Source organism: Nuphar pumila, chromosome 6 (assembly GCF_984573655.1).
Source record: "Nuphar pumila chromosome 6, dmNupPumi1.hap1.1, whole genome shotgun sequence".
NCBI lineage: Eukaryota > Viridiplantae > Streptophyta > Magnoliopsida > Nymphaeales > Nymphaeaceae > Nuphar > Nuphar pumila.
In genome coordinates, this window is record NC_143254.1 from 100,439,240 (window position 1) to 100,583,418 (window position 144,179).

The 144,179-nt window shown below is 37.0% G+C and overlaps 2 protein-coding genes and 1 pseudogene across 6 annotated transcripts; all 3 read left to right on the forward strand.

The window, feature by feature from the left end:
* The first annotated feature begins 288 nt into the window (after nt 1–288).
* LOC149835408 (putative sphingolipid transporter spinster homolog 2) lies at nt 289–61,607 on the forward strand. Of its 2 annotated transcripts, XM_090008482.1 has the most exons (18): nt 301–611; nt 8,373–8,501; nt 9,311–9,412; nt 17,420–17,524; nt 17,642–17,717; nt 18,100–18,174; nt 31,266–31,368; nt 31,492–31,557; nt 31,665–31,737; nt 31,935–32,009; nt 32,780–32,877; nt 45,213–45,289; nt 50,901–51,014; nt 57,534–57,653; nt 59,254–59,382; nt 60,046–60,124; nt 60,778–60,918; nt 61,151–61,607. In XM_090008482.1, exons 1-17 carry the CDS (start codon nt 379–381, stop codon nt 60,888–60,890), a joined length of 1,767 nt encoding a protein of 588 aa, XP_089864608.1. In that variant the 5' UTR covers nt 301–378; the 3' UTR covers nt 60,891–60,918; nt 61,151–61,607. The 2 variants fall into 2 exon arrangements, with proteins under 2 accessions (XP_089864609.1, XP_089864608.1); XM_090008483.1 differs by lacking the exon at nt 31,935–32,009 and having other exon boundaries at nt 289–611.
* Nucleotides 61,608–89,876: 28,269 nt separating this feature from the next.
* On the forward strand, nt 89,877–90,906 carry LOC149835409 (putative rRNA-processing protein EBP2 homolog pseudogene; annotated as a pseudogene). Its single transcript, XR_016432319.1, has one exon. The product of XR_016432319.1 is annotated as a putative rRNA-processing protein EBP2 homolog pseudogene (transcript).
* Nucleotides 90,907–96,714: 5,808 nt separating this feature from the next.
* Nucleotides 96,715–114,213, forward strand: LOC149835410 (uncharacterized). 3 transcript variants are annotated; one of them, XR_016432320.1, is made up of 8 exons: nt 96,715–96,948; nt 101,770–101,872; nt 102,816–102,883; nt 103,675–103,815; nt 112,507–112,646; nt 113,295–113,399; nt 113,486–113,667; nt 113,913–114,213. XR_016432320.1 is itself a non-coding variant. In XM_090008484.1 (8 exons), exons 2-8 carry the CDS (start codon nt 101,796–101,798, stop codon nt 113,612–113,614), a joined length of 702 nt encoding a protein of 233 aa, XP_089864610.1. In that variant the 5' UTR covers nt 96,725–96,948; nt 101,770–101,795; the 3' UTR covers nt 113,615–114,213. The 3 variants fall into 3 exon arrangements, 2 of the variants coding, with proteins under 2 accessions (XP_089864611.1, XP_089864610.1); XM_090008484.1 differs by adding an exon at nt 112,014–112,055 and having other exon boundaries at nt 96,725–96,948; nt 113,486–114,213; XM_090008485.1 differs by having other exon boundaries at nt 113,486–114,213.
* Nucleotides 114,214–144,179: the final 29,966 nt, after the last annotated feature.

Genomic DNA, 144,179 nt, shown 5'->3' on the forward strand with positions numbered 1-144,179 from the left:
CTCCCCTCTTCAGTCTGTGGGGGTGGGGCCTACACCTTTCGAGGGAGTCTTCGGTCTTCAGAGTGAAATAAAGGCCCTTACCCACTGCTGCATGGGGAATAAAAAGTAGGAGAACAAAGTTAGCCGTCGAAGATAAACAACAGACTGAGTCGGTTGGTTCGCCCAATGATTTGGTTTCCACGACGATCAACCCAGCCCGCTCCAAGCGCCAGAGTCATGACCTAACCTCATCTCTGCTGGAAAAAAGAGGGAGTAATAATAAAAGACATAATAAAACACGAGGGCTTCATTCACAAGCTTTGTCACCCCAACAACTTTTCTTAACGCCAAAGAAGACAGGTGGGTGTTCGGTTCGGTCATCGTGGGCACAATATATAAATGGTGGTTCCCACGGAGACCGATGAGGCAGGAGCACCACCACCTCCTCCTCCTCCTCCTTCTCCACCACCTCCAACAACAATAACACAACCACCTCTTACTCCTCCACCACCACCACCACAACTATCAACAACAACAGCAACAGAGGCAGCAGCGACAACAACGAGCACAGGAGACACAGCGGTGACAACGATGGCGAATTCGTCGAATCCCTCATGGTTCACCCCTAAAAGGTATCTTTATTGTTTTTCTTTTTTGGTTTCGGGGATTAATACAATCTTGGATTGCTTGGGTCTTATCGTTTCCTAATAAGAGGGAAATTGTTGATTGACACGATTTGCTCTCCTTTCTGGTTTTGGGGGTAAACGACTGGTGAGTTCTTGGGTTTGCATGCGTTTTTTTTTTTTTAAATTTCCTGGAGTTTTCATTGCGTGGGAATCGGGCACTGAAAGTGAAGATGGCTCGATTTTACGCAGGGAAATTTTGATTTGTTGGTCGGCCTTTGTTTTGGGGTTACGCTCTTTTTCCATCGTTTGGGGTTCTATGCCAAGTCCTTTATTCTCTGTAAATAGCGATTTGCTTTTATTGGTATGACTCGACGATCGTTTTAATTTCATCAGTGGGAGAATGCATGATATCCTATTCGAATTAGTTGTCATTGATGGACATATGATTTTTGTTCTTCTGGTGATGCAACCAGCTAATTAAAACTGAACAATTCATGGGTGATGCAGAGGAGGTAAACCCTTTGTATTTGTTGTTGTGGAGGAATCAAGCAGAGTTCGTTATTAAGTACAAAGGAATAAGGATTGTAAACACAATCGCGATACATCGCAATTTGCTAGTGTTAGTACACAAAAAAATGGGACCATATTTACTATCGTTGAGCAAGGTTTGCGGTTTAATGGCGTGCGATATTGGATGACAGTTGCCTCCTGAAAAAACAGTGATAGTCGCCTTTATTTTAGAATCATGGAGTATGATGGTGGGGCACTTGACCTCTGCAATGTGCACGCATGTTCTAGTCCCTCCAAGTTGGCCTGTGGTTAGTCACATAATATTGTATAAGGGATAAGGTTTTATAAGAAATTTGATCCTTGTTTCAGTTTCTTTTAGGTGAAAAGGGGAAATTATGAGTCTTGAAAGCAGTGATTAGGCTTTTCAGGTGATGAATAATGAGTTAAAGTAGCTCAACAGTTGCATGTCTGCAGAAGATGATACAAAAGGGTTGTTAAAGAAACGCTGTCTGTACTTCTGTTTGTATAGTAATGATAGGTCGGTCACATGCCAAAGGACATGATGTTTATTGGGTACAGAGATTTAGGCATCTTTGCTGTTATTCATATCTTACTCATTTAATAGGCAACACTTTATATCTTTTGGTTTGTTTTCACTTGGATAATAGCTATCATTTTACAGTCTAACTTCCAAAATTAATCATATATAAGGTGTCTATGTGCAGTGGTTGGTGAGCTACAGATTCCACCTGTATCAGTTGGGATGAGAGCTCGAGCTTGTCACAGTCCCTCTCTTCACCCAATTTATAACGATGTTTCAAAACCTTCTTAAAAGAGGCATGTCAGAGGTTCTCTCTACTGCAGTTTTTCTCCATATGCCTCCTTTGTGATTTTTTTCAACTTAACCAATATAATTTCTATTTTTTTCAACTTAACCAATATAATTCCCAAGTTATTCTCAACAGTTATGTTAATATGATCTTTATTGTCAAATACCATTACCAAGTAATAGGATATGATGACCATAATATCGATAACAAACAAAATGAGACCTTAATAATCAGATCATTCCAACAGAAAAAGGAGTATTATGAAATCCTTCTTACCCAGCTCCAAAATATAACACCTAGGCAACTGAATGTGCTATCTTTGCTATGAGGGCATAAGATAAACATGATTATGGGTCCTCATTGTGGCTTGTGTTCTTTATGTTTTGCCAAAAATCTTTGTACCATTGATTACCCTTTTCTCTAAAATAAGCTTTTCATTCAGTACTGTGACACCATCATCCTGGGGTTAAGCTATTACATAGGTTCAGCCATTGTCTGAGAATTACTTAAAACCTCACTAAGTCGGATCCTTGATTGATAAAACACTTGCTTATTTGTTCACCCTTTCCTAGGCTTATTATCTGCTATGACTTGTTTAGTGCCCACAACTTAGAAGATTTTCGTTTGTTGTTGTTGACTCTAGTTTTTCGACGATCAGTCAACTTGGTCCTTTTGCCCTGGTTAATAGTGTCAAAACTGCCAATGACGATTGGTCCTCAAAAAGAAAGGGATGAACCTAAAAGTTCAAGCATGTAAAGAAACAAGTAAAACGACATGGATGCTATCATAAGAAGATAGAAATAAAGCATTTAAAGATTTCTGATTGAAATATCGTCAAGGTGAGAGCTTATAGGGAAGCATTATCTCTTTTGTAGGCAAACTTCTGAACTGCTGGGGAAGTTACTGTTGACAATGATACAAATGTATGACAAGAACGTGAGCACTGTCAAGGAAAAACATAATAGCACTATTGGTAGAATTCTAGTTGTCAACTGTGAATTTGAAAGATGACAAGACAACCCGGGAGTGTGGGACCTGCGGGTCTATGATGGAACCTTGCTCTTCCATACTAGAAACTTACAAACACACAAAATGGAAATGAATTTTGTCTAGAAAGTTACTCTTGTGCTTGTCACCATCTTCTCCTACTTCATAGCTTGCCACTGCTAATGTAACATATATTTGCTCATATGGATGAACAATGACCGTTTCTTCACCTTCTTCAATGCATTTCAAAATGATTTTGTTGTTTTCAAGTTTCGCATTACTGCATGAAATTGGCTTAGGTGAATTACCTGCAATGTATTGTCTTTGTTAGAAGTCACGTTTGCATCCAACCTGATCTTCAACAAAGAAAAAATAAGAGAAGAAGAAAGGTAGAAGAAGAGGGAAAACTTGATGCTGATGGGGCTGCATAGGTTCACGATACCGCAATACATTATCGTGGCCCTGGTGTATTGTATTTAACATTAGGTATAAGTTTACAAGTTACAAAATTATTATAACAACTTACAATATTTACATTCGTGCCACAATAAGCACGTCAATGCATTGGGCAATCCTAGTTTGGGTCTGGGTCAGATCCAAACTGGGTCCAACACTACACGATACTTAATACCCTCCCTCAAGTTGTGCATGGTCTTGAACCATGGACAACTTGTTCTTCAAGAACCAAAATCTGTTTTTTGTCAAACCCTTTGTAAATAGATCTGCCACCTGGTCTTCTGTAGGAATGAAATGAGGCTCAATCTCTTTGTCTTCAACCTTCTGTCGAATGAAATGCTAATCTATCTCAATGTGTTTTGTCTTACTGTAGAAAATATGATTAAAGGATATATTAATGGCACTTTGATTGTCACACAATAAGATAGATTTTGAGATCTGTTCCTCCAATTCATTCAACACTTGTCCAAGTAGCTTCAGCAGTTGCAACAACCATTGATCGATATTCAGCCTCAGTGCTTGATCTAGCCACTGCTTTTTGTTTTCTACTGCTCCAGGATACTATGTTTTCCCCAAGAAAGATGCAATATCCGGAAACCGACCTCCTTTCATCAGGATCTCCTGCCGAGTCTGCATCACTGTAGATTGTGACATCATGCATGCTTCCTCTTTTCTAACTTTTCTGATACACCAACCCATCTCCAATGGTACCTTTTAAGTATCTCAATATTCTTTTGACTGCATCTATATGCCCTGTTCGTGGTTCATGCATGAACTGCGACACTTGATTAACAAAATAAACAATGTCAGGGCGAGTAAAGGTAAGATATTGAAGCATACCAACTACACTTCGATATCTTGTAGGGTCGGGGTACAACTCTCCATCCTGTGAACTGAGCTTTTGATGTAAGACACTCGGTGTAGACAAAGGCTTGCAATCTTGCATGCCAAATTTCTTCAATAAATCTAGTGTGTATTTATGTTGTGTCAAGGTCAGGTTCTGTCTACCTCGACACCAAGGAAATAATGCAAATCTCTCAAATCTTTCATCTTAAAAAACAATGAATGGTCTAAGAGAGATCTATAGAACCCATGCCTCTGTATTTCTAAAGAGAAACTCTCAAACCATGAACGTGAGGCCTGCTTCAAACCATATATGGCTCTTTTTAGTCTGCATACATGTGTGCTTGGGTCTCCCTCAGCATATCCTGGAGGTTGTTCCATGTAAACTTCTTCCTTCAAGTCTCCATGGAGAAACACATTTTTGACATCTAATTGACTTAATGTCCATCCATGTTTGACGGCTAAAGACAATATAATTCTTATTGTCCCCATTTTGACCATGGGACTGAAAGTCTCATCATAGTCCTGACCATATTCCTGTGTAAACCCCTTTGCAACAAGTGTTGGTTTGTATCGTTCTATAGTACCATCGGGTTTATACTTGATTTTATAAACCCACTTGGAATCAACAACATTTTTGTTAGGAGGTCCAACAACAATTTCCCATGTCTGGCATTCATGAAGCACTTCCACTTCTTCATTCATGGCCTCAATCCATTTGCTTGATTTCACAGCATGATGAAACCCTATGGGTTCATCATGCTTATCAATCTGAGACAGAAGAAGTTGAAGATCCATAGAAAAATTATTGTAACTGACCCACCTGTCAATAGGATGTCTGACTCTATTTGAACTCCTCAGATTTTCAACAGGCACATAAGAATCTGATCCAATGTGAGGAGCAGGGGGAGCACATTTTTCTCTTCGCGCACACACATACCCTTTAAATTTGTCAATAGGGTGCGATTGTGGGCCTGTCCCTTCTTCAGTGTGTGAAGCTCCACCGTCCTGATCACCAAATTGAGGTAAGCATGCTTGACCTGAGTCAATAACATTTTGGTCAACCGAATTAGTTTCTTGAGTACACTGAGGTGAGCAATCACCATAAGCATCTGCGAATAACTCTGCATTCATCCATGGATGGTAAACTTCTTCTCTGGGAATTCTTTGACAGGTATTAAAAGATACATCTCCAAGATTATTCTCGTCAAACACAACATTCCTGAAAATCTTAACATGCTTAGTCATAGGGTCATAACACTGATAACCTTTATAATCATTAGCATATCCTACAAATCTACACTTGGAAGCCTTTGGTTGGAATTTGTTCCTGAGAGAATCATCAATATGAACATAACAAATGCATCCAAACACACACAGAGCATTATAATCGGGTTGAATGCCGAAAAGAGAAGAGAATGGTGAACTATTTTGCAAAACTGTCATAGGTAGACGATTTATAACATAGACAACTGAATGAAATGCTTCTGTCCACAGACTAATGGGAAGATTAGTGTCGTGCATCATGCTCATGGCCGTTTCAACAATATGTCTATGCTTTCTCTCAGCAACAACATTTTGCTGTGGCGTATGTGGACAAGACACTCTACGTTTTATGCCATTACTTTGGAGAAAATCAGTAAAATCCTTTGATGTATACTCACCACCTCCATCACAATGAAAATGCAGAATATTGGTAGAGAAATGGTTTCGAACAAATGCATGAAAGTTGCGAAATATGGAAAAGGTTTCAGACTTATGCTTCATAAAGAATATCCAAGTATAACGAGAGTAGCTGTCAATAAAAATGAGATAATATTTGCTGCCAGAAGAAGAGCATACGGGCGCAGGACCTCAAACATCTGAGTAGACAATTTCAAAGGATAAGCTCTTTTATTTATAGAATCAAAAGGAAATACATGACTCTTACGCATCTGACAACTGGGACACTTTTTATTACTGTTCTCGGGAGTTAAACTTGATTTAGGAATTAGTTTGCTTGATACAAGATTCTCAAGAAAAGAATAACTACAATGACCAAGACGATCATGCCAAAGACTTGGCTTATTACATTTGGAAAGACTAAAAATAGACGCAGGACCTGACTTAGATGACTTAAAATGAAAAAACTTAGAGTTCAATAAGGGCTTTAAGATGGAACTGGTACGCGCAAGTGGATCTTCCTTGAAGATGTACATATTTCCTTTTCGCTCCCCTTCAGCGAATGTCTCTCTCGTTTGAAGATCCTTGACATACACAGAAGAGGGAGTGAATTCAACATAAGAATGTGTATCATCAACAAGTTTAGACACAGAGACATTGTTCTTTTTTATGTTAGGAGCATGAACAACATTTGACAAATTGAGAGACGAAGACGATTTTGACAGAGGAATGATCACATTACCAATGTGAGAAATGTGATGGTGAGATCCATCTCCAGTAACAATACTATTTTTACCAAAGTAAGGAACCAAGTTCGAAAGCTTACCACCATCGCCTGTAACATGGGTCGCTGCTCCTGAATCAACATACCGTAATCCTCCACAATTCCATCGTTGTGCAGTCGTCGGGAATAACAACTAGTACCTCTTGAGACAAAGTAGATGTGATGTAGGCAATTAATGCCTGATCCTTTCTCATCCAAGAGACATAATCTGAGTTGAGAACAAGCTTGGTAGATGCAGCCCCTTGTGTGTCTGTTTCTTCTTTTGCAATGAACTCTGGTGGGGCAGGTATTGATCCATCCAGGTGACCAAAGATATCTTGGTTCCTGATAAAGGGAACTATCTGTCTTTTCCAAGTCAGGAAATTAGAATTATTTAATTTTTTAGAAACAAGTTGGCTAAGGAAGTTTGATGACAAACCAGACTGGGTTCAAGAAGAGTCCATGATTATGGGACACGTGAATATAAGATAGAAAACACTCTAAGAGAAGGTTAACAAAAAGATTAATCAAACTGCAGGATAACGTGACTGTCTAAGTTCAGCCCAGAAGAGAACTGATTATAATTGAATTCGGATTGGTTTTTTTTTTTGACAGATGTCAGATCACGTAAATGTGCAGAATATTAATCCGATGTTAATGAATCAAGCCACTTGACCGTGCTGTGTTTGACTAACATGAACCAAGATCACGATGAATCGTGATTTGAGATGAATTAGCGTCAATTTTTAAAATAAGGTGACACAGTAACAAATTCTAAGGGGAAATCACAAGTATTGATTCTAAAAGGAGAATCACGAGTAAGAGATGAGTTATGATTAGGGTTTCAAAGTAGAAAACATAATTTTTGAGTTTGTTACGGATAGGGTTTCGAACGAGCTTTAAATGGGAAACACGTGTTTCGGATGAAAACACGAGAAAAAATTTAAGAGAGGATAGATGCGAGAAAAGAAATCGTGTTTTTGGAAGAGAACACGATGGTGTAGGTTGCGGAAGAGGGAAAATATCGAAAACAGAATGAGAGAAGAATATTTTCCTGACCAAAGCAGATTTTCTCTATGGTCGTACCTTTGGGAGTAATACCGAGCCCTAGATTCAAAGTTTCATACCTTTGGGAGCAATACCGAGCCCTAGATCGAACACTGCTCTGATATCATGTTAGAAGTCACGTTTGCATCGAACCTGATCTTCAACAGAGAAAAAATAAGAGAAGAAGAAAGGTAGAAGAAGAGGGAAAACTCGATGCTGATGGGGCTGCACAGGTTCATGATACCGCAATACATTATCGTGGCCCTGGTGTATTGTATTTAACATTAGGTATAAGTTTACAAGTTACAAAATTATTATAACAACTTACAATATTTACATTCGTGCCACAATAAGCATGTCAATGCATTGGGCAATTTCAGTTTGGGTCTGGGTCAGATCCAAACTGGGTCCAGCACTACACGATACTTAATAGTCTTTATATGCTACATTTTGTCACATGTGAGGTAGTCTATTTGCAAGTATGGTCTTTTGGACTTCTAGGATGAATGGGTAAGGGTTAACTCTTTTGATGGCTTTAGCATTTCTAACCATATTGGTTCTGGACAAAGTAGAAAGACAAAAAAGAAACTAGTATTTGAATTGCTTTCAGCTTTTTGTCAACACTTTTTTTTTTTTCCGGAAATGAGTGTGATATTTTCTTCTCTTCAGGTTGCTTGCTATATTTTGTGTGATCAACATGCTAAATTATGTTGACCGAGGAGCAATAGCAAGCAATGGTGTGAATGGAACCCGTAGAACTTGTACAGATGGTGTGTGCACAAAGGGTACTGGAATTCAGTAAGATTCTTTTTCTTTCTTGAACTCTTTTTGTCATTCTTTTATGAGATAAATGTTGCATTGAATTTCCCCTTTTTCATTTAGGGCATGTTTGGAAGCGGGAAAGATGTAGGAAAAGTGATGCAAAATGGAAAATCCATACTGATTTTCTGACCCTTCCAAACGAGAGACTTTTTCACTGAGAGAGTTTTTCTAAAAAAGTACACTTTTTGATATGAAACATTCCTCCATGGGAGGGGCGGGGGGAGAGTGGAGGAATGTTTCCTACCATGAGAATTTTTTTTTACACTCCCCACCACCCATCTTACCACATCTCACCACCACCACCCACCCACCCACCATCTCACCATCACCACCCACCATCCATCTCCCCACCACCCACCATCCATCTCCCCACCACCCACCACCATCACCACCACCCTCCTCCCCTTCTATCTCATTTTTCACATTTTCCCAATCTGTTTTTCTCATGCTACACAAACAAGTGGAAAACTTTCTTTTGGAAAACTTCTCATATAAAAAACTCTCATAGGCAAAACTTTCTTTTCTTATGAGAGTTTTTCTCTCTTCTAAACGTGCCCATTAGTGAATGTTTTTCAAGGAAATCTTACTGTGTAAATTGCATGCAGAAGGCCTGATCTTGTTAAATATTTCCACTGCATGCTTTTTGGTTTCATAATTTTCCAAGATGGATTTTATTTTCTAACAGTTGTATGCTAGCTAGAAGTACATTTGGTGAACGATCTGAAGTTCTGAACTGCGCTCCTTTTCTTATAATGTATTGACTTGCCCTTAAACTATTGATGCAGGGGTGCTTTTAACTTGAATTATTTCGAAGATGGTATTCTGTCTTCCGCATTTATGGTTGGACTCCTCGTGGCTTCTCCAATTTTTGCGTCCTTAGCCAAGACGTAAGTGACTTTCTTTAACTCCTTGGATTTTTTCCTCCTTAGGTGAAGGTTATCACGTTTTGAATCATCATAGCTAGTCCTTGTGAATGGCTTGCAGCAATGTCATATATTACTTGGATGTTAGCAGCTTTATATGTTAAAATCTCTGGTCTGCTTTTGTATATGTCTGATATGCACTTCCATGTAGATTGCCAAATTATACATGCAAAAACGTATTTCTATGGAGATTATTTATGTCTTTCTGCCTCATTATGTGATTAAACGCAAGTCTTTTCTTGATATAAGGAAATATTGTTTACTATACTTCTATGCAACTTGGGTTTTGAGGTCTATGATAAAGGTTACTTGTTAGGTTGAGATAAACTTTGGTCACCAGGATTATATTGATATGTGCTAGCGGTGCTACTTTGAGGATCACTCATCAGATGAAGTTATACCACAACTGGTGCTATTAGACATAGCTTATAGCCATACACGATGGGTTCACACTGATAGAGCGGGCTAATCGATCTTAATGTGTCTATGGATCACAGATAAACAATGGAAACAATCCTTGAAAATGCTGTTATCCTTTCAATCCAATTATACAGCCATGCGGTAATTAACCATCCCATACCACACACCATCTCTTCTTGACCTCAGTAATGTCAGACCCAGTATGTGATCCTTGATGCATGACTCATCCTGAACTTACAACTTTACCATGCATGCTTGAAGAGTATCTGAGAAAAGCTACAGTACCAAATGAGGTGCTAAAGTCATTTCCCAAACCATGGTTCCCGCCAAAATGAAGGTTTGTTCCCCTGCCATAACTTGTCACGCACATGATGTTTGAACTTGTTAAAGGTGCTCATCTACTCTCTCCAAATTCCAGACATTCTTTTCCATATACTAGCAATACACCATCCCCAAGGCCAACCCACTACCCTATATTGCCTTTTTGATAATCTGGACCATTTATGCATAGTGACTGCCACACTCTACCAATAACAGCATGGTTAAGGGTGTCCAACTCCAACCTACGGATGCCCAGTGCCCCCACCATTGTCTCTGCATAAGGACTGCAAGCAGGGATGTGCTTAACCAAGATGGCCCTACCTTTCAATGAAAGATATTTTGCAGCCCTTGTGTGGAATCTGGCTGCACTATGATTCTCAACACCACCCATGCCGATTCTTTAGTGTAATATTTCATCATGGACATTCCAAGATATCTCAACGGCAAAATCCCCTTTCGTATAGTAAAAAATGCTTTTAGCTGCTAATTGCACTCCTTCATCTGCATTAACACTACTGGATGACATTTTGCCTTGTTAAGAGTAAGGCAAAGATCATAGTCAACACTTTGATAATCACCCATGTCCGTCACATCTGCACGGTTGAAGCAGTTTCAAAAAATGAGTGTCAATGGTGAATTGCAGGATAGTTAAGTCCTTGAGTATAGGTAGTATTGAAGTGGCTTCCCTAGAGGTCCCATAGAGCGCAACCTTGTCTAGGGTCTTTCCCTAACAACAAGTACTTTTCTACCATCCCGATGACGTTAATTGCCGTTGTGTTTACTTTAGACAACATTTTGCACCCATTACCAGGGTGGGAGTTTCTTTGGTGGATCAATTGTTGAAATAACTTAACTAGCATTAATATGGAGATCTTGAATCCAAAATTGAAGAAGATGATATTAAGGTTGTTTTTTGTCCTTCGCCAAGTACAAAATGTTGGAGCCCAATGGCTTCCACCCCAATATTTTCAAATGGTTCTGAGAGGCGAGGAAGGGCGATTTAGATTTTAGTTAGAGTTTCAGCAAAATGATAAATTACTAATGGAATTTAACAAAAAAATATTCTTTTATCTCAATTCTCAAGGAGCATGGAGTTGAGGACATAACCCTATTTAGGTCTATCTCCTTGCTTGGGACCTCCTATAAGATCCTTGTAAATGTGCTTGCTTCAAGGCTGACAATAGAAGATCTTATTTCTCCCATGCAATGCACTTGTTTGAGGGCGTCAGATCCAAAAGTCCTCAATGATAACAAATGACAATCTATGTCACACGGACTCGGCTAGGGAGGTGCCGCACCCGAGTCGACACGCCCCGACACGGGTGCGGCCTCGGACACGGCCTGGACTCGGTCAACGCCGAGTCGGACTCGGTCAACGAGTCCAGGCCGAGTCCGTCTTAATTTTGGACTCGGTCAACGTTGACCGAGTCCAAAAATGTCCATTTTTAGTACAAAAAAATAAAAAAAAAGATCTTTTTATATATTTTTTAAAATATATATATATATATATATATATATATATATATATATATATATATATATATATATAACATGAGTCTTAAACATTAGGCCCAGAAAAAAAATTATTCTTAAATATTATCATTTAATTCTCTCTCTCAATCTTAAAAGCTAATAAATTCTCATCCACGAGTACCAACACTTTTCATCCACCAAGTTCTCTCTCTTATAAAAGCTAATAAATTCTCATCCACGAGTAGCAACACTTTCTCATCCACCGAGATCTCTCTCTCTCTCTCTCTCTTTTTCAAATCTAGCTTTGAAAAATTAAAAGCTTTTAATGCTTTTAATTAATGTTATGAATTTTAGCAAAAGATATTTAATGCATTTACCAGAACATGCTTTTAGTTAATGCTTTTAATTAATACCTTGATGATGTTTTATTCCCATGGTAGCTAAGACTCGGCTGAGTCAATGATAAACTCAGCCTAGTTTGGTTCTAACACAGTTATACTACTATTTTAACTCAGTTAGTTCAGGATCTGAGACAACTTGGAAGAGTCACGAGCCGAGTCCAAAATTTATATAGACATATGCACACACTGGATATATATATATATATATATATATAGCCGAGTCCCCGTGTCCAAAATTTTTAAAATTGCGCCGCACCCGTGTCGCACCCGCACCCGCACCCGCACCCGCACCCATGTGACATAGATGACAATATACATTTTATCCTTGCTACTAAGATGATGACATTTTTATTCAAAGTAGACCTCTTCAAGGCTTTTGATTCAGTCAGTTGGAGTTATTTATTGTATAGCATGACCCAAATGGATTTCAATAAGAAATGGTATTGTTGGATTAGTGAGCATATAACGCTTACATCACCCAATTTCAACTGATTTATCTGGAATCGTTGTTGCCATTTTATTTCCTTACTGACTTGCAACAACTTAATTTTCCCAATCAAGCCTTTACTCTTAAGGTCAGCCTCATTCAAAACTTTGATTCTTGCTGTGGAGATTGCTTTTCTGGAGGTTTGATAACTCCTTTTCCTATCTATTGATAACAATGAACAGAGTACCCCTAATCTGGGCGATTCAATGATTGTTGCTCTCACCTTTCTAAGTCATTGGCCAATCTGTAACCAGCCCATGTGCCTTCTACAGGAACCAACCACCAATTTGCAACTTTTGCCTTGAGGCTTGAAACCATTAACTACTTGAATTTGTGCTTGATTGAGAACTCAACTCCCCAATGAAGAAAGAAAGTGTTCTTATCTGCTATTGTTCTCGGAACAAGCTTGGAAATTTATTTGCAAATTTCTGCGAAAAAAGTGATCGAGCTTTTGAGTAGGGGTGAACACCATTACTAAAGTTGGCCTCAGGTTGGTATTTGACAAACCAGCCCGAAAAAAACCGGGCCGGGATCAGGTACCAATGCCAGCCCAAGTTAGGCTCTTGCTGGGGTCACTTAAAAATAATAAAAAAATATATGTTATATTCCCATGTCACCAGAACCCAATCTTTCAAATTTTGAAGAAAAGGTGAGGTTGGAGGAGAGTGACAGGTAGCTGTTGTCTCTGACCACTGAGTTGACATGATGGGAGGTGGGGAGGCGTGCCCTTGCCTCATCTCTCTTCTTTCCTAACTTGCTCTCTCTCTCTCTCTCTATATATATATATATTATATCCATTGGAGAAACTTGGGAGCTCCATTGGCAAGTGGCTTGGGGTGCAACATGCACAGAGTTGAAGCGGTGGTGGTGACGTCTGGGAAATTCTCTCTCTCTCTCTCTCTCTCTCTCTCTCTCTCTCTCTTTCTTTTTGTGGGTCCCGGGTTCTGCCTCGACCAGCCCAATATGGGCCTACTCGGCAAGTATTGGTCTGAACTTAACTACCCGAGCTTGACAATGGTCGGGTCGAGCTCTTGGTGCCTTTGACTGTGCTTCGGGCTTGTCAGGCCCTTGCGGGCCTCAAATTGGGCCGGCCCAGCCTGACCTGATGGCTGCCCTTACTTTTGAGGCAAGGTATGGACTGTTGTTTGACCATGTATGTTTTCTTCTGACATGTCACATGGGCAAAATTTTCCACTACAATGCATCATTTGCAGTTTAAGCCTCCAAATCCTTGAGGGAGGCTTAGCAGCCTGCTCCCATCATAGGCCAAACAACATTACCACACAACAACTGAGGTAATGATAGACCAAGTGCGAGAGCACACAAGGCCTGCACACCCACAAGAAACACAACCCACAAACAAGCACATAACACACAAATATATGAAGGGCATACAGCCCATTTCTTGAAACTCTTCTCCAAATTAGAGGGCTACATTTGGCTAGTGTATCTTATATGGATAGCAAATTCAAGGAAGACTGTTGGCTCCATTATGAGTATGCAACTTCTTCACAGATCTGTTGAAACTTTCTTGGGGTGATTGGGTAGACTCTTTTAGACTTGAACTCCTTGCAACTGGAGCTAAGAAGAGAAGCAAAAAGTGGAAGCTTATTTGGAAATGGTGGATTCTTTTAGCATGGTGATATACATGGTGATATATATATATATATATATATATATATATATATATATATATATATATATATATATATATATATATATATATATATATATATATGAAAGCAAAGAACATGAGAATTTTCAAGGGTGTAACTGAAGATTTAATGGTCATTCGTAGCTGCATCAGTCACAACTCACAATTACATTTTCCTGCTCTATTTGGATGTGGGAGCAGGAACTTGGGTGGGAATGGAAGGTGGAGACTGGGTGATAGGGAGCTAGGGATAGAGATGAAGTGTGAAGGGAAAATTGGTTGAATTTGGAGGGAAATTAAAATCTCTTTAGGCTTCTAGAGGGGTTGGCTACTGAGATGAAGTGCTAGGATGCAAAGATGGGGGTTAGGTAGGTTCTATGGTACCCGGAGACTCCATTTTACCCTCCGTACCTGCGTCGACTCGCGTATCCCCGTGTCAACACCCTGTTGACACCCGGACATGCCATTTTACCCTCTAAACATACAAGTTTGTATTTAGTTTATAATTTATAATTATATTTTCAGTTTATAACTTTATATTTTCATTATATAATATATATTTTAGATATATCATATATATTTAGATTATATTCAGTTTATTTTGAATATATATATATATATATAGCCGTGTCCCTATACCCACATTTTTTTGGAATTGCTATGATGTACCCTCCGTACCCGTACCGGCCCCCATACTCAGGTGACATAGGGTAGGATAGATGAAGGGTGTTTATTCTCCTAAACTTTAGAATGATCCAAGGTCTAAGAGCCATTTCCTCATTTATAGGTGAGGAATCCTCCTGAATCCAATCTCAAAAGAGGAGCTCAAAAATTAGAATTTCCAAGATGTGAGCAATACAAGTGCCATCACCTATTTATAGCTTGGTGAAGCTAAGTACAAGAGAAATGGATCCTCCAACTCTTAGTTGATCTAATCCAAACAAGTAAGAATATCAAAATACCAGCAATTCAAACCCAAACCCAAGTACAAAGTTGTCCCATAGGAAGGGTACACATATCACTGAGCATATGTTTTGTTGTTTATCTCTATTTATTTTGCTCTCTTATGTGCTTACCTGATTGTATATGTTCTTGTGTGTGACAAGTACTCACTATTTATTCTAATTTCTTCTATTTTCCTTCAAGAGAATATTGTAGTCAATGTCTGAATATATGTATGATTGACGATTGTACATTCCTCTTATTCTATTTCATATTGTTATGGTTGTTCCAGTTTTTAATTGATGTTTTTTCATTTGCCACCACTGCACTACCTAGGCGATGGAAGGTGTGGGCTTCTAAACTCCAATTGTTTTCTTCTCTCCAAAGTTTTCATGTATTGCGTGTTAAAACTGTAATGAAACCTTATATGCACAAGCGAGATCCCACAAAGGGCTATGAAGAGTGCATAATCACACAAATGCAAAGCCACTAATGGTCAAGATACAAAGATCCAACTAAGGGCTTAAGCACAAGATCACAACACAAGAACATAAAAATAAACAATGTATTTATTAAGAGAATGTTAAAAAGCAGATGATGGAAGAGAGTCTAACACCCTCCCTTTATACACAAAGGGAGATCAAGGGGGGGCTCCCATAGAGCTGTTGGGAGCTCCCCAACGGTCATAAATATGACCGTTGGGAAGAGTCCCAATGACTCTATGAGATGCCTAAAAAGTCCTTGAAAAAAAAGAAATAAAAAGGAAAATTACAATATAGTCTCTAGTGGACTATTCTAATTACATAGTTCAAAAAGGCTAAAATACCCTTATGTTTATGGCTAATTACAAAAGTATGCATATATATAAATACATTTTAACACCCTCCCTCAAACTTACAGTGAGATCATTGAAAGTTTGTTGAGAAGAAAAAGAAACCGAGGTGCAAGAAGAGCTTTGGTAAAAAAAATTTCAAGCTGGTACTATGTGGTAACGTACAACAACTCAATAATTCTTCAGGAGCCATCCATTTTGGCTCAAGTAGTGTCAATTCGTCCCAAAGAGGAGACAAAACACTAAAATAGTCACTGACACACATGTCCCCTTGTTTAGTGGTTCTAAATCTTGTCTTGACAAAAATATTGTCTAGCAAGATCTTTTTGGGTATACATACCCTTAAGAAAGAATAAAGTTTTATTAGCTCTTCTAAACTTAGTAATGTTGGCACATATCCTTAAGTCAACATTGTTTATGAACTATTTCAAAATTTTAGCATGATTGCTTTTTCAATCTTTTACCTTTATTTGGTGTTCATGGGTAATTTTAACTCGATCATCTCCTACAAGGGCCTTCTCAACACCTTCTTCGATTTTGGTATCATTTAAAGAGGGTTCAAGAGTAGTACCCATCATGAATCCCCAAAGTTTCTTGCCTTTGAGGTGATTCTCCATGTTGGAAGCCCACAACATGTAATTGGTTCCATTGAGTTTGTAGGAGAGCTCTATTCTTGCTTCATTCTCCATGAAAAAAAGAGTTGGATAAAGAAGAAGAGGAAGCAACACACTTTAATCACGTGCACTCGATCTTCAATCACCACAAACAAGGCCTCCAAGATCAAAAGAACCCAATGGGCTGATACCATGTAATGAAACCTTAAATGCACAAGAGAGATGCCACAAGGAGATATGAAGAGTGCACAATCACACAAATGCAAAGCCACTAATGGACAAGATACAAAGAGCCAACTAAGGGCTTAAGTACAAGATCACAACACAAGAACATAAAAATAAACAATGTATTTATTAAGAGAGTGCTAAAAGCATAGGATAGAAGTGGGTCTAACACCCTCTATTTATATGCATAGGGAGACCAAGGGGGGGGGCTCCTATAGAGCTGTTGGGAGCTCCCCAACGGTCATATTTGTGACCGTTGGGAAGAGTCCCAATGGCTCTATGAGATGCCCAAAAAGTCCTTGGTCAAAAAGAATAAAGAAAAAAGAAAAAAAGAAAAAAAGAAATAAAAAAGGAAAATTACAATATAGTCCCTAGTGGACTATTCTAATTACATGTTTGAAAAAGACTAAAATACCCTTATGGGTTATGACTAATTACAAAAGTGTATATATATATATATACACACACACACACACATTTTAATCATATAGTTTAACAAAAACTTGAGCACAGCAGTCATTTTATGACGAATTATTTCTTCTGCTGTTGTCATCAGTTCTTTATTAACTTTGGGCATGACTCCTTGATCTTTGACTTTGCAGGCATAACCCATTTAGGCTCATTGGAGTCGGATTGTCAGTCTGGACATTTGCCACAGCTGGTTGTGGTTGCTCATTTAATTTTTGGTCCATCACATTTTTCCGCATGTATGTCTATTTTTTTTCACTTTCTTTTCTGTCTGAAATGTATGAAGTTGGTTCTTAAAGTATATTTTTTTCTGGCTGGAATATTTTCCTATATTTTTTAGCTGTTTTGCATCTTAGGTTGGTTGGTGTTGGTGAGGCTTCATTCATAAGTCTGGCTGCTCCATTTATAGATGACAATGCCCCTCCTGCTCAGGTTAATTGCTTTTTTATGCTTTACTTCATCACAAACATTAGGCGCCGGGATTTTTATGGATTTTTTTAGAGGAGTTTAAATGTTTGAAGTTTATGGTCTTCCATTAGTGTGTTGACAAAGTTTTCTCCTTGAAGTTTATGCTTGAACCATGCATATCCTTTTCCCTATGACTTGAATCTGAAGACCTTGTTAATCATATTGGAGGGCGGAAGTGCCATTTAGTGCTAAAGTGGCTAACCTATGTCACATGTCCTGACCTGGATAAAATGCAGTATGCCTTCGATTCATGTCATAATGAAAAAAATGATGTTTTATCCCCTGCATTAGATGTTCTAATTGATTCTTTTGCATGCTTTATGACTCATCTTAACTTTGTTGTCAGAAAACTGCATGGCTTGCGATATTCTACATGTGTATTCCTACTGGAATCGCTCTTGGCTATGTATATGGAGGCTTGGTAAGTTCTATTCATGATAAAATTTCACTTACGCAAGGTCTTTTTCTTTTCAAATTATGTTGTAGATTATAACTTTGTTAACATACTTAAATTTTGGCTTCTGAGGTACTGCTCCAATCAAGTTTGTAAAAAGTATATCGTAACCCATATCATCCGGGCCCAAAATAAGATACGTAACGTAGCGTAAAAATTCAGTTTTTTAATAGAAAACCTCTAAAAATTCCAAAAAATCAGAAAAATTCTAAAAAATTCATAACGCAATAAACGATGATAAATAAACCCATAATATCACATATCATGCAATTATTAGCTGCATAAGACATCGAAAATTCAATGATAAAGATAATATGCTATGAATCACATTCATATCTCATAAGAAAAATGTAAATTGTGAAATAATAAACAACAAAACAAAGCTAACAAATCATAAGATTCATAACAATGCATGTTTACATAAACAGGAACAGAATCCCAAAGTGTTTTATCAACACTTAAAAATTTTACATAACCATTTTTTTTTAAAGTTCAAACAAAAGTGAAGCCTTCTTAATCTTCTTGCAAGAAATCAACCCCAAATCACTCTCAAGTCCTTTAAGAGTGAACAGAAGTTCACCCTAAGAATTTTCCAAAAAAAAAAGAATTGAGTGTAACATAAATTTCACTAATTGTGTATCGTTACTATCGTAAGATACACCCTTTGTCGGGGTGTATCGTACATGGGTGTGTCATACGATACACCCAATATAGGTACGATATACACCCATATGCCCTATTGAGATATGTGTGTGTATTGTATCGATCTTCCCAAAAGCAATGATATGTATCGTACCATATCGTACGATACAGTATGATACAACACTGGCTCCTACTGTTACTTTTGCATCTTATAATTCTCATGTACTTCTGTATTTCCTTGGGAACAATGAAATATGGCATAATTTGATCATGTGATAATCCTAAAATGCCATCGATAAGCTAAAAAATTATAAATATGTTAAAGATGTAAGGTCATTCTGGCATGATGTTTCATGCAATTCTTCTTCATGTTTCTCCTACATACACCAAATCCTCACTCATGTTGCATGTTGGCTTAAAATATGCTAAAAAGAATCTAATCATTGTAGGAGAGTGTTTTATCTATCCAACTATGCATCTACAATATGAAAAAGTAAGCAAACAGTGCAAATAAAAGGTATCTGCATATTCCATATGAAATTATTGCTTATGAACTTCCTAATCACCTAAAGAATGATCATGTGAATCTACGTCTATATGAATTAAATTATTTGCTTCAATCTGGGCTAACACTGTCCAGAGGTCCTTTTTGACCTCTGTATCCTCAAGACAGTGGAAAAAATTAGTATTGCCAAGTAGATTATGGCAATGTATCTCTTTTCTGTTAAAATTGTTTTTGATATGTTCTTTTACTTTATCCATGTCTTTTTATAGGTCTAATAGCTGGTTTGGATTTATCTTCCATTCCTTAGCACTTCTTTAGCACCTTCACCAATGGCACTGCCACCTTCAGAAAGATGACACAATCAATTATAAAACCTTGGATGAAAGAACCAACTCTATTACTTCCATCTCACTCTTTCTGTTGCATAAGGAGAAGCATGCAGCTCATCTGATTCTTTTGCATTTTTACTAGGATAACTAGGACATTTTCAAAGAAAGTAACACCATTCAAACATACTTCTTAGAAACTGACATCTTTTCCTATATAAAGGGTTACCTACAAAAACACAGTTTGTTAACTTCAGGTCTCGTCTCTATTAGGTCTGCAATCAGGAATATAGCACACTCGAAGATTTGTTGTGGAACAGAAAACATGAGTGTCCTACAGATTAAAACTTTGAGAGGAGAATTATCTCGAAGAACTTTTGATGGCGTCCTATTAGTTAGACAGGTAGTTGCTAATAGTAGCATCGGATTAAAAAAAGATTAAAACATTGAAATGCAAGACTTCAATTTCTTGTGTATGATCTTTCTCCTCTTTGCAACTTCATTTTGCTGAGCGATAGACGACAGTTTATGCTCAGTTCAATGCACTTCATGATAATTATGCAATTGGTGTGAAGAATTCTTCATGGTCTTCAATCGGTGCTAAAAATACTTTCATCTATTATTTGAATTTAAGGTTAAACTGACTTGTGATAAGATCGGAAATAGGGAACTTGCCTCATTCTTAGACTTCAAACATAAAGTGGTCAATGTAGAATAATCATAAAGATATGTGACAAAATACTTGAACCAAGTATAGAATCCAAAAGTGTTGGGCACCAAATGTAATTAAAAAAGACTGTTACTATTGGTGGGTTAGGAGGAAATGTCTTTGTGGCCAAGTCACACAAACTCGGTTAAAAGGTCGACAAATTTGGGGTGTTTACACACACCCGCGTCGACATGCCCCGACACGGTGCAGCTTCGGACACGGTCCACTAAGTGTCGGACTCGGTCAACGCACCGGGACCGAGTCCGTCCACATTTTGGACTTGGTCAACTTTGACCGAGTCTATTTTTGTCCATTTATTAAAATTAATTTGGACTCGGTTCTAGACCCGACCCGGATCCAAGACGGTATCAGGGTCGGATCTTATATATATATATATAGCTGTGTCCCCATGTCCAAAATTTTTGAAATTGCTCCGCACCTGTGTCGCACCCGTACCCGCACCCGCATTCGCACCCATGTGACATAGCTTTGCTGTATTTGGCTCTTTGACACACATTACATTTTATTGTTTCCATCACATCATAATTTAAGCAATCAATGCATCCCATGCATAATATGGACAAAGGAAGATTTCTTAACCTAAAATATTATGGTTAAGTATGGTCAAGAATTTTCTCCTATGTCACTTAGCATTGGCATTTAGAAACTTCATGGACACTCCGGGACACTTCATGGATACAGTCAAACCAGTTTCACACATAGTCAACATTGTGTCATTAACTTTACCTATTTTCTTTTATGACCTTATTTACTTATTCGGTATTCACTTGGGCTCTTTTTCTTTTTAAAATTTGTCATCAATTACATTACATTTCAATTTCAACGTAGTTTTATAATTATTTGATATTCCTAATTATAGTGTTTTGAAATTGTTGTTTCATATATACATGCTCACACACATACATATATGTGTGTGTATGGCTGTGTGCTCATGTCCTAATTTTTGAGAATTGTCATATCGTACCAAGCATATCCACATTGTGTTCCGTTCCTGCATCCATATCCATGTCACAGATTTTTCTCCTATCTACTTGAATGTCTTCAAGGACATAGTGTCAAGTCTCAAACATTTTGATCTATGCTTTGAAGTTAATTGGAGTGGCAAAAAACAGAAAAAAGGCACATGGTAAAAGTAGTTAGGACTTTTCTTGTTGTGGTAAGTGTTCTAAAGAGATACTGAACTAAAGTAGTTACAAGAATGATCTACTTGAGTAGTAGGTTTTCCTAACACTCTTAGGTGTTGATCTCCACTACGTATGTTTTGCTCTCATGCTTTTATCTCTAGTGTAATTCCTAGGATCTTAGTAAGAGGGGGCCAAGAGAAGAGGCACCACTTTTCTTCTCAAGTCTTCCGATTTTCTATTAAATTGAACCTCATTCCTGTTCTCTAGAATCCAAAAGACCTAAGCAGATGATGACACATATCAAAGATGAATGAATTGTTGTCAATGCCTGAAATTTGCATGGCCATTTATTATGATATGCTAACTATTTGATGTATATTCTCTTATAGTAAATTACAAAAAGACTATCCAACATATCTGATATTTAGAAAGAACTGCCCCACATTTTGGTTGATACATTTAATCACTTGTCTTTCATCTTTGTCTCAAAGACACTCGTCTTAGTTGGCCATTCTTTGGTCAATTGAAATGGCTAAAATGCTCTCAATGTTTATTCTTTAACAAAAGAACACCAAGATGAGTTATTTTATCCAGCGTTTTAAAGGTGTTTAAAGAGGCGATAAAGGCATACACCTTTAACACCTCTTAGCCATATACACCTTAGAGGCTTTAGCCTCTTTAATGAGAATGAGGCCCACACCTCTTTTTTCAAAGAGGCCCAAGCCTCTATGTTAAACGAGTCCGGATCGGGTGCAATATGATTGCACAAAAATTATTGCATTAAGCACTTGATCGCCCTCCATCAGGTCTTGGGCCCCACACCTGAAGGGCCTGTCCCCAAGATGGAGGGTGATCAGGTGCTTAATGCACAGATATTTGTGCAATCATATTGCACCTGATCTTTTCACATGTTAAGCCTCACATGAGAGGCATGGGCCTCTTGTAAAATTAAATTTACTTAAAGAATTAAAAGGAAATTGTTTCTAATTTATATATTTTCTTTGAAGTAAAGGTAATATTAACTTGATCTTTTTTGTTTTTAACTTGATTTTTTTAAATTCTTAATAAGAAAGCTACAAGTCACCTTTTTTTTTCTTGTTTACTCAACATTAATAATGTTATGAAGCAAGGTTGTAAGTATCGTATCGTTACTTGTATTGGTCGGGCCCAAAGTAACACCGTATCGTATCGTAAACATATCGTAATTTTTTAATAAAAAATTTCAAAAATTCCAAAAAAATCTAGAAAAAGCAGACAAATTTTAACATAAATTATAATTTTTTTTATATTACATAAAACAATGATGAATTGCACAAAACACAACCAGGAATTCACATATAAAGGCAACTACATAAATTGATAACAAACCATGCACAATGTAAATAAAAGACAACTACATAATTTAAGTTTTAAACACAATTAAAGCCTTACATTTGACCAATAAGAGTTCATGATAACTAAAAACATTACATTTAACCAATGTATTACATGCCAATCTTCATATCTAAAGTTCTAAACTATAAAGATTCTAAAACTAAACTATCTTTTAGAGCCTATTTGTCAAACATCAGGATAGTATTTCCTCAATTTTGCATCCAACTGTCGCTCGATGATCTCTTTATGTTGGGCCATTTTTTTTGGCAAGTAGGTCATCATCATCATCATTATCTTTAGAATATGAAACAATGGTTGAAAGTCCTTCTGCTTTGCATTTTTGCAAAATTCCTTTTCTTCGAATTTCTTCTAGTTCAGCGATAACAGCAGCACAGAAAGTGACAGGAATAGATGAAAAATCACAGACATACATTTTGATCTTGACCTGCAATATGTTGCTTAAATCTATGCAACCCACCTCTAATAATAACACCACAAAACAAACATCTCAAATTCAATGGTAACCCTAGTCGTGGCACATCATCAATGCTTTTGCAATATTTTCATGTAGGATCATCTCTAATATGACATGAACGTGAAGACGACATCGAATGATCTAAAATAAAACAAAACCAATTAAAAAACTCAATAAGAAGCAAAAAATAAGAAGCACCAAACACACATTTCCCCGAAAACACTCAATAAAAAACAAAGAATAGGGATTTTTACCTTAACCCACTTTCTTGAGTGAAAAATGGTGAAAATGCGCTATTGATAAAATCGCAAAAGCCCTCTCTCTTGCACACAAATCGGCCCCCAAATCAATCTCATGGAACCTAGGATGCATGAGTTTTGTTCTAACGGACTCTAGACATATGGAGAACTCGGCCCTCAAGAGGCCTTTTAAACCCAAAATGAAAAAAAGACAACTTTCAGTCCTTTTTAAATGCACCGACATTGTATCGTATGATACACCCGATACAAATACGATACACACTCGTATCACGATACGAGTGTGTATGGTATCACAAAACATAAAAGTAACGATAGATATCGTACTGTCATGGGCTAAACTTCAAAGGCCCGTGCGGCGTTGGGCGAACCTTGACCCAACAAGCCTTAGCGAGTTTCAAAAGCGAACACAGTGGATCTTTTTGAAAGCAACAAGTGTGCAAACAGTATTGCATACAAACACACAATTATAAGGGGCAACAATCATATAGAGCAAAGAGAGAAGGAGAGAATAGAGGGGGAGAGAGAAACGTTCAATAATAATCAATTCATTGAACACAGAAAATATGCAATAGTGCCACACCATAATCTCATTAAGGGAAATACAAAATTACAGATATGTAAGTCTACAAACATGACAAGGCCAAAAGGCTGTTGTGAGCTACGCAGGGCTTTCTGTAGGCTATTATAAGGCAAAAATTGTGCAAAAAGTTTGGGCCTAACATTCCCCCCCACCTAAGTTGTCGGCATCCTCGGCGACAGGGCCAATGCTTCATACTCATCCACTGTTGAGGGAACTGGTGGACATTCTTCGCTTTCTCCCAACTGGCTTCTTCTGGCAATCCTTTCCACTTGACTAGATACTCTTTGATCTGTCCTTGACAATTGTACAAATGATCCATGAGGTATTCTACTTTTTTGGCATCAGTTGTGCAGAGAGGTGCTGACGCTTGTGTCAGCTGGCTGCGGTTGTTGTTTTTTTCATCGGCATGGAATGACGGATGTGGAAGACTGGATGTGCTTGAAAGTGCGGAGGAACTTCGAGCTTGTAGGTGAGGTTGCCTACTCGCTTGATGATAGGGAAGGGGCCTTTGTATTTGTGGACAAGGCCCTGATGGAGACCCTAGAAGATCTTGGTTCTCTTGGTGTACAACTTGACCAATACCAGGTCTCTGACTTTGAACTTTGTAGGGTGACGCGCTTCTGATCCGCCCATTTCATCCTCTTGGCAGCTTTGTGCCGGAACACCTTGGCAAGCTCTGTTTGATCCTGCCAGTCTTGAGCAAAACGGTGGGCAAGTGATGCCTTGCCCTTGTAGTCCACCGCGATGGTGTGTGGCGTCTGGGGCTGTTCTTGCCAACTCAAAGGGACTATGGTTAGTTGATTCACACTTCTGTAGGTTGTGGGAGAACTAAGCGACGTCAGGAAGGTTTACGAAGTCTTTTTGATTTGAGCCTACAAAGTGTCACATATATTCTTCAAGGAGAGTGTTGGTTCTCTCTGTTTGGCCATCCGTTTGGGGGTGAAAGCACGTTGAAAAGTGCAACTCCGTCCTCAACAATCGAAACACTTTCCCAGAACTTCCCTGTAAAGTGCGAGTCACGGTTGTTGATGATGTTATCTGGAATCCCCCAGTTAGTCATAACCTGCTTCACGAACAATTTTGTGACTCACTCAACTGTACTTGTGGGCGGCATCGACATGAAGATGGCATGTTTTGAAAACTGATCGACCACTACAAATATCGACCAGAGTTGTTAACCTTCGGTAGTCCCAAAATGAAGTCCATGGAGATGCTCTCCAACAAACGACTTGAAATAAGAAGAAGTTCTAGTGGTCCTGCAGGCTTTTGATTACTCAGCTTATCCTGATGATAGATTAGGCAGGTATGAACGTAATCTTCAATATCTTCCCGCATAAAAGGCCAGAAGTAGGCCTGTTCCACTAAGGCGAGCGTCTGATGTTGCCCAGGGTGCTCTGAGTACCAGGTATTGTGACACTCCTTGATCACCAATCTTCTCAATGACCCCTATTGCAATACAAGAGCACAACCGCCCTTAGTCGCCAGGAGGCCGTCTTGCATCCAAAATATCTTGGTTGTCCCTTGCTGAACTAGGGTCACCAGGTTTTTGCTAATGGATCAAACTGGATGCCTTCCTGAATGCGGTCGAGGTGGTCACTTTGAGGCTGAGCAGACGAAGCTTGATCCTCTTGTAAGGCCGCCAACTCGACCTTTTTGCTTAGTGCATCGTTTACGACATTGGTCTTTCCAGGCTTATACTCCAAGACCATGTCAAACTCTGCTAGAAACTGTTGTCATCTAGCCTGTTTAGGGCTAAGCTTCTTCTAAGTTTGAAAAGTAGCTAGTGGCTATATTGTTTGTCTTGACGATGAATTGAGATCCCAGGAGGTAATGACTGCAAACCCGCAAGCAATGCACAACTATAGTCATTTCTTTCTCGTGCACGCAATATCGTCGCTCCACATCTTTCAGTTTGCGACTCTCAAAAGCGATGGGGTGCCCTTTCTGCATGAGCACTCCACTGATTGCAAAATTTAAAGCGTCTGTGTGGACCTCAAACGTCTTTGTGTGGTTGGGCAACCTCAATATTGGATCACTGATAACAACCCTCTTCAGCTCATCGAAGGCTGCCTGACATGCATCCGATCAATCCCAATTTCGATCCTTCTGAAGCAGATCTGTGAGAGGGGCACATGCTAGAGAATACCTCTTAATGAACCAATAGTAATTCACGAGTCCCAGAAATGACTGCAACTCCGACATAAAGGAGGGCGACTTCCACTCAACAATGGCGTGGACCTTTTTCTGGTCCATTCGCAACATGCCACATCCAATACATGGCCTAAAAACTCGAGTTTCGTTTGCTCGAATAGGCACTTCTCCCGTTTCACATATAAATCGTTATCCTTCAACAACTGAAACACAATACACAAGTGATGCTCATGATCTTACATATTCTTACTGTAGACAACGTTGTCGTCCAAGTAGACGACTACAAGCTGGTCCAAATATGGGTAGAAAATTTTGTTCATGAGGGTCGAGAAGGTTGCATGGGTGTTCGTCAGACCAAGCGACATAACTAAGAACTCATATGCGTCATATCTCGTCAAGAATTTAGTCTTGGGTTCATGTCCTACGATCCTGGCATACCAATATCCCAATCGTAGGTCTAGCTTCAAAAACATTCGGGCGTTGGTCGGTTGATCGAACAGGTCAGCGATTAATGGTAGAGGGTGCTTGTTTTTTACCGTCACCTTGTTCAGCGCCCGATAGTCCACGCACAACCATTGGGACCTATAATGTTTCTTATGAAAAAAACACGAGTGCACCAAGTGGTGCCTTTGAGGGATGAATGATGCTAGAGGCCAGCATATCATCTAACTGCCTCCACAACTCTTTCAACTCTGATGGAGCCATGTGGTATGGGGCCATAACAAGGGCTTTGTGCTCGACAGAAATTCAATCTCATGATCTACCTCCCTTCGAGGAGGCAATCTCTTCGAGAGCTAGGGAGGCATTACCTCCTTAAACTCCTTCAACACGAGACCTGTTCAAGCGAAGTGTTTGCTACTCGGAGGGCCACCAGGAAGGTGTCATCTCCTTGCTTGATGCCCTTCTTCAACATAATCGAGGAGATCGTTTGCATCTGCGAAGTGCCAACAGGATGAGAAAGGACCATACAAGGGCATCACTCATCCATAATAGACACCACATTCAAGTAGGGCGTGACATAGGCTTTGTTCGCCTGCAAGAACTCCATGCTGAGGATTACCTTGAAATCGTCGAGTGAAGCTATCAAGAAAATGGTTGTGCCCAACCAATCACCCATCTTGAATCACATTTTTCGCCTCACCGATGATTGACTTCACTTTCGAGTTTACTGCTTTCATGCGGCTCACCTTCTTCGTGGACTTTAAGCCCAACCACTTTGCTTCTTCTTGGGAGATGAAGTTGTGGTGGCACCTGAATCGACCATGGCCTCAGTGGCCACCCCGTTCATGATGACATCCATGTACATGAGTGCCTTGTTGGACGCAGGCACGCCAACACTCGATTCCTTGAGTGCCGCACGCACATGAGTGCCTTGCTGGACGCAAGCACGCCAACACTCAATTTCTTGAGCACCGATACTCTTTGTAGAGCACCCATCCTTGGTTGATCCTCTAGTGGGTCTTCTGTCAGAGCTGCTTTTGCAACCCTATCATCATTCCTGTTATTCTTACTGTAGTTTTTGTTTTCGCCATACCGTCCTCGATAATTTTGGTTTCGATTGTGTTGACGATTATGCCCTTGGGCATTCTGTCTGTCGTTCCTATTGTCATTCTGTTTCTTATCTCTAGAAGTTATCTTCTTCAGCTGTCTTCCCTTGAACTCAGGTTTATGCTGAAATTTTGAAAGTACTGCATCTGGTAAGGCGCTAGCAAGATCCCGAGGTTTCTACTTTCGCAGCTCTTTCTCGGCCCAAGGTTGTAGTCCCATCATGAAATGGAGGAGGCGATTTGTTTCTCCCATATCTATAATCTCCAACATAAGGGTTGAATAGGTCTTGATGTAGTCATGGATCAACCCAGTCTCCTTCAGGCCCGTCATTTTCTTATGCGCTAGATAATTGGCGTCTATAAGAAATGACTTTTCAACTCTCTTTTGAAGTCATCTCATGTATCAATGACGCAGAGTCTTTTCTTTATGTTGTTGCGTCTTCTTCGCCAGCAAATAATGGCGTCATCAGCCAACCGCGTTGTGGTGGTTCAAATCTTGATCGCTTCATCCTCTATATAACTTGCTTCGAGGAGTTCCTCCATCTGTCATAAAAAGTATTTCTACTTGGCATTGTGAGCACCAGTGAACTTCTTGGGCTTGGGAACCTTTAGACAGGTAGTCAACGTCTCGATTGCACCTTTACCGCCAGTCACTGGCCGACGTTCCAGAGCTAGAATTCTCTGCTCCAAAGCCTGGTTCTTCTATTCCATCCTTAACCCTTGATCCCTTACGGTGTCCGATTCTGTAACGATCGAGTTCACTCTATCTTCGAACAAGAGAACCCTTCTTTGGAGGTCTTCATTTGCAGTCTTGAGCTCGTCATTGAGCTTTCGATAGCTGACAGAGTCTTCAAACACTATAGCGTTCATCTCCTGCATATCCAGCAAGAGTCTTTCCACCAATCTCTCTAACTTGGTGGATTTTGCTTAAGGAGTTTCCCAAGCTTCTTCGGTGGACATCTCAATCCCCTTTTATTTCTTGCTCTTTGGCTTCGGTGGTATCACCACACCAAAATCTTCAAAAGCCATGATCAATGATTGTCGCTTGGTTGAGCGAGATTCGATACACTTCACCTTGCCCAGGGTGAACTAAGCTCTAGTACCACTTGTCACGAGCTCAACTTCAAAGGCCCGTGCGGTGTTGGGCGAACCTTGACCCAACAAGCCTTAGTGAGTTCCAAAAGCGAACGCAAATGATCTTTTCAGAAGCTACAAGTGCGCAAGCAATATTGCATGCAAACAAACAATTAGAATGAGGCAACAATCACATAGAGCAGAGAGAGAGTAGACACAGGAGATAATAGAGGGAAAAAGAGGAGCGGTCAACAACAATCAATTCATTGAATGCGGGAAATATAACCACAATCTCATTAAAGGAAATGCAAAATTACAGGTATGGAAGTCTATACAAACATTACAAGGCTGAAAGGCCGTTGTGAGCCACGCAGCGCTTTCGGTAGGTTATTACAAGGCAAAAACTGCACAAAAAGTTTGGGCCTAACAGTACGATACGTACAACCATGTTATGAAGGCTGATCTTTGCATATCTTGGGTTCAAGTCAACATTATAAAAACAAAAGAGAAATAAACCTAAACCTCAAAAATTATACTGAACAAATTTAAACTCCTCTATAAGATTGAATTTGCGCCCTTCTTAAGTTGCTACGGTTATTATTGTTTATATTTTAGAGTTAGTGAAATACCTTTAAGGAGGAATTCACGTGGATGAAGCCCTAATTGGCCCTACACTATAGTGGTAAACCCCAGGAAATTGGACTGGCTCCACAATGCTGCTCCATACCTATCGCAGGATTGATCTCGTGGGAGTTCAAACTCACGACATCCTGAGCCTCTAGACATCCCAATGCTTGTCCTAACCAATTGGGTGATCGTATGGGGGCCTGAAATATTTTCTATTAATAATTATAGTTTTTTATATATTTTTTTAACCTTGTTCTTGGATATCTATTGAGGCTTATGCTTTCATTCAGATTTTCCAAAAGTGCTTCAATATGCCTCACACCTTTGAGAACCTTGATTTTATCAGCAACAGATAAAAGAAGAAAAATTATACCTTGGGTAGTTGAGATGCATTCATAAAGTGTATGCTGTTGATTGTAATAATTAAAAAGTTAGGATGTTCTTTCTAAATAGTTTAGTTGGGTGGGCTGCTTGTAATTTTCTGATTCTTTTATTTAGTTCTATGCTTTGGTAGGATGCCTGTAGACGATCCTCACCCCCAATACTTCTAGTTTCTTCTAGGAGTACATTGTCCACAATCTTGGCATTATTTTTTTGGGTTTCTACATTTTTTTTCATGATTTTAATAGTCCTCTCTTGAATTTAATTTTTTGTTTTATGGGTGTATATCTGTTTTGTTGGCATTATATTAATCAAGAAAACATGTGGTAGCTTGGAAGACATGGCAAATCACCTTCAAAACCACATTTAGCAGGCTATTATTATTTTGGAGCCAAAACTGGGTTGATGCAGCTGTTTGGATGGCACATTGACATCAACCTTGTTCCAGTGAACCTGTGTCTTTTTTTTTCCTAAAAAAGAGTAGAACTTTATTAAAAGGTTGCAAGATCCCACCATAAATTATATACATAGGCAATCAAAGCAATAAGGTAAAGAATCAATAATAAAAATTGAAGCTAACCATCACCTATCCACTGTAAATGTGTGTTCTTTGCAAAACAATGTTTTGAGAGACATAAAATTATAGGGACCTAGAATTTTTTCAAGGTCAAACCTGTTTATAGGGCCAACCCCTCTCTGAACACCCCGTTCTCTCTCAAACTAGATTCCATTGTCGAGCCATAGAAAAGGTCAAGATAATGCTCTTGATCCTTGATGGCACCGGTCTGACAAATTTCAATCTTTCACTGTTTGGAAAAATCTTCTGCCATCTTTCAGTTATAAAACTGCTAGAAAATCCAGCCTCTTTGGTTAGATCTTCCAGCCACCAGTTTGAACAAGAAAATGGCTGGATGGTGAAGAAGGGGTCCTGATCATGATTAGGTAAAATCATAGTCACCTATATGGTTGGTATTTTGAAAGTATCTCAATATTATCGGTTTTTCTGTAAGAGTGGATAAAAACTTCAAAATATCGCCATATTTTCAAAATATGGGTGAAAACATAGATGTTGCAATATTTTGTATATTTTGGAACTGGATTCTTGGAATTTCTTGATTTTGCTGCTGGTGTTTGATCATGTACCTTATGGCTTGATCAAGTTTGTACTTTAGTTAAACCATTCTTAGCCTGCAGAACTTGTGTTAGCAAGTTCCAGCTAACAATTTTAAAAATTTGAGTATGATCTGTTTATGCAATGCTAGGTCGGAGGCTACACTAATTGGCGAGTAGCATTCTGGTTAGAAGCGTGCTTGATGCTTCCATTTGCTATTCTTGGATTCCTGATTAGACCTCTGCAGTTGAAAGGTGGAGAATTTCTCATCTGCAAATTCTTGAAAGGCTCTTCCTCTGTCATTGTTATTACTTCCTCTCAGCTTTGAAATATGCATTTAGTTGTTCTTTTGATGAGTATTCTGCAATTTATTATAGGCTTCTTTTCATCTTCCAAATCATCAATTGTGCCAAACTTTCAGGAGACATCTACAGACGTACAAGGTTTGCTATCTGCATTCAATATTGAAGACCGTTGTATTATTTGAATGTTTTCATTTGACAATGGTTTTTGTTAGTCTTTCCTATATAATCTATTTTGCTTACTCTAGATGCACAAGTGCTAAAGACTGGTGAGAACACATCAAATGCAAGTGATGCTAGCAGCTTGAACAAATCTGCTTGGTATGTGGATCCTTGCACTCAGTGTTGGATATAATTGCATGCATCGGGGTTCATTCAATCCTGATTTGTTAGAGATAAGAGTATTGTGGTTGATTGTTACTTTGTTAAGAGAGAAGATAACATGTAAAGCTGTTACACACCTCATTTGAAATCTAAGGTCCAACTAACTAATATTCCCAACATGATATCTGGAACAGGAAGCCTTTACAACATGTGCATGTTAGGCATAATAGATATTTTTGCACCAACTTCAGTGCAGTGTTGATGGGAATGTAAGTATTCAATAAAGAATTAGCACATTCTTCCTTTCTTATGAGCTCCATAGTACCATACTCCTTTCAATAATTTCCAACATTTTTGTGTTTGACCCCAAACACTGCCGTGCAACATATTTGACAGAAAACTCCAGTTTTCACAATTGTGTTGATGCCAATTGAGGTTCTCTGCTTTTACAATTTCACCTTGTATACAGTTATACTCTGTCTTTTGATCTTAATAAATCTATGAAGTAAATCATGGAAGATATGAGGATTGTGTTCTATTTCTCTTAGAATGTGATTGCAGCAGATAAACCAGAGTTAACAAATATATAAATTCTGCAAAAGATTCTCCGGATGGATATAAGCTCATAAAGAGAACAAATAATGATTGATATGTAGATACCACGACCAAGTCACCAAACAGTAATAGGAAATTATAATGTCTCCTCATATATCTCTAACAAATTTCAACTATGCATGTTCTTCACTCAAGATCTTGAAGAATAAAGCCTTGAGAAATCTTTTATCATGCATACTTTGATTGAATCTAATGATTATATAATATATAAGGTGGCCTTAATTCTTACTTGAACTTTCAGGCAAACAACCTACTGTGAGTGGGATGTTGCTTATGATCATTCTGGCAGCAAAATCACAGCAAATATGGATTGTCTTTTTGTTGTTCAGATAACTCACATCCTTTTATCAAATATCTGTTCTTGGTACTTGAGACATTCAGAAGGCTAACAATGTTATTTTTTCTTAAATTATGTTCCTTTTAGGTCCAGGAATGCATCAAAGGTTATGAAGCAAATTTCAAGGTTCTGCAATGATCTAAAAGTACTTCTAGCCGACAAGGTTTATGTTGTAAATGTTTTAGGTACTTGTTTCCATCCATTATTTTTATTCTTTTTCTCACTTTGTCGTGCATAAAAGTTCATGATGCTACAACTAGCATTAACTGAATCATTCTACCATTATAGATTTACCTTCATTTGGAGTATACGTATTTCTGCAGCTCATTACATGGATCCTGATGAGCATCCTAATAACTGCATTCTTTTTGTAGCTCTTTCAAATAATGTAATTCTTCGTAGAGTTTTTCTGAATACATCTCAATAATTAGTATCAAATCAATTGATGCGCATGCACAAAGCTACAAATTCTCCCGTATAGGTTCCTAATGTTTTATATATATATATATATATACACACACACCCGATAGGGGTATTTTAGTCAATATACTCGATAGGGGTATTTTAGTCTTTTTACATAGTTGTTTCTAGAAACAACTATCTTAATCTTTTTTGTATTTTTTCTCTTTTATTTTTTTTTATTTTTCTTTGTTAATATGCATTGGGGGTCCCAACATAGAGTCAATATAACTAACATAGTTTATGAACAACGTGGAGTTGAAGATATGTGTCAATATAGCTAAATTATGCAAGGCAAACAAAGCATGGTTTTTCATAAAAGGTATATACACCCAAAAAGACCTTGCGAGACAATTTTTCTTTAAGAAAAAATTTGTACCATTAAGCAAAGGGACATGAGCGTCCGTGATTATTTTAGCACTCTTAGCCCTTTGTAGGATGAATTGTCTCTTCTTGAACCCAAATGAGTTGCAAGTGAAGATGTTGAACTTAGAAGAGAACAAATGGAAAAAGAACACTTTTTCAAATTTCTATGTGGACTTAAGACCCAAATATGAACAAGTTAGATCCTCTCTCCTCCATCGATCTAAGCCTCTTCCCTTAGAGGATGTCGTTGCCGAAATATGCCAAGAGAAAACTCGTCTTGGCATGATAAAATGAGATGAAGTCTTAGCCGTGTCCAAGGCCGACAATCATGTTAAAACTTATAAGCCTTCACACTTTGGGAGGCAAAATGGCTATAATGGAAACTATAGGGAAGCCATTGCCATCGTTGCCATGAACATGGACATATTAGGCCAAATTGTCCCTAGCTAAATGAAGCTCCCAAAAACAAAGTTGCTTCGGTCGAAGAAACTACACCAAGGAAGGAAGAACCAACTAAAGGAAATGATTCTTTTTCACTTGCTCAACTATCAGAGGCACTTCAAGTTCTACTCAATTCTCCATCTACATTGGGTGCCGTCATTGCCTCTTCCTTTCCTCCGGGTATGTCTTCTTGGATCCTTGATTCGAGGGCTTCTTTTCATGACACCTCTTGAGAATGGTCTATTCAAACTATTTTCTAATTCAAAAACCTCTTGTGTTTCAACTGCCGATGGAACATCTTTACAAATTAAAAGTGCTGGAACTTTAAGTTCTTATAATTTTTTTTGTGCCAAATGTTAGAGTTCCACAACTAAAATCTAAATCTTCTTTTCGTTTCTTAAATATCTGATCATGGATGTGGAATCTCCTTTTCATCTAAGGATTGCTCCGTGAAAGATCTTCAATCCAGAAAGCTGATTGGGCAAGGCCATAGGAGAGAGATTTCTACTACATGAACTATTTAAACCTTCCTACCAACTCTTTTTATAATTATGTCCAAGATAAAAATATTGAAACTTGTCTTAAAAGACTTGGACATTCAAGTTTCTCTAAGATGTACTTTTTTTCCTTTGCGAAAAAATTTGTAACGTGAAAAATTTTGCTTGTAAGGATTGTATTTTTAAAAAAATGAAATCCAGACTTTTTTCGAATAGAACTTTTGTTTCTAAGAGACCTTTTGAATTAGTTCATTCGGATGTTTGGGGACCTTCTCCTGCCATATCAAAATGAGGATACTTATTATGTGATGTTTATTGATGATTTTACCGGATATGTATGGATATACTTTCTTAGTTTAAAATCCGATGCCTTCTCATTCTTTAAAAAAATTTACATGATTGTCAAAAATCAAATTTCAAGCAGCATCTCTATTCTTAGATCCGATTCGAGTGGTGAGTATTTATCAAATGTGTAACGCCCCAAAATTTTAAACTTGCGAACCTTTCAGAAAACAGGCAAGAGACTAGAAAAAATCTCTTTCCTCTAGAGTTTGTTCATAAAATCAGCAGAAGACTATTCTTTTGTTAATTCAGAAGGCAAGCTGACAACTTTGGGCACGTTAGCTAAAAGAACCAAAACTCATAAAATTCGGATATCCCAAGGAAAATCCGTTACAAACCCAAAATATCCAAGACGTGAGGTAAGAGCAGAAAGAAGAAGTCTTGAAGCCATCTTGTCATTGCGCCATCGCTCGTGGTGTACCTAATCATCACCTGTATCCATAGAATGAGTTAGTTTCGCGAAAAACTAGTAGGTGCACAAGAGAGACTATAGGAAACTGAATTAAGTTCATTTAATTCAGTATGCTAAGCAGTTTGAAGCAGATATGCAGTTAAACATGTAAACAATGCAAACGGGTAAGTAGTGCAAGCGGGTAAGCGGTGCAAGCAGGTAAGCAGCGCAACTGTCAAAACGTAGCAAGACGATTCATTTGATCGTAAGCTGTAAACTATCACACAGCAAGCTTGTTCTCGTTCTTAGAACGGGGTCTCTGCATCTAATCATTATCAGGTCATCGTTCGTCGCTCTCACTACTTCTAACCAACGCTTTGTCCTGAACCATCTTAAACTATTCCCATCTCTCAAGGCTTTACGCAGCCATCTGTCACCGGTTATGACTCACCTAAGGCGTCATACTTTCTCAGAAAAACCCACCCTTCCATAGAAGGTCCAAAACATGATCATGATCTAAAATCGCTAAAGATCTGATTCTCACATCAGGGTTCAACATGTAATCATGCTAAAACAGAAAGCCAAAACTATAGATTCATAAGTGGCTATCGCAAACAATCTCGGAAGATCATCACAGCTCACCATAACTTTTTATGGTAATCAAAATCACAAGATCCACGTCGGATCGCTAGGTCTAAGAAAAAGTACAACCTCACAAGGAATTACCACCTTAGAGGGTATACCTAGTCTTGGACGACACACTTCCTCACAGGAGTTCACCGTCTTTGCGACTACCCACTCTTGGACAATGTACCTCCTCACATAGATTCTACCGCTCTAGCCGGGTTATCAGATCTAGGAAATGTACAACCTCACAAAGAATTACCGCCCTAGAGGGTATACTTGCTCTTGGACGACACACTTCCTCACAGGAGTTCACCGTCTTTGCGACTACCCGCTCTTGGACAATGTACCTCCTCACAGAGATTCTACCACTCTAGCCGGGTCACCTGGTCTTGATCATACATAGCCTCACAGAGAAACCTTTGGGAATTCGGTCCCCAACAAATGCCATATCCAATGAAAATCATTGTCATACACGCATCAACACAAATGACTGCTCTCAGGGTCGATAGCCATTATTACAATCAACAAGATCAACGCCGGATCACCTGGTCTGGGAAATGTATAACTTCACAAGGAATTCCGCCCTAGATGGTATACCTGGTCTTGGACCATACACTTCCTCACAAGTGTTCACCATCTTTACGGCTACCCGTTCATGGACAATGTACATCCTCACAGAGAATCTACCACTCTAGCTGGTTACCTGGTCTTGATCATACACGCCCTCGTAGATAATCCTTTGGAGATCAGGTCTTCAACAGATACCATACTCAGTGATACATGCATCAATACAATCGATTGCTCCGAACAATTGATCGCTCTTGGGGTCAGTAGCCACAATATGAGCACAAGCATGTATATCAACAATATGCATCGTATCACTTCACATGGTAAAACAAAACACAAGATCACCCATTCCTCCAATAAGGTTCCATGAACCATGAATATATTATCGCATACTTCCAACAATTTTTATCACATGGCATATCAATCACATTACACAGAAACATATAATACTACGCATCGTGTTATTGTCACAAGGAACATTGCAATCCTCAAATAGGACATCAAAGCATGCGTAAACGACATATGAGAACACGCAGATATGGCAATCCAGCTGATTCTATAGGCGAAGAGTAACTAACTCTATCCGACAACCAAACAAAACAACTCAATAAGACAAGCACTCATAACAATGCTTGCGATACATACAATTACCATCAAATGACTCAGTCCATCAGCAAGTAATTAAATTAATCGTAAGGCATAAACCATTGCATCGTAAACCATTCATAAGCTATACATGATAAGCAATCATACAACAACGGTTATATCACAATATGTAAGCAACTTATAAGACAAATGACCACATCAATCCTAGTTGCCACCAGTTCGTAGATTACGAGCTGTATGCAATCACATCAATCATAAGAGATGCAAGCCAACAAGTGTTACGTTACAACAAGCACCAAGCAGTTCGACCAAGGGGTAAAACAAGCAATTAACCAGTGTGAACATACTTTATGTTTCGATATTACTGACCTGCGGGTACGCGCAGGCAAAACGTAGAAACAATTGAGACTAGTTCAGGCGTCTGTTATTCTATGTATTTTCAATAACTCGAATAGCTAGTTGAGTCCGCTCCTAAAAGGATGACTTTAGCCAAGAGAGGATTCCCCAAAGGTAGGTAAGCAGTGCCACAGATGCATCCAACTTCTGCAGAAGTGTTAGCTAACTATTATAACCCATTTCCTCTAACTCCAATGACTAAGGAGGCCGGATCATTGCTCGTGGGGTGGTTGTTAACAACCTGTCCATTGGAGTTTTGTACCGCTCTGTCATCTCCCTTGACAGACAACAAGAAGCGAATGGGTGCGTTAAGGGTTTCTTGATTAACGACCCATTTTATGTTGTGGTCTTTAAACCACTTAAGCATCTTTCCTGTGAAGGCGAATAGTACAATTTTATGTGATTACAACATTGCGCATTTAGCACTGTTCGAGGTCGTGCAACCGTCTCATCCGATCATCGCAGTACTAGCGTGTAGTGCACGACTACAAGTACTCTAGGATGAAAGGGGTATAGCTCCTCAATAGAAGCCTCAGCAGAAGTGTTTCACAAAGATTAATGCTTCTCAAACTATACTTTGACATTCTTTATCTTTTGAAACAGCCAACAGCTTATGCCAACATTTGGCATACGATTTTCTAGAATCTCATCCGCTATCGGGGTAGCTACATGCCTCGCATGACCACGATGATGCTTCAAAAGCGTATGCAATGGGCGAGAACCTGAGCGTCATCTGCAATAGCAAGGCAGTAACAACATATATGCAAAAGCAAGAGCTTGGGCGCAAAGCGCGATGACAAAGTAAAGACTGTAAGCAGGAGCGCAACGCAAAACCTTTGCGTAATGCGCGACGTTGAAGTAAAGACTGTAACTAGGAGTGCAACACAAAACCTTTGTGCAATGCACGACGACAAAGTAAAGATTGTAAGCAGGAGTGCAACACAAAACCTTTGTGCAATGTGCGATGGCAAAGTAAAGACTGATAGAAAGTAAAGGACAAGGATCGCGAATCCGCGTCCTTGAGTTAAGTGCATACTCGTATAAATATATATATTTGTATATATATATATTTATTTAATGGTCATTTTTAGTTTAATTGAACTTAATTCAATTATCCAAGTCCTCCGTGCAATCTTCTCCTACCTTGGAGAGTTGCAAGCTTCCTGGTGTCTGTGGGTGTAAACAATTGACGGCTTGGGTCGTGGAGCGCGCGCAGAATCCGTCGTACGAACTGCAGAAACGACAGTCTTAGCACGCTAACACCAAAAATAGAAGGTCAGGGACACTGCCATCGTCCTGACATGAAGGAAGCAGAGGCAGAGACATTGTGCCCCTACGCGCCTACTATCAGTGCAAGAAGCAGGGGCTGCGAGCCCTTGTTGTCAGCGAGAAACAGGGATGCAACAAGGCAGCAGGATGCGAGCGACAAACGGTGGTAGAGGCAGGGAACCTTGCTCCCCTCATGCTGAACAACAAAGAGGGCTAGGGGGTTCGGTCCTCTGCCATCTCTGTAAAAGGGCAGCGGCGACGACTCTGTTCTGTCCTTCAAAAAGGAAACAAAGACAGGGGACGAGCCTCTGTTTACCAAGCAGAAACAGAACACAGGGAGGGCTCGACCCTCCCCTACCCAGCAAGCATAGGGCGACGGGAAGGAACCCAGTCCTCCCACCGTTCCCACCAGTCGAAGAAAAGACACAGGCAGGGGGCTCTGCCCCGCCCTGCCTGACGCGAAAGAACAACGACAGGGGGCTCTGCTCCCCTGTCGGTCGAACCAATGAGGGAGACAGGGGGCTCCACCCCCTGTCGGTCGACCCAAAGAGAGAGGCAGGGGGGGAGTCCCCCTGCCGACAAGAGGCGACGACAGGGGGCTCCGTCCCTTGTTGGTCGACTGAACACGGAGAAGAAGAAGACGAGTGTGCAGGGAGGAGCTCGACCCCCTCCTCTGCCAATACAGGGAACAGGGAGGGGCTCAGCCCCTCCCCTGCTAAAAGTGGGCACAGGGAGGGGGTTCGACCTCTCCCGTGACCACACGGGGAGCAAGGAGCAGGGAGGGGGATTCGACCCCTCCTTTCCCAATAGTGGCACAGGGAGGGGGGCTCGACCCCTCCCTTAGCCACTGGGAGAGAGAGAGAGAGAGAGAGAGAGAGAGAGAGAGAGAGAGAGAGACGAACGAAGAAGGAGAAGAGGGACGAGGGGAGCATACCTGGAGGTCGTCGGAGCGAAAGGCGGTGGCGGTGGGTCGCCGGCGCCTTCGCAGCAGAGAGAAGGAAGGTGGCCGACAACTTTGATCGCCGACGACTGTGGTCAACGCGTGGGGGAAAGAGGGTGAGTATCAGGGAGAGAGAACGAGAGAGGAAGAAGGGGGCGGGGTTCTCTTTGAAACCCCTGCCTCGCTGTCTTCAAAAGACACGGGAAGCGGTGAGGCTGTGCCCGATCGCCTCTCCTTTTGGATTCGGGTCAGGTCCAAATCTGGATCCGACCCGGATCCAACAATTTTTTTTTGAGGTTTTACAAAATGAGTTTCAAAATTATTTAGAAACATATGGAATTTGTCATCAAAGATCATGTCCTCGAATTCCCCAACAAAATGGATTTTCCAAAAGGAAACATAGACACATCTTGAAAACCACTAGGACACTACTTATCTCTAAAGAAATTTCGAAAAGTTTTTCAGTCAAATCCTCTTTAACATCAACCTATTTAATAAATAGAATGACTTCATCATCTTTGCAAAATATATCTCCCTATGAAAAATTATTTGAAAGAACACCCGACTTCAATAGATTAATAACTTTTGGTTGTAAGTGCTTTGTACTTTTTCCTAAAAGAGATAAATTGTCTTCCGAAGCTATTGAATGCATGTTCTTAGGTTATGGAGAAAACAAAAAAGGATATAGATGTTTTGATCAAAAAATAACAAACTATATGTTTCTAAAGATGTAACCTTTTTAAAAAATGAAAATGGTTTTGAGAAGACCAAAGACAACAATGAAGTTGAATATACCTTTTTATTTGATCTTTTACCACAAGAAGAGTTAGTCTCTTATGATAATTCTTTGAATGACGAAGGGGATATTCCTTTAAGTATTAATAAAAATGATAATGAAAATATTGTGGAAACAATACATATAAGTGATGATATTGTTAATAGAGTTATAGAAACTTATATTCGGCGGGATCAAAGAAATCCTATAAATGCTTTAGAAAAATATTCCCAAGGTTCAAACCTAGAGCAAACTTCTCTTAGGAGATCCAATCGTATTTCCAATCTACCAAATAGGTTCGTATCCTATGACATATTAGCACCAAAATATAGGTCATGTCTAATTGCATTACATTCATTTCATGAACTATCGCATTATAATGAAGCAAAAAATTTTTCCCAATGGGTTGAAACTATGAACTTAGAACTTAGTGCTCTTGAAAAGGCTAAAACTTTGGAAATAACTTCATTACCCATAGAAAAGAAATCTATAGAATGTAGAAGTTTTCAAAGTTTAGACCAAAAGTGATGGGTCTTTAGAACGTTACAAAGCTAGACTAGTGGCTAAGGGATATTCTCAAGAATATGGTATTAACTACAAGGAAACTTTTGCTCCCGTTGCCAGAATGATTAGTGTTAGAACCCTCATAGCTGTTGCAACTATTAAACAATGGCCCATTTATCAAATAGATGTAAAAAATAATTTTTTTAATGGTGAATTAAGTGAAGTTTACATGGATCCTCCGTTGGGGGTTTGCATTGGAAACGAAAAAATTCTTAAACTTAAAAAAGCCTTACATGGTCTAAAATAAGCCCCAAAAGCTTGATACGATAAATTTAGTAATGTGATGACTCATTTGGGTTTTCATTCATGTTATAATGATACTACACTTTTTGTGAAAAAATACAGGTTATATGGCGGTTATTCTTCTACTTCATGTAGGTGATATGATTATCACTGGGAGTGATAAGCAAGGAATCAATGACATTAAGAAAATCTTAAAAGAAAGTTTTGATATGTTTGATTTAGGATTCTTAAGATACTTCTTAGGTATTGAAGTTGCATACTCTCCCAGAGGGTACATTCATTCTCAAATAAAACTTGTAGCTGACATTTTTAAAAAGTCTGATATTTCAGATGATAAGAAGATAGAAACCTCTGAAGTCATTAATGTCAAATTGAGGCTGAAAGATGAAATTTTACTCAAAGATCCTACCCCTTACCGTCAACTTATTGGATCTCTTATAAACTTGTCCATCACTCAGCCAAACATAGCTCACACAGTTCATTCATTCAGTTAGTTTCAACATGCTCCTACCACTGTGCACATGAGTGTTGTCTTAAGAATCATCAGATACATCAAGAATACCATAACCAAGGGAGTTTTTCTTTTCTCATTCTCTTCACTTGATTTGTTTGCTTATACTGATGCTAATTGGGCAGGAAATCCCAATGATAGAGTATCAACTATAGGTTTTTGTGTGTTTTTAGGTGACTCAACGATCTCATGGAGATGCAAGAAGCAACACAAAGTATCGCTATCCTCAACTGAAGCCGAATATATGGCCGTTACGACCAGGGTGCTCGTGTGGCTTCAAAGTCTTCTCAATCATATGGGCATGGTCATCTCCACACCTTCGAAGACATGCTGTGATAAAAAAAGTGCAATTTACATCGCAAGCAACCATACCTTCCACAAGCGTACATATTGAGATGGACTGTCACTATGTACGTGCCAAATATCTGAGATGCACATCAGAGTACTAGTTGGCGGACTTCTTCAGCAAAGCTCTTCTTGCTCCTCGTTTTATTTTTATTCTTAATAAACTTTCGGTTATCTCCCCGTAAAGTTTGAGGGAGGGTGTTAAAATATATGTATATATATACAATATACCTGATAGGGGTATTTTAGTTTTTTTACATAGTTGTTTCTAAAAACAACTATTTTAATTAGGTAGATTCTTTTTTGTTTTTTTTTAATTTCTTTTTTTTTTCCTTTTTTAATATGCACTGGGGGTCCCAACATAGAGTCGTTGGGGCCCCCAACGGTATGACCGTTAGGAGCCCCCAATGGCCTCTCACTCTTGATTTGTGTATAAATAGAAGACTTCACCCCTTGTATTAGCAAGCATTCCAAGGCTCTCTCTAATAAAGATTTTATTTCTTTTCATGCTTGTGTAGCTTTTTTAGGTTTTTGTATTGTCGCTTGTGGACTTCTTGCTTGTATTTCTCTTGTGCCTTAGTGCTTGTCCATTATTGAACTTTGTGAATGCTTGTGCATTCTTGGGTTATATTTTAGCATACTTCATTACACCTAATGCCATATTACTTGAGTGAGAGGGTATCATCATTTTTAGGATATCCTTTTCCATTTAGCCGTGGGTTTTCTCCATTATTTGGAATTGTGCTTGGAGATTGATGGAAAAAGATGCATTTGAGATTGTCCTATAATGATTTAAGGTGACTAAGGGGGAGCAGGTTAATATTTCATACTAACAATTGGATGAAATGCCTTTCTTTTCGTTTTTTCTTTTTCTAGAAAAGAGAAAGAGTTGCAAGGTCATGAAATTTATTTAAGCCAATGGGCTTAGACCTAGTAATGTGTCAAGAAATTTGGTACAAGTTGTATTGCACTCCTTGATAATGAGATCTGTGAACAACCAGTGAGGGATGATCATGACTAAGTTTAAAAGTTGTTTTTGCCTTCACTTTTTTTTTCCCTGTTTTCCTTCTTTTCTTCTTCCACCTCTCGCCCCTTCACCCTCTTCTTCTTCGTTTTCTTTTTCCTTGTTCCTTCTTTTTCTTCTGTTTTCTTCTTTATTCCGTATATATATCTATGTTTTTCACAGGTATATATAGTTATATACTATATATATTATATAATTATCGATAATCTGTGTTTTTCGGAGATATATAGTATATATAACATATAATCTGTGTTTTTCAGTTATACATATATGTATGTATATATATTGTCACGAAATGGCACAGAATCTGAGATATAAGAAAAACAAAAGAATAACAACAATTTAACAAACATAAATGAAGTCCAAATGCATTCTCATAATGCATTTGTCTAGATACAATAAATCATACATAACCATGAGAAAAAACAAGACATAAAAAATTAAATATTTTATTAATGAGAAATATTCACACAAATAAACAAGTCAACCTCAACTGCAATACTTATGCGCACACACACACACACATATTTATATATATATATACACATCCCCATCCTCTCTCACGTATACAACAAAATGGATGAGCAATATAGAATAAGACATAAGTGTTAGAGCTAGCCTTAACGGTCAAACTAGCTGTTAGCGCAAATCCCAACAACTAGTTTGACTATGCAAACTAGCCATTAAAGCAAATCCTAATGGTCAAACTAGCTGTTACAAACCCCAACGGCTTGTTGGACAATCTCATTTGACCAAAAATAAAAGTAAATAAATAAATAAAATTACAAAATTTAGTTATCTTAAATAATGACTAATATTAATAAAAATAAAAACCCTATTATAATCTAAAAGTATACAATAGGTATACTTATCCTAAACTATCCTTTTTCTAAAATCTAAATCACAATAAGTATATTTTAGTATACTTGGAATTACAATGAGAAAAAAATACAAAGAAAAATACCTACAAGTATACCTTGGTATACTTAGGTATATGATACAATGCATATTTCTTAACACCCTCCCCTCAAACTTACGGTGGACAACCGAAAGTTCGCAAACAAAATACAAGGGACAATAATAGATTTTCAGTGGCTTCAAACAATAATCTTTATGGTGAGTCCCTCAAGAACAATAGATTTTCTAAACGAAACTGCATGATCATTATTAAGAATCCGATCTTTCAAATCTCTAAGGAGATTTATCCCATTCCATGACTTTGATTAGATCTTGCATTGAGATAACGACGCAATACAACAAACTACAACAAAAAGGATTATAACAGTATATATATATATATATATAACTATATTTTAACACTCACCACCTCCCCTAAGAGCACCAACACCTTACCCGTGAGGATGACACCATTTGTTTTGCCTTTTGAGCTACTAAAATATTTACATATATCAAAACTAATGCCTTATATAATTATAAGAGCCGAGCTTCTCATTTATGTGAACCGAGCTTGAACCCTTGTACAAGCTCAACCGAGTTTGAGCCGCTTAAACAGGCCATATCCAAGCCCAGCCTGAGCTAGCTCGGTTAATTGTGTAGCCCTATTCAGTAGTTTGTTAAGTTCTCGTGGGTCATAATGATTCTACTTAACAAGCTTGTTCAAGGGGAAGGGATTAAATCTCTCTGTTTGTGAACTCTGTTTCTAAAATAAATTTATATGCTTATTTTTCAATAAAGAGAAAGCACAAGAAAATCTCTACCTAAATCAATACTTTAAAATGGAAGGCTATTCAGACTCTTTTAACCCCCTTTGAGCTTGGTGCATCATGTGAATCATTCATATCCTTTTTTCTATATTCCCATATTCATCGAACTTCTCAAAGATTGTAAGCTTCATATATGATTTTAGTTCTTGATTGGCTGATGCTAACAATTTGACAGTGGATGTTTTTTTTCGCTTGCATGTGGTTGTAAATTTCTTAATCAGATTTTTTTTCTATATTGGATATATGCACTGCAAAATCTGTTGCAAAGCTTGTTATATGTGTTTTCTGAACATATAATCTGTAGTGCAAGAAAAATAAGAACTTTGCATTCTTTGTTTTACTATTGCTATTCTCACAGACTACTCGGTACTACCACTGCAAATTTTTTCTCATACAATTTGCTAGTTCAATTTGTCTTTCTTTGGCTTTTCAGGGTACATATCATACAACTTTGTTATTGGTGCTTATTCATATTGGGGGCCAAAGGCTGGTCGAGATATCTACCATATGGTAAAACTCTGCAATCAACTTTTAGCATTGCCTTTTATATTACTAGGAGTTTTTTGACGTTCCATTTTAGTGTTGAATGTTATGGTATATTAAGCAAAATCTGATACTTCCATTTTTTTCTGGTTACCGGATAACTGAATGTCTGCTTTCATAATTAGTTGGGACACCATTATTATTTATTTTCTGTTGTTGTTGTGCTTTTGTTTATGCTCATATGCTATGTAGTCAAAAGTGCTAGGTGGTGCCTAGTCGGTAGTCCCTTAAAAAGATTTCGTCGAGGAGTATGTAACGACCCCAACTCATCCCCGTTGAGAATTGAATTTTTTTAACAATTGTTGTAACGCCTAAAAAATTTTAACCTTAATTATAGTTCAAATATTGAAATTTCGAGACCAATTTTTTTTTTGATAAGCATAAGTAAATCCGATTTTATAATGCAGAAACGATTTTTAAAAACGGTTAAGATTTTGGGCGCGGTTACACTAAGGATAACAATCAAATCAAAATGTATGGGATATACACATTTCAAACCACGTACAATATAAGACCGAAATATGAAGAGTTTTAATTTTATTTCAAATTAGAATATGAAAAAATGCTTCAGTCTCTACATGATCAAGTACTTAAAACAAAAGATCATGAATACCAAGATCTCAAGGTAAGAGTGGACCCTCGAGGATGCAGCTCGACCAACCCTTCGCTCCAACTACTCATCATACTTTACCTGCATTACCTGCCCCCCATAAAACGAGGTCGGACTCGCTAAAGTCTGGTAAAGCAACCCAAACTCAAACTTAAAGAAAATATATCAAGCATTTAAAGGTAAAGATATATTATTCATCCATCGTCAAGTGATAGACAAGGGAATAACGTCCTATGAGTCATTCATTTCAAGCATTCTAACATAAAGTATTTAAAAGCATTTCATCACTTAATATTCTATTCAACCTTAACTCACGTAATAAATCAATATCTATATGCATTCAAGTCATACAAGTCATCACATATATATATATATATATATAAAGACATTCAGATCATTGCATCATTTTCATATGCATAAACAATAAGTCAAATCACATTTGACCATTCCAACATGAAACACACGCACATACCTTATAAGTAATTTAGTTAGATATTCATGATACACATTAATCATGATACATAGGTATGATATATTTACTGAGACAATCATAATACAATCGTTTGCAATGAAACTATGTGGGTGTGATGTATCATTCACCTAATAAGTCAAAACTAGTCATTTGTAGGCATGATGTGTCTTTTACTTATATGCTAATATAAGCATCACAATCATAACCTCATATCAAGATCTAAAATCAATAATGATCTTATTATCATATCTGAGTTCAATATATAATCATGCTATAATAGAAAAGCCAAATTTGTAAATTCATAACTGCTATATCAATCATCTCAGATGATCATCACAATTCATCATAACATTTCATTTATTTATAATAAAAATTTACAAAATCCATGCCGGATCACCTGGTCTGGGAAATGTACAACCTCACAAGGAGTTACCACCCTAGATGGATGGTCTGCCTGGTCTTGGACAATGCACTTCCTCACAGGAATATACCGTCTTCACGGGCTACCCGTTCTTGGATAATGCACTCCCTCACAGAGACTTACCGCTCTAGCCAGATTACCTGATCTGGTCATACACACCCTCACATAGAATCCTTTGAGAATAGTTTCTCAACGGATACCATATTGAGTGAAAACTATTGTGATACATGCATCAATACAATTGACCACTTTTAGGGTCGATAGCCATCAACACGGGCATAAGCATGTATGCAATCAAAGCATCACATCATACATCACTTCATATGACATTAAAATTATAAAATCACACATTTAACCAACAACGCTTCATGAACCAAAGTTCACTATTAAACTTAAACATTTATTGCATGCATTCATAATTTCATTTCACGTGGCATTTAAATCATATCATACATAAGCATATTATCTTACGCATCATATCATCACTACAATGAACATTGCACTTCGTAAATTGAACTTCGAAGCATGCGTAAACAAAACATGAGTTCTATGCATGCATACGTGAACATGTACATTTCATAATACGAAACAACTATACCTCAACATACATAACTCCTACGTAGTTCGAGATTTGCACACACGATAAAAGTCATGCATTTTTCACCACATAAATCGATATATCACCTTAGATATAATTGTGTAAGGGTTGGTCAAAATCTCATTGACCATCCTACCGTACATCATACGCATATATTTCTCAAGTAAACAAGACATACAAGTTCAAAACAATTTATAACATTCGCATGCATTCTTCTATACAAGAATAAATGAGTCCATCATATAACAAGATAATATATATAACATCCACAGTATGCATCAAACACGACTTATACATATCCATAGTAGTTATATGTGCATCATGTATCAAATTTATACAAACATACAAAGCAACATAGTATGCGTAAACCAGTGTTGTAAAAAGCATTGAGGCGTAGCGAGGCGCTCCACCAAAAACCGAGGCGAGGCGTAAAGCGTAAGCCTCAAATTTTTTTTTGAAAACTTTAAAAAATTATAAAAAATATATAAAAATACAAATAAATAAAGAAATGTTTTATTGATAAAATAACAACCAATAAGAAATCAAAAATCTCAAATAAGTACTAAAAAATATGAGATTAACATATAAAAGTAACTAAAAAACTGATTACATAACTGAAAAATATATGAAATTAACCAAAAAAAGTTAAAATATACTAAGAAACTGATTACATAACTGAAATAACTGGAAAATATATGAGATTAACCTACAAAAGTTAAAATATATGAGATTATTCTAAAAAATATGAGATTAACATATAAAAGTAACTAAAAAAATGATTACATAACTGGAAAATATACAAGATTAACCAACGAAAGATAGAATATACTAAGAAACCGATTACATAACTGGAAAATATATGAGATTATTCTAAAAAACATGAGATTAACATATAAAAGTAACTAAAAAACTGATTATATAACTGAAAAATATATGAGATTAACCCCAAAAAGTTAAAATATACTAAGAAACTGATTACATAACTGAAATAACTGGAAAATATATGAGATTAACCTACAAAAGTTAAAATATATAGATTATTCTAAAAAATGTGAGATTAACATATAAAAGTAACTAAAAACTGATTACATAACTGGAAAATATATGAAATTAACCAACAAAAGTTAAAATATACTAAGAAACTGATTACATAACTGAAAAAACTGAAAAATATATGAGATTAACCTACAAAAGTTAAAATATATGAGATTATTCTAAAAAACATGAGATTAACATATAAAAGTAACTAAAAGCTGATTACATAACACGAAAGGCGACGACAGGAGGCTCTGCCCCCCTGTCGGTCGACCCCTCAAAAGAAAGGCAGGGGGTAACCCCCTGCCTGACGACAAGGTGAGCGACAGGGGGCAGAGCCCCCTACTGAAAAAAAAGAGACATGGGGCTTCGCCCCCCTGTCAGTTGACCAAGAGAGAAAAGCAGAGGGGGGAACCCTGTGCCCACGAAAGGCGACGACAGGGGGCTCCGCACCCCTGTTGGTCGACCCCTCACGGAGAAGAAGAAGCAAAGAAGAGGGTTTTCCTGTCACCGAAAAACACAAAGGAAAGGCAGCGTCGGGGATGTCGGTCGAGGTTGCCGGAATGGACGATGGTGGCGGTGAGTCGCTGGCGCCCTCGCAACAGAGAAAAGAAGACGGTGGTGGCCGGCGGGTCGCCGACGCCTTCTCAGCAGAGGAAAGAAGAAGGTGGAAGAGGCGATGACCGGCGACAGCGGTTGCGGGGGACGAGAGGGGACAGAGTGGAGAGAGAAGGGGCGAGGGCTTTTGCCCCTCGCCCGAGGCGCCTGTGTCTTTTTTAAAGACACAGGTTCTCGATCCTTCGAGAATACGGGTCCGGGTCGGACTCGGGTCCGATCCATCCGATTTTTTAATGCGCGCCTCACGTTGAGGCACGCCTCGCCTCAAGGCGTACGCCTCAAGGTGCATGAGGTGTACACTTTTATGGTTTTGCACTTTTTGAGTGCGTCTCAAGGCAAAAAGGCCCTCGCCTTGAGGCGAGGCATGCTTTTTGCGCCTTGGAGCGCGTGGCGAGGCGCGCTTTTTGTGCCTTGAGGCGCGTTTTTAACAACACTGGTTGCTAGTCAAGTCCTGTCCAGACTTGACTAGCAATAGAGCTGTTGGACACAGTCCAACAGCTCTATTTAGAGCCGTTGGACTGAGTCCAACAACTCTATTGAGTCCTCCTCTTTCAGCTATGTATATAAAGGGGTGCAGCCCCTCTTGTATTCCATTCCAATGCTTCTTAAGCAATTGGTTTTTCATATCAATAAAGAATACCTTTTTATTTTTATTTTGTTTTCAGTTATACCCTTTTTAAGGGTTATGCTTTAGTGTCATTCATGACACTTTCCCTTGTGAATCTAAGCTCGTGTTTCGAGAATCCCTATTTCATTTCACATACACATAGAGAAGGGACTAGCCTTAACGGCTAGTTGGGTGGACCTCTTCAAACTGGCCATTAGGCATAGACTAACTGTTAGTTTGGTCAACAATGTTGACCAAAAAATAAAATAATAAGGAAATACAAATACAAAAAATAATGACAAAAATAGTTATTTTAATAATTACTAAAAGGAAAAATAGCTATTCTAACTTAAAAGTATACATTATTTATACTTAGCCTAAATCCACATAAATCTAAAGACTAAATACACAAGAAGTATACCAAAAAGTATACTTTGAATACAATGAGAAATGAAATGAAATACAAGAGAAATACCTAAGTACAACTTGGTATACATAGTAAAACAATACATATATCTTAACAGGCTATGTCCCTAAGACATGTTATCACAGTGTTTAAGGGGACCTGCAATACCAAAACACTCTTATTCATATGTTGAATGGTTATATTGGGTCTTGGGTTGCCTATCTCTCATCCTCGTGCCCTGATAGCTTCTAACTTGTTGAGAAATCGGTAATAATGGAGTGGACCTTGACAAGGGGAAAATGAGGAATAGTCCCTCTATATTCTAGGACAATAGTGAAAAGCTATGTACATCAGATTGAAATGCAGAGGTTGAAAGAGTCAAGAAAGCATTATCATTATAAAACAGAATCAAATTGTTATATGCACATAAAATGTTGGACTGTGATGTCCTTTCTGAACTCTCAAGGGAAACAAACTTTGGACAAGTTCCTGGTTAATTGGTTAGGTAAATTAACTATGGAGATCTGTAACTGTTTGTGCTTTGTAGTCCTTTTGTTCATTTAGATTATTGACAATATTGTTTACTTTTATGCCTCACTATATCTGGCATTTTTTTCCAAAGAAGTTGCTTTTGTTTATTTGGGGATAGCTAAAGTTTCCTGCTGGTTTGCTAGTTAACAGAATCTGATACCTTTCATTTATAGGATAATGTTATGTTATGAACTAATTTGACCTTCTAATTGTTTCCTTTTTCTAAATCTGTTTCCTTATGAATGTGCTTTCCCCCCCCCCCCCCCCCCCCCTTCATTAGAGCAATGCAGATCTGTTGTTTGGAGGTATCACAATTGTATGTGGGATCTTTGGAACATTAGCTGGAGGCTACATTCTAGATCACATACAGTCTACCATCCGCAATGCATTTAAGGTAGTTTCAGTTTGGATTAGAATGCTCTCAATTGGTTGTCAGCCTTTGATAGCTACAGCTTGCTTCTAGGATCTTTTATGTTTTTGATTTAGCAAAAGCATCAATAAAAAGCACCAACTGAGTGATGAGATCAACTTTCATATAAGTTATTGATTGACATTAGGGCATCTAAAACAGGCATTTCTATGTGTTTATTGTTACTTCTTTAATGGTATAGGCTTTGCTTAATGGTCATGTTAACATCATTTTTGCTTTTAAATTTAAGGTGCTTCTGAACAAGTTCCCCTGCTAACAATGTGGCATACATGTCCTATATTTTGTTGGGTGGCCTTTGCTGGCATATTGATTGCTACTAGTTTGTCTTATTCTGGTTCTTGGTTCATGCTCCAACATAATTGGAATCAGAGTTTTTTGTGAGGTTGGCAGACTGGGGAGTGGAAGCGGGAAACAAGAAAGGAAATTAAAGCGGGAAGCAAGACACTTTTAAAGTTTTAGGAAGCAAGAAGCGGAAACCAATTTCTATAAAATGGAGATCAAATTGCAAGTGAAACAGGAATCAAGCTGGAACGAAATGGGATCAAACCAAAACTGAAATGGGATTGACCTGGAATCGAATACCAAACAAGATAAAAATTGAACCAAAAGTTAAACATTTAATAATCTGGAAGTAAAAAAGAAATCAAATGGAAAGTAAACAAAATTATGATCTTAAAAGTTACAACTAGGTAATATATATGACTGAAACAGTATAAAACTTATATGTGAGACCTTTGATGTTATGTTTCATCTTTCTCTTGATGAGTGCATTGCCAATCCTAAAATATCTACTCATTAAATTAAGTAAAAGATTGGCACTTGTAAAGTTGGTACAGTTTTATATGGAAAAATGATCAGATGCCTATATAAGAAAACATAAAAGGTGAAAGAATGTAAAACCATAATAGTTTGAACTCCTCTTTTAAAGCATATTGTAATATTTTCTTTTAAAAAACTATAAAAATGTTTATCTTGAAAAGCATGATTTTTTAGTGTAAGAATTTAGAGCTTAGAATTTGAAAACCATGGATTCCGATTTAGGTGAAGTGCATGAGAAGCGTGAGAGGAAGCTTAGAAGAAGTGCAAGAAGCAGCATGGAAAGCACAAAGGGAAGTGTGATTCTCATTGTATCTCGAAAGAGATGTATCCTGTGCTTCTAAAGAAACATTCAAAGCATGCTTCCCACCTTTTATTAGTGCTTCCGGTACCTTTGCTTTTCTGTTTGGTATTTTATTGGATGACAATTGCAACAAAACTCAATCATATATAGATATATATGGTTTATATTTGGTACTAATGAAGGTGTATTGAGCTGGAAATCATAGGTGCATGTTGTGTCGACTCAATTTGACTACATAGATGTGTTCAGCATTGTTTGTTTGATAAAGCTAAACTTTGGATTGTGCTTTTTCAACGAGTCATTAAATTTTTGCACATTACATTGTGGGATGTTGATTTTTGACACTCTTGAAAAACATGCTTACATGTCAAAATGACATGATTCACACCCATTTTCTACTAAATGAACCATGTAGATAACATGCATAGGGTCCATTCCACAATTTTTTTTAAAAACATATTAAAAGGTGATCTACTCGATAGTTTCATACCTTCATTAGTACCATATATATATATATATATGAATGAGAAGGTGGTAGTTGCTAACCACTTTTCTAGCTAACCGTCATGCTAACCAGGCTTTCGAAGGGTTTTCCCATGGTTATCAGACTAGGAAGCAGGAAACAATACGAGAAGCAGAAGTGAGAAGCAAGAAGCGATGCATTTGAAAATGTATAGGAAGCGGGAAGCGAGGAATAAAAAATAATATAAGAATTGAATGAGAATCAAAATGGAACGCAAATAAAAACTAAAATAAATGTGACAATTCTTAAATTTCATGATTTTTTAGTGTAAGAATTAAATTTCTAATAAAATTTAAAAACAATGACTGCCAATTTAGAGAAAGCACATTAAAGTGAGAGAAGCCTTAGAGGAAACACATAGAAAACAAGAAAAGTAGAGTGAGAGAACATATAAGAAGAATAGATGAAGTGTGTGGAAAGTATAGGAGAAGCGTGGGAAAATCAAGATTCTCATCAAGTTTCAGAAGTGAGGAGTATCACTCTTCTGAAGCGAGTTTCTGGGAAACGAGCTTCCCACCTATCTAAGAAGCTTTTGGTAACTCTGGTTTTTCCCATGTATCATGTAAATCTAACCGTACAAATGTGTTCGACACAGACTGATTTACTAGGAAATGATTCTTGGATCATGTTTGTTTCGATGAAAAACATGATTTTTTAAGCCTTGAATATTTAGAAAAATCTTAGATCATCAATTTTTAAACCTTATAAAAACCTACATGCGTATCAGAATTGGATGATCCAAGAGACGATTCCTATAAATTCAAGCATGTAGAACACATCTGTACGGTCACATTTAAGGAAAACATGGAAAAACCCTTCTAAAGCCTAGTTAGCACGACAGTTTGCTAGAAAAGTGGTTAGCAACTACCACCTTCTCTCTCTCTGTCTCTCTTCCCATTGGAGCGCTCGTGGGCAATAGGAGAGGTATGGGGAGGAGGAATAGGAACGTGGTGCTCCGACCTAAAACCAACTCTCTTCTTTTTCTGTGAAAGAGTTCAATGAAGAAAAAAAGATGCGTAGTTGTAGTAGTCGGTCCATCATGCCTTTAATTTATACTAACTTACATCAGTCTCCCGAATGCCTCCCGAAGCCTCGAATGTATTGGAGCATTTCTTCCAATAGCCAAGAAATGGGTTTCGAGGAGAGTTGGCAGTCGAGAAAGCGGGAGGGGGAAGCGATTCGGGAAGTGAGTCACTTCTAAAATTTTAGGAAGCAAAAGGCACGAAACAACTTAGAAGCGATTCGGGAATCGTTTCAGAAGCGGCATAGGAAGCGAAAAGGAAATGAAGAGGGATGCGACCTAGGATTCGAGTGGGAAGCAAATAGGAATCGAGTTTTCCTGACATTGGGAAAAAAAAATTCTTAAAGGCTCCAAGCCACCCAAAAAAGGAAAATCCACTTCTTGATATTGGGAAGCAAGCGAAAAGCACACTTCCCATTTAAAAGGTTTGCTTTCCCCCGTATTTTTCCAAGTGCTATAGCGTTTTCTGTAACCCTGGTTTTCAGCCTCTCCTCTACTACCAGCGGCTTGAGTTCACCACACTCCGACCACCAGCAACGTCGTAGCATGTTATACCACCCCTTTAGTGTTCACCCCTATGTCACATGGGTGCGGGTGCGGGTGCGGGCGCGGGTGCGGGGGTGCGGCAGGGGCAAAAATGTAAAAACAATATATATATATATATATATATATATATATATATATATATATATATATATATATATAAAAAAAAGGGAAGTGTATCACTTTGATCATCTTATCACAAGAGAAGGTGGTGATGTGGTCTTCCCAGATAATAAAATCATGCCACTGATGGAGTTTCCCGCTTATACAAAGTTAGGCCATATTTTGACATTAAAAAGTTTCATAAGACATTTAGGGTAAAATGAGGGGTTTTATAATGCATCGTATCTCTCAAAGATAGTATTTCTCAAAGATGAATGTCATTCATGATATACCACTTCTAGCATGCTTGCACTGACAAATACTATTAGTTTAGAGCAAAATGGTCTCTATACGAGCTGGAAAAGCTTCCAGTACAGTTCTGGGGTTTCCCCGCAGGTTTTTCTGCTGTCAGCAGCTGCCTGTCAGCTGCTGACAGACAGTAGCTGTCTGTCAGCCCTGACAGCAGATTTTTTTTAAAGACAGACAGCAGCTGCCTGTCAGCTGCTGACAGACAGCAGCTGCCTGTCAGCCCTGACAGCAGATTTTTTTTTAAAAAAAATTCAAATTCGCAGCCCATTTCACAGGGATTTTTTTTTTTTAAAAAAAAAATCCAAAAAACAAATGGACCTAAATGATCCTGGGTGCGGTCAACGCACCCAGGATTGGGTTGACCGCACCCGGTGCGGCACCCGAACCCGCACCCGCGTCGAGTCGCGTCGACGCGGGTGCGGCACCCTGCTAGCCGAATCCCTGTGACATAGGTTCACCCCGAAGCCTATAGCCATTAGTAGCATGTCGCTTGAGTCGTCACTCCATGCCCTACGCTAGGCGAAGTGCTAGGCTTCAGTCCTTAAGATAGGGGCATGACTTCATTCTTCATTCGAAACGAATTTCGGGTCGGGGACAGAGCCGAACCACAGAGATCACCACTATTACGTGGGCATACGAGGTACTAATGCTTCCGAACGTTACTGGAACTTAGGCAAGAACAACGGGCTGCACACCAGGATTTCATCTTGCTATTAGAGTCTGTCTTTCCCTCTTGCCTTCCACTAGCTACCTTCCAAACACTCACTCTTTCCACCACCCTCCGTTCTCAATTCGACATATATAATCTACATGTGCTTCACAAGGTCAGCTAGGTGGGTCGACTTAAGGCGGTCAAGTAAAAGGACGTCAAGAGTCCAATATGCAAGGTGCACATCCCTTATGGCAAGGCTGAAATAATAGGCTTTTTGGTGGGTGAAGGGGACTGCTTAAGGGTTTTGATTTTTAACTGCTAAGGGGTGGGCCAGTATACTCTCGGCCGCCCTAACCACTTGGAAAAAGTATAGTTGCAAGTAATTTTGCTTAATTAAAATTATAGATGCGTTTATAACTTTATCATGGTTTATTTACTAAATATCATAGATTGAAACAAATTAGTGTAACTGGAAAATTTGATTTTTTTCGTCATCAAGGTTTAGTGCAATATGAGACGTTGATTTTTTATCATTCTAAAAGCACATCCAAAAATGAAAGGTACCTCATTTAATGCATGTTTTCTACTATGCTATATAAAATATATCAATATGTTCAGATTAAACCAACACCTACACATATACCTTGTTAAACCGCTTAGCATGGTTAGGAGATAAGATTGTTTAGGACCTACCTGTTACTCATAGGAAAAGTAGTAGCTCCTAAACAGTTTTATGTCCTAAACATAAACATGTTTTATGCTAATCAAGCTACAAAGAATACATCTGTAAGTTCAAATTAAGCAAATATCCAAAACTTTTCCCTTTGAAGTCATTTAGGATGGTTTAGGATATATATAGGGAATGGGGACAGTCCAACCAAAGGAAGGTACAAACCATCCAAACCACTTTTGAAAATCAATTTTAAAAGTGTTTTTTGGCAAATATGGTTGTACGGATGCGATCTCCGTGGTCAAAAACCTATGAACTGGCTCTTGTAGCAATTTTTTCGGTGTATGGAGGATTTATAATGTGCTAAAAATCAACGGTTTGAAAATTTTGAAGTTTTCTAGATTATAAAAATCCAATCTATGCATGAAAAAAAGTTTGCAATAAGAGTCAGTTCGTAGGTTATTGATCATGACGATCACATCCTTGTGGTTGCATTTGCCAAAAATTGCTTCTAAATATGTTTTTTAAAAGTAATTTGGATGGTTTGTAACTTTGTACCTTCCTTTGGTTGGATGGTCCCCCTTCTCTCTCTCTCTCTCTCTCTCTCTCTCTCTCTCTCTATATATATATATATATATATATAGATAGATAGAGAGAGAGAGAGAGAGAGAGGCAGGTCATGTTAACAAAAACTGATCTCATAGATGTGCACAGGATTGTCCATTTAGTGTGGATCGACCCCTTGGATCACATTTTTCTGACATAAAATACATTTTTTTAAGGGAAAATTTTTGGGACATTATAGGGTGTTGATTTTTCACCTGCCAGAAAACCTGTATACGTGATGGAAGGGCTGGTCTGTAATGAAATGGGCAAAGTAATACAAGGGAGTGCCTCTTATGGGCATACAAGAACACAATAGCAAATGGCACAAGGACCTCTTATGGGTCAACACAAGATTACAATCACATATGCCACACCCCTATTTATAAACAAAAGATAGTGACTATAGCCATTGGGAATGCTCCCAACGGCTAGAAATATAGTGGTTGGGAGCACTCCCAACAGCTATATTCCAAAGGCATTCTAAGGACTATAATGCCCTTGAGGAAAAGAACAAATTACAAATAAAATGAAAACCCTGAAGTGCCCCTAATGAACACCACTAATTGCATAATGTATAATGACTAAAATACCCTTAATGGGTTTCACTTATTACATAAAGGAATATATATATATATATATATACTTTAACTTGGTCTCCATTCAATCAAGCATGTTTTAGAAGTATATCTGAAAATGGGAAAACTTTTAAAAAGACAAATGTACCTCTATTTTTTAACATTTTTACATGTTGAGTGGGTAAATGCCATTGAAGTGTTCATAGGTATGCATTTTGACTTGATTCAGGCCCATGACACCAATGTGTATATATGGCATTTCTGAGTTATGATCATGCTTGAGATATTTCCATCATGTATTGCAATTTTGCTAACTGTTGCTGCTTATGTAGACTTGTAACAATCTGAAGTTTCTTTCGCAGCTTCTATCTGGTGCAACTTTACTTGGGGCGATCTTTTGCTTTAGTGCTTTCCTGTCACCCAAATTGTTTGGTTTTGTGATCCTTTTCTCAATTGGCGAGCTACTCGTTTTTGCAACACAGGTTCCTTCATTCTTTCATGGTTGATATGATTCTTTTGGGGGGTTCAAAATGTATTCAATGTTAAATACATGTTCTGTTGCAAGTCGAAAGGATATTGTATTGCATTATATACCTTGTGCATATCTCACATTACATTAATAAGTCTAGGTTTTCTATTTTAAATTTGGTGATGAGGCTTTCTTTTGCTGTAAGAAATTTGGATAATTAAGATAACTATGTTTGACCAGAATCCTCTTCTAGTCAATTGCTTCTTGTCCTATGCTTTGGGGACTGTCTGGGCATTAGATAGAAGACCTTGGATAAGACCATGATACATGCTGGCACTGTTATAGTCAGTTTCAGGATATCATCAATTGTCCACTTTGCCGAAGCGTCTGTTATAGTCTTATGGATATCTTCTATATTGCAATTATAACATAATATTTAAATATAGATTGTTCGAAATGAGAAAGTCCCAGATACTATAATATTAGTTGAGTACAGCAATACTTAAATATTGTTGATGTGTTCTTGTCCATGTTCTGTTACACGGGTCTTATTATGACTGATGGTTTATGATGATTGACCTATCTTCATGCATAATATGACTGATGGTTTATGATGATTGACCTATCTTCATGCATAATACTGTTAATACATGATAAGCTTGTCCCATAAGCTGCCATGAATGGTATGCTTGTTCGTTGTACCAACGCACAAACATTTGCAGATAAATAACATCATGTATCATATCCTGGAACATTGTTAAGAAAAATTTCCTCTAAAACTTGAGATACTTCATACCGAACTCCTTGCAGAGAGAGAGAGAGAGAGAGAGAGAGAGCATTGTGTATGATCTCTAGTGCTATTGTCTTCTTACTTTCACCATTTGAATGCTTTGTTGTCAAGTTATCTATCTATTTTCATAAGGGCATGCTTGAATTTCTCGGACATGCACATCGACATTACATTCACACCAGATCCGAGGTTCACTCAAACATGCAATTTCAGATCAGATCGGGGATCTGAAATCCTCAATGATCACAGTGGATCGCCATTTTCCAGCCTGATCTGGGGACGTCAGGCCAGAGATTCATGATCTAAGAACTTCCAATCTCAGTTTGGTGCTTAAAAAAAAAGTATCTTGGTTATGAAAACCAAGGTATTCAAATTCACCCTGATGGTATTTGTGAATTTCAAGCCCATCGTCTCTTGTTGTCTTTACTGTTTCTTTTACATTGGTGGGTAAGTAGCCTCTGATTTTTTTTTTCTTTTATCAAGGATGGTAGGAGTCTCTTAATTTAGATTACTTTCAGCGAGTACTATTTAATTATGTTACCTGCAAACTGATATGAGTACTGGTGCATGTATAATACATTTAGACTACACTTTTGTTATATTTTTATAAATTCCCTTTTGAAGTGTCTATTTTAGCCTAAGTATACAAAATTATCTCAGAACACCAAACTTAGCAATCTTGCAAATTGAATGCATGAGAGAAAATTTTAGTAAGGAAGTTCTACCTTGTGCATGATTTTACCTTTTATCACTAGCCATTTAAGTAGGAAGTATATTTTAGGCATTTTAGTTTGATGGATGTTAACTGGTTCTGCTGGTGCAGGCTCCTGTGAATTATGTATGCCTTCATTGTGTGAAACCCAGTTTGAGACCACTATCGATGGCTATGTCTACTGTTTCAATCCATATTTTTGGAGATGTACCCTCATCACCACTTGTTGGTGTTCTCCAGGTTCGTGTTCACAATTAATTCTTGCATTAGTTGCTCTGCATTTGTACTAACTGAATTTGTTGCCTTAGTGTTGTAATCAATTTTAATTTGTGGGCTTGGTCCTTGTTTCTGTGGGAGTTTCTATGTTCAGATAAGAAAAATTAGTATGCATTTTCTTGAAGTTTATATAAATGTGTATGAGTTGCATGTAGTTTTAAAGGTTTGTTACATGATCATAAATGTTCAATTCCTATACCTCTCATTTTGTGAATTCAATCACTTTTCAGTTATTATTCTTTCTTATCCTTTCCTGACATATGTAGAGCATATATGCTATTGTTCTTCACGCTAATTTTGTTTTTATTTTTCTAATAAAAAAATTTCCCTGGCAAATCTGATATGATGTACCTTTTCATTCATTGTCACTATGAAGCTCTTTTTCCTCCTAAGAACTTGTTTCTTATCAAAAGTATAATGTGGGGACTTTAGAGCTCTTTTTTCTCTGAACATTGTACTGCCTTTGGCTGCTTGATGGAGGGTACTTTTTTTCATTCGTCATTGCAAAGTGCATGAATTTTAGGAGTTCCTAATGACTGATTTAATGATCTCTTGATGATAGGAACCTGATATTAGATATATTGTTTGCTCTATCATGCTTTTTATCTGATATAGTGATATCTGCAGGACTCTGTGAAAAACTGGAGGGAAACTGCCCTTATACTGACATCTATTCTGTTCATAGCTGCAATTATATGGTTTGGAGGTATGTAATTAGTTACTGTGAAGGAGTCTTTGTGGGTGAAATATTTTCAGCTAGAAATTTCTGTTTCTTATGCTTCCTTGATTATTTAATTTCCACTCAATGTAATATGCTGCATATGATAGCTTTGGATTTTAGTTTTCATATAACACGCGGTCTATTCTGTGACACTATCTTCTCATAAATGACTTAAACATATAACCTAATATAACCTAGCAAAATGTAGAGCAGCTCTTCAAATGCTGCATGCGTGATGATGGCCATACTTTTTGTATACATCTTATGACCTCTAATCCACTGTGGCAGGATAACTGCAAGTTATAGACTATAATTCTTCACACGTTGAACTCCGTATATGGCAGAGATATAAATGCAATTATGTTTTATTTGTCTCTGTAATAATTCATTTTGTGCAAAGCATTAATGCCCAAGTTTGGTGTCGTGCTACCCATTGTCATCTGTGTATGGTAGCATGACAACAAGTGGAATGCTAAATACTTCTGTTGCATATCTACTTATTAGCCAATCTGGTTGTGGAAAGGTTAACACGTGCATGAACACCTCTGCACAAACACAGTTTATAACCAAATGAATGATCCTGATTGTCATAAAGGCCAAACAAAACTCAGAATGAATCTTTTAACCTGCATTTTCAGGTATTTTTCTTCATAGCGTGGACCGGTTTAATGAAGAAGATAGTCCTAAAGAAATCAACACGCTTGAAGGATCAAACCGGACTCCCTTGCTGGATGGAAGCATTGAAGCTTGACATGAGTCAAACCAGGTTTTCTCCTCAGGTATGATCTATGTATCTGCATCCCCTAAAAGTTCGGTCTTGCCAGATGTTACTCTTGCTCAATGTATTTTTGTTCCCTTGCTTAATATGGAAATGACATGACTTTTAGGTGTTTGTCACCTTGGGCTTTAATGAACTTGAATTTGTGATGCATGTAAAAATGTCAAAGGTAAAGAATGGTGACTCGGTTTTTTTCTGCAGTATTTGATCTGCCTTTTTGTTTGTTGTGCCAGCTGGATTAAGAACTTGTCTCGGCTGTCTGACATCTTGGACTCCATCACTTTCTGAGAACAGCTAACGTCTTGGAATGGAAGCATAGAGAACCTTTGTTATAGCTGCATGGAGCATGAGGCATTTGCAGTGGACAGTGTACTGTTTTACCTTATGTATATATGAAACAGGATGTGATCAGGAGAGGAAACTGCAAAAATGGTGCAGTTTTATTTCAGTCCAAGTGGGCAAGATAACAAGAACTTTCTATTTGGTACTTCAATGGCTGTACAAGCGCATGTAAATTCTTTTAATGTGATTCTTTCTTCCAAATGGTTGCTCGTGTCGTTTGCAATGTCGGGATTGAAATTTAACCCACATGAGAGAAACCTATTGCAGATGCCCTTATTTCATTTCGTTGGCAGCTGTACCATTGTAACTATTACCATTATCAACATATTCCAAATTGAAAGTCCATTTGTTAATCTCCTTCCATGTTTTGCCCCAGCCCTGTCCATTGGTTTGGAAAAACTAAAGAATGTCAAATCGATTACAGTATCAGTGTTATCTGCACCCAGTTTGGAATGGAGTTTACATTATCCAGGGAATAGAATTCATTCACCCAGTCATGAGTTTGACATGAAAATTATGGATGTTTTCTCCATAATCCCCTGAACTGGTTTTGTCAACTAAAAATGTCCCTGATTTTGAACCATTGGAAGCATCATTGATATTCAACTTTATTTTGGTTTTCAACTTGAGTGAAGCTTTCAATTCATGTTAGAAATAGCAAAATTTTATTAGTCGCTTTTTAGTTCTCGATATAGCTGTTAAGATGACGGAAATAGTTTTCAATGCTTGGGAGCCTTCTAATGAAATTAAAAGCTGTAACCCGACGGCTACTGGCTAAATGGTACAGGTATACTATTTTCATGGTCTTGGATCTATTGCCTGTTGATCATAATTTTTGACACCATACAAAAGTGAAACAGAGTTGTAAAACAGTGTTACTTTTCATTAAAGTTAGGAAAGTTTTGTCCATGAAATCTTCACCTTTACTGACAAATTTCGGACTCACCCCTGCATTTATACAACAGGTAGGATCATTAGAGAGATTTGATTTTTTTAATTATATCTCAAGTGACAATGTAGTTACCTATTTCCAGTACATATGGCTGTAGTTGTAATGCTTCAAAATTTTATCCCCAAAAATAAAATTTTTTTTTAAACACAGCAGAAACATTAAATTTAGGTTAAAACTTTGGGTGGCTTACAAGTGGTTGCATCTGGTACAAACATTCAATCTTTTAATTAAATATCAATCATCACATAAATTGTTTACATTGGGTCTTAATTAAATAAAAATAACTAATGCTTGAATAGTATCCCAATCACTCAGAAATTCAAAAATCATGGCACCATTCCCAACATCCCACAACCGCTCAGTCTTGCTCATTCATGACCTGTAAAATTGATAGTATATTCCGATCAATTTCACAAGTCTCAGTAAGAAACATAATAATCTCAAAGCATATAAGATGAGCATACATCATTCTGTACTTATGAAAGCAATGCCATTACATTCATTTGAGACGTGTAACATAAATTCATGATGTATCAAAGAGCCATTTAGTGAACATATACACAACATTTGGAAACCAAACAATATAATTCAAAGCATGTAACAGTAAGACATTTACAAACTCAGAACATAATTCAGAGCATGTACACTAAAGTAAAATTGTCCAATTTAAGATTTTTGTTTCTCTTATTTATCCCCCACGAGTATGTGCAGCTTGCTTATGTCGAGACATATGAGATCACTTGGGGGGTTTATTATGTTATGTATTTTAGTACCTCAAATGCCTATCGAATCATATTAAAAAATGACAGTATAATGACCATGAAATACCCCTAAAGGCCAACATAAATATAATGCATTCAACTTTTGCAAAAAATAAAGGACGTACCACCTAGGACAAGTTGATAGTCCGATCTCCCAATTTCGTGGGCGGAAGACCAATTAAGCCATTACTGCTCATAGCATGTAAAAATAACAACTCAAGGAAGTTTGTACTATCTACTTTGTCCAAGGTAACCCGAGACTAAATGGGTTATCAAGTATTTTTATGTTATCACATTACTTTACCCATATTACATTATAAGTACCTGCCTCATTTGGCACCTAGGGCTCCGAAAATCCCAAGTACCCCTCCAAGGTAACTTTGCATGACTCCTTTCTTGGTAGGAGCAGCAGACTATACAAATATGATAGTCAAATTATTTAATTTAATTTATTCATTTAACTCATTCAATGTGCTTTGGTGCTTGTGCATGTATGTTAGGTTTATAAATTTAGGTGTATTAACAACACCTTCCATTTTTTTTTATCATATGCCCAACCCCGAGCAATCACATGTATATGCATTGTACCAATGTGTTAAGGCATATTCATAACATGTCACACATAACATATCACAAGTGCTCATACGCCACTATAAAGGTTCTTCAAAACTGCAAGCTCAATTTTGAGCTCTCACTTGTACAAGCATAGACATAACACCATATTTTTCATTATCATTCATTTTATAAAAAATATGCACTTATCATCCGACGATCCATACCCTTGTCATGAGCATGACATTCACATGCATTTCTTGATGAAATATTCAATACCATACTAGGTACGCAATAGCATCATCATCATAACATCATTTTTTTTTTGTGTGTGAAAACAAATGGCAGTATAATATTGACATTGTATATAAAAGAAATTGAATTGCGTAACAAATGCATATGTACCACATATTCATGACATAAATGGGAAGTTGATAAAAACCAAGACCACAATGGTCTGCGGGTCTCCAAGTGGAGCAAGCCGTCCCTGTTTGTTATACAGCTATATCATTGGGGTTTTGAATTTGTAACATCCCCAACACAAGTAACGTACGTTAACTGCTCTTATCAGTATGACTCAGCTGATATATATATATATATATATATATATATATATATATATATATATATATATATATATATATATATATATATATATATATATATATATATATATATATATATATATATATATATATATTCTTTTGATAGTCTGGCTGGCTTAGGCAGACCTCTACCTGATATCATCCAACTTACCACTGGGTTTGTACCTGCAGCGAACCAGCAAGGTGACACGCCCAGCTGTTCACCTAAAAGGGGTGGTGCACGCTGCTGTGGGCTTAAATAAAATAAGCAGGCTGGACATGCAGCGTCTGACACATGGTGACACTGACTGTCACAACAACAAGAAAGGCTGGACCTGCAACGTCCAGCCCATGGGAACGCACACTTACCGCAACCCTGAAATCAAATAGTCTGGGTCGGATAGACCCCAACCCACAACATCCCAACCAGTGACGTACACAGGCTGCCACAATAACAAACAGGTACAGGTTGGGGTCCGGCAGACCCCTACCTGTCGCGTTCCCACCAGGGTGCACTAGCAGTCACAACACATGCAGGCTGGGGTCGGACAGACCCCTACCTGTAACGTCTAACCAGGTGGCAGCTGTAAACTAGAACTGAATAGGCTGGGGTCGGACAGACGCCAACCTGCAACGTCCCCCACAGGGTGACGTGCGCTGTCTGGTCATAAATAAAAATACAATAAATGGGCCCGTTACAATATGCTAATACATTTTTTCCATACTCGCAACACATGTATTTTGGTGTTCCAAACCATGACAGAAAATAAAAACGCAGATCACATAACAGATTTTTTTTTTTCAGAATCTAAATACAAAAATAATAATCTTTTCCATGCATGGTCATTCATATATATATATATATATATATATATATATATATATATATATATATATATATATATATATATTCTCCAATTGAATTCTATGTGTCCCATATCCGTTTCACATGGATTTATGTAAGGACAGGAATTGTCCCGGGCCGAAGTTGGAATGGGGCATGAGCAGTGCGGAGCTCTACTGAGTGGAAAATGCATCGAGCGTAAGAACGCGCGGTATACGTCAGCTTGATCGGTGACGTGCGGTGGTAGCATGGCATGTGATAGGCAACGATATCGTCGTTAGTGCATCATTGTATGGCGGCACAGACGTGGAGCGTTGTTTGGCTAAGCAGTGCCAGCGGACCAGAGGGTGTTGCCTTTGGAGAGTGCTAAAGAACCTCTCAACTTGCGGATGTCCCAGGCGAGGCGATTGGACGCACGGGGGTGCGTGTGGGTTAGGAGTAATTCCCCCAGGAGTCACACTAGGTGATTCCAACCGAGTAAAGATACTCGGGGCTAGGCAAGAGAGAGCCTATGCGCCAGCGAATGAGTTTGGGTGGTGCTCTTCGCTATGGCATGAAATCATCAACTGGTCTTCGGACTGGGGGTCGAAAGACTTGGATCCTTCAGTGACGAGGTTTCAACTAGCTTGTGCATGGAGCTACGATGTGCACCATGGCATTCCAAGCTAAGGCAGGTTGGTGCTCTTCTCGGAAGTGCTTAGTTGGTATGGGACGACTATGCACAAAGTGGCATTGATAACATGGAACGCATTTGAAGATGCGCTTGAAGAGCTTCCGCTAGGCAGCTGTGCGCGGGGTAGCTCACAGGGCCAATATTCTGATTCAGTACATTAAAAGTGTTGGTGGGTGGCTTGTGGCCGTTAGTCTGGCCATATGGCTAGTCTAGCGTGCTATTCCATGTCCGTGGCAAAAGTGGCTATGAGATAGCGATTAGAAGGCTTGTGACGACAAGGAGGACCGTTGCGCCGCATGGGCTTATTGAGCGAAAATTAGCCCGTGACAATTGGCATCAGAGCAGATCGATATCCTGAGCAAGATACACTCAAAAAGAAAATGTTCACGGAAACCTTGTTATTCATGTGCGACACTAAAAGGCACAAAGATGGTTTATTCTTGCGATGCAAAATTGCGTAACTGAAGATTGGTGAATCGAATCGTTGAAGCAAAGTAGTGGTTGGATGGTATGGGACATCTTTACCACGATATTCTGAAGCGTAAGGTTGTTGTTCAGTTGCTGGCTAAGGAAACACAAATAAATCAAAAAGATTCTCATCAGTTGTGCGTTAGGCTCACAGGTGGAGCGTAGCGTTTGCCTTGTGCATGCAGAGAATGCATGTTGGATTCGGCTGGAAGGATTTGCACCTTTGGGTCGGGGAGACTTGATAAAACTTGTGCTCTCTCCCAAGTTTGTGGGTTAGCGGAGTGCCCACGTTGAGCAAAGATGCTCTTCGGTTCGATCCCTTAAATCGAAAGTTCTCTGAGAAGTGTGTATATGGAAAGAGTTGTTGTTCTTGGATCGTTGATCCCTGCGGAAATTCTCTGCTGACTCTAGAAGAGAGTTGCAGCATGTGAGCTTCGGGAGGGGAGCAGCAGCATTGGGCCGAAGGTGCCTATGTGAGGAGGACGCAGCAGCATTGGGCCGAAGGTGCCTATGTGAGGAGGACGAGTGCCACGAAGACACTCTACAGGATCACATTGGGTTAATGCTCCAGCAAAGCATTTCCCACTTGAGAACTTAGATGGATCATTGAAAAACCGTAAATGTTGTCCTAAAGGGATAGAGATCTTTGCGGGAAACATTGGTGGTCATCTTTCTCTGAGAGGATCACAAAGGGCTCAAAGTGCCTTTGCTGAGGTTGGAAGGCAACCCAGCCATGAGCTTCATGACGACAAGCTTGTCGTGCAGGCAAAAATGCCCTGCTTGAGTTGGAACTACACTGGGGTTCCACGAGCATGGAATGCTCGTTGCGAGAAAGCGAAAGACTGTTGTCTAAGCGATCAGAGATGCGCTAAGGTATGGGACTTGGCATATTGAAGATTGTGGAGATGGTGGATGGACACCAAAACAAGTTGAGTTGGAAAAAAAAAAAAAGTTAGCCAAAAGTTAACACAAAAGGGAACTGGCAGATCAAGCTAACTGCGTTCTTACCTACACCAACATTATTGAGGACGTATAATGGCTTGGGTGGGGGAGCATGTCCCGGGCCGAGGTTGGAATGGGGCATGAGCAGTGCGGAGCTCTACTGAGTGGAAAATGCATCGAGCGTAAGAACGCGCAGTATGCGTCAGCTTGATCGGTGTCGTGCGGTGGTAGCATGGCATGCGATAGGCAACGATATCGTCGTTAGTGCATTGTTGTATGGCGGCACAGACGTGGAGCGTTGTTTGGCTAAGCAGTGCCAGCGGACCAGAGGGTGTTGCCTTTGGAGAGTGCTAAAGAACCTCTCAACTTGCGGATGTCCCAGGCGAGGCGATTGGACGCACGAGGGTGCGTGTGGGTTAGGAGTAATTCCCCCAGAAGTCACACTAGGTGATTCCAACCGAGTAAAGATACTCAGGGCTAGGCAAGAGAGAGCCTATGCGCCAGTGAATGAGTTTGGGTGGTGCTCTTCGCTATGGCATGAAATCATCAACTGGTCTTCGGACTGGGGGTCGAAAGACTTGGATCCTTCAGTGGCGAGGTTTCAACTGGCTTGCGCATGGAGCTGAGATGTGCACCATGGCATTCCAAGATAAGGCAGGTTGGTGCCCTTCTCGGAAGTGCTTAGTTGGTATGGGACGACTATGCACAAAGTGGCATTGATAACATGGAACGCATTTGAAGATGCACTTGAAGAGCTTCTGCTAGGCAGTTGTGCGCGGGGTAGCGTACAGGGCCAATATTCTGATTCAGTACATTAAAAGTGTTGGTGGGTGGCTTGTGGCCGTTAGTCTGGCCATATTGGCTAGTCTAGCGTGCTACAGGTTGCGAGTTATTCCATGTCCGTGGCAAAAGTGGCTATGAGATAGCGATTAGAAGGCTTGTGACGGCAAGGAGGACCGTTGCGCTGCATGGGCTTATTGAGCGAAAATCAACCCGTGACAGGAATATATATATATATATATATATATATATATATATATATATATATATATATATATATATATGTGTGTGTGTGTGTGTGTGTGTGTGTATATATATATGTGTGTGTGTGTGTGCACCCTATATGATTTGAAATACAAAACACCTTAAAATAAAACATTTTCTTCCTTTTTTTTTTATTAAATATAACCTACACGCATAATGGCCTGCTTCGACTCCATGTTCAGTATGCTATTTTCATTCATCAAACCGATAGTTATACTGACATGCGTCCCAGCATGATCATACATGCTGGCAACTTGTTCACAGGCGATAGTCATATGAAACTACCTTGACAAATCGGTTTGGTTCAAGGAAACCAAGAACGTGTGGATTGCTGTATCTTTCACGACGATAATGGATCCACTCTCTGTCCTTCAATGGAAACTCCTCCCACTCATGAGAGAGAGAGAGAGAGAGTCCCCAATTTGGGTTTCTATTTTCTTCTTTTTATTTACCTTCCTATAGTTTATCATTTCTTATATTCATGTGCTTATCGTTTTTTTTTTCATTTTCCTCTAAGGAGAGTGGGGGACGATCCACTATCTCCTTGTTGGTCTAAATAAGGTGGGTCCTTCAATGGAAACTCCTACCACTTGCCTTTTTTTTTAAGATTATAATTCCCTTTAAGGTTACTTTTATCTTTAGGAAGGTTTTTTTTAAATAACTTAATTTTTTATTTAGGCATTATCCTAGGTAGATATATGAAATCTCTATCCAAGTAGGAGGGCCCACAATGGGGGGGGGGGACCACCTTTGGGGTCGTACTTGCCACAAATAAAATTTTTAAATCTTCAAAATTTTAAATTAAATTCCTAACCTAAGTTTCATATTTGAATCCAATTCAATTTGGGTTAGACAAGTATCCATATCGGATTTTAAGTAAATTTTAAAACCTATCTGAGATCCAAATCCAAACGCCAGATCCAATTTTTAATTTAACTTAATTAGATCCAATTTTTAATTTAACTTAATTAGATCCAAATTTACATTCACATGAAATTAATTCCAAATTCTACTCAAATTCTAATTTCGTGTGGAATTTAAATTCAATATAGTTTTAAATTCATTTGAAATCCAATTTCAAATTATCATTCACTTTTATTTCTTATTTAATAATAATTCAAATACAAAATTAAAACAAAATTCCATCTTTATTATTTTAAATAACTACTAAAAAATTCAGAGGTATTACGGTAGTTGAGAGGAGTTATTTGGAGGAAGTTGGTGAAAATGGTTTCCAAAGCATGAAAGCCAAGATCTTTCGAAAATTTGATTCTTATTCAAAGAGTGCATAACCGCATGGATAATCTTACACCAATTTGGGATTTTCCTTAGGAGGTATCTAGAAAGAATTTGAATATAATAATATCGATTCATACAGAATAAAATTGATTCAAACGCTGTACCTATGGGATAGTGATAGATGGAAAGGAAAGAAACCAAAGATTTTAGATAGTACTTTTGATCAAAAAATCAATCTAATTGATTTCATACCCTTCGTTCAATGAGAGAAGGAGGGAATTGAGGTCTTTTCGTTTTGTTTGGGGCAGCCTGTCAATTCTCTTGAATTTTCTATCCTATGTGAAAGACAAATTCTCTACAATATATACTGCTAAAAGATTATAGGTCCAAATAAAATTCAAATTCACTTTAGATTTTCACATTAAAACTGTGTTTTTGGCTATTTTTACCACTTGAATCACTTGATATAACCATGTCAAAGTCGAACCTAGGTGTTTTTTTTTTCGGATAATCCTGTCTACCTTTGGACATTTATTTTGGTTTCAAACTCGGATGCGAAATCACCTGTATGTATGTGTGTGTGTTCTGCAGGCTTATCTTTGGAGGATAATATTCTCTCTAATTGAACAACATGTTTGCAAGCTTTATTTAATCAATCAAACTCTGCAGATGTGTTTGTCATGCCTTGTTTTGCGAGAAAATACATCAGATCTTTTATTTTTATTTTTGGTGCGTTGTGCATTGTGGATTTATAGTTTCATTAAATACTTGTTTTCACATTAAAGCCTGTTAATCTAATTCATGTTTTTTTACTTGAAAGCCAATGGCAATCGCATCTATGTAGTCACTCACCAACAAGGGCTCGGCTTGTTTGGTAGGAGCAGTTAGTGTTAGCCTTAGAGATAAGACTGGTGGTCAAGTAGGCCTCACCCAGAGTTCACTGAATTAGTGGGTATTTCTTCACCTTCCCTAATTATGTGAACTGAGGTAAATATTTTCTTACTATGGGTTTTTCACCAAACTGATTTTTACAGCACACTTGTTTTATCAAAGACATTTTAACAAAGTAAAATTTCAGTTTTGGTTAAACTGCACACAGCCCATCTCTCAATGGGTGGGCCATGTTTTGTGGTGGGCCGTTTCTGCAGGGTAAGGCTCTTAAGGGTGGAATATCTCGTATTAAAATGAGAAGAACAATCTCCGGATAAAAATGAAAAAAAAACAGAGTGAAATACACTAGAAGATCCTCTTAAGAGTGTGTTGACCCTGTCGATTCCCAGCTGAGAAGCACCTTGCTCACCCTGCTGATCAGTTTCGCTGTGCTCAATCCAACAGTTAGTGCATGTCACCTTTTGTTGGACCGGGAATGACTAAGAAAACTCAAATCCGGCTTAGAAGACTTCTGTTTCATTTCAGCGGACGTTGCAAGTTCAAAACCCAATGGTACAGTTGTACAACTGGTGCTTGTCTGCCTAACCACAACTTGCCTATAAAATAAATCACATCTATATAGTCATAATCATAAAAACATTTTAATACAAAGATTTTTTTTCCTCAAAGAAACCGCCCCAGGATCAAAGACCAAAGCCAAGCAACCTCTATACATCTATACATGTGCACGACTTATGCGTTCATCAGTCAAAAGTACTTATGCACTATTTTTTTTTATTTTTAAGATGGTGATGCCAAAAAATATCAGATCTACGTCATTTAGAAGAGCATCATTCTACCACTATCACCAATGTGGTTTCCAATTGTCTGGTGGGAGCACCTAGTTCACGTCACCGTGTGTTGGGACGTTGCAGGTTCAAGACCCAGAGCAGGTTATATCCCCCCCCCCTAAGACGACCGTTAGCTATAGTGCGTGTTCGGGGGTCCGAATGAGCACCACGTATAAAAACTCGTGGGGCTCGTATCCCTGTGTGTGTCGGCATCACTTAGCATTAGAATTCGGTGTGGTTGCAAAGACTTGAGTATCCTTTCCCGCCATTCTTGCCATGAAACGATGGTTTGAAAAAAGGACAAAAATGTCCTCCATCTAGAAAAGCGAAACGTCGGTTCGAGAATGATGTTAACTCTTCAAAGTCCAAACGTTCTGTTTTCGCCCTAAGCAGTAAACTTTTGCACCATCTGCTGTAACATGAGCTCTCATTGCCGTCGTCTGCTCCCAGCCGACCCTCCTTTGTCGTCGTCTGCTACTGTCGGAGCACCCTTTGTCATCGTCTGCAGCATCGTTGCCACCATCGACTGTGTCTACCTTCTAGGTGTTTCTCCTCCACTGTCGGATTACCAAAACTTATATCATTTCGGTGAGTTTTGTGTAAGGTTTCATTATGCAAACAAATCGATTTGTAAATTTGAATGCTAAATCTTACAACTGGTTTTACTATTCATGCTAAATAACACCTATTTTCTTACTGAAACAAATCGATTTGTACCTATCCACCTTCTGGGCATCGAAAAATAGTTAGCATGATTTATTCTTATGAAGCCCAAACATTTATACGTTTGAAGCAATAATGATTTAATGAAATTACCATGATTTGTACTTAAGTTTGATAAATCGTACGACAATGTTTATGTATGAAACTCAAACATTACAACGATATATACTTATGAAGGTTACGATTTCTACAATGATTTATAAGTTTGAAGCAGCAAAGATTTATAAATTTAAAGCAGTAGCGATGTGTATTTATGAAGTTACCTCATTTTGTACTTAAGTTTGCTAAATCTTGCAACGATATTTACTTATGAAGCCAAATATTGCGATGATTTATAATGTTGGTGATTGTTTAACGAATTGGATAATTTATAATATTATATACGTGGGAAGGCGGTTGTAACATATAATGATGCGGTTAAATTTATGTGTTGTGCAGGTTAGCAATGTCTAAAACTCGTCAGACAAAAAATCTTTCGTCGTTCTATGAGATGACTATTAGAGAAGTTATCCATCAGTCCCATCTATATGAGTGTTATGAAAGGTACCAAAATATAATAAAGATTGAGAATGATAAAGATAGGGATAAAGCATTAGAATTGTATTATGCGGAGGATTATCCATCAGATATTGAGGCTGAATAACAAAGGAAAAATGAGGAAGAACTAAAGATAAAGAAGAAGAAGAAATATTGCAAATAGAAGGAAAAGCAAAGGAAGAAGGAGGAGGAGAATGAAAAGCAAAAGCAAAGGAAGAAGGAGGAGGAGAGGGAAAGGCAAAAAAAGAATAAGGAGGAGGAGGAGGAGAGGGAAAGGTAATTGAAAAAGAAGGAGGGGTTGGAGAGGGAAAGGCAAATGATGAAGCGGAAATATTTTAAAAAGCAAAGGAAGATAAGACAAATGAAGGAGGCGGAGGAGAGGGAAAGGCAAAAAAAGAATAAGGAAGAGGAGGAGGAGAGAGAAAGAAAATTAAAGAAGAAGAAGGAGGAGGAAGAGAAGGAAAGACAAATGATAAAGATGGAAGAGGAAAGACAAATGAAAAAGCATCAAGATGAAGAAGAGAAGGAAAGACAAAGGAAGGAGAAGGAGGACGAGAAAAAGAAGGAAAGGCAAAGGAAGGAGAAGAAGGACGAGGAAGATAAGGAAAGAGAAAGGAAGAAGCGGGAGGAGGAAGAGAAGGAAAGGAAAAGGAAAAAGCAGGAGGAGAAAGAGAAGGAAAGGGAAAGGAAAAAGCAAGAGGAGGAAGAGAAGGAAATGTAAAGGAAAGAAGAAATTGAAAAGCAGAGGAGGGAGGTGAAGGAACAAAGAAAGGAAGAAGTAGAAAAGCAGAGAGAGGTGGCAGAGCAACAAGAAAGGCAAATGATGGAGGGAGGGGATGAAGAGGAGGAAAGTGTGACTAAGGTACGTAAATTGATCATGTCTGTCATGATTTACTATGATAAGTATTACTGTGATAGTGATTACTATGTATAGTGATTAATGTGATAGCGATTACTGTGAATGATTTACTGTGATATGTATTATTATGTGATAGCGATTACTGTAAACGATTTACTATGATAGGTATTATTATATATAACAATTATTGTGATAGCGATTACTATGTATAACAATTATTGTGATAGTGATTACTATGTATAGTGATTTACTGTTATAGGTATGATTCTGTATAACGATTATTGTGATAGAAGAGAAATGAGACTAATTTACAATTGATACGAATAATATGCTATTTTGTGTTATAGGAAGGTCAGAAGAGAAGTAGAGCACCAGGTGAAAAGCTCAGAAGGCGGTGTTAGTGACCTGTAGTTCTGTCATGGTATGGATAACTGAGTGAATATCAGAAGGATCGATTACAAAATATGCACTTCAATGACCTTTTTGACTAGCATTATTTTGAAACATGCTGGAACATTATGACCCACCTAGTAAATAAGTAGAATCATAAGACAAACACATTTCAGTTTGATTCTTTTGAGATCACCATGACCCTAGAAGATGTGGCACAGATTACGGGTCTTAACTGCCATAGAAGTGTTGTCCTATTATGGGATTCAAACTATAACGCAAGGGACAAGTGCATGGCTCTTCTAGGAATGTTGATGGAGGACTGAGGTCAATGTATTTCTGGTGGAAGCAATTTCACATCAATGAAAGTTTCTTCTTTCCGTAATGAATGGGAAGGTTGGTCCGCTACATGTGCATTTGAAGGAGCTGACTAAGAGTTGCGCGGCTTTCTTCTTTATTTTTTTGGTCTTACTTTATTTTCTGATTTGTCTGGTTTGAAGATAAGTTACCTGTGGCTGCAATTCTTGAAAGACTTAGATGAAATCGATAACTATGCATGGGGTGCTGCTATGCTCACACACTTGTATAGTCAATTTTATCGTATGAGTAATGGTACAAAAAACATTGCAGGGTTTTGGTCATTTGTCCAGACAATTGTTTATTACATATTTGGTAGTTGTAGACTAAGATCGTTGAAGGTTATAGTCTTACTAATATATTGATTTTGTAGGCTTGGGCATAGGAGCATATTGTCGCATTGCGTCCTCAATGTGGCCCTGCGATTTGTGATTTTTCAAAGATCGGTCAGTGGGCTAGAATAAATGTCAAGGAGGATAATGCTAAGTTCATTTTAGATTGTCTATAATTAAATGAAGTAAATGGTTTAATGATCATTGCAGGATTTTGTATTTCTTAGTATAAATCGTTATCGCTTTAGCATTTAACTTTCATTAGTGTAAATCATTATAATCGTTTGCATTCTTAAGTAACGATCGTTCCAGGATTTTGTATTCCTTAGTAAAAATTGTTATCCCTTGAGCATTTAACTTTTGTTAGTGTAAGTCGTTGTAATCGTTAGCATTCTTTGTAACAGTCATTATAATATATTTAGCACTCGTTATTATAAATTATTTTAATATTTAGCATTCATTAGCATGAATAATTGTCTATACCTAAACCATAATCTCCAATATACAGGTTGTGTGGAGACTGTATGGAGATGGGGAGGACGGGGACCAAGAGGTTGTTGTTGAGGCTGCAAGATTGTCTGACTGCGATATTTGGCTATTTGACAATTATGAAATCGAGTTGCAGCATGGTAGTCGAGTTCTCCTACAATCTAGCTTGGAACAGTCTACCCGAAAGAAGCCTGTGGAAGTGAGAAGGAAGATGAATAGTGATGGGGCCAGGAACGTGAATTGGCACAAATGCTATAGGGAACAATTGGATAACTGGAACAAAGAAGGTGTTCATGTCATAGTGTATGATTATAAAGAACGACAATATGATCCCAACTATTTCCAAAAATATTGGAAACCCATGTGTCAAAATATGGAGATTGAGAATATTGGGAAGCCATGCCTCCCTTTTGTCCTCCATCATGTCGTCTCCCAGCATGAAAACACGTTCAACGTCTCCCTCCGGCTACAACAACGATTACCTCAGTTGCAGTACACTATGAAGAGCGAACACAACTCACAAAAGAGAATGTAGTCTCCTCCACAAGGTTTGAGATGTTGGAGAAGGAAAATAAGGACTTACGGGAGCAGGTGAGAAATTTGGGTAGTCAAATGCGGTCATAATTTGATACACTAGTAGCGATGATGACCAGTGTTTATAATAAGATCGAGGGAACCAAGAAGCGACCGAGGATAGAGAGTCCACCAAGAAAAAGAAAGAGACGATTTATATGTCATAGTCCATCTGAGTCGTCAAGTGTCACTGAATAAATGATAACAATTCTTTTTATCTCGATAATTATTTATTGTAATTCTATAATTCTTTTTTGTAGCGTGACATTCTTTAATTGTTTAATAGTTTTTTAATAAGTGTATCACACAAGTGCCACTGAACAGATCGTTGTAATGTTCGACCTTCATAAATAAAAGTAATCACGATTTAATTTTTATAAGAGATCGCGATTTATTTTTTATAAAAGGTGTTCTATCACGATCTGTACAACCATCCCATCTAAACCCATCAAATAATCAAACCAAATATGTTTTAATATCCTATTGTGATTTTTCTTTACGAGCTTTATCCTAGCGAACGATACGTTCCATCGCGATTTACACAATGACATTAAAAAAATAACGAAAAAGAAAAATAAACAAATTGACACGATGTTTAGACTTAGTAAAGTACAAATCAAGTTAACATTAACGATACAGACGATTTGTATGTCATAGTTCATCTGAGTCGTCAAGTACCACTGAATAAACGATAGTGATTCTTTTTATCCCGATAATTATTTGTTGTAATTCTATATTTCTTTTTTGTAACATGATATTCTTTAATTGTCTAATTCTTTTTTTAATAAGTATATCACACAAGTGCCACTGAATAGATCGTTGTAATGTTTGGCCTTCATAAATAAAAGTGATCGAATTTATTTCTTATAAGAGATCGTGATTTGTTTTTTTATACAAGGTGTTCTATCATGATCTGTACAGCCATGCCACCAAAACCCATCAAATAATCAAACCAAATCCATTTGAATATCCTATTGTGATTTACCTTTACGAGCTTTGTCTAAGCAAACGATATGTTCCATCGTGATTTACACAATGACATTCATATATGGTGGAAAAGAAAACTAAACAAATCGACACGATGTTTAGACTTAGTAAAGAACAAATCGAGTTAACTTCAAAGATACATACGTCATTGTGTAAATCGCTCTGAGACAATATCTGGTATAACAATTCTGATACATTATATGTATAATGATTTTTCTTATCGCGATTTACATAATGACTGATTCATAAAAGGCGAAAAAGAAAACAATAAACAAATCGGCACGATGTTTAGACTATAAATTGAGTTAACTTTAACGGTACATTACAACCACATTCATTTACAAAATATATGAGTATTTAGTTACAATACATGACCATCATCATCAAAGAAAACTAATATCATCATCAACATCATCCCCACATCCAAATAGTTATGTGCTTCGAGTGCAATCCAGGTGCGCAAAACTTAAGTATATCGAATGCATGGATTGCAATAGGCAGAGAAGATGTAGCCCGCACGACTAGCACCTTTAGTTTACTGAGTGGCCTTCGCTAGTCACTGGGAATGATAGAAGGAAAATCTATCTACCAATGGAGGTCTTTATCTCTTTGCAAGTTTTTCCAACTGCGAAGTATGGTTTGTGAACAATAGAGGGACCGACAGTAGGAATAAATCAAATAGATTGACATCAGCATTACCCCCTATCTATCATGCAGAATATATGTGCTTGCTTCGGTATTGTGGCAACGATTGAAGATGATTTTGGTTGTTATATTCTGTTTAAGCTTCAATATACTTCACGACAAATACACCATAGTCGTATGTGTCATAAATATATCGATGTATACACAAAAGATAACAACTATAAATCATCATCAAAGATTATACAGATCTTTCCTCATGGCGTGAAACAACTATGTTATCAGCATCAAACCCCATCTATCAAGCACATATAGAAGGAACACAGAAGAAAAAAGAAGAAAGAAAAATACAAGGAAGAAGAAGAAGACGAAGAAGAAGAAAATGATGAAGGCGGAGGAGAAAAAAGAAGAAGAAGAAGAAGTTGCGCTGCTGAAGAAAAGAGGAAGAGAGGTTAAATAGATTAGGGTTTTAGACATGGACAACGGGTCTGGTCGGGTCGGGTTTTACATAGAATACAGTTTTACATAGATCTATATTAGGGTTTTACATAGAATAGGGTTTTTACCCACGTGTACATAGATCGACACGACGTTTAGACTTAGTAAAGTACAAATCGATTTACAACTTGATATAACTATTTAAGTAAAAGTTGCAAATCGCTATCAATGTTTTATAGAAGGTGTTCTATCATGATATGTACAACAACGGACATAAAGCAAAAACAATTTGGCTTATCGCGATTTACGTTTACGAGTTTTGTCTATGTGAACGATGTCTTACCACGATTTACACAATGCTATATTAGTAAGAACCCGTTATTATAAATTGTCATCTCATGTTTAGCACTCATAAATAAAAATCGTAATATAAATCGAATTACACAATGTTATAAGAAGTCTGATTCATAAAAGGTGGAAAAGAAAAACAATAAACATATCGATACAATGTTTAGACTTAGTAATGTACAAATCGAGGTAACCTCAAACATACAATGGAGGAAAGTTTATACGTAAAATATCAATTTTGTTCACAAAGACATAGCATTGTCGCAGTAAGTTCAAAATTATAAATCGACATGATTTACATCAACATTCATTTAAAAAAAAGAGAGTATTAGTTTAGAATACATCATGAGCAATATTAGGGTTGATAAATATAAATCAACTTACAACAACATCGATTTAACAATATTATAGTAACAAAGGCAAATCGTTGTGGCGGACATAGATGTCATTGTGTAAATCGTGATATTTGCTTTAACGATCTTCCTATAGCAATTTACATAAACATTGATAAAAGCCTGAAATGATTTATACGTATAAAAACTACGTACTAACGCAATTTGCTTGATGTTTAAGGTTTAGGATTAGGGTTTAGGGTTTTATGTTGTAGGGTTTTAGGGTTTAGGGTTTAGGGTTTTACATAGAATAGGGTTTTACACAAATCTATATTAGGGTTTTACATAGAATAGGGTTTTTACCCACGTGTACATAAATCGACACGACGTTTAGACTTAGTAAAGTACAAATCGATTTACAACTTGATATAACTATTTAAGTAAAAGTTGTAAATCGCTATCACTATTTTATAGAAGGTGTTCTATCATGATCTGTATAGCAACGGACATAAAGCAGAAACAATTTATCCTATCGCGATTTGCATTTACGAGCTTTGTCCATGTAAAAGATGTCCTACCGTGATTTACACAATGCTATATTAGTAAGAACTCGTTATTATAAATCGTCATCTCACGTTTAGCACTCATAAATAAAAAATCATAATATAAATTGATTTACACAATGTTATACGAAGTCTGATTCATAAAAGGCAGAAAATAAAAAAAAATGAACATATCAACACGATGGTTAGACTTAGTAACGTACAAATCGAGGTAACCTCAAACATACAATGGAGGAAACTTTATACATAAAATATCAATTTCATTCACAAAGACATAGTGTTGTCGCAGTAAGTTCAAAACTACAAGTCGACGTGATTTACAACAACATTCATTTAAAAAAAAATTGAGTATTAGTTTAGAATACATCATGAGCAATATTAGGGTTGATAAATATAAATAAACTTACAACAACATCGATTTAACAATATTATAGTAACAAAGGCAAATCGTTGTGGCGGACATAGACGTCATTGCGTAAATCATGATATTTGCTTTAACACTCTTCCTATCGTGATTTACATAAATATTGATAAAAGCCTGAAATGATTTATACATATAAATACTACGTACTAACATGATTACTTGATATTTATGATTTAGGGTTTAGGGTTTAGGGTTTTATGTTGTAGGGCTTTAGGGTTTAGGATTAGGGTTTAGGGTTTAGGGTTTTATGTTGTAGGGTTTTAGGGTTTTAGGGTTTAGGATTAGGGTTTAGGGTTTTATGTTGTAGGGTTTTAGGGTTTAGGGTTTAGGGATGTAGGTTTTGGAGTTTAGGGTTTAGAGTTGTAGGGTTTTATGTTTATGGTTTTGGAGTTTAGGGTTTTAAGTTGTAGGGTTTAGGGTTTTAGGGTTTAGGGTTGTAGGTTTTGGAGTTTAGTGTTGTAGGGTTTTATGTTGTAAGGTTTTAGGGTTTAGGGTTTCGGGTTTAGGATTTAGGGTTTAGTGTATTATGTTGTAGGGTTTACGTTTTAGGGTTTTAGGGTTTAGGGTTTTAAGTTGTAGGGTTTAGGGTTGTAGGGTTTGGATTTTAGGATTTAGGGTTGTAGGGTTTTAAGGTTTAGGGTTTAGGGTTTTATGTTGTAGGGTCTAGGGTTTAGGGTTTAGGGTTTAGTGTTTTAGGGTTTAGGGTTGTAGGTTTCTATGTTTAGGGTTTAGGGTTTAGGATTTACGGTTTAGGGTTTTAGGGTTTAGGGTTTAGGATTTATGTTTTAGGGTTTAGGGTTTAGGGTTTATGGTTTAGGATGTAGGTTTTGGAGTTTAGGGTTTAGGGTTTTAGAGTTTAGGATGTAGATTGAGTTTGGATTTCATGACAGCTAAATGGGTCTCACAAACAACCCAATCCAATCACTCCCCCACCTAAACCCATCACACAAATTGAGATGTTATTCAGACTAGATAAAGTAAAAATCGAGGTAACTTCATAAATACAAATCGATTTACAAATCGCCATGATATTTTTTGTAAGCTACAAATCTAGGTAACTTAATAAATACAAATCGAGATGATGTTCAGACTAGATAAAGTAAAATCGAGGTAACGTCATAAATACAAATTGTTTTATAACTTAAGAATGATAAGTGCTATCGTGATTTGCTTGATACGTCCTATCGCATAGACTAGTTTTGTAAAAGGCAGATGAAATGATGTTTTTTCATTTAATAAATGTGCATTGTAATTAATTTGCGCATGGTTTTTTAAAATGGGTGGTAGGTGAAATGACGTTTCCTTTATATATGAATGACACATCGCACAAGTTCAGGAGGATGTCGCTTCACTTTGCTTCGTGATTAAGAAACAGACAAACCGATGTTTCCTTTATAAACGACATGCTCGTGAATCAAACATATAACCTGCTTTGTCATAAAGGGGGTATCGATGTCGAGAAAAGAGACAACAATAGCTACACAACTAACGATGGCAATGAAGGAGACGACGACAGCTACACGGCCAACGATGGCGATTAAGGAGACATTGATAGCTACAGGACCAGTGATGGTGATTCAAGCGTATATTGTCTAAACCTCATGACGAGTTTCTTCAACATTTACCACTTTTATGGCGTATATTCGATTTATGTTATGTACTCTAGAAAGGAATTTCAATGTCGTTTATTGAGTATTCTGCTAGTGTCAGTGGAACATCCACAAAAAAGGTGCCCAAAAACTTTGTAAAGAGCTCCAAGAGAACATCAAGTGACTGCAAGATGAATTTGCAGAAGGAAACACTATCAGTAATTTTGTACGTATGAAACCACTATCAGTTATATATTTACGTATGCCAAGGGTATGTATGTTAACAAGTTCATATTTGTTGCAAACAGACTAAATATGATTTCATCATGTATATTAAAAGCAACGCAACAAGCAATACTAAACGCATTGTCACCCCCTTATTTTGTGGTATATTGGTTCTCTTATTTGTTTATTTTCTTTTTTTATTTACTCTTGATGTTTCGTGTTTTAACCTTACTATTATCATTGTTTTGTTCAACAGACTTGCGTCTGCCGAATGCCATACTCCATTGGATTTCAAGATGCACTACCATGCTGAGGTAACGATGATCACTACGGAGACTTTTGGTCAAGTGAAAAGGTAAGTGAAGAAATGTCTTATCCAAGGTTTAGACCTAACAGTCCTAACATGATTTGTATTATCGATTTGTAAGAAATTGTATAGATTTCCAGATATTGATTCCTACACTCTGGCAAACGTCTGAGCATTGGGTCTAATACGTGATGGATTTACAAAAAAAACAACTATGGTGCTACAACTCATTGGACTTTCACAATGGTGTACAACGTGACATTGTGCATTTGGTAAGTTTCTATCTATAAGTATATCGTATCTTGTACGGTGGGCTAGAATTTACTTGATTCTGCATTAACCACATGAGGGATTCCTCAAAGACGTTTTGGGTGTCGACATTGGCGAGTGGAGCTTGCTTTGGGTACACCATGATCCTTTACAAAATAATGGTGTCGATTGTGGCATTTTTATAATGAAATATATTGAAGCAATATATAATAGACAAAAACCTAAGTTCGTCATTGTATGCTCTACACTTAAACATGTTTTATTATCCTCTATTATTGGGGACTCAATTTATATATTGGTGTGACATTAACTTTTTTTTGCAGGATGATATACCTGAATTTTGCATAAAACTATGCAAAAAATTGATGAAGTTTCTAATTGCGGAAGAGAAAAAAACTCAGTCGGCAAGAATACTTAGAAGGCATCAAACGACGCGACCCCCCAGGAGTAATATGATGTACAGAGGTTTCTAACAGATTTTGTAGACTGTGTATACACATTTTGTATGCAAATTTTGTAAGATTGTATACAAATTATGCGAGCAGTGCCTGACATAGTTGTTGGTAACAGGAGGCTATGTGGCACTTCTCATCAATAATAGATGAACTGACATTATCTCTATCCAGCAGTTCAATCTTTGTTTGTCTCGTTCATCTTCGCATTAAATATGACTCAGGTATTTCTTGTATCTTCTCTTGATTAAGTGCTTTTAATGCATGATGACATAAAATACCTTTGAATTCATACATTTTGCACGTGTATTCAACTATTCTGTTGTCAACATTGTATGTAACATGTGCTTTTTGCCTTTTTAGATGTTCTTCGCCCTCACATATAATATAATATTCATGCATATTCTTGGTTTGCATACATCCTTCTATGTTGTAGTTCATGACTTGTATAACCTCCTTCCTAATTCATTCAAATACACTTGGTGTATACAGATTTGCAAGTCACATCAATATTTTCATGCCCAAAGTTACAGGGCGTGTGTTGAAGCATTTCAGATCTTGTTCAAGCTCATTCTGTCTAAGATCGTCTACAAATAATTCATATTGTTCCATGAAGCGAAACATTGTTAAACATGAATACAAGGTTTTATTCAGTGTGGCATGCATAGATTCAGCTCTTTGTGTGCTTATCATACCTGCACAAAAGTATTGTCTTTCATATGCCAATGCCCACTTTTCTTTGTCTGCATATAAATGTTGTAATCACACACAGTCTTCAAGGTCGTACATCTGAATCATTTCCTCCCAATCAGACATAAAGGTGACCTCTTCTACGCTCTCAAGTACACACCTTGTAAACTTTTTATCAAACCCGATTTTCTGATTAAATATGTGTCCTATGTTCTTTGTTGCATTTTGAAAGATATGCCACAAACAGAAGTGTTGATGTGTATCTAGCCATACATGAGACATTGTAGCCGCAATTGCATGATCATAATCTGTAAGTACAGCTTCAGGGTGCTTCCCAAACATTGTCTGTGTAAATATTCTGAATAACCACTTAAAGTTTTCCTTGGTCTGGGCATACAAAAAAGTGTCGCCTAATATGCAACTCTGTGAGTGATGGTTCACTTTGACAAATTGCGCAAATGACCATTGTTCAATATTAATCTTCATTGTCGTATAAAAAACAAGCACATCATTGAAGCATTCATAAGCTACTCTTGACTTTGAATCTGCCCAAAACATATTCACAGCATATTCATCTTCTTTCAGTTGCATTGCACTAAAGAAACCAGGGTCATTGTTTGATTTCTTTTGTAAGTAATCAACCAAAGGACATTTTTTTTTCTTCATGTTATCTGTCATCTTCCTTCTCAAGTGGTTTCTTAGATCCATATGTGTGAATAAAACATTATCGCGACCACCATCTATGTGTGCGAATAAATTATATGTTTTTCTTGATGCAATGTTGGCGCTATTAGCTATTTCAGCAATTGTAGCAGGCGCATCAGTTACTTTACGATGTGACCTTAACATAGGGCTCATATGTGAAGCTGCTAATTCATGATTATGATCACTGATTAAAGTACAAACTACATATTTCCCATTCGAAAGTCTTCTTAACACCATTCTCGCTGGACAACCACATCTTGAATCTGGCTTTCTCCTTGTTGGATTTTCGCTTGACTTCTTCCAACCTTTCTTAGAACAAACCTATGTCTTTTTCACCATGACATCCTGTGCATTTTTTGACAAAGAATACCTTCTAACACTGCAGCCAAGTTTTAATGCATAATCATTGTAAAATTTATATGTGGCTTCCTCATTATTAAATTGCATTCCTTCTATGGGAACAGAGTCAAGTGTACTATCATGTACATTCCCAGTGCCTGCACCTCTATCAAGTGTATTGTCATGATCGTCTACATCATTATCGAATTGCATTCCTTCTGCTAGAAGATTCAAGTCAATAGTGAATCCAATGTCTGAACCCTTCTTATCATGTGCATTATTAGTGCACATGTTCACTTCTTCAGGTGCGTCATTAGTACATATGTTCACTTCTCCATAACTTTCCACTGATTGAGATACATCATCTTCACTGCAACCAGATGCTAGCTCACCACTGTCATAAGCAAGATATCAATTTCCGTTAGCCAGCGCATATGTTTACTACGATTTACTCAAGAGGCATACAACAACGGATATGGATTAGTTAAGCAAGTCAAAGAAATGATTGAATAAATCATAGTATTTGCTTATACTATGCATCGAGTTGTTATTTACCATGCCAATAAAAGAAACGATTTAACGTATATATGTTGACGATAGTGATTCATGTGAGAGCAATTTAATTATATTTATGAAGTTGTGAAGCGATTTCAATAGAAATTGTTAAAATTAGCAGCGATTTGAAATACAAATCGCCACCGCAGGCACGCAACAATGTATTTCCGCACGCATATGTTTTTAAATCATACTACAAGTATCATACAAATCGATACTAGAAAACACATAATATCTTACAAATCGATATACATATCACATAATATATTACAAATTGATACGACAATTTAGCATAATGACTTACAAATTGAAACTACAAAATACATAATATTTTATAAATCAATATACATATTGCACAATATATTACAAATCAATACAGAAATTCAGCATAATAGCTTATAAATCGATATTAACAAACAATACAATATCTCACAAATCGATATTATGTTACTATAATCGTGATTTGCATTATATTGCATGTACTGAGTGAATGGACGATACCAGATGGGGTAGAGGCCCTTCCTCGCTTCTGTAAGCAAGCATTCTTGTCAACAGGTCCTGCAACTCTACAAATATCTTTAATTTTCCAACCGTCAAAAATGCATCCACCTGCAATAACAAAACAATGCATTAATGGCACTCACGATGACATACGTTCTTCAACAATAGCATGATGACATGAAAAGGTACTCACGACGCCTTAATGTCACTTCTTGAAATGTTTGTGTGTCATTGCATTTTTTCATACTGTCTAACAAAAATGAAGAAGAAGAGAAGACTATAAAAAGAGATGGCCGACAAATGCCCCTATGATGACCACCAATGATCGAACCAGTTGATCAATTTATAGTTATCTCCACGAGATAGGAACAAACCCAGGAATGTTTTGTAACACAAGGCATGAACGAGAAGGCGTCAATGTGTTCTAACACAAGCTAAAAACTAAGGTGGGAACCTGGACTCAGAACGACAATAAAGGGTGTTCTGATGGCAGCAAACGACGGCAAAGTGTGCTTCGACGACAGCAAACGACAGTAAAGGGTGTATCGTCAAAGGGAGCTCTTGTTACAGCAGATGGTGCATCATCAAAGGGTGACCCACTAGCAGCATAGGAGTTAACTGCTTAAGGCAAAAATGGAACGTTTGGACTATTTGAAGAGTTAAGATCAGAACTCCCTTTTCTGGATGGAGGACATTTTTATCCTTTTCTCGAACCATCGTTTCATGGCGAGAATAGCGGGAAATGGGTAATTAAGTCTTTACAATTGCACCAGACTCTGGTGCTAAGTGATGCTGACACACACAGGGATACGAGCCCCACGTGCTTATATACATAGCACTCATTCAGACCCCCAAAGATACATTATAAAAAACTGTGTGTCTTTGGGGGAGAACACACAACACCCTCCCTTCAAGACCCAACGGTATACTTGTATAACTACTAGGGGTCTGCCTAACCTCAGCTTGCTTTAAAAACAAAAACAAATCATTCTATCGATACCCAACATTTTTTTTTAAAGGCAAACTAGGGTGAGGCAAACCCCTACCAGTCATAATCTGCAACGTCCAAACACAAGGTGACATGCACTAGCTGCTCCTACTAGACAAACAAAGCCCTCGTTCATTCTCGATATCTAGCTTTGATGTGAAGAGTAGGGACAACCTTGTGAACAAGTGCCCTAGCTATCAGTAAATAAGTCAAAGATTCAAATTGATGAAGCAAAGGCTATCCTATTGGGCAACACCATTTAAGAGTTACATTGGCCATCCCACAAAAGCTCACGCACATCTGGCTAGGTAGATCGGTTAACATATTCAAGTTGAAAGATGTCACAAGTTCAATACTAGGAGTGTCGATCCCTTGTCTCATGACTATAGTAGCAAGCTTCCTGTCAAGGGGTTTTAACTACTTGGGAGTGAGCCGTATGGTAGAATATTAGGCACTGGAGACTAGGGTTTTAACCTTAGAGTTTTACACCGCTGAGACGATAGAGCGTAAGTATTGTAGGTTGAGCCAGTGCGACCAGGTCTTTGATCCACATATGTGGTTTTGTAGAGTAATAAATAATAAAAAAAGTGTTAGATGGCACCAAGAAATTCTAAATCATATCAAAGATGTGATGCACTTTATGACGATTCAATTGATACATATGACTTCGAGGTTGGACTCGACTGATCAACCCTTTACAACTACTTTAAAGCAACAAAGAGTGAATGTGATATTCACATTACAGGTGCACAACCAGCCGAGTAGCTCGAGCTTTGTTCAACTCGACTTGGTTAAATCACATCTCAAGCTTGTTCATTTACAAAATGAGCTGGAAAACTCAAGCCTAAGCTTGACTCAAGTAGAGCTTGAGCTAAGATCCCTATGGGCTTGCCCTTGGTGAAGTGAACCCTGCTTGGGGTCACCTACACCCAAGCCCTTACGGCGCCCACTAGTTAAAGACACCTGAGCACCTGGTGGGAGTTGAATTTTGGACAAAAAGAATCAGCACCACTGCCACTAAGGCGACCCGGGTGGGTATCTCCATGTCCTTATATAAAATGGAAGATGGGCATAGCAATATATGTACTAGATGGTACACCTTTTTTTTTAGGGTTTTAACTTTAATATATTACTAATATGATTTTTTCACTTTGGTCCCAAGGTTAGTCGGACTTCTAAAAACTTCAGACCAAACATATCATTTATTATTCTAAATTTTGTTTAGCATTTTCATCCTGTTATAATGAAAAAAAATGACAGAAATTAGATAACTTAAATCATGGTAATACATTCCAGTATACCACGCTTAAAAATGAAATTGTTCAGCTGAAATATTTATCAAGTTTTTTGGTAACAATTTTAAAATATCTGGATATCTGTTTCATATTATCAAGTTTTATAGCAACAAATTTAAGATATCATGATATCCTTTTGGTCCCAACTACGCTTGCAAGTTTTATTCTCCAATTTTCAAAAAAGGCATTATGGTTACCAGGATCAGGTCTACTTGTTGATTTTGGATCGGGTTGACACATCAAAAACTGGCCCAAGCAAAGTATGTGGTAGGGTTCTGGGTTTATGTAGTTCTCTCCTCTCTACTACGATAGCAGCCGAGAGAAGATGGTTGGCCCTTTGCTGAAGAAGGCGGCTTTTGAGAAGTGACGCACAAAGAAACCCAAGAATTCTAGTGCAGATCGAAGCATCTCTGCCAAGGTGATCTCTCTCTCTCACTTTTGAAACTAGGCTTAGGTCATATCCCCATATCCGCAAATAGGTTATGTTGTACTTTTTAATTATACATGACATCTAGGACTACATATGAATGTCTAGGCTTTGATATTCTTTTCTTTAGCCTTTGTGAATAAGAAATGAATCACTTGTGTTGGCTTATACGTTGTTTTCAACTCTGATGTTGCTTTGCATGTTCCTTTCTATAACTGAAATCATAAACAACTCTTTTACAAGATATGTGCTTGTTCCATGGCTTTGTTTACCAAATTACATATAATGGTTATTGTTGTTATTCCTATCAAGAAAGGATTGCTTGTTGTTGAAGAAGGAAGAATATCAAAAAGGGAATCTTAAATTTCAGCAAGGCCTGGATAAGAAATTTGCAAAGGAGGTGATTCTTTCTTTGGATTAATGCCATAACAGGGTCGTGATATTTTTACCCTCTTGAGAATAAGTTTTGAAAGATTAACTCCTTCGTTGTTAAAATTTTCTCAGAGGGCAACAAATGTTTGTATTGTTTATGGTGTCTGTAATATGAAAGCTCATTGTTGTTGTTATCGTTATTTTTGTACTTATAGTTTGAAATTTGTGGCTCATTTTGATTTGACCCCTTGCTCTAACTAATGATTCAAATATCTTGAAAAAGTAATTTGATTTACACTTTTCTGTTGACTTGGTTGGTTTTTAACAATTCTACTTATAACTCTAGTTAGGGGAGTTGTTTTATGGTCAAATTTCATAGGTCATTAAACCCTATCCTCCCTTCGAGGAGAGAGAGAGAGAGAGTCACCTTGGCAGAGATGCTTCGATCACCACGAGAATTTTTTCGTTTCTTTGCGCAATGTTTCTCGAAGTCTGCCTTCTTCAGCAAAAAGTTGGCCATCTTCTCAGTCTTTCGGTAGCTGCTGTAGCGGGGAGGAGAGAACTACATAAACCCAAAATCCTATCGTTTACTTTGTTTGGGCGGATTTTTGATGTATCAACCTGACCCGGAGTCAACAAGTAGACCTAATTCTGGTAACCGTAATGCCTTTTTTGAAAGTCAAAGAATAGAACTTACAAGCGTAGTTGGGTAAAAAAAGGATATCATGATATTTTAAATTTGTTGTTAGAAAACTTGATAATACAAAACGGATATCTAGATATTTTAAAATTGTCACCAGAAAACTTGATAAATATTTTAGCCGAACATTTTTGTTTTTAAACATGGTATACTGAAATGTATTACCATGATTGAAGTTATCTCATTTCTATCATTTTTTTTCATCATAACAGGATAAAAATGCTGAACAAAATTTAGAATAATGAATTGTATGTTTGATTTGAAGCTTTTAGAAGTCCGTTTAACCTTTGGACTAAAGTAAAAAACTCATATTAGTAATATAATAAAGTTAAAACCCTAAAAAAATGTGTACCATTTAGTATTATATTGTTGTGCCCATCTTCCATTTTATATATATGGTCGCCTAAGTGGCAGTGGTGCTCATCCATTTGTCCCAGATTGGACTCTCATTAGGTGCTCAGGTGTCTTTAACTGGTGGGCTCCATAAAGGCTTGGGTGTAGGTGACCCCACCCGGGGTTTACCTTGCCAAGGGCGAGCCCATAAGAATCTTAGCTCAAAGCTTGCAAAATCAGGCTCAAGCTTGGGCTTGAGTTTTCCAGCTGATTTTGTAAATGAACGTGCTTGAGCTGAGATTCAAATATTATTTAAAAGAAAAGGTCAACAAATAATAGAAATAGAGTGAAAAGGTGAAGTATAAACTAGGAAATATCCGCAAACTAAAACGTATACAGTTATTAGAACAAATTTTATTTTAAACTATGTAATGCAGTGACTGCATTATATATTTATATGCATATACATGACTATATAACGTGACCCATTGGAATTTTACTCTATTCCTGTGATTTCTGTATCTTAAGAGACTACTTCACTGAAACATACGATTAGATGAAAAAGTTACAATCATCTGATTTTTACCAATCTGCAGCTCAATTGCTACTATAAGAGCATACTGGTTGTCATTAATATTATCCATTTTTTAGATCCAGTGGCATCAGGAATTTGCTGTAAGGTCCCATGTCTGATGCTGAGTTGACAATGCAGATATTTACAGTTCTTTTTTCAATTTACATGTTTTTTTTTAAATTCGTTTAAAGTGTGAGTCGAATATTGCTGTCAAATAAAACTTGGCCTTTGTTGTGGTTTTGCAGATAGATAATGAATCAAATTGATATTTAAATCTTGAAGAACTTGGTCTGATTGTTAGATTTTCTGGCTTTGTGGTGGATTTGCAGATAGATAATGAATCAAATTAATATTTAAATCTTGAAGAACTTGGTCTGATTGTTAGATTTTCTGGTAGCGAGCAATGTAATGATGGGAAACATGCTCAGTGACCTTCGCTTTTAATTATTTCCTTGTAAAATTTTGTATTGCATGCTTATTAGTTTTCTCTCTTGGTGCCTGCCAAAATTCACCAGCTTGGGATGTGAGGCCTGAAGAAAGGCAACTCACATTTGTTGAAGAAGATACTGACGATGACATGAATGAGGTTGATTTGAAAGAGTTCGGAGAAGAGAAAAGAGGAGTGGAAGCAGAAGAGGACGAGGATGATGATGACGAAGAAGATAGACTGACTGAACCTAGCAAGGATGCTGTGTACGATGCTGAAGGCCTTCGTGCTAAGCTTGCTGATATTTGCTGGCCTGAAAACGTGGACTGGATACACAAACTGTGGATTGATTTTGATCATGGACACAAGATAGATGTAAATGATGATCTGACACGGGAGCTAGCTTTCTACACGCAGGCATTGGAGGGGACAAGGCAAGCATTTGAAAGACTGCAATCAATGGGAGTCCCCTTCCTGAGGCCTCCTGATTACTATGCTGAGATGGTGAAGAGTGACACTCACATGGTTAAGGTGAAGGGCAAGCTCCTTCTTGAAAATAAGAAGTTGGAAGAAGCCGAAGAGAGAAGGAAAGCGAGGGAGGCGGAGCGAATAGCCAAAGAGGTCCAGGCCCAGAAGTTGAAGGAGAGAGCCCAGCAAAAGAAAGAGGAGATCGAGTCGGTGAAAAAGTGGAGGAAGCAGAGGCAGCGTAGTGGGTTTGCTGGAGGTACAGATGACATGAGTTTCGATGCTGAAGGTGAAAGAAAGCCGTTCGAGAGGTCGAAAAAGTTGAGGCCTAGGGTGGCTGCTGGTGATAGGCATGGAGGAAAAGGAAAGCAAAAACCTGGGAAAAACAGAGAGCGGAGGAACGGTAAGTTTGGGTACGGGGGAAAGAAAGGTGGTATGAAGAGGCAGAACACAGCAGAAACAACTAACGATGTTAAGGGTTTTAACCAAGGTGATAACAAGAAAAGGAGAAGGGAAAGCTAGTTGGTTTTTGTTAGTTTATTGCCTTCATATCAAAGTTACCCTTTTGTTTAAATCTTCATATACTGGGAGAGCAAGGATCAAGAGCATATTATGTTTGATGTTTTATGTTCAAATGCAACTGTCTTTTCTTCTGTTCTGTTTATGCTGCATTTTCCTCAAGCTAATGGCATTCAGTGGATACGTGTTTAACACATATGCGGCCAATTGACAGCCCCACATATAAGTGGTGCACTTGATGAAAAAGATCTTAACTTGTTAAGGCAAGTTTTTCCATCCATTATTAAGATGGTCAGTATTGAGTATTAAGTGATATGCATGGTTGTTAAAGAGATCTTATGTCCTGTTAAATCATGATTCCATTAGAGAGCCTTGAATGTGAGGCTCATTGCCATTTCCCAGCTGTTTGGAGAAATGCACTGCGGTTTCCACAAAACTTGGTTATTTGGCAGCAATTGGTGGGGATGAAGTTGGCAACCTCAACACCAATATCTTAATATCATTCATTTATAAAACGGTCATATGTTTCATGCCCTTTCACTACAAGAAAAACTCTAATTAGCGACGGAAATTTGTGACGAACTTTTTTCGTCGCAAATTTGTGACGGATTAGCTAGAGAAAACTATTTGTCGCTAACATTCGAAAGATTTGCGGAATTAGCGACGGAAAAAATTATGTCGTGAATCCGTCGCTAATTAGGGACGGATTCACGACAAAAAAATTTTGTCTCAAACTTAGCGATGGATCAGCGACAGAAATTTTCTGTCGCTACTTGGCGATCGATTCGCGATGAAATTTTTTTCGTCGCTAATTTTCCCTATAAAACCCTAATGTGAGCTCATTTATTTCTCTTTCTATTTCATCCCTCGTCTGTCGTCCACCGTCCGTCGCCCGTCGACCTCCTCCTTCGACTCAGTCCCCCTCTCACCTTCGCTCCCCTCTCTTTCGCTCTCATCATTTTTTCAGCCGACGAACTCCGTCTAATAACCCTCTTCCGACCTCACCCCATCTCCCTCTCCCGACTCTGGTCTCTCTCGTCTGCCGACACTAACACCGACTCCTTTTAGGTAACCTCCGACTCTCCTCTCTCTTTCCTTTTTCGCCGGTCAGCGAGCCCTTTTCTTTCCCTCTATTTCCTTTTTTGCCAGGGAGGGGCCGAGTCCCCTCCCCGTCTCTCGGTCTTACGGGATGCGAGGGAGGGACTCGGCCCCCTCCCTATTCTTTTTTTGCCAGGGAGGGGTCGAGCCCCCTTCCTGTCTCTCTGTCTTATGGGATGCGAGGGATGGGCTCAGCTCCCTCTCTGTTCTATTTTCGCAAGGGAGGGATCGAGCTCTCTCCCTATCTCCTTGTCTTACAAGATGCGAGGGAGGAGCTCGGCCCCCTCCCTGTTCTTTTTTTGCCAGGGAGGGGCTGAGCCCCCTCCCTATCTCCCTGTCTTACGGGATGCGAGGGAGGGGCTCGACCCCCTCCTTGTTCTTTTTTTGCCAGGGAGGGGCCAAGCCCTTTCTCTGTCTTACGAGATGCGATGGAGGGCTCAGTCTCAACCTTCATCTTCACGCAATGCTTTGATAGGTATATCATTTAAATAATTGTATACTTGATTAGTTTAAATATGCATTGTGTGAATTTCTAACTCATTGTTCTATAGGTGATGTTTTGCGTACACATGACCCACCTACACCAGCTACTCATACACATCATGAGACAACGCTGGGTGTAGGGTCTTCTCAGTCTAACACACGATGACTCATTTAAATAGTATATATCAATAGTCGACCGTAAGTATTTCATTGTCACTTGTCCAATACTTATCTTATAAATAGTGTATATCGACAATCGATTGTTAATGTGTATGAATTCATGTACAATGCGAGGTTCGAGCCACAATAAGTAATACGAGAAATTAAGAAGTCACTACTTCAACATCTTCCTAGACCGATCACTCAATGAAAAGAGTACCCGAAGGAGGTGTTGGATAAATTATTGTTTTCATTCATGATATGCAATCGTTTATCATAACTAATGTGTTTCATATTTAAATTTTTTTTTATAGTCATGTATGTTAACTTTCTGAAAGTATTTGTAGGCTTCCCATCGTTTCGCGACTGCGAATGAGGAGAAGGATGCGAGGGTAGTGTAGCAGAAGGTGGTTGTCAATCGATTTGCCGACATGTTGCACAATATGAAAACTACAACAATAAAAGCAGTCGGTGGGATAGATGATCCACTGCAGTGGAAAGACCATGGCCCTTCTACTATCATGAGAGATTATTTGGAGAAAATGTGCAATAAGTGGGCGAGCAATGAATTTTAAAATCGCTCAGTAAAGGCTGCACAAAACTGAGCAAAGATGCCTGATGCTCATCTACACACAGGTGGATCTAGGACTTTTGGGAGCCACTAGAAGAAAATGGTGACTCATCAATATACATATACATATATATTCAAATTTATAAGTATTTCTGCATACTTTTTAATTAATTTTTTTATCATTTAACCTTGCAGAAAGCATAAAAAGGAGGCATTGTGCCTTACAAGGATGTGTTTGTGGAAACACATAAACGTAAGAGCACATGAGAGTTTGTATAAGAGAAGGTAAGAGCAAATCGGTATGTATTTATTATATTAATAAACATTGTAATATACAAGTTACTATGAATTACGTTATCATAACCATTATAATTCTTAATTATTAATTCATATTGTAATCATTACTTTGTAGGAGTCATATGAGCAGTAGATGGTAGAGCGATATAGCAATTACTCCACTCAACATCCGCCTTTTGATCCTGCAGCATGGGTGACTGCAACCGGTGAACCCAAAAAGGGTCGTGTGTTCGGGTTTGGGAGTAACATCAACACCACACTAGTCGTTGCCTCCTGCAACTAGGGCTCTCAGAGTTTTCCCGCCAAGCATCAACTCTCACCGTCTGATTGACCTTGTTATGTCTTGGGATGATGTCTGTCAGCGTCTTGAGGACAAAATGTGTGAATTTTTACATAAAGTCATTCGCAACCTTGTATATGATGAGTTGTGCAACTTTTTTTGGGACAGAGAAACTTTGTCTGCATTCAACATGAGCTCTGGTGCCTGTCAAGTATAAAGATTCATGTAATTTGTTTCATGTCGTTAGATTTGAAGTTACTACGTGCATGATTGAATACATATATGCATGATTGAATCACTATGATTTTTTTTGACACTTTTAGAACACATATACGCATTATTGAATCACTATGAAAGTTTTTTGATAACCTTAGAACACATATAAGCATGATTTAATCACTACGAAAGTTTTTTTACTACCTTATAACACATATATGCATGATTGAATCACTATGAAAGTTTTTTGACAACCTTAGAACACATATAAGCATGATTTCATCACTTTGAAATTGTTTTACTGCCTTAGAACACATATATACATGATTGAATCACTATAAAAAAAATTTACTGCCTTAGAACACATATATGCATGATTGAATCACTATAAAAGTTTTTTGACAACCTTAAAACACATATACATATGATTGAATAACTATGAAAGTTTTTTGACTGCCTTAGAACACATATGAGCATGATTGAATCACTATGAAAGTTTTTTGACTGCCTTATAACACATATATGCATGATTGAATCAATATGAAAGCTTTTTGACAACCTTAGAACACATATATGCATGATTGAATCACTATGAAAGTTTTTTGACAACCTTAAAACACATATAAGCATGATTTCATCACTATGAAATTGTTTTACTGTCTTAGAACACATATATATATATGATTGAATCACTATGATTTTTTTTACTGTCTTAGAACACATATATGCATGATTGAATCACTATGAAAGTTTTTTGACAACTTAAGAACACTTATAAGCATGATTTCATTACTATGAAAGTTTTTTTACTGTCGTATAAAACATATATGCATGATTGTGATGCATAACACATTTATTTGACAGCCTTATAAACATTATATGCATGCGTGAATCAATGTGACATTTTTTTGACAACCTTAGAACACATATCTGCGTGATTGAATCACTATGAATTTTTTTTGTCAGTCTTAGAATACATATCTGAATTTTGTTATTGTCTTTCACTTTATTGTTAGTCTATGTGTCATTCAGCCATTTACTTTGATTGGATTAGACTAGGTGCATTGTATATAATTTATTTCATTATATTTTGTTTATCAATACTAACATTTTGGTTCTCTTGTAGGATGCTGGAGATGATCAACGTAGAGAAGCTTATGGAGGCATGGATGGAGGGGCAGATCGAGACAATGAAGATGATGATGCCTCGAATCTTGGCGAGAATTAGATTCATTTGTTTAATTTGTTTCACGTACTTGTAACTGATTAGAACTTAGCAAGGACTGTATTGTAACTTATAACTTGTGTTAAATTTGTTTCACCTGCTTTGTATATGTATTTTTTATGTGTACTTTACTTTTTATACACTGGTTATATAAATTGTATAACGAGAATTTTTTCTCGATATTCGTATTTCAAAAAAAAAAAAAAATTTAAATTTGTGATGGTTATTATCCATCGCTAATATCTGTCGCAAATTTAAATTAGTCGATGTTTTGCAACAAAATTTAATCCGTCGCTAATCCCTCGCTCAATTGGTGATGGACATTAACGACGGATACATATTCGTCGCTAAATTTTAGCGACGGAATACATTTCTTCGCAAAACCAAATCAGTCCTTATTTAGCGACAAATATTATCCGTCATTAATCTGTCGCTAATTAGCAATAGATTGATGATAGATAAATTCTGTCGCATTTTAGCGACCAAGATTATGTGACGACCGATTTCCGTCGTTAATCCGTCACTAAGCACGTCAGTGATGGATTAACGACAGATAGCGTTCGTCGCTAATCTGCATTTTTCTTGTAGTTCGTCGTTAATCCATCACTAATTAGCGACAGATAAATTATGTTGCATTTTTAGCGACCAAGATTATGCGACAGACGCTTTTCGTCACTAAAAATGTTAGCGATGGATGAGCGACAAAAAGCGTATGTCGCTAATCCGCATTTTCCATATAGTGTTTCCTATAAAAGAGACCAGATAACCGTGTAAATGTGATGTTGCAAATATTGAGTTAATAATGTAGAAATTGCATCCCTATATTCAGCGAGTCAGCAGCGATGGCTTAAATAATATATCCAGAGTGCGTTTGTTTTATTCTCTTTACTATAAAAGATAGGGACTATTTTGCCTATAGAAAAAAAGATAGGACTATTTAGTGAGCGAGTGGCGACGACAGCTAAGGACTGAAGGTCGCAAATGGATTAGACTTGGTTAAACCTTCAGCATGCATCTTATCCATCTCTTGGAGAGAAGATGAGAGGGGAAAATGAAAGATGAAGTTGGAGTTGTTAACTACATCTTTGTGACAATGTAGCTGAAACACCATTCTGGTTCGCAAACACTTGTGAGAGTAGGTGATATTAATGAAACCCTCGTTAAATTCCTTCTCCCCTCCTATATCGGGCTCCCCGATCTGGATTATAAAGCAAGATCTAAGATTCTAAATGTTTATTAAGATTGGATTTAGACTTGTATGATCAGACTTTTTTTCTGGATTCAGATAGGTGATTCTGGGCAGATATGTGTTCAGATATGGATCTAATCTGATCCATTTAATTTGCATTGTTTAATGTAAAGCTCATGTTACCAAACTTTTTTACCGGAACCAGTATCACCCTTTAAAATTTGGGCATGGATTAGCTCTCTAAGTCGGAGTAAGCTCAGACCCGAACTCTGATTCATGTTTGTTTTTTGAAAAACTTAATAGGACTCAGGCCAACCATGACCCGTGTTCAATCCGTAGCTGAAACCTTGTTTTGCTCAGGCCCACGGACCCTTACAGCTCCAACCCGAACTCAGCCCTATAAAATGGAACTTACCGCTGAATTCCTGGCGTTGGAGAGAGAGAGAGAGAGAGAGAGAGTCGGGGGTGGAGGGAGAGGGAGGAAGAGATCGCCATCTTTATCTCCACAGGATTCCAATGCCTTCTTTGTCGATCCCGTTTTAGGGTTTCTCGTTCACCGTGCTGTGCTCGCCCCATAGCATCTGGGGGTTCGAGGAGTCGGAAGCGCAAGCATTGACGCTACCTGCTCAACGAACTGCAACGTGCCGCCGACGATCGTCACCAGGTAAATGATAATCTTCGTCGTTGTTTCTTGTTTTGCTGGTTTTTATCTTGTGGGTGGAGTTATAACCTGTACTCTGAACCAGATTCCGTAAAATAAGAAAAAGAGACAAAAATTGAGCTATTAAATAGTTGTTTGATGGCAGTGGATGCACCGCACTCCATCTCTCTTGCCTCCGTTACTTAAACTAGCTTAACGGCCCGTCCTAAAGGACGGTGAAAAATAATAGACCTTGAAAACAAACTATAAACACACACATCCATGCAAAAGCAATTATTGTCAACTTGTACAAGCAAACATCTGAATTGTCAAACATCATAAACAATTAAAAGCCTCAAAGTACAAAATATTTCATTACAAAGTTAAAGTGAGAGAAGCTGAGAAAAACATATTATCTGACCATGTATTACAAAGGAAATTTAATGTCATTAATATCTCAGCTACCAAGGAATGTTTGTAGAGCAGGTAGTTAAGGAAGCTGATTGGTGTCTCGAAGAGGATTCAGAATCAATGTGAAATAAGATAGCGGGTGGCATGAGAAATGTAGCTAAAGAGGTATTGGGTGAGTCTAAAGGCGTTGCACCGCTACGTAAGGATACATCATGGTGGAACGAGGATGTCAAATTAGCTATTAAGGTTAAAAGAGAGTGTTATAGAAATCTAAGTAAGAGTCATGATAATGAGAATTTGGAGAAGTATATGATAGCAAAGAAGGAAGCTAAAAAAGTAGTTCGAAACGCGAGAGATAAGGTATATAAGGAAGTTTATGATAAGTTGGATACCAAAGAGGGTGAGAAGGATATTTATAGGCTTGCAAAGATGAGAGATAGGAAATCGAGGGATCTGAGTATGGTTAGATGTATCAAAGATGAAACGCAAAGGGTTTTAGTCAAATATGAGGAGATTAAGGAGAGATGAAAAGATTATTTTGATAAGCTATTTAATGGAAGTCATGCTCAAGATCTTGGAGACTTCTTCATTCCTTTTCATGAGATGAATCGTGACTTCATGCGCAAGATTCAAAAGAAAGCAATTGCAAAGGCTTTGAAGAAAATGAAATCAAGAAGGGCAGTTGACCCAGATGGTATACTTATCGAGGCTTGGAAATGCTTGGGAGAGAAAGGTTTAGAATGGTTGAAAAATCGTTTTAACAAGATTTGGCGGACAAACAAAATGCTTAATGAGTGGAGGAAGAGTACTTTGGTGCCTCTATATAAGAATAAGGGTGATATACAAGATTGCACAAACTATCGTGGTATAAAACTCATGAGTCATACTATGAAACTTTGGGAGAGAGTGATTGAGTCTAGGTTGAGGAAGCTTGTCATGATATCGGAGAATCAATTTGGTTTTATGCCTGAAAGATCAACTATGGAAGTTATACATCTTCTTAGACAACTTATTGAGAGAAATAGAGAGAGGAACAAAGATTTGCATATGGTTTTTATTGATTTGGAGAAAGCATATGATAGAGTACCTAGGGACATTCTCTGGTGGACAATGATGAAGAAAGGTGTTTTTCTCAAGTACATTAGTATAATTAAGGATATGTATGAAGGAGTAGTAACCAATGTCCGCACTTGTGGAGGGGTGACAACCAATTTTCCTATAACAGTTGGGTTACATCAAGGATCTGCTTTAAGCCCTTTCTTATTTGCTATAGTGATGGATGAGCTTACGAGATCAATTCAAGAAAATGTGTCGTGGTGTATGTTGTTTGCTAATGATATTGTTTTGATTGATGAGTCTAGAGTTGGAGTTAATGCTAAGTTAGAATTATGGAGACAGACATTAGAAGCAAGAGGTTTTAAGTTGAGTAAGAGTAAGACAGAATATATGGAATGTCGGTTTAGTAAGCAACGAAGTAGTGATGAGAGTGTAGTGAAGCTTGGTGAGCAAGAAATACTGGTGGATGATTGTTTCAGATATTTGGGATCTATCATTCAAAAGTATGGAGAAATTGATGAATATGCAAATCATAGGATAAAGGTTGGGTGGATGAAATGGAAAAGTGCAACTGGAGTGTTGTGCGATCGTAGAATGCCATTGCGGTTGAAGGGAAAGTTTTATAGGATGACTATTAGGACCGCTTTATTATATGGTACGGAATGTTGGGCTGCCAAGAGACATCATATTCAAAAAATGAGTGTAGCTGAGATGCGTATGCTTAGATGGATGTGTGGAAATACAATAAAAGATAAGATTTAGAACAAGGAGATACGTAAGAAGGTAGGCGTTGCACCCATTGAAAATAAGATGAGAGAGAATCGTTTACAGTGGTTTGGACATATTCGGCGAAGGCCTAATGATGCTCCAGTTAGAAGGATGGAGAAATGGGAAAATATATTAGTTAAAAGAGGTCGGGGTAGGCCTAGGAAGACATGGATGGAGATGATAGGAAAGGATATGGATGCTTTGAACCTCACTGAGGACATGGCATTGGATAGAAATGATTGGAGGAGAAGGATTCATGTGGAAGACCCAAAATGATTTTCTTTTTTGGTTCATATCGCCGACCCCAATTGTTTTGGGATGAAGGCGTAGTTGTTGTTGTAATATCTCAGCTACCAAAGCAAGAACAACCCAGATTCAGAGACAACTGAGAAAATGAAGAGTTTATAATTATGATAATCGGTAATAACCGCATGGTCCACACACATATAATGCTTAAAGAACAGAGTGACATTGTAGAAGCTTCAACCGCTGGTTCTGGTATGGCCATTTTAACTCCATCAGGACACCAAATTTGTGGTGTATCCAGTTTTATTAACATGCTATATGTCTAGAAAAATCAAAAGAAAAGAATGAGATCAACACATGAAAATAGCATTCAGCATAGCAAATGAATCTATTCTTGTAGGAACCAACCTTTTATAAATCATGCTAGCCAATTTAGCTTCATCAAACCACCCAATTTGAAGTGCACTCACCATTACTGACGTATCAACTATCTGAAAAAACCTCAATCTAAGCATCAACATCAAAACAAATGATAGAAACATTTTAATATTCTTTTAAGAAACATGTATAGAAAGGCACATCAAGCTAATGTTGTATGAGTAACTACTTTAAGATGCTAGACGTCTGTGAAAAAAGGAAAATACACAAAAAAAAATAGAAACCTTCTTAGAACTGGTAGTTATACAGAGGTGCAACTAAATAGGAAAATATATGCTTTGAAAGAAGAAACCTAACCCAAGTATAAACACATTGTTAATCCCAGTAGATACTTCAAATGCCACATCAGCATTTCATGATTTCAACCATGGTGGTTGTTTTGATTTGATCAACAAAAATGAGAAAAAAGTTGGAAGAATCCAAAAGCAAAGCAAAAGGACTTTTCCAAATGCACCCTCTTTGGGGTCTGCCAGCATTCCGATGGTGGCAGCAACGATGGTGTCCTGGTTTTCTACTCTTGATACCCTTGCAGCGAGCAGTACCGCCATAGCCTTCTCTCTCAAAACAAAGATAAAGAGGTCCTGGCCCACGTTTGAGTCGAGAGACTTGAGGGATCTGCACCACGAAAAACTATCAGAATCAGAGCACTAAATCACAATAGGACTCCAAAACCATGACCAATCCTCAAGAGATGACAATTTTAAGGGACATCAGGGAGAAATCTACTGGCAAAAGACAATTGAAAGTTAAACCCTTCAACAAAGCCGGCGATCTTGCACTTTCACCCATGGAAAAGGGTGTGAAACCCTCACAATATGAGATCGAGCTCAAACACACGATTATCTGGGCAATGCCCAAAGAGGCTCATGTTTGAAGTTTGAACCGGCTGTTGCTGTTTTAGGGTGTTTATCGCAGTATGATCTGACCGTGGTCCTACTTCCCTATTGATCATCCATGGTGGTGTCCACTGTCCAGCCAGAAAGAGTGGAAAACAGAGTATGTGGTGGGGGGCAAAAAGGAAAAAGACTGAAACAGTCTTAAAACCCAAAGTTTTTACGAAGCTACCATGTCCGTGACGGGGGTAATGAACCCTAAAACAAAAAACAATCATGAAAAAGTTCGAAAAAGACATGATAACTACCCCAAAATCACTGTCATTTTGAAAATCTTAAAACGTCCGTGTATTTTTGTCAACCAATGCCCTCTCATTGCTCCTTTATTAGTATAGAAAGTGGTTCCAAGGAGTCACTTGGTTGAATTTATCCTGAAATATCTCTTCTTCCATTTAAACCACTGTGCATCCCCTGCATCCCAACCGTGGGTCACTGTTCAAGAAGAGTCATTATGATATTTTGACATGTTATAATTCTACTCCTGCAGGATTAGATATCATTAGATTTTTCAGATTTAAAATACACAGAGGCATGCACGCTACCACCATGTTTCTGTTGATTTTCCTTTTCAACTATGCTATAAACATGTTAGTTATTTCACTTACCTCTTTGATTAATTTCTGATCACAGATCAATGTTGATCTGCTGTTATCTGAGTAAACAATTCAATTTTTTCTTTTGTGACAGGGAACATGGTGTTTTCTTATTTGGGATTTCTGTATTTCAACACCTTTTATTTTAGTTTAGTTACTTACGGATCATATATTTCTAGGTTCATCTGAATGTGTTAATTTGTTAGAGAGCCAAAGTGTGAGAAGAATGAGAAAATGTGGGTGCTTGGCACGGGCAAACCTGGAGCTGGTCTAAAGGGGCTTTGTGTCATCTCACTTCGTTTACATATCATTTTATAGTCAATTTGCTGTTTTCTTGGATCTAACTGCTGGAATGTGTTTGGCATGATAGATAGTATCCTACATCTTAGTTTGTTATTTCTTTGAATCTGAAATAACTTTATTACTATGTAAAATTTCAGGAGTTTTTTCTAATACCATCAGTGGCATGGACTGCAATGGGCATACAATCTTATTTGGTTCTGACAAGAAGGCGCATGATATCTTTCTAGATTTCATGATGAGGTGCATAATGAGTTGCTTTCTCCTTTTTTACAATGTTTCTTTTTTTTTGTAAGTTTGTTATCATAGTTTCCAAGTTTAGAGTCACATGTTCATCCTCCTTGATAATGCTTTGCTAGTGACCTTCTAGCATTGTAGGTTCATTGGAAAGTTGCATTGCAAAGCATGCATCCAAGGACATGTTTCAGTGCCAGAAGTTTAGGTTAAAGATGTTCCTGGTGGAAAATCAAACTCTATTCAATTTAGGCCACTAAATCATTTTGTAACTCTTGAATGTTGTTCATTATCTGGACACTTATGCAGCAGTTAAAAATTAAGTTTTAATCTGTAGATTGTGATTTTCCAGTTTGTCCAAATTATTTGTTTGATTTAACAATAATTGACATTCAGCTTCTCCATGGAAGCAATAACCAATTAGCGATCTCCTCTTTATTCATGTTCGTTATGTAAAATTGTTGTTATAAATTATAAGCCATGTCTTTATATATTGTTGTAAAATATAAGCCTATCCTTTTATACGGATTTCATAACTCATTCTTTTCTCCCCTTAAAATTCATGAGGAAAAAAGTTTTTTTACAAAAGATTCTAGTTTTTGCTTGCGTGCAACTGCTCATGTTAAAGAAGATAAAATTTCTTTAACCACTATAATCATGTTAGTAACTTAGTATACTGGAATCTGTAGCTTTTACAGAAATTTGTTCAAATTCACTTGTCTTTGATGCATCGACTCTGATCAAGTTATCTCCTTAACTTCTTGAATTATAAGGACCTGTAAGCGTGACCATTGATTTCATTTTTTACTGCAGTTTTAGAAATTCTTCACTAACCCTCCTTATTTCATTGTTCAGGCATCCTTTGTAAAATCATGTTTGCCTATTCTAGCAGAACTTTTTTCTTAAGAGTTTTTTTCCTGAGTTATCCTAAATAATAGACTTCTTATGACAGGGTCACCAAGTTCGAAGAGTTGGTAAATATTGGTGGTCGACTGCTTTCAACCTATCAATCAGAGCTAGGTGGATATGCTCTCTCTCTCTCTCTTCAAGCATTTGCATACCTTCCTTTTTGCCTTAACAATGCATATTGATTGGTTTAATGTGTTCTATGAATGGTATGCAATTATTATTAACATTTTAAACCCTTAATTGATATTCTCTTTTACAAAGTTTAGCAGGGTGTTGGCCAATTTTTTACTGATAATATTATATGATGAAATTTATTTCAGGCGGTTGGGGAGTATCAGTATCTTATCAGTGCATGCTTATAGTTCTTATGGTATTGGTTCAAAAGAACAGAATTCTCTGGTGTTCATCCAAGTATTATTTCCATGTGGTGTTGGAACCAATATCAGTGTTATTGTGTGCTAGAATATATGTTGGTGTCATATATCTTGGCCATCCTTCATGACACTTGATATTGTTGTAATACCCCAGCATTTACTAGTGTTTTTTGGTAGTCCACCTAACACCCAGTAATACCTTGTAATCAAAAGAAAAAAGATGTCAATATACTCTATGATTGGTGATCTCCTCTGGATGCCAGACTTTGATCTCTTTTCTCATCTTTAATTGACATCTAGTGTTAAATCTCTAGGCACTAGAAATGCAAAGCACTTCTTTCTAACTTGAGATTTGGTTCCCTTGTCATGACCTTTGATTTCTCTAGTTTTTATGTGTGATTTCTGTTTTCCTGCAAAATTTTTGGAAGGCTGGATATGTGGTCTGTGATCTTGTGTAATCATCATTAGTGAATCCATTTATATTTCATTTGTGACATGGAACTTGGGATGGATATTGTGCTTAAATAGATTTATTCCGAAGGCTTCCATTACAAACGAAGGCTACTGCCATTGGAGAGGTTATAGAAGCTAATAACAGTGAATGGATGGGATCATATGTTGCAGCAGGATGTAGGCATCATCACACAGACATACAGAACATAAACAAGTGTAAGGAATGCTGTTTGGTTCTTTATGATCTGTTTTTGGTTTCACAATTGTGCTCATTTTTTCAGTTTTAATGTTTGCACCAATTATATATCCTCATTGTTAATTTGCAAAAGTTGGAACTGAAAGCATGTAGTTGTTTCATTGATCTAATTATATAGGTTATATGCCTAATGTATTTGTTTCATTTCTGGTTGTGTACTAATTGGATGCCATTTATGGAACTCCTTTGCCGGTTCTTGCCAAGATAGAAAGAACTAGACAGTGAGGGGATTTTTGCTGTCTAACTCATGGTTTGGGGTAGATTTTATAACCATATAAATCCTTGATTAAGAGAGAAGAATGAGAATTGTAATAAGTCATGAGACATGTGGCTGGAGGTGTGAGTGTGCTGATTACGTGAACATTTTCTATATGTGTTATGCTGATGATTATTTCTCTTACAGATCATTACAACCATCTTGCATTATATGCCGCATTTTTTTCTTCATAATGTAAAAATGAACGAAGACATCAAGTCATCAACACATCTCAACCTGTTTGGATGCATTTACGTTTATTGTTTATAAACAGTAAACATAGATAGTATTTGATGTTCATCCACCCTTGTTGCCTATTCTGTGCTCCAAACTGCAAGCCATGTATTTAAAATGTAAGTGAAACTAAGTCAATGAAATGCGCAGTCCAATCTCTTTTTGTTTTTTAGGCTTATCTAGGAAGCTTCCACTTGTGGAAAGCCTTGGCCTCCCCCTGATTCTGAAACACAATAGTTTTGAAACTCTCTTGTTTGTTGGGAAACCCCCTTTGGTTCTGTAAGCCAGCTGTTCCTTCATATTGGCACCTTCCCCATTCAATGGAAGTGCATCCATCTTCTTGAATGATAGAATTCTCTTGTCTGTCCATGAATGGATAGAGGAACAAGTAAAATAGTCTTCCTTAGAAGTTTACTCGTTCATGGACTGGCTACTATAAGTCCTATGAGTTCCACCCTTTAGTAACTCAGTAGGCTTTGCTGCTAACAGTGGTGTGGAACAACTATACTGCCTATCACATGCATAACACTATATGCATGTAGTTGATGCACTGTCTCATGTGTCGCTATTTTTTCATTGCCTGTCAGTGTGTGGGTCAACTCAAAAGAAATAAGCTATCTTGCCAACTGTGAACAATAATATAAAACATATTTCGCTGTTTGATGTTTGGGAAAACAAATAACCAACTCTCCCCTAAAAACCTCTCTCTCCTCTTCGTACCCAGTGGAATCCATCCCTCTACGATCTTGCCACCCATCACCACCACTTCACTGGAGAGCTGCTGCTGCTTCTTGTTGGCTTCCTAGCAGGGTTTGTTCAACAGGTGATGTCATTTAAGGTTGGCATGGTGGGTGGGTTTAATGGTAGATGGAAGGAGAGGACAAAAATAAGAGGGATGGGGTGGTGGATGGCTTCAATGGGGTGTGAAAGGAGTGGAGAGGAGAGGAAGAAGAGGGATAGGCAGTGGGTGAGATGAGAGGAGATGAGGTATGGGGTGGGTTGTGATGAAGAGAGGAGGATCTCCAGCATGGTGGCAGCTAGGGCTTGGTTTTGGGCGAGAAGAGCAGAGGATAGGGGAATAAATGGAAATAGAAAAAGACGTGCTTGATATTTAAAAAGGAGTGGTTATTCTATTTATATTTGTTAACTTATAAAACATAGACACAGAACATGCATAGAAGAAAATATATGTTAAAAATAAACACAACTACAGGTACAAAGTCACTGTCTATTCAAGGCATCAAGCTATGTGTGGGCTATGGCAAAGCACAATTTATTCTTAATAAACATGTTTGTCTCCGGTCAGGGGCAATTTGGTTTTATGTGCCAATGAATTTCGCTTTAATTCCTTTCATTTAACCTATTCTTATGCAAAGTGATATTCTTAATTTTCTTAATGTGATTAAAAAAGTAGATTTTATAGGATAGCAATCACAGCCTATTATCTTTATCACAATACAGAAAAAAACCTGCTGGTTAACTGGTGTCATCATATGTGGCCATCACTATGGGCCTGATTGATCCCTAAATCATGAAATCTTTCATTGATAGAATATACATGGGTATTATTCTATTTTTCACTAACATTTACAGGATCTATGTGTTAAAATGTAAAACTGTACATATATATATATAATAATATTATATTATTATATATATATATAAATACATTTTTCATTTCTTTCTTTTCTGTAATTTTTTTTCCTTTATTTTTATTTTTTGTCTTTATGTCATCTAGTTCAGTTTGAACTAGAATGACTGTTGCTAGTCAAGTCCTGTCCAGACTTGACTAGCAATAGAGCTGTTGGACTGCTCTATTGAGTCCTCTTTCAGCTGTGCATATAAAGGGGTGCAGCCCCTCTTGTATTTTATTCTAATGCTTCTTAAGCAATTGGTTTTTCATATCAATAAAGAATACATTTTTATTTTTATTTTCTTTCCAGTTATACCCTTTTTAAGGGTTATGCTTTAGTGTCATTCTTGACACTTGCCCTTGTGAATCTAAGCTCGTGTTTTGAAGATCCCCATTTCATTTCATGGTATCAGAGCCGCGGAAGTACTAAATCTTGAGGAAAAGCTGCCTTGGTTTCCATGCCCGTTTGCAAAAGTGTTTGCTACTTGAAGAGAAGTGTTTTATCACTTCATTGGAGAAGATTTCACATCTTGTTGTATTGTTTTTTTCTTCTTTCTTTTTCATTTTCCTTCTTGTTTCTCTTCTATTCCTATTCTTTCTCTCCTTGTAATCGATGGATGACAATAATAAAGTCACCATCATGCCCATGAAACTAAGCGATACGAACTATGTAACATGGGCTTCAATCATGAAGCACCATATATGGGGAAAAGGCTTATGGGGGATTGTGGATGGTTCCGATTCGGAACCTAAGCTATCTCTTACTAAAAAGGAGAGAGATAAAGAGGTCCCTCTATCGGAAGAAGAGAAAATCAAGGTTATTGTCTCATACGAGAAGAAATGGAAAGAATGGAGAATATCTCATGCGAAGATAATGTCATGGCTTATCAATAGCGTTGACATTAAAAAATGCTCAAGTTTTGCCAAATTTGATCATGTCGATAAGGTATGGGAATACCTTAAGAATATGTATTTCCTTAAAGATATTGCACACGTGTGCAACCTCCAAGAAAAAGTTCGAATGATGACACAAGGAGACAAAACTATTCGTGAATATTGCAATGGGTTGTCCGAACTTTGGGAAGAACTTTTCCTTTTAGAACCAAAGTGGCATTGTGCCGAAGACATCGAGCTTCGTCAGAAACAACTCGAGGCTTAACATTTTTACCAGTTTATCACTGGATTAAGGCCGGAATTTGAAACCACTAAATCGGCCCTACTTCACCGGAGAAAAATTTCTTCTATTGTTGAAACTATTGAAGAGTTAACAATGGAAGAAAATTGTCTCCGGAAAGGTTCTTTAAAAATTGAAGATGATTCCGTTTTAGCCGTGTCTAGACCAGGGAATCATGTTCGATCATATAGGCCTCCTCACTTTAACCGACAAAATGGTGACTATGATAAGAAGAAAGTTATTTGTCATCACTGTCATGAACCGGGACACTACAGGCCACAATGTCTCAAACTTAAGGAGCTGAGAGAAAAAAGAGTTGCAATTACTGGATCGGAGCCTAAAGATCAGGATGCACCAGTTTTTCTGACCCAACTAATGGAGATTCTTCAGCCTCTCATCAAAGGTGTCTCTTCCTCATCTGAAGCTTCAACCGGCGCAGCAGCCTCATATTTTTCTGATCTAAGTAAAATTTCTTGGCTCCTTGACTCTGGTGCATCTTTTCATATGACCCCAAATAATCAAAGTCTATCCAAATGTGTTAAAAATAAAACAAGTGTGTCAAAGGTCTTTACTACTGATGGGACTTCTCTTGAAATAGAAGGAATAAGAAATTTTGAAAAAATTTATAAAACAAAGAAATTTTCTATTCCAGAAATTAGACATATTCCCAAATCAGATTTAAATCTTTTATCTGTATCTCAAATTTCTGATTATGGGTGTAATATTTTTTTTTCTTCTCATGGTTGTTAGGTACAGGATCGCCAGTCAGGCAAGCTGATTGGGGAAGGCCATAGAGAAGGATGACTCTATTACATTGATTTTTTGGAAATGCCGAAGAAAACTTTTTGTTATAATATTCAAAAAATAGAGTTGGAACTGTGGCATAAGAGACTTGGTCACCCACATATAGCCAAAATCCAACATTTTCCAAATCTAGGGAAATTTTGTAATTCTGAATCATTTGATTATAAAGATTGTATTCTCGGCAAAATGAAAAGATTACCATTTCAGAATAGAACCTTTTTCTCTTCAAGACCACTTGAATTAATACACTCGGATGTTTGGGGTCCTGCACCAGTAATTTTTAAAGGAGTATTTGTTTACTATGTTATTTTTGTCGTTGATTTCTCCCGACATACGTGGATGTACTTTCTCAAACATAAGTCTGAAGTATTTTCATACTTTCAAACTTTTCATAATATGGTTAAAAACAAGTTTCAAAATGATATTACTATTTTTCGCACAGATTCAGGAGGAGAGTTTTTATCTACAGATTTTCAAAATTATCTTAAATTGCATAACATCACACATCAAAGATCTTGTTCTTATACACCTCAACAAAATGGGCTGGCAGAATGAAAACATCGCCATATTATGGAAACCACTAGAACTTTATTAATAGCAAATCAAGTCCCGAAAGACTTTTGGGCAGAAGTTGCCTTAACTGCCACCTATCTCATTAATAGGATGTCATCTTCTTCGTTACAAAATATCACTCCCATTGAAAAACTTATGAACATTTCTCCAGACTACTCTAGACTAAGAATATTTGGGTGCAAATGTTTCATATTTACTGACAAAAATGATAAACTTTCCCCTCGTGCGATTCCCTGTGCCTTTTTAGGATATGTTGAAAACCATAAAGGTTATAGATGTTTTGACTTCAAAAATAATAAACTATATATGTCTAGAAATGTTTCCTTTCTTGAAAATAAGAGCTTCTTTGATTTTAGAAAATTAAAAGACGTCACTGAGTACTCCTTTTTGCTAGATCTAACATCAACATCTGATGAATATAACCTTGACTGTAACTTTGATGATGATCAAAGAATTATTGATCTTAATGTTGAAAATGAAGTTCATAGAGATACTAGTATTCAATATTCCAGGCGACAAGAGTCTAATCCTCCATGTGCACTTGAAAAATATTCTAACATTCCAACTAGACAATCATCTCGAGTCTCGAGGCCTCCAGAAAAGTTTGTATCATACGAGTCTTTCTCACCCACATATAGGGCAGTTATTGCATTAATTCACTCATATGAAGAACCATCCACAAATTTTCAAGCAAAAAATGATATCAAATGGATAGAAGCCATGAAAGCTGAATTAGATGCACTTGAAAAAGCTTCTACATGGAATATTCAAGATCTTCTTCCAAGGAAGAAAACTATAGGATGTCGATGGGTTTATAAAATTCAAACCAAGAGTGATGGTACTCTTGAAGATATAAAGCCCGTTTAGTAGCCAAAGGTTATGCCCAAGAATATGGGATTGATTATGAAGAAACCTTTGTAATGAAATATGCGGAAAAGCAAAGAGTGCACTAAGCACTTACAACATCCACTAATGAGCAAACAAAAAGGGCTAATACCCAAACCCACAAGAGACAACACAACATAAAAATATAAATGTCTCTTATTGAAAGAGAGAGAGCTCTCAAGAGTGAAGAATACAAGAGGGGTTCACCCCTATTTATACACAAGAGAGGGAGAGGGAGAATGGCCAAGAGGCCTTAAAAGGAGAGCCACTTAGGGGCTCCCCATGTGACCGTTGGGAGCCCCATCGACTACATGGTGGGGCCCCTTTTGTGTGAGCAAAAAACATAAAAATAAAAAATATGTTTTACAAAAAATAAAAGAGGAAAAACAAGTACCCCTATCGGGTACTTGTGAAATGACTAAAATACCCCTATCGGGTATTACATATATATATAAATATATATATATGAATTACATGTATTTTAACAACCTTTGCTTCGGTGGCTTGTATGACAACTGTCCGAACCTTAATTACCTTAGCTTCTATCAAAAAATGGTCTATTTTTCAAATGGATATCAAAAATGCTTTTTTAAATGAAAAGCTAGTTGAAGAAGTATACATTGAACCCCCTCCTGGTCTAAGTATTCCTAAGGGTAAAGTCTTTCGCTTAGAAAAAACTCTTTATGGACTTAAACAAACACCAAAAGCTTGGTATGATAGGTTTAGTCGTGTTATGATTAATATTGGTTTTCAATTCTGTTTAACTGACATTGCTTTGTTTATTAAGAATTCTGATGCAGGGATCATTGTGCTTCTTCTCTATGTGGATGATATGATCATCACCGGAAGCGATAAACAGAGAGTTGAAACAATCAAAACACTTCTTAAATCTCATTTTGAAATGACTGATTTGGGTTTGTTGAGATATTTTTTAGGCATTGAAGTTGCTTATTCTCCTAGAGGATATTTATTATCTCGGACTAAATTTGCTTTTGATATTGTTTTCAGGTTTGGTATTACTGATGATAAGAAAGTTGACACTCTAGAAGTTGTTAATGTTAAAATGAAGATTGATGATGGAGAACTTCTTGCATACCCTACTCCTTACAGACAGCTTGTCGGGGCACTTTCCTATCTATCAATTATCAGACCAGATATAACACATGTTGTTCACACAGCAATTCAATTTCAACATGCTCATACTTCTGTTCATATGGGAGCAGTCATGCGTATTATCAGATACATCAAGTCCTCTCTTTCACGAGGACTTTTTTTATCTTTCTCCTCTTCTCTTGATTTAATTGCATATACTGATGTTGATTGGGGAGGTGATCCCAATAACAGACACTCAACCACTGGCTTTTGTGTCTTTTTAGGGGAATCATTGATCTCGTGGAGGTGTAAAAAGCAGTAGAAGGTATCTCTCTCATCCACTGAAGCTGAATACAGAGCCATGGCAACCACGACCATGGAAGTAGTTTGGCTCCGACGACTGCTTGTTGACATAGGAGCTGAAGTAACAAAGGCTTTACAAATGTATTGTGACAACAAAAGTGTGATCTATATTGCCAGTAACAGAACATTCCACGAACGCACCAAACACATCGAAATGGATTGTCACTACGTCAAAGAGGAATATCTACACGGGATAATTGATCTGCCATATGTCACTTCAGAATATCAGTTAGCAGACTTCTTTACAAAGCCTCTCGCTGCTCTCCGATTTCACTTTCTCTTAGACAAACTTTCGCTCATTGTACCGTAAGTTTGAGGGGGAGTGTTAAAATGTAAAACTGTACATATATATAATAATATTATATTATTATATATATAAATACATTTTTCATTTCTTTCTTTTCTGTATTTTTTTTCCTTTATTTTTATTTTTTGTTTTTATGTCATCTAGTTCAGTTTGAACTAGAATGACTGTTGCTAGTCAAGTCCTGTCCAGACTTGACTAGCAATAGAGCTGTTGGACTGTGTCCAACAGCTCTATTGAGTCCTCTTTCAGCTGTGTATATAAAGGGGTGCAGCCCCTCTTGTATTTTATTTCAATGCTTCTTAAGCAATTGGTTTTTCATATCAATAAAGAATACATTTTTATTTTTATTTTGTTTCCAGTTATACCCTTTTTAAGGGTTATGCTTTAGTGTCATTCTTGACACTTGCCCTTATGAATCTAAGCTTGTGTTTCGAAGATCCCCATTTCATTTCACTATGTACAACATTTGCAGGATCTATCTGAAACTTTTTTAGAATTTATAGGCATCCTCTTACCTATCTTATATAGCATCAACCCCTAGTTAGTAATATGTTGAGTTTTTGTCTCCCAACTTTGGTCCTCAGTGAAACTAAAATGATTTTTTGGCACTAAATTCATACTGCTATTCTGTTTATGATTTAGAATACTGATCTTTTTTGTTTTTCGGAAATTCTTAAGATTTGTCTGTTGTTTCTTCGATTTGTGCCACTGCCTGTCTAATACCCAAATATCCGCTATCAGCGATTACACTAGTATTTTTGTCTTTTTAATGCTTCTACTAGTACTCAGCTTAATATATTGACTCTTGACTTCATCTTGCAAATATGCATATGGAAGTAAATATGTGCCAACAAGGACTCCATGAACATATAGTGAAGGGTAAGCTCTCAAGTCTTATTCTACCTTGATCTTCTTCTTTAATTCACTTTTGCACTTCATAGCTATGCGGAATCAATTCCCATTTACTAGTGGTCTCATGATGGAATTTTGATCCAAGGTGACAGTTACTAGGTTCTCTACTTCCATATAACCTGACAACCATGATAGTGTGCCATGTAGTGTCAAGGTCATTTTAGTTCAAACTGTCCTACCGTGACAGATTAGGGTCTTCTGGCAATGGACAGCTCCTTACCTGCATAAGGTGCCGTTTCCATGCACGTCCTTATATGTATAATTACATCTTAGTGTCTCCTCTATCATATCTCCTAATCTTTTAATCTTGTGATTGGATTAATATTTTTTAAGTAATAGTGGTTAATTTGATTCATTTTACCTGTTTTCTTTTTTTTTCCCTAAAAATTTGAATGGCATCCTCATTTTGTTCATTCAGCCAAGGCTATTCTTAAGGAACTTGGGCATCTCATGGAGGATGCACTTGCATTATCTATAGGGGAAAGTGAGAGATTTTTGCATCATATGGATAAATTCTTGGATGGTTGTCCAGTTGATCCATCACTTCGTTCTGAAGAGGTAAATATTGTGCTGTTCTATGCATGTTTAGGTCTGTATATTACACAAGTTGATTCGGCTTTAACCGACCATGTGGACAAGCATGTTTGCCAATAAACGGTTGTCGTAGTGGAAGTTAGCTTCAGGTTTAATGGCTCTAGTGGAAGGAGTTAATATGAATTGCTTAGATATCCATTATGTTAATATACTCGAGTGGTTCCTTGGGAATAGGCATTTAGTTTAGAAGCTTGTTGCATATGCTTAGTTATGCATATGCAAGGAGAAGCCATTCATTTCTCTTAAACATCTAGTGCTTTTCTACGGAAACCTTTGGTAAAGCTCCATCTAACAAGTTATACCTTGCAGCAAGGTGCATTGGCGCACCTTCAACTGTATTCTTTTAGCAGAAAATACTAAACAAATGGCAGTAATCTTTTGAATTTCCCTTCCAATTGGTTAAATTGTGAAGAATGACTTTAGGATTTTGTAGCCTTGTTGTCAAACTCTATCACAAATATGCATGGCACTTTGAGATTGTGACATTGTCTTAGCGGAGTCTTTTCAAAACAATAAAAAATTGGGCTTGTTTCCTTGATGTTGACAGCCATTAATAATCTTTATCCTTATCTGCAAATTTCTATAATTTGATTTCTACTTTTCATCTTGAAGGAATCAGAGAGTGCTAGTCAACATCTTCAGAGAGTTGGTGTTTCAGAATATGCCGTGACAATGCAAGCTGTGTATAACATGTTGGAGGTTGACTATACAATGCAGGTAATTAAAAATTTTATGCCATTAATCAGCACAAAACATAAAGTTGGAAAATATACCATGTTGATATGGATGTAACGACTTCTCAGGAGAAGATAGTTTCATCGTTAAATCTTACTACACCCTCAGCAGAGCTAGAAAGCTACTGTCTGATGTGGGAGCTGCGGCCATTTGTAGGTGATGACGTCATTAGTGCAGCTTGGAGGCATGTTCGGTAAATGTAGCATGGAGCTACAGTTAGCAGTTTTCTGGATTGTCCCAAGTGGGTCAGGTACGTAGAGGTAACTGGCATAGCTAAAAAATGTAGTCTTTCATTCATTCTTTGCGAGACTTGTTGGCCGGTACTTTCTGATGGTTTGGGGTCACCAGTGGCTTCAATCTAGGCTCCTCCGGGTGCATTAGTTGCTCGACCTACTTATGATTATATTGACTTATTGGAAAAAAAAATTGAACAGGTCTAGACTCTAGAGAGTCAATTAAGTTGGTATTGATCATGATTAATTCTGTGTTGGTCAGGTGCTTGGATGTTGCAACCAGACATGGGTTTGTCCTGATCTTTTGTGATTCAGCACAATACTTTACCAATTATTGTAGATAAACTTGCTTGCGCTTGAATGCCAGGAATCAAGAAGTGTGGCCCTATCAGTCAGAGTTTGCTAAAGTGGTATTGTCAACTAGGGTTGTCGGGTACCTAACCTGATTCAGGTGGGTACCTAACCTGATTCAGGTCGGGCTTGGGACTCGGCCCTAATCTTTATTATATGTAAAAAAATAAAATTATTTTTTTTTATAAAAGTTGTCATATGCTTTTTTTTTATAGACAAGCTGGGGTTAGGCATACCCCCACCAGTTATACAACCATACCATTAGGATTTGAACTTTCAACATCCCAACACAAGGTGACCTGCACTCACTGCACTTATAAGACAATCAGTGTCCCCATTAATGAAATATGCTAAAATACAAAACAAGGGCTTCTGAGGGCTTACAAGATCATAAACAAAAAGTGCACGAATGCAAGTTCAACTCAGGAACAATACAAGAACACAAAGGCACTATATAAGCATTAAGTGCATTCAAAACATAGAGAGGAATACAAGAACATAAAAAAATATGCATCTTATTGAGCATGAGCATTAGAGAATAAAGGAGGACAAAACCCTTATTTATACACAGGTAGTCTCAATAGAAGTGTTGGATTGTTCCAACAGCTCTATTTGATTAGTCACTCTATGTTGACTAGTGGAAAAAGAACCTAACAACTTTATTTTGTATTTGACTAAATAGTTTCTATAAAAATAGAAAAAGATGAAGAAAAGAATAAAGTAAAAGTACTACTGTGTTTTTAATAGGTGTAACCTATTAAAGGATTGAAATGATAATATATATATATATATATATATATATATATATATATATATCTGTGTGTGTGAATAAAAAACGAATCAACAGGAAGGATCCAAGTCTTCATTGGAAGATGCTTCAAAAAAAAATTAAATACAAGTCTTTGAATGTTTTCATTGATGTTCGTCTCCATCATGATATGTGTTAGAAAATGACATATATATGTATACTTGAATATATATATATATATATATATATATATATATATATATATATATATATATATTTATATATATATACATACTTTTCGTAATACAAGAGTATGTATATGTATATATATATGTATATAACTATATATTTAAAGTATATACTTATATTCTTGTAATACTTTTTTATTTATTTATTTTTGTAATTTTATTTCTTTCTTATTTTTTGTCTTTTTGTCAAACAGTCATAATTGACTAGAGCTGTTGGACTGTCAAAACAGCCAACAGCCTTTTTGTCAGGTTCTGTCAAACAGTCAAAATGTTGACTGTTTGAATAGAGCTGTTGGGCTACTCCCAACGGCTCTAATTAGAGCTGTTGGGAGTAGCCCAACAGCTATCCCAACAGCTATTTTAATAGCTCCTCTCATGTAACCTCTCTATAAATAAGGGCATGCTGCCCATTGTAATTCATATACAAAGGTAGAGGGTTTTACCTCTCACATATTCAGATTCAAGTGCATTTATGCACTATTCTTATGTTTGTGCTGTGGAGCATTTTGTATGCTATTTTGGTTTACCATATTGGGTGAATGTATGTTTTGTCAAGTTGTTTGTAGACTTGATTGTGTGAAAGACTCTTTACATGGTATCAGAGCTTGGTGTATGATCAACCGTGCATTGGTGAGCTGCCTCGTAAAGCGTGCCTTCTTTCTTTCGTGATTGGTGGTTCTTTTTTTTCTTTGGATTCATCATGGGTGAATTTTTTCTGCACAATACAAGCAACTCCAACTTCATTCCGTCATTCAAACTTGAAGGAAGCAACTATAACATTTGGGCGGGACACTTGGAGACATTCATCAAGGGTCAAGGTTTGTGGGGATTTGTAAGAGGTACTATTCTTGAACCCACTCCCAAAATTACATTAGGTGAAAATGACGTTGAGACTAGTCTTGAAGAAAAAAACAAAGTCATGGAAGAATACTACAAAAAATTAGATGAATGGGAAATGAAAAATGCCAAAATTCTTTCATAGATGCTTAGTGGAGTTGAGACAAAAATTGCCTCAAACCTTTTGTGTTACAAAAAGGCAAATGAAGCATGGAAATATCTTAGAGGTATGTTTACCGAAAAAGATATGGCTCACAAGTATTATCTCCAAGAAAAAGTTAGAAACATTAAACAAGGAGATAAGAATATAAGAGATTATTTTATGGAGTTATCTTCCATTTGGACCCAACTTGCCCAATTTGAACCCAAATGGGAAGGAAAGTGTATAGAAATGCGGAGAGTTCAAGTTGAAGAAGAGAGACTTTTCGCTTTTCTCTATGGTTTGAGACCCGAGTTTGAACAAACAAGGGCCTCCTTGCTATCATCTTCATCACCTCCTCCTATTCATGAGATTCTCACTAAACTTAGTGGAGAAGAGACTAGGCTAAACATGAGTAAAAATGTTAGTGTGCTTGCTACTTCTAGCAATGGTCAAGAAGAGTATTGCGCACTTGCCGCATCAAAACCAGGACACTATATCAAGCCATATAAACCTCCTCATTTTAATAAGAATCGAGGAGAATCAAAAATCATTTGCCATAATTGTAATGAGCCCGGTCATATTAGGCCTCAATGTCCTAGATACAAATATAGGCCTCAAGAAAAGCGTGTTGCGGCTGCACCATCAAAACAAGATGAAGATACTTTGAATCTCAAAGACCTCACCAAATCATTATCTCAACTGACGGAGGCATTACAACCACTGCTTAAAGGATCTACCTCAGGAGCGGCCATTGCAACCTCTTCTACTCCTGGTATGTGCTTTTGGCTTCTTGATTCAGGAGCTTCTTTTCATATGACCCCACATAGATCTATACTATCCGAATGTCAACCTAATTCAAATGCATCATTTGTTTCCACTGCCGATGGTACTGCCTTGGAAATAGAGGGTGTTGGAATTTTTAAAAATGATTTGTCAAAACATAGCAACTTTTATATTTCGAAAATAAGACTTATACCAAAACTTCATCTTAATCTACTTTCTGTTTCTCAAATCTCGGATCATGGATGTGATGTCATTTTCTCATCAAGTAAATGTTGGGTGCAGGATCGCCAGTTCGGGAAATTGATTGGGGAAGGTTCTAGGCAAGGAGATCTCTATTATATGGATTTCCTTTGTATTCCAAAGGAATCATTTTGCAACACTGCCCAAACAAAAGACATACGGACTTAGCATCATAGACTTGGGCATCCAAATATAAGAAAATTAAATTTTGTACCTATTACCAAGAATCTTTGTAAAGATAATTTTGAATGCAAAGAATGTTTACTTGGTAAAATGAAAGTCTTGCCTTATGGTCAAAGAACTTTTTACTCCTCAATGCCTTTTGAATTAGTTCATTCGGATGTATGGGGTCCTGCTCCTGTAACCTCTAAAGGCGGATTATCCTACTATGTTGTGTTTATTGATGACTTCACTAGATATTGTTGGATTTACTTTCTTAAGTATAAATCAGATGTATTTGCAACCTTCAAAACATTCCATAACATGATTAAAAATCAATTTGAAAGTAAACTCAAAATTCTCAGAACTGACTCTGGAGGATAATACTTGTCAAATGAGTTTAAACAATTTTTAGAAAATGAAGGAATTTTACATCAAAGATCATGTCCTAGAACCCCACAACAAAATGGAGTTTCAGAAAGGAAACACAGACATATTATGGAAACTACAAGAACTCTTCTTATTGCTAAAAATGTTCCAAAAAATATTTGGGCTGAAGCTGCATTAACCTCAGTATATCTTATAAATAGGATGCCTCCCAAAACTTTATCTAATGAAATTCCTTTTGAAAAATTATTCAAATATCAACCTGACTATCAAAGACTGAGAATCTTTGGTTGCAAATGTTATGTTTTGAATGATAAAGGAGATAAACTATCTTCTAAAGCTATTTCCTGTGCGTTCATTGGTTATTCAGAAACACAAAAAGGATTTAAATGTTATGATACCAAAAATGATAAACTTCTCATTTCAAGGAATGTTAATTTTGTTGAAAATGAAAGTGGATTTGAAGAAAACATGTCGGAAGACATAAACTTTGATTATTCTTTCTTGTTCAAACTATTGTCTAATGATGAAAATATTTATGTAGAACCTCTTATTGAAAATAGAACAATAGTTGAACCAATAGTATACACTAGAAGAAATCGAAATACATTCAATGAAGGTGTAAATCAAAGTAATCATGAAGCATCAGAAATTCCTTCAGAACAAACCACTATTCGTAGATCAGAACGAACCTCAAGAATCCCAAATAAATTTGTGTCTTATGATTCATTCTCTCCTAAACATAGAGCATGTCTTATAGCTATCCACTCATATTTTGAACCCTCATGTTACAATAAAGCAAAAAATTTACCTGAATGGATAAAAGCTATGCACATAGAATTAGAAGCTCTTAAAGATGCTAATACTTGGGAAATTCTGGATTTACCTATAGGAAAAAAGACAATAGGTTGTAGATGGGTTTTTAAAGTAAAAACCAAAAGTGATGGATCCTTGGAAAAGCATAAAGCCAGATTAGTTGTCAAAGGATATTCTCAAGAATATGGAGTAGATTACGAAGAAACTTTTGCTCCTGTTGCCAGGATGACCACTGTTCGAATGCTTGTAGCTATTTCAGCTATTAAAAATTGGAATATATTTCAAATGGATGTTAAAAATGCATTTTTAAATGAGAATCTCAATGAGGAAGTATATATGGATATTCCACCTGGATTAATAATTCCTTCAGGTAAAGTGCTTAAATTAAAAAAGGCATTATATGGCCTCAAACAAGCACCTAAAGCTTGGTTTGATACTTTTAACAATGTTATTACAAGGTATGGTTTTAAACCATGCTATACTGATACAACTTTGTTTATCAAGAACTCTTCTGCTGGTATTATAATTTTACTTTTATATGTTGATGATATGTTAATTACAGGTAGTGACAAGGAGGGAATCAAGAAAGTAAAACAATTTTTGAAAAATTCTTTTGAAATGACAGATCTTGGGTTTCTAATATACTTTCTTGGTATAGAAGTTTCATACTCTAACCGAGGATACATATTGTCACAAACAAAGTTTGCTTCAGATATTATTGACAGGTCAGGACTTTCAGATGATAAAGTTGTTGATACTCCAGAGATTGTTGGAATGAAAATGCGAGCCGATGATGGAGTTCCTTTGGACAATCCAACTCCCTTCAGACAGCTAGTGGGATCTCTTATGTATTTAAGTATTACAAGACCAGACATAGCCCATGTTGTACATATAGCCAGTCAATTTCAACATGCTCCAACATCAGCTCATATGAGTGCAGTCATGAGAATTATTAAATACATCAGAGGCACTATAAATAAGGGAGTCTTTTTGTCCTCTTCTTCCTCCTTAGATCTTATTGCATATTCTGATGCTGATTGGGGAGGAGATCCAAATAACAGGCGCTCAATAACTGGTTTTTGTATATTTCTAGGTGAATCTTTGATTTCATGGAGGTGCAAGAAACAACAAAAGGTGTCATTATCATCTACAGAAGCTGAATATAGAGCAATGGCAACTACTACTATGAAAGTCGTGTGGCTCAAACAACTGATTTCAGATATGGGGATTCACCTTCAGAATCCTACAAGATTGTGTTGTGACAATAAGAGTTCGATATACATTGCTCGAAATCATACATTTCATGAAAGAACTAAGCATATAGAGATGGATTGCCATTTTGTTCGTGAAGAATATTTGAAGAAGACTATTGATCTTCCCTATGTGACATCAGAATATCAACTTGCTGACTTCTTCACCAAGGCACTATGCTCACCAAGATTCAACTTTTTACTTGACAAACTTTCGGTGATTTCACCATAAGTTTGAGGGAGACTGTTAGAAAATGACATATATATGTATATACTTGAATATATATATATATATATATATATATATATATATATATATATATATATATATATATTTATATATATATACATACTTTTCGTAATACAAGAGTATGTATATGTATATATATATGTATATAACTATATATTTAAAGTATATACTTATATTCTTGTAATACTTTTTTATTTATTTATTTTTGTAATTTTATTTCTTTCTTATTTTTTGTCTTTTTGTCAAACAGTCATAATTGACTAGAGCTGTTGGACTGTCAAAACAGCCAACAGCCTTTTTGTCAGGTTCTGTCAAACAGTCAAAATGTTGACTGTTTGAATAGAGTTGTTGGGCTACTCCCAACGGCTCTAATTAGAGCTGTTGGGAGTAGCCCAACAGCTATCCCAACAGCTATTTTAATAGCTCCTCTCATGTAACCTCTCTATAAATAAGGGCATGCTGCCCATTGTAATTCATATACAAAGGTAGAGGGTTTTACCTCTCACATATTCAGATTCAAGTGCATTTATGCACTATTCTTATGTTTGTGCTGTGGAGTATTTTGTATGCTATTTTGGTTTACCATATTGGGTGAATGTATGTTTTGTCAAGTTGTTTGTAGACTTGATTGTGTGAAAGACTCTTTACAATATGATGCTTTAAAAATATTTCTTTCTCAATCCATCGTATTTTTAAGAACCCGTAAAGAGAACAAAACAAATGTTTCAACTAAACAAAAGAAGATATCCTAACCAAATAGTTCTATAGTTTCAAAACTAATATGAATATTTTAAATAAGAATAACACACAAGTAAAAATTTCTAACAACGTAGCAAATAATTTTAAGATTTTTAGAAACAAACAAGATATATTAGTTTGGAGGAAACATACCTCAAAGATGAATTTTCTTAAACAATCATAAACCCAAAATCAACATATTTTTCAAAAAAACATAAATATTGATCATAAGAGAATTTGATCACTAAAAGACATATAAATCATCAAGAAGAGATAAACAATCATGCATAAATAATTTTGATCACTAAAGGACATATAAATCATCAAGAAGAGATAAACAATCATGCATAAATAATTTTGATCACTAAAGGACATATAAATCATCAAGAAGAGATAATCAATCATGCATAAATAATATTTCAAGGATTTAAAAACAGCTCTTTAGATCAAATCATCAATTATACTAAACAAGCACGATATAAAATGTATTAATTTAAAAGAACTCTTAAGAAAAGAAGAGTTAATTAATATTTATGCATATAAAAATGTGAACAAGTGTGGACCAAAATCAACATATTTTTCAAGAAAACATAAATATTGATCACAAGAGAATTTGATCACTAAAGAACCTATAAATCATCATCAAGAAAAGATAAACAATTATGCATAAATAATATTTTAAGGATTTTAAAAAAGCTCTTCAAATCAAATCATCAATTATACTAATCAAGCACGACGACATGCATATAAAATATAACAATTTAAAAGAACTCTTAAAAAAAGGAGTTAATTAATATTTATGCATATAAAAATATGAACAAGTGTAGACATGCCTAAAAAATTAACATCTTTGGAAGAATCAAGTTGCATATTAGAGTTCACAAAGAGGACAACACTAGAAAACTCAGAAAATTTGTTAGACGGTTAAAGCAGTTTGGTTATCCACCACACGAATGACTATCTAAGTTCAGTCGTTTGACCTTGGACGGCTATCTTAGTCCAACCAATCCAACATTTACTTTGTCCCTTTGGGATGACTATCTCAGTTCAACCATCCGTCCTTGGGTGACTATCTCGATTCAACCGTCCAGTCTATCCGACATTTGGTTTATCCTGCCTCTAGAGGACGACTAAACTTGTTTAACCATCCATATCGGCACAGACAAACCAGTTTAGTCGTTCAATCCGAGGCACATTTACCTCATCTCCAACTACTTTTGCATGTTTTTGAGAGATATTCTCAAGGTTTTAAAACCCGTGACTCGGAACTCGACTCGTTCTTTATTGACTTGTGACTCGGCGGGTCAACTCGGTGACTCGGACCGGGTTTTGTTAACTTTTGATTTTAAAAGAAAAACACTATATAAATTATCATTTAAACATATAAAAGTTTGTAGAATGACTTAATTACTAGTGTAATTGATTAATAAGTAAAATAACATCAAGTAAAACTATATCTAACTTATAATTACTCATCTAATAGCAAGAAATCGAACAACCAAGCAAAACAATAATTCAATATTTCAATAGAAACAAGCTCTAAAGTAAAGTTAAGTTAAAAACTTACAAGAGTAAGAGTAAAAACTAAAGTAAAGATAATCATACTTGAGCAATCTTTCAATGCATGTCAGCAATCAACTTTCGCATCTCAGCAATAACCATACTAGACCCATAGCCATATAACAAAATTACAAAGTTCACAAGTATAAAGTTAATTATCATAACACAATGACAAAATCAAATTTCAAACATCCAAAATTGATCCACTTTTATAAAATATGATATCTCAATTCTCAAGTCAAGAGTCAATGACTCAAATCTCAAATAGAGGCGAAGTGCTATTATTTGGAACTTCATTTGAATCAATTCTTGAGTTGGAAGTAGAAATTAATGGCTGAATTGGAGTACTAGTTGTTGCATTTTCCCTTACATCTTCATCTTCAACTCCATCACCACCTTCATCATCAATAAGATTAGCTTCTTCAATGTTTTCAACTTTCATCTCCAAGTCTCTTAAGAAATCCTTCATTCAATAAAATATGACACATTTGAGTTAACATGCAATAGAGAAAGACAAAAAACTAAATTAAAAAAAAAATAATCAAGTTAAAATATCAAACAAACTTTTACCTCATCTCCATCTAAAACTCCTTCTTGCATGACCCATTCATTCATTGGTGTTTGCAAATATATATTGTTCAAAGAAATTGGGTCAAGACGTGTTCTCTTTAATTGCTTTTCTCTCAGACGTAAATTATAATGGACAAACACTAAGTCATTAAGTTTCTTTTGAGCTAATCTATTTCTTCTCTTAGTGTGAATTTGATCAAAGGTACTCCAATTTCGTTCACATCCAGATGAAGAACATGTTTGACTAAGTATACGAATAGCAATTTTTTGAAGATCGGGGGCACATATTTCATGCATTTTCCACCACATTGCTGCATAAAGCCAAAACACACAAAAATGAAAAGTTGATTAAAGAAATATTCTTTTGCACAACACAACAATAATGTTAAAGATAAATCACCTGGCTTATGCTCATCTTTAGTCATAACAGTTATAGAAGTACCAAAATCTGCACTTGCGTCTTCAAATAACTCAAGTTGCTTGCATGCTCTTACTCTAGCTGAAATATTTGGCTTCAACTTCTCAATACATTTAATTAAACCACGCCTTACTTCAGGATGCTTTGTGAATTACATGAAATAGTGCAAATAGTCAAATACATTAAATTGATAATTGATAAAAGAAAGTTCATATTCAAAATTTAAAATAATTAATAAAAAGATATAAACAAATACATACCTTAGAAAATTGTGGACTATAGTGGTATTTGGGATTGAGATAGTATGCTGCTGCATGAAGAGGGTGATGAAGTTGATTTTCCCAACGATTGTCAATTGTTTTCCAATAAGGTTTATACTTTTTCTCTTCATTGTCATGAATTTCTTTTATAGCCTCTTTGGCTCTATCCATAGCTTCGTAAAGATAACCCATTGTAGGATTTTCTTCTCCATCAACCATTCTCAAAACTTTGACCAGAGGTTCTATAGTTTTAACAGTTGATTCTACGACTCTCCAAAAATTACTATTCAATATAATATCCTCCATCTCTTTTTCCTCAGCAAATGATGAATATTTAGAATTGTTTCATTCATCTGATGCCATCATTTTTCTAAGACCACTTTGATGTTCTAGCAAAGATTGAAGCATGATAAAATTAGTGGCAAATCTTGTAGTAACCGGTCTTAGAATTTCTTTCTTATTGGAAAATTGAGTCCTCATTAGGTTCAAAACAAAAGTATGATTGTAGATGAACTTCGTGATCCTTTTTCCTTTTTCAACACATCCAGCTATGCTTTTTATCTTAGACAAATCTTCAAGCATGAGATCTATGCAATGAGCTGCACAAGAAGTCCAAAATATGGTTTTCCTCTTATCCTCCAACATCTTTCCAACTGCTTGATAGTTGGTTGCATTATCTGTGATTATCTGCCATTTTTTAATTTCAAAACATTATTAACATACTAGACAAATTATAAATAGCAATGTTCAATAGAAAATTACAAAAGAACAAAATGATATACCTGAACAACATTCTCTGCACCTACTGTTTCCACCACTTCATCAAATAATTTTAATAAATTTTCTCGATTCTTCACGATACTTGTTGCATCAACTGATTTCAAGAAGTAAATACCCCTTGGACAATGAACCAAAAAATTTATCAATGTCCTTTGTGTTGCATCTTTTCAACCATCAGCCATAATAGAACAACCCATTTCAGCCCAAGACTCCTTGTATTCTTTGAAATAATCATCATTTTTTTTAATTTCTTCTTGTAATAATCTTTCAGAAATCTCAGATGAAGAAGGCGGCTTCAATCCCATTCCTATTAAGGAACAAACTTCAATCATCTTCGTAAAATAAGGAGAATTGACTGCGTTGAAAGGAATGGTTGAATGATAAAAAAATCTCGCAATAGCTGAACATAGCCTATCTCTAGCTTTTCTATCCAAAGCTGCTTTTATTCCAAGTTGTTTCATTGATGGAGACTCTGCCTTCACTTGAACAAAAGCATCAAGATTATGCTTTTGGGCATCATTCATCAATTTTTTCCCTTTTATATATCTTTTCTCAGTAGACTCATCACTTTCATCTGACAAGTCCATATCATTATCATTTACTTCAACAAAGGAACCAATCTCATTTACAATATTTCTCTTATATAATTTGTGTTCCTTAAATGACTCCAAATCCTTACGAATTTTTTTTCTTACAGATTCTTCGACTTTGTCGCATGGTTCCACCTCTCCTTTAATACCAGCAAGATGATACTTAAGTCTATTAATGCCACCACTCATTTGTTTTGTACACCAAGTACATTGTACCCTCTTCTTTTTCTTATCAAGTGGTAAACCAAAATCCCACACAGGGTCCTTTCCTTTGGTGAATGTTGTTGGAGTCCTTGAAGATCCTTCTTCTGACATTTCTTTGATGATTTGATAAATCTAAACTGTTAAATTTGAAAAGTTAAAAACAATGATACGGTTAGTATATTATGTACAAAGTTATGATTCCATCATTCCACACAGGGTCCTTGACTCCTTGTCATGCCATGTTTCCCCTGACACTTTGCAGAAATCATGTACTTTTAAGATAGACAAGAAGAACTGCTAGAAGAACAAAGGGTTACACATAGGACATTTAGATGATATTCCGGCGAGATCAGAGAAAAAACAAAACAGGAAATTATGGAGGAAGAATACAGGAAATTCAAGAAATTAACACATAGGAAATTAAAAAGAAATTAAAAAACAGAAAAAAATAGTAAAAACAAAACAAAGAATTAACAAAACAGAAATTGAAATGTATTGAAAAGCAGACAATGCATGTAATGAAAGACAGAAAGTTCAGTAAAATAAAAAAAAATGATACTTAGCAAAATGAAGAGCAAAACTCAGTGAAATAACAAAACAAAAAAATAAACTTAGTAAAATGAAAACTAACAGAAATTCTGGAAAACAAACTGCAAATAAAAAAAATATGAAATTACCGAAACTAAAACAACAAATGCAATGAGATTGAGACTAATGATACACAGAAATGAACATACGACAAATAATGAACTGAAATAAAAAAAAAACACCAAATTTGAAATGCAGGTAAAAAAAATTGCAGATATGAGAAACTGCTCTAATACAGGATGAACAAATGATTCAACAATGAGATTAAACAGAAAGCAATTAATGCAGGGAAAATGCGGATAAAAATGAAAATACAAAGCAACAGAAATGACATGCGAAAATGAAAACTTAGAGGAATGTTGTGCAACTCACCATGTAATGCATGGTACAGAGGCGTACGCCTCAGGTACAGAGGCGTACGCCTCAGGTACTGTCTCACAACATAAGACTCAACGCCTCGCTTCGCCTCAGTGTGCATACAACATACATACCTTCACAAATCTCTCCGAAAAAACTCGTCGGAAAATCTGCACTCGTCGGAAAATCTCGCCGGAATATCGCGCGGCACACTGTTTTTGCTGGAGAAGATGCGTCGGATTTGCAATGATGCCTTACTGTTCACACTTCACCGTCGATGTGTTTGCTTCGTTCTAAAAAAAAAATAACGATACATACCTTCACAAATCTCGTCGGAAAATCGTGCCGGAAAATCTCGCCGGAATATCGCGCGGCGACACACTGTTTTTGTTGGAGAAGATGCGTCGGATTAGCAACGACGCCTTAATGTATTTAATCGATGTGCTTGCTTTGTTCCCAAAAAAAATAACGAATCCCTTCACAAATCTCGTTGGAAAATCGTGCCGGAAAAACGCACGGCGTTGCTGTTACTGTTCACGCCAGAAAATCCTTGCCGGCGTCGCTGTTCATGCCAGAGCTATCGTCGGATGGCTGAAAACTGAAGAGTCGAAGACCTTCTCGGCTTCTCCTCTCTTCAGTCGAGACTGTGCTTGAAAACTGAAGAGTCGAAAACCCTAAAGTCCTTTAAGTTTTTTCGTTAAAAGGTAAAGTTTTTTTAATTTCAAAATTGCCATTTCCACTAAACCAGCGGGTCTTCAGTGACTCGGTCTGAGTCGCCCGAGTCAGAGCGATCCTTCCAGCGAGTTTTGTCAAGGCAAAGGTGGCAGAACTTGCCCGAGTACGCCATGACTCGCGACTCGGGCGAGTCAGCCCGAGTCATCCCGAGTCTGGCCCGAGTCAAGCCCGAGTCTTGGCAATCCGAGTATGCCTAGCCGGGTTGACTCGCTGGAGGGCCGAGCCGAGCCGAGCCGAGTCAACGAGTTGACTCGGTGAGTTTTTAAACGTTGGATATTCTCCCTCAGATAAACTTTCTCCTTGAGAGGACTCCTCTCATTAACCTCATCTCTTATCTGAGATGAGTACAAATCTATTTGAACCACATCCGAACTTGAAAAGTCCTATGATCTGAATCCGTTCTAAACACCTACAAATAGGGGTTTGTCCCTATGATAAAAAAAAATGTAAAACGTCTGAGTGTTGGCACTGAGAAGAATGAACGCAACACCGTCGAAACATGTCTCTTCGATTCTCATTTGCATGGAGGTTTTGCCCGAACAACCGCAGAAAACCCTCACTTTCCTATGGAATTGTTGTGAACGAACGAAAATGACAAAAAGATCTCTAAAGCCTAAAATGGACCGCAGGTCTGAAAAATGTGTATTTGTTTATCTATTTTTTTCATTTATTTATTTAGTTAATTTTATTAGTTTAAAGCAGATTCTTACACTTTTTTTGTTCATTTGCCTTATCCGTTGTGTGAGTTGCATTACAGAATCAAAAGACGTGCTTCGGCTTTACCTTCTCATTGGTAAAGGATGGTCGAAGTTCAAACGGCGTCCCCGAATCATTTTAAAAGGTAAGCTTCCAAAATTATTGATCAACAACAAGATAATTAATACGAGACATATCCAACATGTAATTAAACATATTTAATGCACATAATAATGAATGGGAGTAATCTCATAAATCACAACCCATTAGGATTCACTCGCACAACCTAGTTTGGGTTTAAGCACAAAGGACCAAACAATAATATATATATATAATCACTAGAATATGAGAACTAATGTGTTAACTGTGATTTTCATAGATTTTTTGTTGTTTTCTCTTGAATCTACCATATAGATGTGATCTGCATGCTTGGTTTTATAAGAACCCGCTCTTGAATTGTCCAATTTTGATGCATAAACGAGATTTTTTTAAGTTTTAAAATCAATGGCTCATAATCTTCATAAATATTCAAGCATTCAAAAATCACATTTTTCACTGAAAATACACGATCCGATGGTTGATTCCTAGCAAATTCACAATGCCAATCCCATCCACATGGTTGGATTTGCAAAAAAAGTGTTGGAAATGCTCATATTTCTTGTTTTTATATTCTAGTGACTATATATATATATATATATATATATATATGTTATCAATGAAATGCATATAATATGAATGAAAATTTATCAATAAATATTTTTTCATATAAGAAAAAACATGTAAAAAAAGTTTGAAAATTTCATAGAGATTCTTTAAAAAAATCTCACCTAACAAAGGGAATGATATTTGCAAATATTAATAACAAATTGACCACCACAAACAATCACCTCGCCAGACCTCCAAACCTCAAAATTCAAATATATCAGCTATTAAAACAAGAACACAATACAATCTCACTTATGAGCTAAATAAACACACAAAAAATGTGAATAACCAATGGGTGTACATGACTCACCACATTGAAAAACATCTCTTATCTACATAAAATAACATTCAAAATTCAAGTGTATTTGCTACTAAAATAAGAGTACAGTCAGTTATGGGCTAAACAAAACATACAAAAGTGTGAATAAGTCATAATGTTGGAAAAATATTTTTTTGTTTAAATAAAAAGACACTTAAATAAGAAACATAATAAAAGAAAACACACAAAGTAAGAGAACTTGTAATGAAAACAAACTAATGTTACAAAAAGAATAAGGATATCAATTTTAATAATATTTTGAAACACCATGATTTCAAAAGTAGATACAAAACAATCATAGATTATTAACCATTCAATATAATAATAATAATGACTAAATAAACAAATAAGTGATACAAAACAATCATACAACTACCGATCAAACAACCGTCAGTTAGAACCGAATTATAAGCCAAAAAACAAAGTGAACATTACTCACTCCATCAAACATCTCTGGTTCAATCAAAGCCAACATGGATTCAAAAGCCAATCAACTATCAATTAGACCCAAGATAAATGACAATACGTCACTCATAACCCTTGAGAATCTAGTCTGATAAGATGATATAAGGTGCATACATAACTCCCATCAATGGCTAACCCCGACCCAATAACACCGAGGCCAAAAAGAAATGATATATCATAAAAAAAATTAAAATCAATGTTATAAGAAAACAATAAATACTCACAAAAATCAATTTCTAAACCGATCTGTCCAACAAGGTCGGATAGGCTTTTAAGTACTTAAAACTTGTCAACCACACAATAAGTTACTATTTTATGACGTTATGCCGGTGCACCCTTCTTTTTCTTCTGTGGTTAGGCAAGGAAAAACCCCTCATCATCAATCATAAAGTGACAGGTCTCAAGTTGGTAAAACCCTTGAGACCCCAAGACCACGGGCAGTACACAGCTTCAACCTTGCAACAACGGGCGCCCCCTGTGGGTTTCAAAGGGTGGGCCTATGTCATAGACATCCCTAATATGAATGTGGAGACCCAAGGGGTTTGGCCTAATGGGATGGGACCTAGGCTGTTTGACAGACAACCTAGGTTCAAATCTCATGGGCATCACCTCCGCGTAAGCCAAAGCTTGGCGATTCTCTGAGGTTGAGGGGTAAGCCTTCAGAGTTTTACACTGACAGGAAAGTGACAGTAAGTACGGCAGGCTGAGCCAGAACGATTAGGTCTCTGCACCGGGGTGGTTTCTCCGAGTAAAAAAACGTGGAGGGCGTCATACAAGTTCACTTAAGAGTTTAGACATGAGTTTTTCCTCTTTTCAAGCTTGGGGTTCATAGTTGTTTGCACCAAAATTTTCGTCCACTCCTGTTTTTGAAAAATGTGAACACAGTTTTCTACAAGTCATGTCAAGATATGTTTTCATTGGACCCTAGGGGTTGGTTGGCTGCATGGTCTCAGGCTCATGGATAGGGAGAAATTCTCTAACCAAAGTTCGAATCCCGGTGTGGGACCTTACGTATGGCAGGCATAGTCCAACCCGATCAGGTCTCTTAATAGGTGGTTTCTCCATTCTTCATGGAAAAAAAAACAGATGCTTTCATTCCATTCAGAGTTAGCCCCAGGCAATTATTAGGTCTTTCATAGTGGTTTTGCCTCTCTACAAGCTCTAGTCAGATCCAGATTTCTTGTGTGAGACTCGAGTCAAATCGACATCTGAACCCTGATTCTTTAACTAAAACCAACATAATACCCTCTGTCACAAATATCATGAGATTTATAAAAAACCCTCGACAATATTGCGAGAAATTGCTTGGAAGTTTAGAACCACAAATTCTCGTGAAGTGAAAAATATTGCTAGATTTGCATTTTTAACAGGTATTTATCATGAAAACTTTCGAGATTTTTATTTTTAAATGTATTTTATTTATATTTTCTTATAAAAAATATTTTTTGTATTTTTAATTTATTTTTTATTGCCAAGATTTTCCTAAAAAAATGCAAGATTTATGAAAATTTTCAAAATCTCCCAAGTTCTTGACTGCCGATATTTTGCCGTTTTTAACTTTTGTCACTATGATCGTACCTTTCTTGTTATGTACTAGTCATACTCCCAAAGCAAGCACTGCTTGAGAGCTAATGTTTGGCAAGGCCAAGTCCGGCTGGAATCTTGTGAAAGCTTTTTCAGTCTAAAAAATAGATGGAATTGCCCACAAGGGCTGCACTCATCTGGTAAGGGCGACTTGTGAATGTCACAAGTTTGAAACTGAGTGGTGGCGTCCCTTGCAGTATGCTGGGTGTACTCTCTGCTGGGCAGGGGAACCTCGAGGGTTTTACCACTCTGGGGCTAGCCAATGCTCGGTGATGTAGGGTTTACCCTTGGATTATCCAAAACAATAGGTGGAATTGTCAAATAGACCAAAATGCAACTCTCATTCTTAGCAATTCCAAATTTTTGCATTTCTTTCAGGGTATTTGTTTCATGCCCTTTCTTAGTAAAGAATGTTTGTGTCATGCCCTTTCCTAGGAAAGAGACCCTCTTTACTGAAGTAGGTGAAACAAACATGTTTATGAGAAATGTATGGTAAATCCCACATAATAAACGTTCACACAACTGTTTTTATCAAAATGGGTTCACATCTCTCTTTCAAGGGACCGGGGGATGGATGTAACAAATGCCTCCAAGCTACTACACTTACTAGGGCACTTGTTTTTTATCTGCCCACCAAAGTTCACCCAATTTACACATGAAAATGGGGGCTGTTTAGGTATGAAACCCTACATATTTTCGTATGCAGGTAAAACAAACATGCCAACTCCATTTTCCTGTAGAGTTCATAGTCACCATTCACGTTGACCATGCATTTACTACCTAAATCCATACTCAAACACCCCCCAATAAATGTATTTGCATATGCATTTTTTCACATATGGGATGGCCTTCTCATCATGAGATGCCTTTCCCATCGAGTTTTTTCTTATTGGTGAGAACGAAACAAAAGACCCCAAGTACAATGGCTACCTCAGTGTGCCAATTGCCTCCCAAATACATCTGTTTGGAAGTTGGTAACTGTGATGGAAGTTGAAGATTTGAATAGGAGTTTGGTCAAACTACTATGTTAATGACTTTTGGTTTGGACTTTGGAGAAGGCATTTGTGGGAACTGATGGAAATGGCATGTAAAGAAATGAAGGAAAATGATTCGGACAGTATTGGGGATTATTCTCATCTTTGCTCTATACGGATTGCACGTTTTAGATTGCCAATTCTTTTGGATTCTTTATCTCGTCTAGGAAATTGATGTATAACTAAGAACCGTGGTGTGTGTGTGTGTGTGTGTGTGTGTGTGTGGCGGGGATTGGCACCGCTTGTCTGGTAGGAGCAGCTACTGCACGTCACCTTGTGTTGGACATTGCAGGTTCAAAGCACAATGGTATAGTTATATGACTGGTAGGGGTCATGTTAAAAGAAAATTGCTAAATCTTTTTACAACGAGACATGATCACTGGCCGGAGAAGTGAAAAACGCACGGTGAAGAAAACTGAGAGGGCCCAGCAACTGATCTAGACGGCCCTTTGTATGTGTTGGGTGAGGCTGAGAGACTCGAGTACGCAGGTGGTGGTTTGTTGGAGAAGGTCGCGGAGCCACTTTGAAAGTGCAGCGGATCGGGGAGAGAGAGAGAGAGTATTTCTACCAAATTCCACATGTTTTTGGTAGAAGTTCTGGCCAAAAAAGGTTTCACCTCCTGGTGTTGCCACAGCGAAACCGACTCTCAAAAAATCCACACATTTCAAGTATGAGCTTATTCAATAAAGCAGTTAGTTTAGAAAAATGATATTTGGATAGAGATATCCCAAAGGTTACCGTATTCATGCATTTGAAATGAGTGAGCCCTATTGAGTTCAAATGCATGGGCCTCACATAGAGGCGCCATGCCACAACCCACTAATGTAGACTAACAACTCCCACTTGGCCACGAAAGTGTTAAAAAAATAGTGCAATGATTTACCTCCTGTCAGGGTTTTCACTTGCATTTTGATCTAGCAATAAGGTGTTATGCTTTGATACACATATCAAGGGGTCAACAATCATATGTCAACAATTGATAGATGATTGATTGTAATTTCATTCTTTTTAATCATGATATGAATGTAATGGCACTTTACAATTATATGTTTGCTTTTGAAACTATTTTTTTTTACTTTTTCATCAAGGTAATATCAGATTGATTATCTCAATATATCTGTATTGGCCCATCGACTATCTCAACTTCAAGTATATTACATGCTAAATATTTAGTTTCTTATGTATGTAAAGTTATACAACCTTGTTTCTTGCAAGACCAAGAAACATCACCTTCAAAAAGAAAAATATAGCCTGAAGGAGATTTTTTGTCATCCCTACTTATAGCGAATTCAGCATTGGGATATTCAATTAGTTTTAAATTACTTGATTGATAATACAACTTTAAGTTTTTAGTCATTTTCAAATATCTAAAAAAAAAATTTTAGCTTGCCAACGGGGCCATCCGAAATTATTTTGATATTGACTTACAAGTCTTACAACAAAGTTAATAACTGGTCTAGTACATAGGATAACATACATCAAGTATAGTTTATAAGATAACATACATCAAGCTTCCAATAACTTGTGCGGGGATGTTCAATTTCTCTTATCTTTCATCAAGGCAATCATTTTTGCTCAATTTTTACCCTTTTAGCCGTAAGAGTTCTAATTGATTTGTAGTCATGTATTCTAAACATTCTAAGTATATAATCAATATATTTATCCTGACTTAGACAAAAAAGTCTAGAACTCTTGTCCCGAGAAAATTTTATTCTAAGAATATAGGATGCCCATTTCATTTCAAATTGAGCACTTAACCACATTTTAGTTCTAACAATCGTATCATTGGCGTTTTCAGTAAAGAGTATATTATCAACATAAAGAGATAAAATAAAAAATATCTCATACTTTTTAATAAATATAGAAAATGGTTAAAAATATTAGCCACATACCCAATATTACATATGACTTTGTGAAATTTCAAATATCGTCGTAATTGCTTAAGTTCGTACATGAATATTTTTCAACTTATACACCTTATCTTCTTGACCCATAACAACATACCTCATAAATTTTTTTCTTTGTATAATGCAATTTTGACATCCATATGATATGGATATAAATCATTATATGCTATAATAGTTAAATTTTTTTTTATGGATGCAAATTTTGCAACTAGAGAATAGGTATCATCATAATCTAGTTCTTCCCTCTACGCTAAACCTTTCGCCATTAAATGAGCTTTGAATTTATCAATGTTTTCACCCCCATTAGGCCAAGCCCCCTTAATGCAGTTATCAAGAACTTTGATCACGATTTTCATAATATTTTATTAATCAAAGCAGGCAATGGGTCAGTACGGTTGACAAAGGGTAAAATGAAGTCAGGCTGGCCTAATTGGATTAGCACAACTTGGACCAGTATCTTACATAGTTCTCATAATGGCCTAACCTATTGGGTCTTAAGGATAATCGATCGAGACATTTGGTTTGGGCTTGGCTCATTTACAGTGTTCAGACTTGGTCAAATGGTTCGTGCAAACCAAGCTAAGGCCAGTGCGTATTTGCCTAAGCCAAGAAATCCGAACCCTGTATTTGCACGTATTTGCGTGGATACAAGTATATTCATCCAACCAGTTGAGCTATTATGCTTTTTGTAACATGTATAAGACATAAATTCTATACATGCTATCTAAGTGAGCAGAGCCGAGCGATAGAGATAGGTGGTGAAGGAATACAGCCATCTCTAACGAGCAAGCCCGTGCTCAGCTCACCTTCCACATGAACTGTGCATGTATGAGCTTGAGATTAGCCGAACTGAGCCTAGCCATGAGCTGTTCAATTCGCCTATCATAAGGGTGCAAAATGGTTCAGAATCAGGTTGGATGTGGCCGCTACTAGATTCAACTAGTCGAATGTTGGCTAAACGGGTTTGAATGGGGATTTGGTATAAGCTCATACCATATCCGGATTTTATATGCAGTTCCTTCCCAAGGATTGGGTGAGCTCCTAAGTTCTTTCTAAGCCTGCATGCCTTCAAACATAGGCTGTTTTTTTTTTATTAAAATCGAGTTCCATCAGGTCTAATTGGGACTAGGCTTCATCCCATCAATTTATTTGGAAGCCCCCTATCAATCATCCCATCAAATGGTGGCCTGAATTAGTAATGGTGGCCTGAATTAGTGATGCAAATGGTTCAAATCTAGAACAGCTAAATACATAGGAGAGTTGGATATGATCGGATTCAGAACAGCTAAAATTTGCAAAACCTCCTTCTTTAATCTGACCCAATGTTATCAGTATTGGTTCATATCGGTCTGTGCATCATACCGGCAGAAAATAGATATGATGCAAGCTCGAATCGATTGTTTTTAATAAATGTAAAAATAATATTATTTTAAAATTACTTTAATGATTTTAATGTGTGTCACATTATGATTGACACATAATAATTTATTATTATTATTGAGCCGATATAGAACGATTCACTTGAGTATCGGTATCGGGCCGATACAACTGAATCAGTGGCAAATGATTCAGGGCCGGTACCAATACTGACAACATTGATCTGGCCCATTTGCATCCTTAACCTGAATCCATAGTAGAATTATAATTTGCAAAACCTATGCACTTTTTTTTTAAACATCGACTACCTTGAGGTCCGCTGGGACTAAGGCTCCTGCCAATCATCTCATCAAATGGTGGCCTGAATCTGGTTCAGAACTGGGATTAATCTGATCGGATATTTACTCTTCCACTTGAAAAACAATGTATTTTACGCATTTTTTATATGTATCTGGTACCAATACCAAATTCGATTTTATCCGTTACCTGACCAAATTCGATTCCATTTAGTTGAATTTGGTAAGCCAAAACCACACGATCAGATGAGGATATGCTTTTGAATTTTTTATACCAAATCCAACATCAAAATTTGATGGATATCCGATTCTATTTTTTTTTTCTTTTTGCATTTATAACTTGAAGAAACCGACCCGAAAACCTGGCCACGCTGGTTCAGCATGCCATATACTGAGGCTAGGATCCCTGCCCCCAGGCTTATGCTAGGCATTAGCTTGCACAGGGGCGATGCCCATGAGAATCGAACCTTGACTGTCTGTCTAGCAGCCAAGGCCCCACCCTACTTCACCAACCACCCTTAGGACGATATCCGAGTCTGTTTACATATAAAAACAAAAAAAAAACGTATGGTAATAGATTTTTACCAGCCGAATCCGTTTAGCCAACATCTGATTGGTACAACACGGTATTGGTCACATCCGATCCAAATCCGAACCGTTACATCCCTAGTCTCATGCCATAAGCGGATCCCAAACTATTCTATGAGATACAAATTGGATACAAATCCAAGTTCGGTTTAATAACTAGATCCGGTATCGGGTTAAAATTGATCCGGCCCATATCTGACCCAATGCCCTACATGTCTTCCTTTATTCGGGAAAGGTAGAAAAACCCTAGCCTCCTCTTCTGAGAGTGAAAAAAGAGAGGGTGGTGTATGTTCTCCCGCGAAGACAGTCGTTAGCTATATCTCGTGTTCGGGGGTCCCAATGAGCATCACGTATAAGAGCTCGTGGAGCTAGTATCCCCGTGTGTGTCGGCATCACTTAGCATCGAAATTTGGTGCGGTTGCAAAGACTTAAGTACTCTTTCATGCTATTCTCGCCATGAAACGATAGTTTGAGAAAATTACAAAAATATCCTTCATTCAAAAGAAAGGAAACAACGGTTCGAGAAAAGGACAAAAAAAGTTCATCCAGAAAGTATGATGTTAACTCTTCAAAGTCCAAACATTTTGTTTTCGCCTTAAGCAGTAAACTTTTGTGCCATCTGTTGTAACAGGAGCTCCATTTGACAATGCAAACTTTGTCGTCATCTCGAGTCGAGGTTCCCGCCTTATTTTTTAGCTTGTTTTACAATACATTGTCGCCTTCTCGTTCCTGCCTTGTGTTACAAAACATTTTCATGTTCGCGATCGACTGATTCGATCATTGGTGGGCGTCATAGGCGAATTTGTCTGCCATCTCTTTTTACAGTCTTCTCTTCTTTCTTGTTATCGTTAGACATTATGGAAGAAAGCAATGACGCACAAACATTCCAACAAGTGTCATTAAGGCATCATGAGTACCTTTTCATGTCATCGTGCTATCATTGAAGAATGTATGTTGTCTTGAGTGCCATTAAAGCGTTATTTTGTTATTGCAGGTGGATCTTATCCTTTTGATGGTTGGAAACTTATCGATATTTGTAAGACGCTGGGACCTGTTGACAAGAATGTTTGTTTACAAATGCGAGGAAGGGCCTCTACCCCATCTGGTATCCTCCATTCACTCAGTATATGCATTGTATCTCAAATCGCGATTTTAGTAACATACTACCGATTTGTGAGATATTGTTTTGTTTTTTAATATTGATTTGTTTGCTATTATGCTAAATTTCTGTATCGATTTGTAATATATTTTGCGTTATATTTATCAATTTGTAAGATATTATGTGTTTTATAGTGTCGATTTGTAATGTATTATGCTTAATTGTCGTATCAATTTGTAATATATTATGCCATATATATATATATATCAATTTGTAAGATATTATGTATTGTGTAGTATATATTTATAAGATATTTGTAAACAGACTTTTAAAACATGTGCGTGTAGAAATACATTTTTATGCGCTTGCGGTGACGATTTTCGTATTTAAATCACTGCTCATTTAACGATTTCTATTGAACTCGCTTCACAGCATCATAGATATAATTAAAGCGTTATTGTCAACACACATGTATGACATGTTGTTTCTTTTATTGGCATGGTAAGTAACAACTCGATGCATAGTATAAGCAAATAACAAACCGTAGTTGATTTTATACTGCGATTCATTAAATCGTTTCTTTGACTTGCTTAACATTATCGGTATCCGTTGTTATATGCACCTTGAATAAATCGTAATAAACATATGCGCTTGCTAACGCAAATTGATATCTTGCTTATAACAGTGGTGAGCTTATCATCTGATTGTAATGAATATGATCTATCTCAATCATTTGAAAGATATGAAGAAGGGAACATATATATTAATGACGCACCTGAAGAAGTAAACACATGCACTAATGATGCACATGATAACAAGGGTGCAGGCATTGGATTCACTCTTGACTTGAATGTTCCAGCAGAAGAAATGCAATTCAATAATGAGGTAGACGATCCTGACAATACACTTGATAAAGGTGCAGGCATTGGGAATATACATGATAGTACACCTGACTCTGTTCCCGTAGAAGGAATGCAGTTTAATACTGATAAATGTTACAATGATTATGCCTTAAAATTTAGCTTCAATGTTATAAGGTTTTCTTGGTCAAAAAATGCACAGGGTGTCGTGGTAAGAAAGACATATGTTTGTTCTAAGGAAGGTTGGAAGAAATCAATTGGAAATCCAACAAGGAGCATGCCAGAATCAAGATGTGGATGTCCAGCGAGAATGGTGTTAAGAAGACTTTCGAATGACAAATATGTAGTTCATACTTTAATCAGTGATCATAATCATGATTTATTTTCTTCATTTATGACTTCTATGTTAAGGTCACATTGTAAAGTAACTATAGCGCATGTTGTAATGGCTGAAATAGATGATAGCACCAACATTGCACCAAGGAAGACATACAATTTGTTTGCGCACATAGATCGTGGTCGCGAGAATGTGTCATTCACACCTATGGATCTAAGGAACCACTTGAGAATGAAGAGGACAGATAACATGAAGAATGGAGCAATATGTTCTTTGGTTGATTACTTACAAAAGAAATTAAGCATTGACCCTGGTTTCTTTAGTGTAATGCAACTGGATAAAGATGAATATGTTATGAATATGTTTTTGGCAGATTCAAAGTCAAGAGTAGATTATGAATGCTTCAATGATGTGCTTGTTTCTTATACGACAGTGGAGATTAATACTGAACAATGGTCATTTGCACAGTTTGTCAGAGTGAACCATCACTCACAGAGTTGTATATTAGACGACACTTTTTTGTGTGACCAGACCAAGGAAAACTTTGAGTGGTTGTTCAGAGTATTTACACATGCAATGAATGGAAATCAACTTGAAGTTGTACTTACAGATGATGATCACACAATTGCGGCTGCAGTGTTTCATATGTGGCCAGATGCACATCATTGCCTATGTTTGTGGCATATCTTTCAAAATGCAGCAAAGAACATAGGACACATTTAATCAGAAGATAAGGTTTGACAAAAAGTTTACAAGGTGTGTACTTGAGAGCGTAGACGAGGTCATCTTTATGTCAGATTGAGAGGAAATGATTCAGGCATACGACCTTAAAGACTGTCTGTGGTTACAAATTTTATATGCAGAAAAAGATGAGTGGGCATTGGCATATAGAAGACAATACTTTTGTGTAGGTATGATAAGCACACAAAGAGCTAAATCTATGCATGACACGCTGAAGAAAACCTTGTATTCATGTTTAACAATGTTTCACTTCATGAAACAATATGAATTATTTGTAGATGGTCTAAGATAAATGAGCTTGAACAAGATGTGGAATGCTTCAATACACGCCCTGTAACTTTGGGCATGAAAATATTGATGCGACTTGTAGATCTGTACACACTAACTGTATTTGAATGAATTAAGAAAGCGGTTATACATGTCATGAATTGCAACATAGAAGAACTCATGCAAATCGAGAATATGCACAAATACCATATTTTATGGGAAGGCGAAGAGCATCAGAAAAGGCAAGAAGCACATGTCATGTACAATATTGACAACGGAAAAGTTGAATGTATGTGCAAAATGTATGAATTCAAAGGTATTTTATGTCATCATGCATTAAAGACACTTAATCAAGAGAAGATACAAGAAATACCTGAGTCATATTTAATGCGAAGATAGAAGAGACAAGTAAAGATTAAACTACTGGATATGGATAATGTCAGTCAATCTGATGTTGATAAGAAGTGTCATATAGCCTCCTGTTACCAATAAGTGTGTAGGTCATTTATGTATGTTGCAGATTTGGCATCAAAAAGTGAAAAAGACATGTATGCATGAGAAAAGCATCAAGGGAGTTACTTGAAAACATGCAGTTAATTCACCATCAGTCCGTTGTAGCTCATGAATGCCAGTCCAAGATAATGAGATCGAACAACGTAGGTGAAAATCATGTTTCCCTTGACACTCCTGAGAAATTGCGCCGAAGCGTAAACATCATATTCAATAAGTCAGGAGTGAACGTTGTTGATTATGATAAAAATATTCACCAAGTGAAGGGTATCAAAAGAAAACCTGTCTCTGATCACAGTCGTCGGAGGGCAAAGGGTGCAGTAGAATTTGTTGACAAGAAAAAGTCTAAGAAACAACCAACCTCTAATCAAAAGCAACAAAGCCCTTCGTATGAACAAGTATATAAGACATTATACTGCTTCCCATGTAAATTGCATTACGTGAAGCTTATCAATAACTAACTTGTGTAATTTCCAACATGCAGCAATACCCTACAGACGTAATTTCCAACATTGTAACCTTCGATCCTCCCAACCAGATTTCCTGAAACGATAGCTTCAGTTTTACAAGTCTTTTGGTATGTAATCAATGTTGGGAGGATGTTTGCATTTCTTGTAAAACTTAATGCAATGTCTTATATTTTCTATTTCATGACAGACTCAGATCAATTTGAAAGCGAGCTATTGAACACATGAATCGCGTGAACTATTTTTAAGTATTACCATCAAGTTAGTTGTCATGCCTCTTTGTATGACCCAATTTCCACATTGTCTGATTTGTTAAGAGTTTAACAAAACAGCAAAGCTCGTTTACTGATAAATAAGGTACAGTGGGATGCCATTACTACTAAGCTCGTTTACTTGGAGAGGATGTATCCTCAGCTGCTCATAGACATTGTAACCAACAACTAATATTTTTTATATACGAATGTGGTTGTAAATCATGTAATTCATGTAAATCATGTGGATTTGTAGTTACAAAGTTACGGCAACAACGATATGTCTTTATTTTTATTTTTGAACGAAATCGTTTGTATTCAAGAATCTAACTCATTTTTTATCGTTGAAGCAAAACCCGAAATCCTTAAACCATCTTTCCCAATCACTCGTAAAAGCGATTAGGAAAAATCGATGACATTGACATTGCCCGTAATAACAAATCGCTACACCATGTAGCCTTCATAGGTCATTGTGTAAATCGCGATGGTACGTATCGTTCACTTAGACAAAGCTCGTTGTCTAAAAGACAGACATCATCTTATAAATCGTGATGGTATAACGATTTACAGATTGACGTCTATATCGGTTACAACTGGATGACAATCGCTTTGTTCATGAGCATAAATCATGGTAAAGGTGCACTGTCATTGCTTGTGCAAAATGATTTCACCGTTTATTAATATTTTTGTAATAAATGATATTGAAATTAGCAGAATATTAAATAAATGATATTGAAATTCCATTATACAGTACACACAAATCGCATAAATGGCATAAAAGAGATGGATTTTGAAGAAAATGGACATGGTGTTTAGACAATATACGCCTGAATCGCCATCGCTACTCGTGTAGTTGTCGTCGTCTCCTTTATCGATATTGATACCCCATTTACGATAAAGCAGGTTATATGTTTGATTCATGAACACGAGGTTTATAAAGGAACCGTCAGTTTGTCGGTTAATCATTCATGAAGCAGAGGATAATCATATAATCGAGTACTTGTGTGACGTGTCATTCATATATGAAAATGTCATTTTACAGACCGCCAGTATTCAAACAAATAACGCCAGTTACCAAAAAATGAGAGCATTGCATTGCGCAATAATAAAGTTAATAAATGTCATTTCATCTTCCTTATACAAAACTAATCAAAGTGATAGGATGAATCAGTCAAATCATGATAGCAAGTCCCGTTTGGATTTGTTTTTCATCATCTTTTGCGTCTTTTATATATGATTGTGTAAATCATGATAGGAAAATCGTTAACTAGACAAAGCTCATCAACACAAATCACGATCAGACAAATCGTAACAGCGAAATCGATTTTCAACTATAACTTAAATTGGCATGAAATTGTAAATTATGATAGGCTATATCGTTCACATAGACAAAGATCGTGACCCTAAATCCAATTTCCTCTACCAAAAATCCATAAACCTAAAACACAAAGCTCGTCAATTGCGGTATTAAATATCGCTATCGTTAACAAAGACAAACAAATATATATTGTTGTGTTGGTAGCTTCTTAAACCCTAAATACAAAATCCTAAACCCTAAACCGTAAGCCCTAAACCCTAAACACTAAACAGTAAACACTAAACACTAAACAAATACATGTCTTTGTTTGTCCATGTGAATGATATCAATATGTAATATAGCAATTTACTCATAACGTTTTGCAACTGTTAATTGAATTTGTACTTTACCAAGACTACACATCGTGTCGATGCCTGTACACGTGCCTAAAACCCTGCAAAATGTAAAACCCTAATATAGATCTATATATAAAACCCTACCCAACCCAACCCGACCCGACACGTTGTCCAGGTCTAAAACCCTAATCTATTTAACCTCTCTTCCTCTTTCTTTTCTATGGCAGTGCAGCTTGTTCTTCTTCGTCTTTTTTCTCCTCCGCCTTTGTCTTCTTCTTCTTCTTCCTTATATTCTTCTTTCTTCTTTGTTCTTTTGTGTTCCTTTTACCTATGCTTGATAGAGAGAGGGGTGATGTAGATGTTCATCTATTTGATCTCTTCCAACTGCCAGACCCTACATTGTTCGCAAACCATACTTCACAGTTAAAAAAATACCTGCCTAATCATATATATACTTCATGATAAATACATAGGGTGAGCGATCTATCATGTAGCCCCTTGGCTCCTTCAATGGAATGGTTCCTGACCTTTGAAGCTTATTGTCAAGAGCGCACCAATGCTAGAGTCTCTAAGAATCAGCCTCAGTTTGAGGAAAATGGTGCAGTGGGTTGCCATTTTCCTCGAGCTCATTTGCTTGCAGAGGATGTATCCTCAACATAGAAGGACGTGACGATGAACAATACAAATGTTTTGGTGATCTCTTCTGTAAAAATTTGAGTCTCTAAAAGATAGATATGTGTTCGACGAAATTGTCTTCCCATTGATATTGTAACTAAATACTAATATTTTCTCTATGAATATGGTTGTAAATCATGTGGATTTGTAGTTACGAAGTTACAGCGAGAACGATATGTCTTTGTTTGTATTTGCGAACGAAATTGATTTGTATTTAAGAATTTAACTCATTTTGTATCATTGAAGTAAAACCCAAAATCCTTAAACCCTACACCCTAATCACCCGTAAAAATGATTAGGAAATTGCGTTGACATAGACACTGCCCGTAAAAGCAAATCGCGATAGCACATAGCCTTCATACGTCATTGTGTAAATTGCGATGGTACTTATAGTTCACTTAGACAAAGCTCATTGTCTTAAAGACATACCTCATTGCAAATCGTGATCGCCGTTTATAAATGTTTGTGCAAATCGTTTAAGCCTTATATAAACGCTTGTTCGATAAAAATTTACGAAGGCCGATCATTACAACTATTTGTTTAGTGACATTTGTGTGCTACACTGATTAAAATAAATTTATACACTTATAGAAAGTTACGTTAAAGAAAATAGCTCATTTTTACTTTACACAACGCTAATTGCTTTTACGGTTTTCAATTACGAAGGTCGAACATAGCAATTATTTGCTTTTACTATATAATAGTCCAACTTATTTGTCGTGTTTAGTGAAATTAAAATTTTATTTACTTCAACCTAAAGATTTTTATATGATTTGAATACATAGTCGTACAAATTTTTTTATACAAAATTTGGTTGTACAGTACATAAAATCTGTTAGAAGTCGATGTACATCATATTATTCCTGGGGGGTCGCGTCGTTTGTTGTCTTGTAGGTATTCTTGCCGGCTGAGTTTTTTTCTCTTCCGCAATTAGATATTTTGTCAATTTTCTGCATAGTTCTGTGCGGAATCTAGGCATATCAACCTGCAACAAAAATGTAATGTGACACCAATTTATACATTGAGTCCCCAATAATTGAGGGTAATATTGCTAGAAATCAACATAGAACGTCGAAATTAGGTTATCGTCCATTGTATATTGCTTCAATATACTTCATTATAAATACGCCACAATCGACGCCATTATTTTGTAAAGGAGCATCTTCTGTTGAGCGAAAGATCCACTGGCCAATGTCAACACTGAAAATGTCTTCGACGAATCCCACATGTGGTTCATGCAGAAGAAAGTAAATTCCTGACCTCCGTACATGATACAATATCCTTATAGATGAAAACTTATGAAATGCAAAACGTCACGACGTACACCACTTGTAACTCCAATGAATTGTAGCACCATAGTTGTTTTTCTTTTAAATCCATCACGTAGAAGACCCAATGCGCTTCAATTTGCCAGAGTGTAGGAATCAATATCTGCAAATCGATCGTACAAATGGTGTTAGGACTGTTATGCCATAACCTTGCACAAGAGGTTTGTTCACTTACTTTTTCACTTAACCAAAAGTCTCTGCAATGATCATCGTTAACCCAGTATGGTAGTCCATCTTGAAATCCAATGGAGTATGGCAATCGACGTACGATACTCTGTTGACCGAAACAGTGATAATAGAAATGTTAAAAATGAAGCAATAAGAGTAAATCAAAAAACAAAATAAACATAAAATAGAAC

Coding starts and splice junctions, on each gene's coding strand:
- LOC149835408 (XM_090008482.1), top strand. CDS start 379: ATGGTGGTTCCCACGGAGACCGATGAGGCAGGAGCACCACCACCTCCT. Junction 612..8,372: donor TCATGGTTCACCCCTAAAAG/GTATCTTTATTG, acceptor TCTTCTCTTCAG/GTTGCTTGCTATATTTTGTG. Junction 45,290..50,900: donor GTCGAGATATCTACCATATG/GTAAAACTCTGC, acceptor CCCCTTCATTAG/AGCAATGCAGATCTGTTGTT.
- LOC149835410 (XM_090008484.1), top strand. CDS start 101,796: ATGGACTGCAATGGGCATACAATCTTATTTGGTTCTGACAAGAAGGCG. Junction 112,056..112,506: donor CCATGAACATATAGTGAAGG/GTAAGCTCTCAA, acceptor TTGTTCATTCAG/CCAAGGCTATTCTTAAGGAA. Junction 113,400..113,485: donor AGGTTGACTATACAATGCAG/GTAATTAAAAAT, acceptor ACGACTTCTCAG/GAGAAGATAGTTTCATCGTT.